General features: G+C 38.0%; 1 protein-coding gene and 1 long non-coding RNA gene across 10 annotated transcripts; both read right to left on the reverse strand.

Moving 5' to 3' along the window:
* Positions 1 to 23671: 23671 nt before the first annotated feature.
* LOC100645275 (GDP-D-glucose phosphorylase 1) lies at positions 23672 to 93367 on the reverse strand. Of its 9 annotated transcripts, none has more exons than XM_048413580.1 (8): positions 92742 to 93367; positions 92028 to 92149; positions 91828 to 91930; positions 91570 to 91717; positions 89081 to 89361; positions 86158 to 86260; positions 61204 to 61519; positions 55601 to 56359 (listed from the first exon to the last, which is right to left on the reverse strand). In XM_048413580.1, exons 3-8 carry the CDS (start codon positions 91857 to 91859, stop codon positions 56208 to 56210), a joined length of 1032 nt encoding a protein of 343 aa, XP_048269537.1. In that variant the 5' UTR covers positions 91860 to 91930; positions 92028 to 92149; positions 92742 to 93367; the 3' UTR covers positions 55601 to 56207. The 9 variants fall into 9 exon arrangements, with proteins under 9 accessions (XP_048269542.1, XP_048269537.1, XP_048269536.1 ...); XM_048413579.1 differs by having other exon boundaries at positions 92028 to 92620; XM_048413582.1 differs by lacking the exons at positions 91828 to 91930; positions 92028 to 92149 and having other exon boundaries at positions 92446 to 93364.
* Positions 93368 to 94062: 695 nt separating this feature from the next.
* LOC125386616 lies at positions 94063 to 104393 on the reverse strand. The gene is made up of 2 exons (XR_007226952.1): positions 104233 to 104393; positions 94063 to 94789 (listed from the first exon to the last, which is right to left on the reverse strand). It is a non-coding gene; the product is annotated as an uncharacterized LOC125386616 (long non-coding RNA).
* Between the last annotated feature and the right edge of the window lie 39786 nt (positions 104394 to 144179).

The raw sequence follows: 144179 nt of genomic DNA on the forward strand, positions 1-144179 counted from the left end.
CTCGGTGCTTGTTGGTTTGGTGGCGGGCCTGCGATTTCTATGGCGTCGTTTGAGGATTCTAGTATTGCGAACCTGTTGTGGGTGTTGATTTCTGTTGTTTGCTGTTGGTTTGAGTTTGTATTTGGTGATTCAATTTTACGTTTTTTCGCCTTATTGGCGTCGTTGGCGCGTGGGGATCTGCTGCACTTCTGCCACGGGGGGAGTAGTGCGGGGTAGTTGTAGGTTTGCGTGGGCGAGCCTGGTGGTGATTGGTGGGCCATCATCGAGCTAGCTATTTCAATAAAAATAACTAGTCGTGAGGCTATGAGGCAAGATTCGGGTAGGGGTTAGGTGCGTAGGCTTTTCTTCTCTCTGGCGGATAGGAAACACTTGGGAGGATAGGAGCACGTTGTGTTCACTTTCGACGGTTGGGTGACACGTGTTGCTTTCGAACTTCACTGGGCACTAGAGACACGTCTGCACGCTTCGGCACTCAACAGCGAACTGAAATTTTAAAATAACTTTATTTAAATCGGCATCCTTCGAAGTATACCTAAAATTTTTTCGGTTACGCCTCGTCTTTCTCGTTTTAAAATCATGCAGGACCACGTCGACTTTAGTTTTGCAGACATACTGATACATTAGCTCTTGTGCCAACCTACACCTGTTCAAACTTTATATTAGGATTATTATCTTCTAAGTCTATTTCCTCCTCTCATCGTATCCTTCACCGCTGGACATGCCAGTGATCCTGTTATATGTCTCAGGTTGTCTCTTCTCTCTGCCGCGCAGATCGCACATCTTGGCTCTTTACTACAGCCGTTTATAGCGTGATCCCTACCGTCACACCTCCGACATAGCTCCCTCCTTGTACTCAGTACCGTACACATTATGCCCCAGCATGTGACATCTATAGCATCTGAGGACATTCGGGATAACTCTGGCTGTTGCTATTGTCAATCCTGTCCTAATCCTGATGGTGGATTTCTCACGTGGAATGCTATTCACTGGAGCTACCACCATCGCCTGCTGGGTTCTCAGCGATTTTATCTGAATTCATATTTCCTCCTTGATGTCCAGCTCGGTGTCCTCGGTCAGCTCCTCCCTGGTAGCAATGGGATCTATATTTTTTATCTGAATGTCTCCCTACTTGATATTTCCATGTCCTTCTTCATGGCCGTCTTCAGTTTCACTGCAACCTCGTGCGCCGGTACCATATTATTAATTTCAATCAAGATGTGCCCTGCCCTGGTCTTCCTCACACCAGTTGTTTCCTTGAGTACTGTAAAGATATAGAAGGGATTCGGAAATACAAATAATTTCCTTTATTTAGCACACAACAGTTATACATATATCTTAGACCTCGAAATCCTACTCGCACGCACGCTTGTTGTCAACCAACTCTTCCAGATACTTCTAACGACTGACTATTGTCTTTTGTCCCAACTAAGGCCTGGACGCTTTTTGACGCTTACACACACATTCACATGTACAGTGTAAATGTATCATGTTCCTAACACGCCTCCTTACATTTATACTGTACACTTAATCGTATTTACATGCTTTGAGAAATTATGTAACAGAAACTTTAACACTTATTGCTCTATTTACATTTCTCTTAGTATACATTCATCCATGACCTAAACCTTTCGAATTTCTCTCTACACAGTGCCTTCGTAAAAATATCCGCAGTATTTTCGTCTGTACTTACTTTAAGTATGTTTATCTTGTTCTCCTTTAAGCACTCGTGAACGTAGTGGTAATGAACTTTAATGTGTTTAGAATTTTTTGTAAAATTTCCATGCTTTGCTATACTTACCACTTCAGAGTTATCATCATAAATTTGTACAGGGTTATCGTCTAGATTTACATTGAAGATTTTCATAATTTCCCTAATGGACATTAATTCACTCACCGCTTCCGATAGAGCTACATACTCTGCATACGTCGAGGCTTTTGTCACATACCTTTGTTTTTTAGACTTCCAACCGATTACATCTCCATACAATTTAATTACATATCCAGAGTCGATTTCCTATCTAAATGATCTCCTGCCCAATCAGCGTCCACATAACAATCTATCGTTTCACATTTTTCATTCCTTTTATAATTTAATCTTAAATCTCTATTTCGGTACAAATATTTCAATATTCGCAAAGCATATTTAAAATGTGTCTCATTACAACAATCTTGAAATCCACTCAAATAATTCACACTATAACTTATATCGGGTCTGGTATTTACACTAATATACAACAATGTGCCAATTAAATTTTTGTATCCAATATCCTCTCTATTTATCTCAGCTTTTTCAACTTTTAACTTGGTCTCCATAGGTGTACAGCACGATTTGCTATTTTGTAACTTATATTTGTTTGCTAATGATTCAATGTATTTCTTTTGGCTTAATCTCATTTCATTTTTGAAATAATCATACTCTATATTTATTCCAAGATATTCTTTGACTTCACCTAAATCTTTCATTTCAAATCTATTAGTTAATAACTTCTTTACACTTTGTATCTTCCTTTTGTTTTTACTACAAATTAGCAAATCGTCTACATATATTAACAAATAAACAACATTTTCTCCCTCTCCATGTGTATATAGACACAACTCTATGTTATTCTTCTTAAAACCTAATCTCGTCACATACCTATCAAAACACTCATACCAGTCCCTTGGACTTTCTTTTAACCCATAAAGCGCTTTCGATAGTTTACAAACTCTATTCGTTCCGTCCGCATATCCCTTTGGTTAATTTACATATATCTCCGAGGTTACTTCACCATTTAAAAAAGCAGTTTCTATATCCATTTGCTCAATAATTAATCCATTTTGACAAGAATATGATAGCAATATCTTAAAAGTCTGATTACTCGCTACTGAGGAATATATGTCATCGGCTACGTTTCTTTGTTGGAATCCTCTTACCACTAATCTAGCCTTAGACCTGTCATCTGATTTTCTCGTATAAACCCATTTTACATCTAATACTTCTTTGCCTTTTATCCTTTCTACCAATTTTCAAGTTTTATTCTTATAAAGACATTCTATTTCCTTATCCATAGCTTGTTTCCAATCTTCGCTATTTTCACAACAAATCGCCTCCTCAAATGTACAAGGGATATCTACTCTACAATAATTTGCATGGATTTCACTAATGTTTTTTTTTTTCTGGATACCTTACTGGATTTCTCTTATTACGTGTAGATCTCCTAGGGATGTTTAAGCTTCCAGGACTGTTATCATTTTCATCTTCCCTACTTTCTAACTCTTCCTTATTCACGCTTACCAATAAATCATTATCTTCAATGTCATCGTTATCTTTATCGAATGAATTCTCCATAAAACCGACACATTTTGTGTCTGTTTCTATGACCTCTACACGTCTAGCTACTGTTATTTTCCCACCTAATAACACTCTGTAACCTACTTCACTATATCTTAACAAAATTCCCATGTCTGCCTTCTTATTCCATTTAGAAACTGAGGTGGTATGTCGTGATAGGTGCAGAAGGAATACTCCGATGTTCAACAAAAAGTTTATTACTTATAACAATCAACGGGTCAACAATTCATACGATTCACACTTAACGATTAACCATCGAGAGTTTATAATCGCGTGTCTCGGCTTGTGTTTGCGTCGCTATGATACTGAACCTTTCGCACTTCGCGGCTGGAGGCAGAATGACTCTTTGTTCGAAACCGAACGGATTCTTTTCTTAGTTGCCCTTCGATATCCCTACTACACACGCGTTTATTAGATGTAATCTAGATGTAATCTAAGATGTAATGTAAAAGCCAATGCATTTGTCACCTTGTTTTCTGTATTTTTTCTACTATTGATTTGATATGTAGTTTCCATGTGAGTTGTGTATCTAAGTGGAGTCCTAGGTATTTGACATGCTTTGTTTGTGTTATATCTGTACCGTTCAATAGGATGTTTGGTGGTATCTTTTTTCGTAGCGTGAATGTAATATGGTTGTATTTATTGGGGTTTGCTTTTATTCGCTTTTCTTGTAGCCAATATTCTATTTTTACGATATGTTCTTGTAGTATTTTGACTGCCGTTTCTGGGTTAGTATGCCTGACTAGTATAGCTGTGTCGTCCGCGAATGTCAATACTGTGCTGTTGGTAGTTGTTGGTATGTTCGCCGTGTATAATGTGTATAGTATTGGGCCTTGGACGCTTCCTTGTGGTACCCCGGCCTTGATGTCTTTAACTTGAGAATGTGTCCTTGATTTTTATTACGAAGGTTCTGCTGCTTAGGTAGGATTTTATTAAGTGGTGTATTTGCTCCGGGAATTGTTTCCTAATTGTTTGTAGTAGACTTTCATGATTAATTTTATCGAATGCTTTCTCTATGTCTATAAAGAGGGCTGTGCAGTAATCCTTGTTATCTAGTGCTACTATTATTTCGTTTATAAGCCTGTGCATTTGCTCTATCGTGGAGTGTTTATTTCTGAAACCAAATTGGTGATCCGGTATTAGTTTTTTTGTCTCCATTATTGGTCTGTAAGATGCAGTTTGGTGCGGGTCTTTGCCTGGTTTATGTAACATTTTGATCTGTGCTAATTTCCATGGTTTGGGGAAGTATTGAATTCTTAGAATTGCATTGAATATTATTGTCATTAGTCTTATTGCTTTTGGCGGAAGGTTTATCAAGATTTTACCATTGATTAGGTCTATTCCTGGCGCTTTGTTGTTTTTTGTTTTATCAATTATGTTTCTAATTTCTTGTGCCGATGTTCTAGGTATGGTGTATTCCTTGTCGGCTGTGGTAGTAGTGGTTTGTGGATCCTCCTCCGTATGACTTTTGAGGTTGCTGTTGTTGATAATGTGTGGTGTGAATGTGTTGCAGAAGTGGTTGGAGAATTCTTCAGCTTGTTCTTCGTTGCTTCTTGCCCATGTGTTATCTGCTTTTCTGATTGCCGGGACGGGTATTATTGGCTTCCTTATTTTTTTCGTGGCATTCCATAGTGAATAGTTGGTGTTTTCGTGTGTGGAGAGTGTCCCTATGAACTTTGCGAATTCGTTATCGTTGTGCTCCTTTATTTTGTTTTTTATTTCCTTTGCAAGTTTGTTTAAGTGTTTTTTGTTTTCTCGGGTTCTGCATTTTTGCCATTTTGCTTTTGATTTTCTTTTTTCTTTGATTTTGTCGAGTATTTCTTGCAGGATTGTTATTGTTTGTCTGCTGGTTGGTTTGGGTGTAGTGGTTGTCCTTGCTGCTTCTTGAATAGTTGCTGTCAATGTTGCTACTGCCTGTTCTATGTGTTCAGGAGTTTTCAACGGGATATTGCAGTTTATTTTGCTTTCTATTATTTCTTTGAAAGTTTGCCATTTGTTGGTTTTATTGCATAGTGTTTCTGGTTTGCTATAGTGAATTGGTTTGTTTCTGTATTCAATTATTGTGGGTGTATGATCGGAGCTGAGCTCGAGGTTTTTTTTTTTTTTTATTTATTTATTAAAATTCACAATTTGTCCAATTTGGACATTTGGTGGAATTTTTTAACGGTTAAATTAGCATGTTGGTGGCTACCCCCAGCGGGGTACCATCCTCGTGTTTCTTAGGTTATGTCCTTTATAAGGTCTGCTGGGTGCTTCCTTTTTAGTCTTCTGTCCATATTTGTGATTTTGTATGTTTCCGCAGCTAGCCGGTTTATGTGTGTTGCTATTCTTAATTTGTATTTCTCGGAGTATCTGTTGATTTCTTCCTTGACCGTTGGCATTCCCAGGTCCCTTCGTATATCTTCGTTTCTGACGTACCAAGGTCCGTTTACTATTGTCCTGAGGATTTTAGCCTCTATTACCTCTATTTTGTTTTACTATTGTGTTTAGTAATTTTTCTATATCGTATATGTCTTTGTTGTTGTTTCTAGGTTCTAGTTCGACTAGGAATGGCAGTAATGGTTGTTTGGTATCGTATTTGTTAATGTTATTAATTGTCCTTACCTGGTGTCCGATTTTTGCAAGTTCTTCGCTTATTTTTCCGGTATTTGTTTTTGTGTGTAGTCCCCTGATTACTGCTTTGTAGCTTTTGTCGGTTTTGCGTTGAAAAGTGTGATATGCTGCGTTTTTTTCCTTTAGTGATCTTGTAATTTTTCTGAATATTTCTGGGGTGTTGGTTTGCACTTTCACCTGGTCTATTTTTATCTGTTTGATGATATAGTTGTCTTTCCCTGCGGTGTTGTTTAGTAGTTCGATGAGGGGGTCAATTATTTTCGCGTCTATGTATATCGGTGGTGGTTTGGGAATACGGTTTGTCGGACTTTCCGTTGGGTCCGTTGCTGCCTCTTCTGGCAGTACGCTGAATGGATTGTGCAGCTTGATATCTTGTAGCCATTGTTTTTTTTCATATGTATCAATTTTCCTCGCGCTTGCTAGCGGGGTTACCTTCCATTTTTTGCTGGAGGTTGCCACCGTCCAGCTTTCTTCCTGGTGTATTGGTATGTTTTACTCCCCGGCGTATTGTGTTGTTTCCATAATATCATCATTTTTCTCTACATATGTAGAGTCTGTTGCTTTATTTATGAAAAATGTTTCACCGTATTTATAAAAATGTTTCACTGTATTTCATGAAAAATGTTAATTATTTTTATTGGTGGAATCTGCACGATTCCACGTTTTGTCTATTTTTGGCGTTAACTTTGTCCCTTTCTCTTCCCTCTTGCCGCACTTTCACTGGAGCACTGTTTCGCACGTCCGTTTAGGTCGCCTGCCCAGGCGGAACTGGAGTTGTTTTGCGCTTTTTGCTAGCCTTCGCTAGCTTCCAGCTTTCGTCCTAATAGTATCTTTCATAACCTGGATTGCTCTCTTCCTGTCCCCGCTGCTCTTTTGTTTCTTCTGTATCCATGTTAATTTGTTTGTTTTTTATATAATATGTTTTTCCCTTTGTTGCTATGTTTATTGTTGGTATCTGCATTGCTCTTTTATTTCCTCCTCACTATCACTTTGCAGCACGATTACTTTGAAGCACTTTTTCCCTATTCACTTATATCTGGAGAGCACGACCGTCTAAACACGTCCGTCCTCCTCGGCTACCCGAGCAGGAGTGATTAGACACACCTATCATAGTTTTCCTCGACAGCGTCACCGTGTCGGAGAGACACTCTCTTGTACGAGCTTATGAACGATTGAAGTATCATTCTAATACGTAGTGATTGCTCCGTGTATCAACCTTAAGTATACCTCAAACGCTAACGAAGAGTAAAGTTCATCATCCCGTTGACCGCGGATTCGTTATCGAATCTGAGGCCATTGTCATTAGTGTCGCGAGTACCTAAACGCTGTGGTTAACTACCAACGCTGTAATATCTCTACTTGTGTTAATAAACTGCACCTTTGTTGCACCGCATCGATGGCTAATTCCAGTGAAGATTCATTGAACGCCCCTAACCCTCATCCTAACACCAACCCGACATATATATTGAATTTTTAAAATAGAAGAATAAAAAGAACTATATAAGATATTATATATTTAAAAATTAAATAAATTAAAATTTGAGAAGTTTTTAATTTTATATATAAATAAAATAAAATAAAAAATAAATTTTATTATTATATTATTAATATTATTATTATTACTGAAAGTTTTACCACTTTTACCAGTGAAGTTCTCACTTTTATTGACAAATTGTACAAGACAGTTCTGCCCGAGCAGCCGAGCTAAACGAACGTGTGAAACAGTGCTTCAGTGAAAGTGCGACAAATAGAGGAAAATCCAAAATGCAACAGGAAATACCACCAATAAAAATAACAAGCAAAGGCGAAACATATTTCATAAACAGAGCTACAAATACAACAAATCTAAGACAATCACTAAACGAAGATCAAGAGTGCTCAGCTATAAATGAAATAGAGATGGAAAATAATGAGGAGAATAAAATCAACAACGAACTAACCCACCAGAATGAAAGATGGAAGGTGGTAACTTCCAACAAAAAACGGAAAATAACTCCAGGCACAAGCACCGCAGAAAACCTAGACACGGAAAAGCAGCGATGGCTGCAAGAATTACCATTAAAAAAACTCCTTCAGCTCACTAACTGAAGAAATAGACGCTGACCCGACAATATAACAAGATACGATACGAAGCAATCATTACCATTATTCTTAATAGAACTTGAAGCCAGAACCAATAACAAGGAAATTTATGAAATCAAAAGAGTTCTAAACACAATAGTAACAGTGGAACCACCACGCTACAAAAAAGATATACTACAATGCATGCGGTGCCAACAATACGACCACACAAAAAATTACTGTAACAGAAGCCCGGCATGTGTTAAATGTGCAAAAAATCATTTAACAGTACACTATCCATACACAAGAAAAATAGAAGAAGTTAGATGCTATAACTGTAACGGAAACCACTCAGCCAGATATAAAGGATGTGAAATCAGGAAATAATTACAACATAAACTGTTTCCACCACTTCGCAATAGATCATTCAATAACTACCAACCATAACATAGTATAACGGATAATGATACAACATTGAAAGCACAATATGAACCAAACGCTATAAACAGAAACATTGATCCCCAAGGTAACTGAAGCTATGCGCAAGTAACCCAAAGCATTAGCCAAGCAACGCTCACAAACAATCAGAATCAAAGCAACAACATCGAAGGCTTTACAGAAATCAAAGAAATGCTCAGACAATCCATTAAAAGTACGGAGATGTTAAGAAAAATGGTAAGTGAGCTAAACACAGTACCAAGGTAACAGGTACAATAAACAACAGTCATATTACAACTAATCACAAACTTGCTAAGTAAAAAATAGAGATGAACATGTTGAAAATAGCAGCCTGGAACTTCAATGACTTGCAACAACGAGCCCCCGAAACAAAAACATTTTTGTATAAAAATATTAGGTCATCCCATAAGTTCGTGCCGACATTTGTGTATACATTTCATGTGTCGATTTATAAACATACGGCGATAAGGGACCAACGCACTTGAAAAATGGGAAGAAATTGTACAACGAGAGGGGGACTACATTTTTTCATGAAACTGAAAGATATGTAAACAATCTTAACATATATAACCGCTCGAAAAACGGAACGAACTTATGGGATGACCTAATAATATTGATATACTACTTGTCTCAGAAACACATTTCACTCTAAAAAGTTACATGAAAATACCGTACTACACCATCTACGACACCAAACACCCCTCAGGTAAAGCACATGGAGGAACTGCAGTAATAATAAAAAATAACATCAAGCATCACCTACATAGTCAAACAAATCAAAAACACATACACGCAACCACTGTCACAATACAAACCAATGACAATTGCGTCCAGATATCAGCAGTATATGCACCCCCGAGACACACAATGACACTTAAAAATGGGAGGAGTACTTCCAATCCTTAGGCGACAAATATATCGCAGCAGGAGACTTTAATGCAAAGCACACGTTATAGGGTTCGAGAATTCACACCGAGAGAGGCGGAACACTAGAAAAATACATTAGAAACAGCAACCTCAACGTACTGGCCGACAGACCTCAATAAAACACCTGACCTGTTGGATTTTGCAGTAACAAAAGGACTAAACGTAAGCAAATTAAAAATAACAACCAGCCTTGAGCTTAGCTCCGACCATACACTAATTATATTAGAATATACAAGCAAACCACTACTTTATAACAAGTCAGAGTCGCTTTGCAATAAAACCACCAAGTGGCAAACTTTTAAAGAGCTAATCGAAAACAAAATCAACTGCAATATCCCATTGAAAACACCTGAACACATTGAGTAGGCAGTAGCAATTCTGACAGAAATAATACAGGAAGTAGCGTGGGCAACCACCACCTATGAATTAAATAGCAGGCAATCAAAAATTATTCCACAGGACATCCTAGATAAAATCAGGGAAAAAAGAAAAGCGAAAGCAAAATGGCAAAAACAGAGAACACGAGAAAACAAGAAAAACCTAAATAAACTTACAAAGGAATTAAAGAATAAAATAAGGGAACATCATAATAACGAATTCTCAAAATTCATTGAATCACTATCCGCGCATGAGAATACCAACTACTCCCTATGGAAAGTCACTAACAAAGTCAAGAAAACAATAAAATCAATTCCAGCAATCAGAAAAATGGACAACACATGGGCGAAAGGCAACGAAGAGCAGGCAGAAGAATTTTCGAAGCACCTACAAAATACATTTTCACCGTACGAAATTAATAACAGCATCCCCAGATGGCAAACAAATAAAGAAGTGGAAAATGCCAGCAATACAACTGACAAACGCTGCACCATACTTAGCACAACAGCGCAAGAAGTTACAAACTTAATTAAGGCAACAAAGACAAGTAAAGCACCAGGATTTCACTTGATCAATGGAAAAATCTTAAAAAACCTTACCCCAAAGGCAATAAGACTAACAACGATAATATTCAACGCAATTCTAAGAATACAGTACTTTCCTGCACTATGGAAAATAGCACAGACTGTAATGTTACCCAAACCAAACAAAAACTCACATCTAACTGCATCCTACAGGCCAATATCATTAATACCTGCGTTTTTCAAATTACTAGAAAAAATAATATATAACCGCCTAAAACCAACAATAGAAAAAGAAAAACTAATACCGAACCATCAATTTGGATTCAGGAATAAACACTCCATAATAGAACAAATGCACGGACTCGTCAACGAAATCTTACAGGCGCAGGAAACAAAACAATATTGCACGGCACTCTTTATGGACATCGAAAAAGTATTCGACAAAGTTAACCATGAAAAACTTCTTCGAACAATCAGAAAGCAATTTCCAGAACAAATCTACAACCTACTCAAATCTCACTTAAATAATAGAAACTTTGTAGTAAAAATAAATGATGCATATTCTGAAATTAAGGATATCAAGGCAGGAATACCACAAGGAAGCGTCCTAGGACCAATCCTATACACACTATATACGGCAGACATATCAACATCTGTCTACAGCAAAATATTAGCGTTCGCGTTCGATACGGCCACACTCGTGAGGCACGCAAATTCAGAAACAGCTGTCGCACTACTACAAGAACACATTACAAAAATAGAAAAGTGGCTGCAAAACAAACAAGTAAAAGTGGCAAGTAAACTTAGAAAAGGAAAAACACCAGATATCCAACTGAACGGTGCCCACATAGCACAAACAAAGCAAGGCAAGTATCTAGGAATACATTTAGACACACACCTTACATGGAAACATCGCATAAAATCAATAATAAACAGCATACATGGAAAAAGGAAGCAGATGTACTGGTTAACCAATAAAAAATCTAAATTAAGCATAATGAATAAACTAAATATATCAAACCAATCTGGATATACGGAGTCCCACTATGGGGGACGGCAGCAATGAATCACATAAATAAAATAGAAACAGAGCAAGCAAAAATTTTAAGGACAATAGTTAACGCTCCATGGTACGCCAGAAATGAAGACTTACGTAAAGATTTAAAAATTCCAACAGTCAAAGAGGAAATCGCCAGATACGCAAAAAAGTATAAAGAAAGACTTGTAACACACCCAAACCAGCTGGTTGCTGAAACGAATAAAACCATAATAGAAAGAAGACTGAAGAAGAAGCATCCCGCAGACCTTACAATAGAAATACAATAAACAACCTGGAAGATGGAACCCCGCTGGGGGTAACCATCCACATGCTATATTTTATTCTCTAAGCTATAATATTTTACCAAATGTCCTATTGGACAAATTGTAAAAAAATTTAAATAAATAAATAAAAAATTGTACGAGAGAATCAAAGAGCTCATCTTTTGATTTTATACAACAAATCCTAGCGATTTTACTACAATCATGAATAAATCAAATGAAATATCTTTCTCCGTTTACTCTGGTAGTTTGAAAGGGACCACACACGTCCGTATGAATAATTTCCATTGTCTCTCTAGCCTTAGTTCGATTGTTTTTAAATGGTAAACTACACATTTTATTTTCTATACACGATTTACATTTCACAAATTCCGTTTACAATTCATTTGGTATAATCGCCACTAGCTGCTCTTTACCCAAAATATTCAAGTATCTGAAATTTATATGCCCTGGCGTGCTCCTTCCTTTTCAATATGCTTTTCATTTTACACTATTTTCCTTGAACGCTATTGTTGTAAGTTTATTATTCTGATTTATCACTTTCGCAATGTTTCCTTTTAAAATAACCGTATTATTATTATCCGTTAATTTTCCCAAACTAATCAAATTCGCAGACATTTCTTTATTCCTATTTATTTCATTGTGTCTTCTAAATACTTCAAAATAACTTATGACATTTCCAACTTTTGTTGCTTTTACCGGTCTATTATCATCTAAGTATATATTCACTGGTTCTTTAAGATCGATATATTTATCAAAATAGTTTACGTTATTTATTATGTAATCGTTATAACCGCTGTCTAGTAACCAAACTATTTCGTCATCACCTAATCTGTCTCCCTCGCTGCTGTGTGCTGCGTGCGCCTTTGCTATCCACATGCCTGATTCTCATTTTCTCTGCCCCCACGTGCCTGCTGTTTGTTGACGATGAAAATTTCCGCATCTCCTGCTTGTATGGCCTTTGCCTTCTCTTCCTTTGCCGCGACCACGTGTCGATTGTCACGTAAACTTGACACTTAGATTATAAAAGAAAAGAAGGTTGAGTCGTAACCTAACTAATAACTTTCTTTTATCGAACTTTATTATAAAGACAATGGTTTTGCAGAGGTAGAATGATGCTGAATCAGAGGAAGGCTGAACAAGAACAGCACGAGCTGGCTAAAGTCTCGGCTTATGTAAGTTTTGGTTTGGGGATGATGTGCAAAAGAGTCCAAAGGTCAGGGATTGATGTCTCATCTGTGGTGTATATTAAGATGTGGTTGATGTCACACCGTTATTGCTTTCCGCTTGGACATTTTGACACTCTCGCGAAATGTCCTGCTTCTCCACATATGAAGCATCCTCTCTTTTTTGCAGCAAACGCGTTACTTTCTCTTTCTCCCTGACCAGATCTTTCTCTCATTTCAACTCTTTCGATTTTATTTTTCACATTCGCTACTGTTTGATCTGCTTTCTTCAAGGCATCTATTAGATCTCCTATATAGCTATATGCTATAGCTATATTTATCGTGTAACTAAGCTTTTCCATTTTCTTTCACTTGTGCACCCGCATTTTTTAATTCATTTATTGGCTTTTCAAAATCGTTATACTTATCAGGCCTTATCTTTTCCAGTCCATTTCTGCGCACAATTAATGTTGTTGTAGATTCCTTCAAATATTTACATCGCGCCGAATCTTTTCATTATACCATATACCGTTTGTTCTTCACTAACAAATTCTAATTGCTTTTTGAGATTGCACTGTAGATTATATCTATTGCTTTCAGATCATTTTTATCCCAGTTTGTACTATCTGTGTTAGTCTTTCCTCTAGTTATAGCAGTATCACATTCTTTAAGCCTCAAAAACATCGTAATTCTTTTCTTCCACATACTATAGTCCTCTTCATCAAACACCGATATCGTGACATCCTTTCTCTCCATTTTAATTTCCTGTTCATTCTCGAACGTTCCTACGTGTTCAAAATCTTCCTATTACCTTCGAACGTTTCTTCACTTAGTAAAACTCACTCACTAATTATCACCCGAACAAACCAACAGAACTATTAACCACGAATCTCTGCTACCATGTTAAGGTATGGAGAGAAATTGGAGAGGTATTACAAATAAATTTACTAGCACATTCACATAACTTTGCTCGTGTAACCCCAAACTCTTTTACCCTGACGTCACCTTAGGCGACCACTTCTAAATATTCTTCGGACAGTTGATACCTCTACTCTAAATATTCTCAGGACAGTTGATACCTCTAAATATCCTTCGGACAGTTGACACTTCTAAATATCATCCGGTCAATTAACACCTTGCCACCCTGATAAGGAAACTTCCAGCAACAATATCCCCTCCATCATTTTCATTGTTCCTGCTTAGTATTTAGACTCCGAATAATGACGGCCGAGCCAGTCTGAACTGAGAGCCGATACTTGAACATTGTAAGTGGTAGCCAAGGGTCTTGGACTCTTGAGAAATAAAGTTTTTTTGCATCATTAAGAGAGTTTCTTTTTTTTGCGTGACAGAATCATAGAACGTACTCCTCCTACTTGAAAAAATTTGGAAGCTTTGCTGTTGTTTACGCATGTCTCCGCTATGATTTTTAAGTCTCCAAACTTGGCCCTCTCACAACTATTCTTGCATTTCTCAGAGTAAATTGTGTTTCTCTGTGCCCTGCAGGATTTCTATCAATTTATTTATTAATCCTTTCCTCTGCAAACATTCATGTAGTACATGTATATGTAATAAATTGTACATCGTCACAGGTCGAGTGACCAGAGGTGACAATCAACTGTGTCAGGTATTGTAGTAAGTATTGTATTATTTTGAGAGTCAATATCATGTTTCGAATCCAATGATGGTTTCGAAGAACGAAAAAAAGTATTCCAGCAGATAACAATATTATTTGTCTCGTCATTTTTTTCTTCGTTGTAGTGGATGACAATATTCTTAATTAATAAACACAATTGTCTTCAATCTTCGATCTTCTCCTTTGACTCTTCAAAGAAAAGCCGAATTTGTGGAATCTTCAAGTTGCTTCCTCTTCCTCCTTTGGGAAACTAAACAGTCATTCCAATCGATAGAAGCTTCAAGTATTCTTACGCAACATATGATAATCTCATTATCACGCGATTGATTGTAATTAATCAGCCATAACGCCACAATAGTTCGGTTAAAATTATTTGATCTGTCTAATGCAGGAAAATTCTGCATTTGATCTCTTCTAAGATTGTTTAATAATGTTGATTGTGGCAAAGATATTTTAAGTTATTTATTATATATGATTGTAAGAAACATATCTGTTGTGTTATTTGTGTGTTTGTTAGTCATTTATACAGAATAAAAAGACTAAGAATTCTTAAATCGCAGCTCCAATGAATTGCTTCAATGCCAAGTTGTTGTATTATATTATTCTATCTTAGAATTGCCGAAAGTTATTTTCTTATTGATTAATAATCATCAATAACTGTGATAGAAATCTCATAAATGCGAACATTGAGCTACGAAAAGTATCCCATAAACAAACAGGATTTCATCGTAGTAGTAATATTTCAGTGATAATTTTTTTGCGAACAATGGACTCACTTGAAACTATAATACATATAGTTATTACTACTTGAGGCTTCATGGTGTTAGCCATGTCCAACAGGAATATCATCCCGACTCGAAGCTTCAATCAAAAGATTTCAACTTGAAAATTCAATTCATCAGTTTTTACACTTCGACGAAAATTGAGATGCTGAAGTAAAACAGATCAAGATATAAATTTCATCTGCGACAATGTTAGTGTTAAATCGCCTACGACATTCCATAAATATAGATAATATAAATTGAAGTCATCTTGAATCGACTGCTGCTTGACTCTTCATTGTTGAATCTTGACTCTTTATTCTTCAGTCTTAACTCTTCATTCTGGAGCCTTGACTCTCGATAGGAAAGATCCAAAAACAAAATTCCTTGCCTCCGAAGTAATTAAGATTTTTATATTTTAATCGGGAGAACTAGTTAAAAGATTCATTTTGGTCATCATCTTGTGATAATTGCAAGCCGAAGGCAGAACTTGTATGAAACAGAGAAGTATCATAGGTGTATTTTCGAGCTATCGCGGGGAGACGCGGTCGTTAGAATACGCGCCAACGGGAGTCGTAAATTCCCGTTACGATTAGAATGATCGACACCACGAATAGTTCGATCCCCGTATTTCGATTAAGATAATAGGGGTGATTCAGGTATGATAACACTGTGGCTCACAGAGTTAAAATTTATATTTCCAACACTTAGTATACACGATTGAATAGATCTAAACACTTAATAACTTAGCACGGTATGAGACTTAATGTTAGAAGTTAGGCGTTAGATCTTTGACTGTGGTAGGAAAATGTGAGAGATATAGGAACGGTGAGAGTTATAGGGAATGCAGGAACTCTAGTCACCGTGAGAGACGATGGTAAACTCTGAAGCTTATTCTAATGTGAATACGGAGGAAAGCTTGGTATGGGTGTGCCCTTTGAACGAAGAACGCGGATTCGTTGCTTACATTTTTAGTTAGTAAAGTGAGGGCAATAATCCGCGATGTCGATTGGTTGGGACCAATGTTAGGAAGGAAGAGAGGAGGAAGAAACCTCCTACCAACTTGGGTCCTAGGCGACACTGTTTACCGGGAAACTCAGATTTTTCGTTAGGTATATTTCCGCTTTCTTCGTAATTCTTAAGAGCACATAATAAACCCAAGGACTTTTCTAAAAACCGGCCGAAAATACTTCTGGAATTAGAAAGTCTTTTCTGGCAAACAGATGTGCTTAGACCATGTGTGCGAACAATGCAGCTAGAATTGCAACTTTATAGTGGGTCCTTGGGCCTATGGAGTGTTAGAAGGACGGCAGGTAAACCGGTAGTTGGCAAGCCGCGCGGGATGGCGTGCAGATGTGTTGCGCGACAGAACAATAGGAGTTACATATATTTATACTTTTGAAAATCTTGACTTGAACGCAGCAAATATAACTTTTCAATGATTCCTTTGATGTATTTGATTGAGTTTGTAAAATGTAAAACAACACTTAAATACTGCATCGCTTATCGTTGACTGTGTCGTAAAATGTACGGTTATTTATTTAAAACATCTCCTGAACTGATAACTTTTCGACCAGTTTATCCCAACGTTTACAAGAAATTCACAAGCTCTTCAACATTCAACAAAATCTACATTTCATTTGCTTCAATCTCTTAATAATTAAGGTATTGATGGAACCACTTAGGAACCGAAAAACGCAGAAGAATATAAAACAATGGAAATCTAGGGTTTGAAAAGTAAAATTTTTCGAACATGAGTGGCTTTTTGATTCTTCTGTCATCAGATTCCCTGAATTTAAGCTACTTGGAGATACAGAACTTTGTTCCAAAATTTGTTCCTATAATATTATTTTTTTGAAATTTTTTTAATAAAAAAAGTTAAATTTTGTTAAAGTTGAAGAATTTATGTTAAATTAAATTAATCAGTTCCGCCTGGACAGGCGACCTAAACGGACGTGCGAAACAGTGCTCCAGTGAAAGTGCGGCAAGAGGGAAGAGAAAGCGACAAAGTAAACGCCCATTGACAAAACGTGGAATCATGCAGATTCCACCAATAAAATTAACCAACGCAGGAGACACATATTTTATAAATAGAGCTACAGACTCTACATATGTAGAGAAAAAAGACGATATCATGGAAACAACACAATCCCACGGAGAGGAAAACATACCAATACACCATGAAGAAAGCTGGACGGTGGCAACCTCCAGCAAAAAACGGAAGGTAGCCCCGCTCGCAAGCGCGAGGAAAATTGATACATATGAAAAAAAACAATGGCTTCAAGATATCAAGCTGCATAATCCAGTCAGCGCACTGCCAGAAGAGGCAGCAACGGTCCAAACGAAAAGTCCGACAAACCGCATTCCCAAACCACCACCGATATACATAGATGCGAAAATAATTGACCCCCTCATCGAACTACTAAACAACCCTGCAGGGAAAGACAACTATGTTATCAAGCAGATAAAACTGACACCAGGTGAAAGTGCAAACCAACACCCCAGAAATATTCAGAATCGTGACAAGATCACTAAAGGAAAAAAACGCAGCGTATCACACTTTTCAGCTCAAAACTGACAAAAGCTACAAAGCAGTAATCAGGGGACTACACCCAAAAACAAATACCGGAAAAAGAAGTGAAGAACTGGCAAAAATCGGACACCAGGTAAGGACAATTAATAACATTAACAAATAGGATACCAAACAACCATTACCGCTATTCCTAGTTGAACTAGAACCTAGAAACAACAACAAAGACATATACGATATAGAAAAATTACTAAACACAATAGTAAAAGAGGAGCCACTTTGACATAAAAAAGATATCCCACAATGCATAAGGTGCCAGCAATACGGCCACACAAAAAACTATTGCAATAGAAGCCCGGCATGCGTTAAATGCGCAAAAAATCATCTTACGATACACTGCCCATCAACGGGAAAAATAGAGGCGGTTAAATGCTACAACTGCAACGGAAAACAACCAACCAGTTATAAAGGTTGCGATGCTAAGAAACAATTACAACGCAAACTGTTCCCGCCCCTACGAAGCAGGACAATCACTAACATACAAGCCCAACAGGACAGCACAAAACCCGAAATAATACCAAATACAGAGCAAGCAACAAACACCAAACCCATCAGCACCAACACTATTGGCAGTCTAAGCTACGCTCAAGTAACCAGCCAATCGACACACACAGACAACCAATACCACAGCAATAGAAACAACGACACTACAGAAATCAAAGAACTGCTCAAACAATCCATAAAGAACACCGAAATGCTAACCAGAATGATAAGCGAACAAAACGCAGTACTCAAACAGCAAACCCAACAAATCACAGACATGCTACAACTACATACAAACGTGCTAGGTAAAAAATAAAAACGGAAACGCTAAAAACAGCAGCCTGGAACTCAAACGGCCTACAACAACGGGCCCTTGAAATTAAAACATTCATATACAATAACAATAAAGATATACTACTTGTCTCAAAAACACACTTCACTACAAAAAGCTACATGAAAATACCATACTACACCATATATGATACCAAATACCCCTCAGGAAAAGCTCACGGAGGGACAGCAGTGATAGTCAGAAACGATATCAATCATTATCTACACAGCCAAGTTAACAAAGAATATTTACAAGCAACCACTGTTACAGTTCAAACTAGCAGCAACTACTTCCAGTTGTAAGCAGTATATGTGCCTCCGCGACACAAAATAACAACACAAATGTGGGAAGAATACTTCCAGGACCTAGGGGACAAGTACATCGCAGCGGGAGACTACAACTCAAAGCACACGCTATGGGGGTCAGGAAACATTACACCTCGAGGCAGAACACTGGAAAAATACATTAGAAATAATAACCTCAATATATTGTGCACAGGAACACCGACACATTGGCCGACTGACCTGAACAAAAAAACCAGATCTTCTGGACTTTGCAGTTACAAGGGGACTAAACACAAATAAACTAAAAATAACACCCAACCTCGAGCTTAGCTCCGATCATACACCCATAATAATTGAATACATAAACAAACCAATACCTTATAGCAATACAGAGATACTATGCAATAAAGCCAGCAAATGGCAAACTTTTAAAGAAGTAATTGAGAGCAAAATAAACTGCAATATCCCGTTGAAAACTCCTGAACACATAGAACAGGCAGTAGCAACATTGACAGCAACTATTCAAGAAGCAGCAAGGACAACAACTACACCCGAAACAACCAGCAGACAAACAATAACAATCCCGCAAGAAATACTCGACCAAATCAAAGAAAAAAGAAAAGCAAAAGCAAAATGGCAAAAATACAGAACCCGAGAAAACAAAAAACACTTAAACAAACTTGCAAAGGAAATAAAAAACAAAATAAAGGAGCACAACGATAACGAATTCGCAAAGTTCATAGGGACACTCTCCACACACGAGAACACCAACTATTCACTATGGAATGCCACGAAAAAAATAAGGAAGCCAATAATACCCGTCCCGGCAATCAGAGAAGCAGATAACACATGGGCAAGAAGCAACGAAGAACAAGCTGAAGAATTCTCCAACCACATCTGCAACACATTCACACCACACGTTATCAACAACAGCAACCTCAAAAGTCATACGGTGGAGGATCCACAAACCACTATTACCACAACCGACAAGGAATACACCATACCTAAAACATCAGCACAAGAAATTAGAAACATAATTGATAAAACAAAAAACAACAAAGCGCCAGGAATAGACCTAATCAATGGTAAAATCTTGAAAAACCTTCCGCCAAAAGCTATAAGACTAATGACAATAATATTCAATGCAATTCTAAGAATTCAATACTTCCCCAAACCATGGAAATTAGCACAGATCAAAATGTTACATAAACCAGGCAAAGTCCCGCACCAAACTGCATCTTACAGACCAATATCTCTGCTTCCAGTATTTTCCAAAATACTGGAAAAGATAATATACGACCGCATAAAACCAATAATAGAGACAAAAAAACTAATACCGGATCACCAATTTGGTTTCAGAAACAAACACTCCACGATAGAGCAAATGCACAGGCTTATAAACGAAATAATAGTAGCACTAGATAACAAGGATTACTGCACAGCCCTCTTTATAGACATAGAGAAAGCATTCGATAAAATTAATCATGAAAGTCTACTACAAACAATTAGGAAACAATTCCCGGAGCAAATACACCACTTAATAAAATCCTACCTAAGCAGCAGAACCTTCGTAATAAAAATCAAGGATACACATTCTCAAGTTAAAGACATCAAGGCTGGGGTACCACAAGGAAGCGTCCTAGGCCCAATACTATACACATTATACACGGCGAACATACCAACAACTACCAACAGCACAGTATTGACATTCGCGGACGACACAGCTATACTAGTCAGGCATACTAACCCAGAAACGGCAGTCAAAATACTACAAGAACATATCATAAAAATAGGAAATTGGCTACAAGAAAAGCAAATAAAAGCAAACCCCAATAAATGCAACCATATTACATTCACGCTACGAAAAAAGATACCACCAAACATCCTATTGAACGGTACGGATATAACACAAACAAAGCATGTCAAATACCTAGGACGCCACTTAGATACACAACTCACATGGAAACTACATATCAAATCAATAGTAGAAAAAATACAGAAGACAAGGTGACAAATGCATTGGCTAACAAGCCGAAAATCCAAATTAAGCATAGAAAATAAATTAAAAATATATAAAACGATCATAAAACCAATCTGGACGTATGGAATACCATTATGGGGGACGGCAGCAATGAGCCATATAAACAAAATAGAGGTAATACAGGCTAAAATCCTTAGAACAATAGTAAACGGACCTTGGTACGTCAGAAACCAAGATATACGGAGGGACCTGGGAATCCCAACGGTCAAGGAAGAAATTAGCAGATACTTAGAAAAATACAAATCAAGAATAGCAACACACCCAAACCGGCTAGCTGCGGAAACGTACAAAACCATAAATATGGACAGAAGACTAAAAAGGAAGCACCCAGCAGACCTTATAAAGGACATAACCTAACAAACACGAGGATGGTACCCCGCTGGGGGTAGCCACCAACATGCTAATTTAACTGTTAAAAAATTCCACCAAATGTCCAAATTGGACAAATTGTGAATTTCAATAAATAAATAAAAAAAAAAGACACGTCCAGATCAATTCCTCGGCCGATCTCTCCTCTGATCATTCCCCCGTGATAGTAACAGTCGGTTCAACTATCATCGAGAAAACACCTAATGGCTCCATTCATAACCAATACACCAACTGGCAGCTCTTTAGAGTAGTCTTTACCCGCACAACTTCAGCCTCAACTTCACTAAAAACCAATGAAGAAATCGAAGCAGCCACGGAATACCTAAACACAAGCATAATAAACGCTATCCGCTTCTCCACACTGGCAAAAGCGTCCATCAGCAAACACGAATACCCCCAGTACATATTAAAAAAAATAGCAGAAAAACGTAGACTAAGAAGAACATGGCAGACCCATAGAACACCGGAGGACAAACGCAAACTAAACAACGCAACTAGAAAACTATCCAAAACCATAAAAAACTACAATAATGACCGTTTTCACAAATATCTCGCCAGCTTGTCCCCCACAGCCGACTCCAACTACTCACTATGGAAGGCCTCCAGGAAACTCAAGCGCCCCCCACAAATAATACCTCGAATCCGCCGCGCGCAGGGTGGATGAGCGCGTAGCCCTATAGAAAAAGCCAACCTATTTGCCAAACACTTAACTGAAGTATTCAAACCCCATTCCTCCATAGCTGCTGCGGACGGTACCGAATACCTGCACACTCCCTTCCAAATGTCCCCTCCTATTGAACCCTTCACCTCTGCAGAGATCATAGAAGCAATCAGTCGCCTAAACCCCAAGAAAGCAGCAGGTCACGACCTAATAGGAAATAAAGCAATCAAGGAACTTCCCATAAAAAGGATTGCACTCATCGCATCAATCTTTAACGCTATCCTCCTTGAACACTTTCCTTAGGCGTGGAAAATCTCACTGATCACCCTCAGCCCCAAACCCGGTAAACCAATATATGAAATCAGCTCCTATCGCCCAATCAGTCTTTTACCTACCCTGTTTAAACTATTCGAGAGGATGCTCACCAATCGTCTCCTTCCACTCCTAGAAGAATTGAAAACACTCCCAGATCACCAATTCGGCTTCCGGAAAACAACAGTCAACAGTAGAGCAAATCCACCGCATAACCCACATGATCAGCCAAACCCTTGAAAAGAAAAAATACTGCTCAGCGGTATTCCTAGATATCCAACAGGCATTCGATAAAGTATGGCATGAAGGGCTACTATACAAGCGTAAAAAGATCCTACCCCACCCATACTACTCCATCTTAAAATCCTACCTAACCAACAGACAATTCATAGTTAAATGCCTAGACGCCACTTCCACAACATTTCCAATAGAATCCGGCATACCCCAAGGTAGTGTCCTCGGACCCCTACTGTTCTCCATCTACACTGTCGACTTACCTATATCAAACGAGGTAACAATAGCAACATTTGCAGACGACACAGCGCTATTAGCTACCCACGCAGACCCGGCAATTGCCTCATCCACTTTCCAGCGATGTCTCGACCCCATGGAAATGTGGTTCCAAAAATGGGGCTTCAAAATAAACGAAAAAAATCCTCACATGTAACCTTCACGCTCCGAAAACAAACCTGCCCCCAGATCGTCATTAACAACACAATAATCCCAAGCAAGGACCCCGTAAGATACCTGGGCATGACCCTGGACAGGAGGCTAACTTGGAAAAAACATATCTCAGAGAAAACAAATCAACTAAAGGAAAAACTAAGAAAATTCTATTGGCTCACGGGCCGACGCTCCAAACTAAACATACAGAACAAAATAACCCTCTACAAGGCCGTAATAAAATCTGTCTGGACCTACGGAATCCAACTATGGGGAACAGCAAGTAACTCCAACATTGAAATACTCCAACGCTTCCAATCGAAAACCCTAAGATCCCTAATTGATGCACCTTGGTACGTTACCAACGAAACAATACACCGCAACCTCAAGATACCCACAGTCAAAGAGGAAATAGCAAAATATAGCTGCAGATATAGCAAAAGAGTCAACAAACACCGAAACAACCTAATCACTGGACTACTTGAAACGACGGACCACATTCGCAGGCTGAAGAGACACTACCCGCTAGACCTAAACGACAGATTCAGTTAGTTATTTAATAATGTAATATTTACTTATTTATAATTCTTACTCACCAATCAAACCTTATCTATAATATGTATCAACTATTATAAAAACTTATATATTATTAATATAAGTATAATTAAAACTAGTGAGTTTATTTAGATAAATGTACTTGAAATGAAATATTAAAAATGTTTAAAAATACAATTAAGATATCTTTATTTATTAATACTTTAAAATATTTGTATATGCACATGTATTTAATAGTATTATATGATATATAATATAATAATGTATATAATAGTACTTTCATACGGCTACAAAAAGTTGATGCTGCAAAAATAAATCGTGGACTTCGCCAAAAAAAAGGTTCATTGAAAGATAACGATATGTATGTACAAATACTTTTTTTCACCATTGTACATGTGCGAGTATACTCGATATTAACATCATACAGTAAGGAAAAATAAAAATAAAGCATACGTTTGAAGGAATAGCGGAGTAATGTTTTTAATAATTACGTCGCGACGCCAGCGAAAGGGCGTATGGGGCATGCGTCTACCTTCGCACCATCACTCCGGATGGTCATGTCTGGACACGACTCCTCACTGCAAGGTCAAAGGTGGCTCCACTCAAATCACAAACCATTCCAAGGCTGGAACTGAGTGGAGCACTTCTTCTCACATCATTGGCCACTACAGTCCTTCAAGCCTTATCAAACAACATTTCTGGCGCCGCTGGCATCGAGAGTAGCTGAACGAGCTGAACATCCGAAACAAATGGAGCAAGGGCAGTCACGACAACCGAGAAGGCACCGTAGTAGTCCTCAGGGAGGATAACGTACCATCCATGCAATGGCCTTTGGGCCGCGTGATCAAGGTCCATCCAGGAGTCGACTTTTTATGGGTAGCAACAATCGTGTGCGTTGAACGAAGCTTTATTCTGTCGCTCATTCAATTTTGCTATGTTTATTTTACCAGTTTGAGTTGAATTCCAGGCATCAAAATTTGCCACGGATTCAATTATCAATTTCATAAACTGAAATATTTCGATATTAATAGAGGATTGTTTTATACAATAATAAAAGTTAGAATAATAGTAAAAAATAAGTAAATGGTTACCTTAAAATCAGCAGTCCAATCAGATAATTCATTTATTCGATATAACATATCCGTGAACCAACTGTTTAATCCTAATTTTGAAGAGTAAACTCTTTTTGTCCAAGACGGCGGAACAGCATCCATCATTATATAATTTTGTAGATCTTCCATCTCAGCATTAATAATTAATTCTCCCTATCAAAAAAATATCACTAATTAATTGTCTGGCGTTATATTACAAAGCAGCATTTAAAGTTTGAAAATTTAGAAGATTATGAAACTTTCTTCATCTATTATCGATAAATTTGAGAAGTTATAATTTTTTTCCATAAGCAGATACATTCAATATAAACAATTTCGAATTTACTGTCACATTTCAGTAGTTTTAAGTTGATCATGTTCTAATTGATTTAATGATGATGGAAGAAGTACGGCAATATGTTCCAAGAGTTGTAACAGTAATTTGAGTCGCATAGGAGAATGTCGTTTTGCCATTGCACTTGTAACCCCAAACTCTTTTGCCCTGACGTCACCTTAGGCGACCATTTCTAAACATTCTCCAGACAGCCGATACTTGAACATTACACATGGCGACCTTGGCGACAATGTATATTGCCGGAGTACCTGAGGGTTCATCTATGTCCTAACGGTCCTTCCACCGAATGTTCTAGAAGCGTAGCAACAGTCACGTACGCCTACAGGGTAGTGGGGGTAATGAAGGATGAAAAACAAAAGAAGAAACAGATGTCACCGAAAGTAAGAAAATATTGTAAGAGCCTCAGTCTCGAACGGCCACGGCTAGAGTTCAGAAGTGTATAAACGAGGAAAAAATAAAGTTTTCTTCTTTCCTTTAAATTTCTTTCTCATTTTACGTGACACACTCATCGTATGATATAATTCTACAATGATTTCTTTCATTACGATATATTTAAAAATATTTTATATAACATACAATTTGGAAATTAGGTTCCAAAAACACATGTGGCGGCACACGAGCACGGAACTTTCCAACGGCTTCGCGACACAAAGCGCTATATCTTCAAAGCGTAAGGCCGACGCGCCTAATGCGCCATCGATATTCCTATGGTCCTTCCGCCGAATGTTTGGAAGAATGCATGCGCGGCAACCGCCGCGTTTATTAGATTACATCTAATAAACGCGTGTGTAGTAGGGATATCGAAGGGCAACTAAGAAAAGAATCCGTTCGGTTTCGAACAAAGAGTCATTCTGCCTCCAGCCGCGAAGTGCGAAAGGTTCAGTATCATAGCGACGCAAACACAAGCCGAGACACGCGATTATAAACTCTCGATGGTTAATCGTTAAGTGTGAATCGTATGAATTGTTGACTCGTTGATTGTTATAAGTAATAAACTTTTTGTTGAACATCGGAGTATTCCTTCTGCACCTATCACGACATACCACCTCACACATATAAGAAACATTCGGTATTTGCACAAAAGTTGAAACTCAAGTGTTGCAGTTATAGGGAGGTAGAGACTGTTCTAAAAACTGAGATCTTCGATATGCTCAACGTAGAAGAGGATAACGCGAGTTTTCGTTTTCTTTTTCTTTTTTTTTATTTATTATTTCTATTCACAATTTGTCCAATTTGGACATTTGGTAGAATTTTTTAACAGTTATATTAACATGTAGGTGCCTACCCCCAGCGGGGTACCATACTCGGTTTCGCTAGGTCATATCATTTGTGAGGTCTGCTGGGTGCTTCCTTTTTAGCCTTCTATCCATGTAGCCGGTTAGGCTAAACGCGTTTTTTTTTATTTATTAGAATATTTACAATCAAATCTCGTTGAGCATTTTCAGTAACTTAATTTGGCGTGATACAATGACATGGATTATAATAGTTTTATATTGTTGGTTCTAGTAGAAACTAAGGATTTAATCTAGGGGTTATTTTCTTTTTAGTCTGCGGATCTGGTCCGTCGTGACCAGTAGTTGAGTGACTAGTGGGTCGTGGTGGTTGTTGACTGTTGTGTTATATCTGCTTCTGGACTTGTGTATTTCATCTTTGACTGTAGGTATCTTGAGGTCACGGTGGATTGTTTCGTTGGTAACATACCAGGGTGCATTTAATAGGGATCTTAGCGTTTTCGATTGGAAGCGTTGGAGTATTTCAATGTTGGAATTACTTGCTGTTCCCCATAGTTGGATTCCGTAGGTCCAGACAGGTTTTATTACGGCCTTGTAGAAGATTATTTTGTTCTGTATGTTTAGTTTGGAGCGTCGGCCCATGAGCCAATAGAATTTTCTTAGTTTTTCCTTTAGTTGCTTTGTTTTTTCTGAGATATGTTTTTTCCAAATTAGCCTCCTGTCCAGGGTCATGCCCAGGTATCTTACGGAGTCCTTGCTTGGGATTATTATGTTGTTAATGGTGACATGGGGGCAGGTTTGTTTTCGGAGCGTGAAGGTTACATGTGAGGATTTTTTTCGTTTATTTTGAAGCCCCATTTTTGGAACCACATTTCCATGGGGTCGAGACATCGCTGGAAAGTGGATGAGGCAATTGCCGGGTCTGCGTGGGTAGCTAATAGCGCTGTGTCGTCTGCAAATGTTGCTATTGTTACCTCGTTTGATAGGGGTAAGTCAGCAGTGTAGATGGAGAACAGTAGGGGTCCGAGGACACTACCTTGTGGTATGCCGGATTCTATTGGGAATGTTGCCGAAGTGGCGTCTAGACATTTAACTATGAATTGTCTGTTGGTTGGGTAGGATTTTAAGATGGAGTAGTATGGGTGGGGTAGGATTTTTTTAAGCTTGTAGAGTAGCCCTTCATGCCATACTTTATCGAATGCCTGTTGAATGTCTAGGAATACCGCTGAGTAGTATTTTTTCTTTTCAAGGGTTTGGCTGATCATGTGGGTTATGCGGTGGATTTGCTCTACTGTTGACTGTTGTTTTCCGGAAGCCGAATTGGTTATCTGGGAGTGTTTTCAATTCTTCTAGGAGTGGAAGGAGACGATTGGTGAGCATCCTCTCGAATAGTTTAGACAGGGTAGGTAAAAGACTGATTGGGCGATAGGAGCTGGTTTCATATATTGGTTTACCGGGTTTGGGGATGAGAGTGATTAGTGAGATTTTCCACGCCTTAGGAAAGTGTTCAAGGCGGAGGATGGCGTTAAAGATTGATGCGATGAGTGCAATCCCTTTTATGGGAAGTTCCTTGATTGCTTTATTTCCTATTAGGTCGTAACCTGCTGCTTTCTTGGGGTTTAAGCGACTGATTGCTTCTATGAACTCTGCAGAAGTGAAGGGTTCAATAGGAGGGGACATTTGGAAGGGAGTGTGCAGCTATTCGGTGACGTCCGCTGCAGCTATGGAGAAATGGGGTTGGAATACTTCAGTCAAGTGTTTGGCAAATAGGTTGGCTTTTTCTATAGGGCTACGCGCCTATCCACCCTGCGGACGGCGGATTGGTGGTATTATGTGTGGAGGGCGCGTGAGTTTCCTGGAGGCTTTCCGTAGTGTGTAGTTAGAGTCGGCTGTGGGGTACAAGCTGGCGAGATATTTGTGAAAACGGTCATTATTGTAGTTTTTTATGGTTTTGGATAGTTTTCTAGTTGCGTTGTTTAGTTTGCGTTTGTCCTCCGGTGTTCTACCTCGGGTATTTTGTTTGTGTCGGTGGGCCAGTGTGTGAGTTCGTATGTGGTAAGGTAGTTGCGGTTGTTGGATATTATGCTGTTGAGGAGGTTTTTGCCTCTTACTGTAACCAGTTTGCTACCCCATTGGGTGTGTTTAGCGTTGTAGTCTCCTCCGGCTATGAGTCTATTGCCCAGGGTGTCCAGGAAATTGTCGAAGTCTTCTTTGGCGATGGAGTGTCTGGGAGGGCAGTATACAGCTGAAGTAGTGATTGTACCATGACAGTCTTCTATTGCTACGTTTGTTGCTTGGAGGTAGTCTTTCTGGAATGGTGGAAGTTCGTAGTGCTTAATGTTTGATTTGATTATGATTCCGGTGCCGCCGTGGGCCTTTCCGCTGGGGTGTTGGGTATGGTAGAACTTGTATCCGTTTATGTTCAGGTAGTTTTTGTCGGTGAAGTGGGTTTCAGATATGAGCATTATGTCGATTAGCTGGTGTTTTAGGAAGAGTTCTAGTTCAAGTTTGCGTTGCGCTAGACCGTTGGCATTCCACAGAGCTATGCATCTTGGTTTTATTTTGTGTGCGGGGCGTATTAATTTATCCATGATGAGTGTTAATAGCGATAGCAAATTGTTTATTTGCTCTGATTGTTTCTCTATTAGCTTTTCAAGTCTAGAGACGTTGTCTGTATTAGGTGAGGTGGGGGCACTATTTTGGGGAGGATCCCTGTGGTTATTTGGTGTATTTCGAGTGCCTTGTACCGCTTGGGTATAGGAATTTGAGGGAGTGGTGAGTTTGATAGGGCTGGGTGTTTGATTGGTTGGGGGGATTGGGGTAAAGGTGAATTTCGGCGAGCTGGGTGTTTGGTAATTTACCTCTTTTGTTCTAAGTTTGGGGTACTTGTTTGAGTATAGAATTTTGTAGGCTGAGCAGCTTTTGTAGTTGGCAGTATGGTCACCTTGACAGTGGATGCACTTCGCTGGGGTTTCCGGTGATTTCCTGCATTGGTTGGTGGGGTGTGTTCCTGCACATTTGACGCTTGCGGAAGGTATGGTTGCAGTATTTCTGCGTGTGTCCGTATCTTCGGCACCTTTTGCATTGCACTATCTCCTTTTTGATTTGCGGTGGTTCGAATTTTACGATGGCGTTCATTAGGATACTGGTGCTGTATATTTCCTTGTTGTTGGGTTTCTGTTTTAGGTCAATAAAGAATAGGGATAACGGGTCTTTCGTGACTCTATGCCTTATGTTGCTGACATTGGTGACTTCGTGGCCGAGTTTCGATAGTTCTATTTTTAGTTCGTCGATGTCTGCGGAGTGGTGGATGTTTCGTAGCACCACCCGAAAAGGTCTTTCTTCTTTGAGTTGGTAGGTGTGGAAATTGGCGTTCAGGGCCTTAAGTGGCTTGGTGAGCTTCCTGTAGGCTTCTGGATTCGTCGGCAGGATTTTTACTTGGTTGTTGGTTATCTTCAGGTTGTAGTCCTCTTTGGAGATATCTCTCTCTAAGGACTTGATCATTGTCTGGATGTCGATGACATCATTAACAAATATTGGTGGGGGAGGGGGGCTTCTCTGTGCGTGATGGTTTGACGGCGGGTCTGCGATTTCCATGGCCTCGTTTGAGGATTCCAATACTGCGAACCTGTTGTGAGTGTTAATTTGTGTTGATGGCTGTTCGTTCGAGTTAGTGTTTGATGGTTCAATTTTGCGTTTTTTCGCCTTATTAGCGTCGTTGGCACGGGGGGATCTGCTACACTTCTTCCACGGAGGGGGTAGCGCGGGGTAGTTGTGTGTTTGCTCAGGCGAGCCTGGACGTGATTGCTGGGCCATCATCGAGCTAGCTATTTCAATATGAATAACTAGTCGTGAGGCTATGAGGCAAGGTTCGGGTTGGGGTTAGGTGCGTAGGCTTTTCTTCTCTCTAGCGGATAGGAAACACTTGGGAGGATAGGAGCACGTTGTATTCACTTTCGACGGTTGGGTGACACGTGTTACTTTTGAACTTCACTGGGCACTAGAGACACGTCTGCACACTTCGGCACTCAACCGCGAACTCAAGAAAAGACCAGATGTGGAGTTTTCCTAGAAGTGGTGACCACTTCAACAACCCCTACTTTTTCCTCCATCGATTTCATCGTCGCCACTATTATTGTGTTTTTGTCCCCCACCCTTATCATATGTGTTCTTTCTACTCCCGCCCCTACTTTCATTTTTTCTCTTATGAACTCCTTTACTGTTCCTTCATTGCTTCCTTTGATTACTATGTTCCTTCTTTTCTCTCTCTCTCTCTCTGCTCTATCCTCCTCTTCGATTGTTCTGATTCTGCCCAATAGTTCCTCCTCTTCCCTTTCACTCTCTCTCTCTCTCTCTCTCTTCCACTTCTTTCCCTTTTCTCTTTCATTTTCCTCTTCATCTCCTCCACTTGCTCTTCGAACATCCGTTTTATTTCCTTTATCATTGCCTCGAATCCACATTCCATTTTCTCCATTTTTTCCATCATTACCTCTATTCCTCTCTCCCTGTTTGGTGTCTCTTCTTCTGACAAGCTGTATTTATCCAATGTGTTTCTGAAATCTGCCTTATCTCCCGCTTTACCCGTGTTCCTTAGTCTTCCTCTGTTTATCGCCATCTGTCATTTGCCTACCTTACTTTGTTTGCCGCGCTTCTGTCTTCCTAACCTCTTCTCCTCCAGTTTTTCTAATTTGTATCTCTCTCGTTCCTGACTTCTTTTCGCTTTTCTTTCACTTTCTCCTCGTATGCTCCCCCTTTATTTTCCCTTCTTCGTGTCACTTTGTGCTTCCTTCTCCCTTTTCCCTTCACACTTCACTTTTTCCATAGAGCTCTCCGTCCGCGTGTTACCCTCGCCCCGAACCAAACCGAAAGTCACGGTGTTCGTTAGTTATTGCGTAAGTCAGTTTGTTATGCACTCGTTGGAATCTAATATTGAATGATTGAACTGACTCGTCTCTTCCTCGTCTTAGTTCCCTGATCTGCTCTGCATATTCGTCAAACGTCACTTAGGCTGCTATGTTCTATCACAATGCGTCGAACAGATCGGTATAGTTCTCGATTCGTATATTTCGAATGCTTTGTGCTGCTTTGCCTATTATTTTCTCGACCGTAATGGCCTTTAGTAACAATTCTTCTTCCGAACAAAGGCTTCTCATTGATCGGATTTCTGTTATAAAATCTTCGACGCCTATGTCGTCACCGTTTAGTATTGGGATATATCTCACTGCTTTTTCTGCTGTCAGAAGTTGCTGGTGTGCGTTTCTTGGTTGCATTTGCAAGTCGTCATCGCATTCTATCTCTGGCGCCGACGGCCGGGTGCGTCGAGATGTATTATCGCGGACTGATTCGAAGTCCTCTGTCATTATCGCGGCTTGGCTGTCATCCAGTCATACCTTTAATTCGGCTACTACGCGTCCCAATATCTCGATTTCTTTTGCCCGTTGTTTGTATTCTTCGTTCGTTTGTCGGGCTATATTGTCCATACGTCTTTGCGCTTCAAAATGGTTTTGCGAGTGTTCTTGCTGTTTAGTTTGTTTAGCATTTCGATAATTTGTCCCAAGTTGTCATCGTCTCTACCGGTGGATGCCCTATCTTTCGACAACATCCTGAATATTTCGAACTGTTCTTCTAAGTCTTGCTCAAAGCTAGGTCGTCTATCTCTACATGTAGAAAATGAATCGATTGATGAATTGATTTGTTAGCTTCCGTAAATGGTTCCGGTTCTAAAGGTCTTCTGGATTCGTGGACTGTGAATGTGTCGTCGAGTCTGACCATAGTCCAAGTTAGTCCTTCCCGTATTTTGCCGAGCGGCGTATTTTTTGGCGGCGAAATCGCGTACGCAAGCGCGGTTATCGTTGATATTTATCGTTTCTCAGCGTGCCTATTTGCACTTGTATATGGGTAATCCGGTCGCCCAAGCCGTTGATGGCGGCGGCCACAGGGTCGCTTGTTGCCGCATTTTGTACATGCGGCTCGATAACGGCTGTTATGCTGGACGCGGGCTGGATATTCCGTGAATAGGCTTCCTCTACATTGTCAGCTGCTTCTACATTAGTATCGTCGACCGCAGCCAGGACTTCCCGGATTCGATCTGGTAGTCGATTCCTCTAAAGTGTGAGGATGAATTGGTCCGACGCAAATGGACTGGTGAGTTTTTTCAAGTCATGGTAGAATTGGGACAGCTTCCTGTCGGCTACATCACTTCGCTTTCCACCAACCTTGTTACTCTCTCACTGTCTGATTCGGCCAGGATGCGAGTAAGCTTGTCCTTAAGTTTGTCATATTATCCAATGGCTGGGAGATTCAATGTTATGTCCTCGATTCGCTTCAGGTACTCGCTTGAGATCCAGGCTCGAGACATGGATAGCACTATGTACTGGGGCATTATTGGAGGCATGCGGAACACTTGACTGGTTGTAATTACTTTATTGTTGTTTGCTACTTCACTAGTATACTTAGAATCGCTATTCGTTATATTGTCGCTCCAAACGCATGTGAATTGCATCACAAGGTCTTAATGACCTGCGTTATATTGTCACCCCAAACGCATGTGGGGTGACTCCGCCAAATGTTATGGTCATAGTGTCAACGATCTTCTGATATCGGGGTACTCATATCGTCATGGTCACTATTCCTGCCATCACTACAGACATCCAATTCAGTAGGAATACAACTACCTGGCATTTTTCTCAATATATCTTGACTGGATTTATATGATTGTTTACTGTCTAATGTTTTCAAAATTTACCTATCTGCTTCCAAAATCTCCGCTATTACAAATGGACCCTTAAATTTTGGATCTAATTTAGTTTCTTCTTTCTTCATTTTTGCGTAATACAAAATCACCGAGACTATATCTAACCACTTTAGCTTTAGTTTTGTCAAATCTATCTTTATCGTATTTAGCACTAATTTCAATATTTTTTATTGCCTGTCGTCTTACATCGGAGATATCTATTTCTCTTTCTTCAATATTATCGAGTAGTAACAAATCGTACGGCCTTGTTGTTCTACGGATTAACAGTTCCAATGGGCTCGATTTAGTCACGCGGGTGGTGTTGCAATTCAAAGCCAATTGTATTTCTGTTTCTGTGCTATCCTGTTGCGCGTGAAAGTTATTATGTGTCCTGTTTCGAAGCGGCGGAAACAGTTTACGTTTTTTTTCTTTTTTTTTTATTTATTATTTGAATTCACAATTTGTTCAATTTGGACATTTGGTAGAATTTCTTTTAACAGTTATATTATCATTCCCGCAGGGAGGGCTCACTTATGCGCAAGCCATATAAGCCTCGGATGGAACGGGTCCATTCCGATACATCTCTCGATGATCTTCTTAAAGCATTTTTCCCAGATCTTGCTCATGGTTGCGAGTATGCTTATCGGCCGGTACGCGTTAGGGAGACTGGGATCCTTTCCCGGTTTCCTTAGCAGTATTACTCTGGCCGTCTTCCAGCAGTCTGGGATCCTTCCTGATTCGGTGATGCCGTTGAACGCCCTTGTCACGAGCTCGCTCCTGCGACTCGCTATCAGCTTCGCGATCTCGCCCGGCACGCCATCAACTCCTCCAGCCTTCTTGGTGTTCATTCTTCCGGCGGCATCGACGACATCGCCTTCGCCGATGGCGACGCTGAGGCTGATATCTCTTTCTTCTTCGGTCTCTGCCTCTTCGCGGCCCTCCTAATGGGGGGGGGGGGGTCCGTGTCCCAAGGTGAATAGCCTCTGTAGGACTGCCTTCACCATGTCGATCGGCATGTCGTTGGTTGGTCCCTTGCTTTTACATCTCTTCATGACCATGCGATAGGGTTTGCCCCAAGGGTCGCTCTCCAGTATCTTGCAGTATTCTGCCCAAGCTGTTTTTTTTGCTGCGGGCGATCTCCTTTTTTAATTGCCTTCGGATCTCCTTGTAGGCGTTGACGAGGTGTTGGCTCGGTGTTGCCGGCATTCTTCTTCCTTTCTCTCGTCACCTTCCTTAGCGCTTTGTGCGTCTGCGCTCTAAGTTCCGCGATCATCGGGTTCCACCAGTAGTTCGCGTACTTGCGGCTCGCCGCACAGTTCGACTTCCTTAGCATCCCTTCGCACGTACCTTCGATGCTCTTTTGCAAGGGCTCGGCCCCATCCGCTCCGATAGCCGCGTTGTGGTCCTCCTTCTTCAGTGTGTCGTCGAATCTGCTCAGGAACTCCTCCGGCGACATGTCCTTGGTCACGTACCTGTAGAACTTCGATACGGTCCGGGTCTTCCTCGCCTTAAACCTGTGGAGCACGTACAGATGGTCCGAGGCCGAGTATTTGTCCAAGACCGCGCTTCCGGCGTGTATCTCGCTGACCTTGTTAGATACGCTTATTATGTCTGAGAAGCTCGTCTTCCCGTTCATGAAGAAGGTGTACCTTTCCTTGAGCCTCACTGGAAACACCCGGTGGCCGCTTAGCGCCTCTATTAAGACTCTCCCTCTCTTGTCTGTGGTCGATCCTCCCCAACAGGTTGACTTTGCGTTGAAGTCTCCGGCCACGACGACCTTGTCGTGTCTTCTAGCAACGCTCTTCGTCATAGTTGACAGCGTGTCTATGTACTTGGAGTATGCTAGTTTACTTATGTTGGGCGAACAGTATCCGCTGAAGCAGAAAACGTCGCCGACGCGGACGCCCACTATCCCGTCGCTCTCGACCTCTGTTGTTTCATCAGGCAGTTTGCCATTGAGGAGTGTGACCCATATCGAGGCGTCTCCTTTGGTGTCATTAAACCAGTGCGGTAGCTGCCTGTTCGGCTTGGATATTATTATTATATCCGGCCTAAGTTCGATCGCGCTTTGGTGCATCATGTCCTGCGCCAGCTTGCATCTGTTGAGGTTTATCTGCAGTATCCTCATTTATTCGCTTTCAACCGCCTTCTATATTCTGGACAAGCCAGGGATCCGGTTACGTGGTCAAATTTCACTCCTTTCTCCTTGCTGCAGATGGAGCAGCAGGGTGCGTTGACGCAGGCAGCTATCGTGTGGTCTTTGGCTCCGCACTTCCTGCAAATCTCCTTTCCAGGGCTTATCGCCGTGCATTTGTTCGCGATATGCCCGAACATGTGACATCTGAAGCACTTTACCACATTGGGTAGTGCCTTTATCGAGGCTATCGTCAAGCCGGTTCTGATCTTCCGGCTCGCCCCCTCTTTGGCCAGATAGGCTTTCGGCATCGTCACTATTGCCGATTGGGTGCCCCAAGGCGCCATTCTTAGGGTTTTTACTTCGACCTCGGTGGTGTCGCTTATGCATAGTTGCATTACTATCTCCCTGGCTAGTTCTTCCTTGCCTACGAGCGGGTCTATATCCCTGATTTCCACGGAGGTCTTGTCGCGCATTGGTAGCGCTCTCACCTTGCCTCTTAGCGCCGTGTTCATATCCGCTGCGGTCTTTTTGGCGTTGCTACCTGCTTTCAGCTCGATCAGAATGTCTCCTGTTCTGGTCCTTCTAATTCCACAGCTCTCTTTTAGGGTCTCCCTTGCCCCCATCAAGTCTTTGTAGACCTGGGTCCACTCCTTGTCTTGTCCTACTTTGACGAGGATGGCTTCGGGTCTGTTACGTACCCTCTTCGGTCCCTCCGGCCTCTTTGGCTTGTCCAATGCCGCCCTTCCTGCGTTCGCCTTCCTGACCACCGTCGGGGTGTCCGTTCCTTTTCCTCTCCTTCCGCGGACAGGGATCCAGTCTTCCTTTACATCGCTGTCCGTGCAGTCCGTAGTCGCTTTTGCCGAGCTGTTGCCGGCACAAGCTCCTGCGTAGGAGGCATCCACGGTCGTTGGTCTCTTTCTCTTGGTGTCGCCTTTTCCCTCGACGGGCGATATCTCCTTCCTTTTTCCTTCTTTCTCCTCACTCCTCCCCGGAGGGGTGGTCATCCTGGTGGCCGTGACTATCCTAGCGTTCCTCTTGAGCCTCATCTCGTCCAACATCGAGTGGAGCTTGATCGCTTTTTTACTGATAGCGTCCCTCCTTTTCTTGATGTCGGTGTCCTTTTTGCTCGTGAGGTAGAGTCTGCTACCTTTGCATTGGATTTCGCGGAAGACTTCTGTGGTGATTTCCGTCATCGCCTTCCATTCGCTCATTTTGATGACGATACTGTCCTCGTCATTGCATTTGGTCTCGGTCGTCGCTCTGTTCGCCATGGCCTTCCTCCTGAGACATTCCCTTGGTGCCGCCGCTTCGCTGCCGCTGTCCGACATTTCCGCCGGTGTGTCTAGCTCCGAGGTGCTGGCTGCTTCGTCCCTCGTTGCCATCGGCTGGCTCCTGGCCAGGCTTCTCGTTGTCTCGCACGCGCCCTCCTCCACTGGGGACTTTCTCATATATCTGGTGATCTTGTCACCTTTCAAGATTTTTTCCTTGGCGATTCGGGTCGCCTTTTCGGTGGGCGGTGTCTTTTCCTTGAATGCCTGCATTGGCATCTCGACATCCTCGATGGGTCCCGCGATGTCTTCATCAAATTCGAGGTATCTTCTTGTGGTTTTCTTGCACATCTTTTCCTCTGTGACAACTGCGGGTGTTTCTTGGTCCCCGGTCGTGTTTACCGAACGAGGAGAGGCCCTGGGATCGACCTTCCCCTCGCCGTTCGTCCAGTCGTTGGGTGACCGTCGGGTCGAGCCTGGGACGCTACTCGAATCCCCGACGGGGCCTGGAAGCTCCGAAACCCCCTGAGCCGTAAGTTTACTTACCTTATAGTACTTGTCCATATTCTATTTTGTATATTATATATACATATATATTTATATGTATGTACGAAATGGATGTCCTTCGACGTAGCCGGTCGTCGTATAATCACACTGTATCCTTCCGAGTGTATGCGATTCGTATCCTAATAAACTTGCCGATGTCGTCGTAAAGTCGCCAATCGTATGACTGATGTCCGGATTATTTCTAAAACTCGCAATGTCACTATCACTGTTCGACGCGGGGAGTTTTAACTGAACCTCCACGGAGGCGCCCTCCACCACTCCTTGGTTACCCAGGCAGCCCGCACGGTGGCGCTTCGGACGCTCGACCCAAGATGGCCTCCGCTCCGCCCCTAACCTCACTTTTCACACACAGCACTTTCTATCGTTTCTCTCGCTATTATACCAGCGAGCTCCACTATTCCTTGTATTCTCACTCATTCCGGAGCACTAGAAACTTCACTTTCGTGCACTTTTCCGCCCGAATTCTTTAATTAACCCAGATATTTCGGTTATGCCCACGGAGCGACGTGCACGTGTCCGTTCTGCTTGCCGCCATCGTTCGAACTATTCTTTGTTAACTTGGCTGTGTAGATAATGTTTGATATCGTTTCTGACTATCACTGCTGTCCCTCCGTGAGCTTTTCCTGAGGGGTGTTTGGTATCATATATGGTGTAGTATGGTATTTTCATGTAGCTTTTTGTAGTGAAGTATGTTTCTGAGACAAGTAGTATGTCTATATTGTTATTCTATATGAATGTTTTAATTTCAAGGGCCCGTTGTTGTAGGCCGTTTGACTTCCAGGCTGCTATTTTTAGCGCGTCCGTTTTTATTTTTTGCTTAGCACGTTTGTAAGTAGTTGTAGCATGACTGTGATTTTTAGGGTTTGCTGTCTGAGTACTGCGTTTTGTTCGCTTATCATTCTGGTTAGCATTTCGGTGTTCTTTATGGATTGTTTGAGCAGTTCTTTGATTTCTGCAGTGTCGTTGATACTATTGTTGTGGTATTGGTTATCTGTGTGTGTCGATTAGCTGGTTACTTGCGCCTAGCTTAGACTACCAAAGGTTTTGGTGCTGATGGTTTTAGTGTTTATTGCGTGCTCTGTATTTGGTATTGTCTCGGGTTTTGTGCTGTCCTGTTGGGCTTGTATGTTACTGTTTGTCCTGCTTCGTAGGGGCGGGAACAGTTTGCGTTGTAATTGTTTCCTAGCTTCGCAACCTTTATAACTGACTGGGTGTTTTCCGTTGCAGTTATACCATCTAACCTCCTCTATTTTTCCCGTGGATGGGCAGTGTATCGTAAGATGATTTTTTGCGCATTTAACGCATGCCGGGCTTCTATTGCAATAGTTTTTTGTGTGGCCGTATTGCTGGCACCTTATGCATTGTGGGATATCTTTTTTATGTCAAAGTGGCTCCTCTTTTACTATTGTGTTTAGTAATTTTTCTATATCGTATATGTCTTTGTTGTTGTTTCTAGGTTCTAGTTCAACTAGGAATAGCGGTAATGGTTGTTTGGTATCCTATTTGTTAATGTTATTAATTGTCCTTACCTGGTGTCCGATTTTTGCCAGTTCTTCACTTATTTTTCCGGTATTTGTTTTTGGGTGTATTCCCCTGATTACTGCATTGTAGCTTTTGTCAGTTTTGAGTTGAAAAGTGTGATATGCTGCGTTTTTTTCCTTTAGCGATCTTGTGATTTTTATGAATATTTCTGGGGTGTTGGGTTGCACTTCCACCCGGTCTATTTTTATCTGTTTGATAACATAGTTGTCTTTCCCTGCTGTGTTGTTTAGGAGTTCGATGAGGGGGTCGATTATTTTCGCATCTATGTATATCGGTGATGGTTTGGGAATGCGGTTTGTCGGACTTTCCGTTGGGTCCATTGCTGCCTCTTCCCGCAGTGCGCTGAATGGATTATGCAGCTTGATATCTTGAAGCCATTGTTTTTTTTCAAGTGTTTCGTTTTTCCTCGCGCTTGCGAACGGAGTTACCTTGGGTTTTTTGCTGGAAGTTGCCACCGTCCAGCTTCTTCGAGGTGTATTGGTTCATTGTCCTCTCCGTCGGATTGTGTTGTTTCCATGTTATCGTCTTTTTTCTCTGCATATGTAGAGTCTGTAGCTCTATTTATAAAATATGTGTCTCCTGAGTTGGTTATTTTTATTGGTGGTATCTGCATGATTCCACGTTTTGTCGATGGGCGTTTACTTTACCGCTTTCTCTTCCCTCTTGCCGCACTTTCACTGGAGCACTGTTTCGCACTGCATTGCTATTTTATTTCCTCCTCACTATCACTTTGCAGCACTATTACTTTGAAGCACTTTTTCACTATTCACTTATACCTGGAGAGGACGACCGTCTAGACACGTCCGTCCTCCTCGGCTGTCCGAGCAGGAGTGAACACAGTAAGTGCGCATTCATTTATACTTTGAAATTGAAAGATCAGGTTTACGATTGTTTCCTTGATTATATAAACAAAGTTGAAAATCTTACTGGTAAGAAGATAAAGAGACTAAGATGCGATAATGGAAAAGAATATATGAACAAAAGCATGTACAAGCTAATTAGGGAAAAGGGAATTCTCCTAGAACCATGCCCACCTTATGTTCACGAGTTAAATGGAACAGCTGAGCGCTACAATAGAACAAACATGAATTCCGCTAGATGCTTATTACATGATTCAAAACTAAATATTAAATATTGGCCGGAAATAGTTATGTTGAGGTTATTCGGTATATAAAGAGAGAACGCGTGGATAATGTGTAAGATACAAAATATATATTTCATTTAGTAGTGAAATACAGAAATACAATTTGAGCTGGTCCAGATCCGCACGCTAGCAGTGTTACTTTATGACTGAAAACCCCGAAGCCAACGTCGCCTGTCTACAGTTTATGGTCTGCCTCCCTGCTATTCTTTTGTCTATGTGCTGTCGATGGCTTCAGCGCTTGAGAAAGCTAAAAAGACCAGATGTGGAGTTTTCCTAGAAGTGGTGACCACTTCAACACCCTCCCTAAAACTCTACATCCCAACAAACAATTATATCTGTATATTTTCTAACTCTCGTCGTAAATATCTGAACCTTGATTTTGTCAATGTCTTCACAAATACATTTGCCAGCTGCCTTTCTCTTTTCCATTCAAATTAATTTATTACTAAAAAAAACTATGAGAAGACTAAACAGATCATGTAGAGTTTTTTTTTATATTAGAAGTGCTAGTCACTTCGACACCCTCCCTAAAAACTCTACATCTCTATAAACAATTACCTCTTAACATCCTTTTTATTTTTCAAACCTAACTTTTGTCTTAAATATTCAAATCTTGGTTTTGGCAACGCTTTTGTACATATATCTGCCAGTTGCTCTTCGCTTGTTACATATGTTACATCAATTTCGCTTCTATTGTATAAATCTCGCAAAAAGTGTTATCTTATATCAATATGCTTACTTCTTTGATGGAATTCAGGATTCTTAATTAATTTCACGGCACTAGTATTATCTACACATAGCGTATACTTAAATATCTCTATTTTGCATTCGAGAAATATTTTCTTTAGCCACATAATTTCTTTCGCTCCTGAGGCTGCAATGACATACTCAGCTTCTGTCATAGATAGATCTATACATTGTTGTCGCTTACATTGCCATGTGATGGCCGCATTCGCATACTTACATACAACGCCTGATGTCGACTTTCTTGTTTCTTTGTCGCCTGCATAGTCAGCATCACTGAAGGTTTCGAGATTGCCTGCTTTTGTATATAAGAGTCCCATGTCTGCGGTCGCTTTTATGTAGCGCAAAATTCGTTTGACTAATTTTCACTGATACTAGTTTGGGTTCTCTAAATGTCTCGACGCTATATTTATTGCAAAACTGATAGCTGGCCTACTTACGGTTTGTAAAAACATTAAGTTTCCTACGGCTTCTCTGTATGGTGCATTACACTCATTATTGTCTATGTTACTTTCGCTCCAATTAGTCTCGATAGGCGTAGAAACACTGTTTGCCCCATTTATATTAAATTTTTCTAACATTCTTTCGATATACCTGCTCTGATGAATGAATATTGAACCATCTTGTAATCTATTAATTTCAAGTCCAAGAAAATTCTTTACTTCTTTCGAACTCATATAATTTTGAATTCTTTATTTAAATCACTGAAAAATTTATCGATTAGAGATTTGTCTGAAGCTGTTACCAATCCATTGTTTACGTATATGGTCATCAGCATTAATTTGTCATCTTCTGTATAAATATAAAAACAAGGATCTGCGTTACTCTGATAGAATTTTAGATTTGAAATAAATTTTGTGATACGTTTCGTCCAACATCTTGGAGACTGCTTTAAGCCATATAGACTTTTTAGTAATTTATAAACGCGATTCGTACCATCATCATAACCTTTAGGTTGTTTCATATAGATGTCTTCTTTCAGACTTCCATATAAAAATGCGGTTTTAATGTCAAACTGTTCAAAGTGTAAATTATTTTTGGCAGCAATACCGAGCATTAATCTAATTGTGTCAAACCTAGCAACGGGACTATAGGTTTCCTTATAATCTATGCCTTCTTTCTGTGAATACCGTTTTATTACAAGTCGCGCTTTGTATCGTTCCGAATTGTCCGGATTTAACTTTACCGTTAAAACCCACCTATTACTAAGTATCTTTTGATCTTTTGGTTTTTCTACAAGAATCCACGTCTTATTTTCATAGTGCGATTTCATTTCATCATTCATAACCGTTTCCCATAACTTTCTTTTCAGATCTCATTGCTTCGTTAAAATCCACCGGTAATTTTTCCGCTACGTACGTTACTGGGCTACCATAAAAATCGGTTCGTTTGATCTTACCTCTATCTCTCAATTGTCTCACATTCTCGCTAGTTATAAAAGGTTGTTTTTCAGGTTCACTCTCTGCACTTTCGTACTTACATGCTCTATCACTCTGTGCATACACATCTTCGCGTTCCACAATTTTCGGTAAACTTAAATTAACACATTTTCCAGTTTCTAGTTCGGGCTTAAATATTACGTCACGGCTCAATATTACATTTCTTACGGTCGGCACGTACACTCGATAGCCTCGTCCGTCATCTAGATAGCCTACCAAATATCCTTTGTTAGTCTTTTTGTCCAATTTTCTTCTCCTTTCTGCAGGTATGTGTGCAAAGCACTCAGTACCAAAAACCCTAAACTTTTCTACATCTGGCGGTTTCCCGTACCACAGTTCATATGGTGTTTTCTTGTCTTGTCTTGTCGGCCCGGTCTTATTTATGACATGCACTGCAGTGTTCATGGCTTCGGCCCATAAAAACAGCGGTAGATTAGATTTCGAATATAACATCGACCGTCCTGCTTCTACTATTGTTCTATTTTCTCTTTCTGCGACGCCATTCTGTTCAGGAGTGTATGGGACGTTAATCGTATTCCCTTTAATTCCCTGACTTCTTAAAAATTCTTTAACCTCTTTATTTTTGAATTCTTTCCCTCCATCACTATGAATTTCTTTGATCTTATCATTGAATTGATTTTCGACTTCTAGGCAAAAAGTTCTTAACTTTTCGATTACTTCTGACTTATGTCGTAAGAAGTAAATCTTTGTGAATTTAGAAAAATCATCTTTAAACGCAAGAAAATACAATTTCTTGCCTAATGACTCGACTTCCATAGGTCCACATACATCCGTATAAATAATTTCGCGAGGTTTAGTCGCACGCTTGATTTTCTCGTGAAAACTCGATCTATGATGTTTCCCGTACGCGCAACCTTCACAGAAAAACTTTTATATTCGAATTCTTTAAAAAATCCTTAATGTGTCTGATGTTTTGATGACATAGCCGTTCGTGCCAAAACTGCAGTGTGTCCGCGTTTGACTCCGCTCTATTGCTAAGATTACAAACTGACGGTATGATAACTCGCATATCGACCTTATATAAATTTCCGATAACAGAACCCCTTGCTATTATTTTCTGATTTTGTAAAAACATACAGTTTTTCCCTTCCTTTAAAATACAGAAATCTATGCCTCTTCTTGTGACGGATCTAATGGAAAATAGATTTCTTTTCATACCTGGTACATACAAGACATCGTTCATTGTACATGCTACCCATTTGCCGTCCACAAAAGTCTCTACCTTGATTTTTCCTTTGCCGTACGCATCCATGAACGGTACCATCGCCGATTTCTATCTTCACCGTGTTATTGAATTTTTCGAAGACGCTGAACCATTCTTGTCGTCCTGTCATGTGATCCGTAGCTCCTGAGTCGATTATCCAAACATCATGGTTTGCCACTTGTATCGTCGAGGTGCTTCCTAATAGACCAATTCCGCTGTGATCTCGATTTTCATTTCTGGGTTCCTGGTTGTCTCTACTGTTGTTTCCTTTCTTATTTTTAAACCAATTTTTACTGGTGTGGCCTTTCCATTTGCATGTAAAGCATCTAAAACAATCCTTCTTTAGATGGCCAACTTTTCCACAGTTGAAACAGCTTGGTCCTTGTTTCTCGTATTCACGTTTGCTTGACTGCTTCTGCTGTTCCCTTTTGTAATTGTTGCCTTTTGTTACCAGAGCCACCGATGTTTCCTTGTCGTCTTTCTTCCATCTGATTTCTTCCGCCATCAACCTGGTACTAAGCCTGTCTAAGGTCTTCTTTTCTTCTTCCACCGAATCCCACTCACTGTGAAAATGATCAAATTTGTTCGGTAACACCGATAAAATGCGTGTTATCAGCATTTTCTCGCCAATTTCGCTCCCAAGGGCTTTCATCTTCGCCGCTATCAGTTCCAACTTTGATAAGTTGTAAGATACATTTTCAGATTCTTCCCATTTAAAATTGAAGAACTGCTTCTGGACCATACTTAGATTCTCATCCGACTTCATGTCATATACTGTATTCAACTTTTTCCACATTTCATGTGCTGTTGTGCAACATAAAAGAAGATCCAACGGTTTCCTTCCTACTGAGGTCACAATTAATTTTCTCGCTAGCCGATCTGCCTTCAAAAATCTTTTACGGGCGATTTCTTTCTCCGCACTGTTACCTGGATGACACAGATTCCCTTCACACACGTTGACCAGGTCGTCATCTTCCTCCAAAAGTGTACGCATGACAAAACGCCACTGGAGCCAGTTTTCTTCGCCACGTAACATCTCGATCTTCGCACTTGCTGATTCCATTTTAGCACTATCACTTACTTTACTAAGCACAATACTTTGACAATTTATTCACTTCGCGTTGCTATCTTACACTTTACAGCCCTGGGCCCATAACCTGTTGAGGTTATTCGGTATATAAGGAGAGAAAAACACGTGGATAAAGTGTAAGATACAAAATATATTTGATTTAATAGTGAAATACAGAAATACAATTTGAGCTGGTCCAGATCCGCACGCTAGCAGTGTTACTTTATTATTTTTTTTTTTTATTTATTTATTAAAATTCACAATTTGTCCAATTTGGACATTTGGTGGAACTTTTTAACGGTTAAATTAGCATGTTGGTGGCTACCCCCAGCGGGGTACCATCCTCGTGTTTGCTAGGTTATGTCCTTTATAAGGTCTGCTGGGTGCTTCCTTTTTAGTCTTCTGTCCATATCTATGGTTTTGTATGTTTCCGCAGCTAGCCGGTTTATGTGTGTTGCTATTCTTGATTTGTATTTCTCGGAGTATCTGCTAATTTCTTCCTTGACCGTTGGCATTCCCAGGTCCCTTCGTATATCTTCGTTTCTGACGTACCAAGGTCCGTTTACTATTGTTCTGAGGATTTTAGCCTGTATTACCTCTATTTTGTTTATATGGCTCATTGCTGCCGTCCCCCATAGTGGTATTCCGTACGTCCAGATTGGTTTTATGATCTTTATATATATTTTTAATTTATTTTCTATGCTTAATTTGGATTTTCGGCTTGTGAGCCAATGCATTTGTCACCTTGTTTTCTGTATTTTTTCTGCTATTGATTTGATATGTAGTTTCCATGTGAGTTGTGTATCTAAGTGGAGCCCTAGGTATTTGACATGCTTTGTTTGTGTTATATCTGTACCGTTCAATAGGATGTTTGGTGGTATCTTTTTTCGTAGCGTGAATGTAATATGGTTGCATTTATTGGGGTTTGCTTTTATTTGCTTTTCTTGTAGCCAATTTTCTATTTTTATGATATGTTCTTGTAGTATTTTGACTGTCGTATCTGGGTTAGTATGCCTGACGAGTATAGCTCTGTCGTCCGCGAATGTCAATACTCTGCTGTTGGTAGTTGTTGGTATGTTCGCCGTGTATAATGTGTATAGTATTGGGCCTTGGACGCTTCCTTGTGGTACCCCGGCCTTGATGTCTTTAACTTGAGAATGTGTCCTTGATTTTTATTACGAAGGTTCTGCTGCTTAGGTAGGATTTTCTTAATTGGTGTATTTGCACCGGGAATTGTTTTCTAATTGTTTGTAGTAGACTTTCATGGTTAATTTTATCGAATGCTTTCTCCATATCTATAAAGATGGCTGTGCAGTATTCCTTGTTTTCTAGTGCTACTATTATTTCGTTTATAAGCCTGTGCATTTGCTCTATCGTGGAGTGTTTGTTTCTGAAACCAAATTGGTGATCCGGTATTAGTTTTTTTGTCTCTATTATTGTTTTTATCCGGAAATATATTATTTTTTCCAGTATTTTGGAAAATACTGGAAGCAGAGATATTGGTCTGTAAGATGCAGTTTGGTGCGGGTCTTTGCCTGGTTTATGTAACATTTTGATCTGTGCTAATTTCCATGGTTTTGAGAAGTATTGAATTCTTAGAATTGCATTGAATATTATTGTCATTAGTCTTATTGCTTTTGGCGGATGGTTTTTCAAGATTTTCCCATTGATTAGGTCTATTCCTGGCGCTTTGTTGTTTTTTGTTTTATCAATTATGTTTCTAATTTCTTGTGCCGATGTTTTAGGTATGGTGGTGACCTTGTCGGCTGTGGTAGTAGTGGTTTGTGGATCCTCCTCCGTATGACTTTTGAGGTTGCTGTTGTTGACAATGTGTGGTGTGAATGTGTTGCAGAGGTGGTTGGAGAATTCTTCAGCTTGTTCTTCGTTGCTTCTTGCCCATGTGTTATCTGCTTTTCTGATTGCCGGGACGGGTATTATTGGCTTCCTTATTTTTTTCGTGGCCTTCCATAGTGAATAGTTGGTGTTCTCGTGTGTGGAGAGTGTCCCTATGAACTTTGCGAATTCGTTATCGTTGTGCTCCTTTATTTTGTTTCTTATTTCCTTTGCAAGTTTGTTTAAGTGTTTTTTGTTTTCTCGGGTTCTGTATTTTTGCCATTTTGCTTTTGCTTTTCTTTTTTCTTTGATTTTGTCGAGTATTTCTTGCGGGATTGTTATTGTTTGTCTGCTGGTTGGTTCGGGAGTAGTGGTTGTCCTTGCTGCTTCCTGAATAGTTGCTGTCAATGTTGCTACTGCCTGTTCTATGTGTTCAGGAGTTTTTAACGGGATGTTGCAGTTTATTTTGCTTTCTATTATTTCTTTGAAAGTTTGCCATTTGGTGGTTTTATTGCATAGTGTTTCTGGTTTGCTATAGTGAATTGGTTTGTTCCTGTATTCAATTATTATGGGTGTATGATCGGGGCAGAGCTCGAGGTTGGGTGTTATTTTTAGTTTATTTGTGTTTAGTCCCCTTGTAACTGCAAAGTCCAGAAGATCTGGTTTTTTGTTCAGGTCAGTCGGCCAATGTGTCGGTGTTCCTGTGGATAATATATTGAGGTTATTATTTCTAATGTATTTTTCCAGTGTTCTACCTCGAGGTGTAATGTTTCTTGACCCCCAAAGCGTGTGCTTTGAGTTGTAGTCTCCCGCTGCGATGTACTTGTCCCCTAGGTCCTGGAAGTATTCTTCCCACATTTGTGTTGTTATTTTGTGTCGCGGAGGCACATATACTGCTGACAACTGGAAGTAGTTGCTGCTAGTTTGAACTGTAACAGTGGTTGCTTGTAAATATTCTTTGTTAACTTGGCTGTGTAGATAATGTTTGATATCGTTTCTGACTATCACTGCTGTCCCTCCGTGAGCTTTTCCTGAGGGGTGTTTGGTATCATATATGGTGTAGTATGGTATTTTCAAGTAGCTTTTTGTAGTGAAGTGTGTTTCTGAGACAAGTAGTATGTCTATATTATTATTGTATATGAATGTTTTAATTTCGAGGGCCCGTTGTTGTAGGCCGTTTGAGTTCCAGGCTGCTATTTTTAGAGTGTCCGTTTTTATTTTTTGCTTACCCAGTTCGTTCGTGAGTGCCGAGGCGTGCAGACGTGTGTCCAGTGCCCGGCAAAGTCCACAAAGCAGCACATGACCATCCAGTTGCTGCTGAGTGCCGAGACGTGCAGACGTGTGTCGAGTGCCCTGTGAAGTTCACAAAACTCCACGTGACGCCCATCTGTCGAAAGCGAATCCAACTAACCTAGCCAGGGGTTAACAGCCTCTCGACTAGTTCTTTCACACTGAATTAACTAGCTCGATGAGGGCTCTATCATTCCCAACAGGCTCCCCGGAGCTAAATTATAACACCGCCATTTTCCCTCCCCCGTGGCAAAAGGGCAACACATCTATCCTGGTAAACGACCATCACACGAAAAAACGAAAGCTCGAACCAACCAAGACAAATGTAAACAAGAGTCAAACTAAACAATCAGCCAGCCAAGTGACCACCTACAATAGATTCTCAATACTGGAGTCCACGGAAGACTCCATGATTACAACCGAAAAGGTAAATAATCTCCATACTCAAAGAATTCCCCCTCCCCCACCGATATTCATTAACGACGTAATCGACATACAATCAATGATTAAGACTATCGAAAAAGACATCAGCAAAGAGGACTACAAGTTAAAGATTAACAACAACGTGAAAATACTGCCGACCCACCCAGACGCCTATAGAAAGTTAACCAAGCTATTACATGCCTACAAGATCAAAAAGATCCTACCATCCATACTACTCCATCTTAAAATCCTACCTAACCAACAAGCAATTCATAGTTAAATGCCTAGGCGCCTCTTCCGCAACATTCCCAATAGAATCCGGCATACCCCAAGGTAGTGTCCTCGGACCCCTACTGTTCTCCATCTACACTGCCGACTTAACTATATCAAACGAGATAGCAGCAGAACCTTCGTAATAAAAATCAAGGACACACATTCTCAAGTTAAAGACATCAAGGCCGGGGTACCACAAGGAAGCGTCCTAGGCCCAATACTATACACATTATACACGGCGAACATACCAACAACTACCAACAGCACAGTATTGACATTCGCGGACGACACAGCTATACTAGTCAGGCATACTAACCCAGAAACGGCAGTCAAAATACTACAAGAACATATCGTAAAAATAGAAAATTGGCTACAAGAAAAGCGAATAAAAGCAAACCCCAATAAATACAACCATATTACATTCACGCTACGAAAAAAGATACCACCAAACATCCTATTGAACGGCACGCATATAACGCAAACAAAGCATGTCAAATACCTAGGACTCCACTTAGATCAAAACCTCACCTGGAAACTACACATCAAATCAATAGTAGAAAAAATACAGAAAACAAGGAGACAAATGCATTGGCTAACAAGCCAAAAATCCAAACTAAGCACAGAAAATAAATTAAAAATATATAAAACGATCATAAAACCAATCTGGACGTACGGAATACCACTATGGGGGACGGCAGCAATGAGCCATATAAACAAAATAGAGGTAATACAGGCTAAAATCCTCAGAACAATAGTAAACGGACCTTGGTACGTCAGAAACGAAGATATACGAAGGGACCTGGGAATGCCAACGGTCAAGGAAGAAATTAGCAGATACTCCGAGAAATACAAATCAAGAATAGCAACACACATAAACCGGCTAGCTGCGGAAACATACAAAACCATAGATATGGACAGAAGACTAAAAAGGAAGCACCCAGCAGACCTTATAAAGGACATAACCTAGCAAACACGAGGATGGTACCCCGCTGGGGGTAGCCACCAACATGCTAATTTAACCGTTAAAAAGTTCCACCAAATGTCCAAATTGGACAAATTGTGAATTTTAATAAATAAATAAAAAAAAAAAATAATAAAGTAACACTGCTAGCGTGCGGATCTGGACCAGCTCAAATTGTATTTCTGTATTTCACTATTAAATCAAATATATTTTGTATCTTACACTTTATCCACGTGTTTTTCTCTCCTTATATACCGAATAACCTCAACAGGTTATGGGCCCAGGGCTGTAAAGTGTAAGATAGCAACGCGAAGTGAATAAATTGTCAAAGTATTGTGCTTAGTAAAGTAAGTGATAGTGCTAAAATGGAATCAGCAAGTGCGAAGATCGAGATGTTACGTGGCGAAGAAAACTGGCTCCAGTGGCGTTTTGTCATGCGTACACTTTTGGAGGAAGATGACGACCTGATCAACGTGTGTGAAGGGAATCTGTGTCATCCAGGTAACAGTGCGGAGAAAGAAATCGCCCGTAAAAGATTTTTGAAGGCAGATCGGCTAGCGAGAAAATTAATTGTGACCTCAGTAGGAAGGAAACCGTTGGATCTTCTTTTATGTTGCACAACAGCACATGAAATGTGGAAAAAGTTGAATACAGTATATGACATGAAGTCGGATGAGAATCTAAGTATGGTCCAGAAGCAGTTCTTCAATTTTAAATGGGAAGAATCTGAAAATGTATCTTACAACTTATCAAAGTTGGAACTGATAGCGGCGAAGATGAAAGCCCTTGGGAGCGAAATTGGCGAGAAAATGCTGATAACACGCATTTTATCGGTGTTACCGAACAAATTTGATCATTTTCACAGTGAGTGGGATTCGGTGGAAGAAGAAAAGAAGACCTTAGACAGGCTTAGTACCAGGTTGATGGCGGAAGAAATCAGATGGAAGAAAGACGACAAGGAAACATCGGTGGCTCTGGTAACAAAAGGCAACAATTACAAAAGGGAACAGCAGAAGCAGTCAAGCAAACGTGAATACGAGAAACAAGGACCAAGCTGTTTCAACTGTGGAAAAGTTGGCCATCTAAAGAAGGATTGTTTTAGATGCTTTACATGCAAATGGAAAGGCCACACCAGTAAAAATTGGTTTAAAAATAAGAAAGGAAACAACAGTAGAGACAACCAGGAACCCAGAAATGAAAATCGAGATCACAGCGGAATTGGTCTATTAGGAAGCACCTCGACGATACAAGTGGCAAACCATGATGTTTGGATAATCGACTCAGGAGCTACGGATCACATGACAGGACGACAAGAATGGTTCAGCGTCTTCGAAAAATTCAATAACACGGTGAAGATAGAAATCGGCGATGGTACCGTTCATGGATGCGTACGGCAAAGGAAAAATCAAGGTAGAGACTTTTGTGGACGGCAAATGGGTAGCATGTACAATGAACGATGTCTTGTATGTACCAGGTATGAAAAGAAATCTATTTTCCATTAGATCCGTCACAAGAAGAGGCATAGATTTCTGTATTTTAAAGGAAGGGAAAAACTGTATGTTTTTACAAAATCAGAAAATAATAGCAAGGGGTTCTGTTATCGGAAATTTATATAAGGTCGATATGCGAGTTATCATACCGTCAGTTTGTAATCTTAGCAATAGAGCGGAGTCAAACGCGGACACACTGCAGTTTTGGCACGAACGGCTATGTCATCAAAACATCAGACACATTAAGGATTTTTTAAAGAATTCGAATATAAAAGTTTTTCTGTGAAGGTTGCGCGTACGGGAAACATCATAGATCGAGTTTTCACGAGAAAATCAAGCGTGCGACTAAACCTCGCGAAATTATTTATACGGATGTATGTGGACCTATGGAAGTCGAGTCATTAGGCAAGAAATTGTATTTTCTTGCGTTTAAAGATGATTTTTCTAAATTCACAAAGATTTACTTCTTACGACATAAGTCAGAAGTAATCGAAAAGTTAAGAACTTTTTGCCTAGAAGTCGAAAATCAATTCAATGATAAGATCAAAGAAATTCATAGTGATGGAGGGAAAGAATTCAAAAATAAAGAGGTTAAAGAATTTTTAAGAAGTCAGGGAATTAAAGGGAATACGATTAACGTCCCATACACTCCTGAACAGAATGGCGTCGCAGAAAGAGAAAATAGAACAATAGTAGAAGCAGGACGGTCGATGTTATATTCGAAATCTAATCTACCGCTGTTTTTATGGGCCGAAGCCATGAACACTGCAGTGCATGTCATAAATAAGACCGGGCCGACAAGACAAGACAAGAAAACACCATATGAACTGTGGTACGGGAAACCGCCAGATGTAGAAAAGTTTAGGGTTTTTGGTACTGAGTGCTTTGCACACATACCTGCAGAAAGGAGAAGAAAATTGGACAAAAAGACTAACAAAGGATATTTGGTAGGCTATCTAGATGACGGACGAGGCTATCGAGTGTACGTGCCGACCGTAAGAAATGTAATATTGAGCCGTGACGTAATATTTAAGCCCGAACTAGAAACTGGAAAATGTGTTAATTTAAGTTTACCGAAAATTGTGGAACGCGAAGATGTGTATGCACAGAGTGATAGAGCATGTAAGTACGAAAGTGCAGAGAGTGAACCTGAAAAACAACCTTTTATAACTAGCGAGAATGTGAGACAATTGAGAGATAGAGGTAAGATCAAACGAACCGATTTTTATGGTAGCCCAGTAACGTACGTAGCGGAAAAATTACCGGTGGATTTTAACGAAGCAATGAGATCTGAAAAGAAAGTTATGGGAAACGGTTATGAATGATGAAATGAAATCGCACTATGAAAATAAGACGTGGATTCTTGTAGAAAAACCAAAAGATCAAAAGATACTTAGTAATAGGTGGGTTTTAACGGTAAAGTTAAATCCGGACAATTCGGAACGATACAAAGCGCGACTTGTAATAAAACGGTATTCACAGAAAGAAGGCATAGATTATAAGGAAACCTATAGTCCCGTTGCTAGGTTTGACACAATTAGATTAATGCTCGGTATTGCTGCCAAAAATAATTTACACTTTGAACAGTTTGACATTAAAACCGCATTTTTATATGGAAGTCTGAAAGAAGACATCTATATGAAACAACCTAAAGGTTATGATGATGGTACGAATCGCGTTTATAAATTACTAAAAAGTCTATATGGCTTAAAGCAGTCTCCAAGATGTTGGACGAAACGTATCACAAAATTTATTTCAAATCTAAAATTCTATCAGAGTAACGCAGATCCTTGTTTTTATATTTATACAGAAGATGACAAATTAATGCTGATGACCATATACGTAAACAATGGATTGGTAACAGCTTCAGACAAATCTCTAATCGATAAATTTTTCAGTGATTTAAATAAAGAATTCAAAATTATATGAGTTCGAAAGAAGTAAAGAATTTTCTTGGACTTGAAATTAATAGATTACAAGATGGTTCAATATTCATTCATCAGAGCAGGTATATCGAAAGAATGTTAGAAAAATTTAATATAAATGGGGCAAACAGTGTTTCTACGCCTATCGAGACTAATTGGAGCGAAAGTAACATAGACAATAATGAGTGTAATGCACCATACAGAGAAGCCGTAGGAAACTTAATGTTTTTACAAACCGTAAGTAGGCCAGCTATCAGTTTTGCAATAAATATAGCGTCGAGACATTTAGAGAACCCAAACTAGTATCAGTGAAAATTAGTCAAACGAATTTTGCGCTACATAAAAGCGACCGCAGACATGGGACTCTTATATACAAAAGCAGGCAATCTCGAAACCTTCAGTGATGCTGACTATGCAGGCGACAAAGAAACAAGAAAGTCGACATCAGGCGTTGTATGTAAGTATGCGAATGCGGCCATCACATGGCAATGTAAGCGACAACAATGTATAGATCTATCTATGACAGAAGCTGAGTATGTTATTGCAGCCTCAGGAGCGAAAGAAATTATGTGGCTAAAGAAAATATTTCTCGAATGCAAAATAGAGATATTTAAGTATACGCTATGTGTAGATAATACTAGTGCCGTGAAATTAATTAAGAATCCTGAATTCCATCAAAGAAGTAAGCATATTGATATAAGATAACACTTTTTGCGAGATTTATACAATAGAAGCGAAATTGATGTAACATATGTAACAAGCGAAGAGCAACTGGCAGATATATGTACAAAAGCGTTGCCAAAACCAAGATTTGAATATTTAAGACAAAAGTTAGGTTTGAAAAATAAAAAGGATGTTAAGAGGTAATTGTTTATAGAGATATAGAGTTTTTAGGGAGGGTGTCGAAGTGACTAGCACTTCTAATATAAAAAAAAACTCTACATGATCTGTTTAGTCTTCTCATAGTTTTTTTTAGTAATAAATTAATTTGAATGGAAAAGAGAAAGGCAGCTGGCAAATGTATTTGTGAAGACATTGACAAAATCAAGGTTCAGATATTTACGACGAGAGTTAGAAAATATACAGATATAATTATTTGTTGGGATGTAGAGTTTTAGGGAGGGTGTTGAAGTGGTCACCACTTCTAGGAAAACTCCACATCTGGTCTTTTTAGCTTTCTCAAGCGCTGAAGCCATCGACAGCACATAGACAAAAGAATAGCAGGGAGGCAGACCATAAACTGTAGACAGGCGACGTTGGCTTCGGGGTTTTCAGTCATAAAGTAACACTGCTAGCGTGCGGATCTGGACCAGCTCAAAGTGTATTCCTGTATTTCATTATTAAGTCAAATATATGCTTTGTATCATACACTTTATCCACGCGTTTTTCTCTCTTTATATACCGAATAACCTCAACACCTATAAAACATTGCACAACAATAAGTACCCTAAACCCAGAGCCAAGGAGATAACCAACCCAGAACCCCAGACTTCAAAAATTCTCCACATCATCAATCTCCTATGCCCAGGCAGTACAAGGTAATATAAACAATACGAAAACCCACAGTGGCACAGTGAAGAAAATAGTGTTCCCACCTCACAAAACACAGACAACTTCACCAGACTCGAAAAACTAATAGAGAAACAAACAGAACAAATCAACAACCCGCTTTCATTACTAACACTCTTCATGAATAAATTAATACGCACAGAAGCAAAATAAAACCAACGCGTATAGCTCTGTGGAACGCCAACGGTCTAGCTCAGCACAAATTTGTACTAGAACTCTTCTTAAAACAACAGCAAATGACGTAATGCTCATATCTGAAACCCACTTCACCGACAAAAAGTACCTCAAAATACACGGCTACAACTTCTACCACACCCAACATCCCAGTGGAAAGGCAGACGGCGGCACCGGAATCATCATCAAATCCAGCATTAAGCATTACGAGCTTCCATCATTCCAGAAAGACTACCTCCAAGCTACAAACGTAGCAATAGAAGACTACCATGGTGCAAGCACCACATCAGCGGTATATTGCCCTCCGAGACACTCGATTGCTAAAGAGAACTTCGACAGTTTCCCTGATGCCCTAGGCAATAGATTCATAGCTGGAGGAGATTACAACGCCAAACATACCCAATGGGGCAGCAGACTTGTCACGGTAAGAGGCAAAAACCTCTTGAATAGCATAATCACCAACAATTTCAACTACCTCACCACATATGAATCCACATACTGGCCCACTGACACTAACAAAATCCCCGATTTACTCGACTCCTTCATAACCAAAAATATCTCGCCTAGATATGTCAAAATTAACTCCTCGGCCGAACTCTCTTCCGACCATTCCCCCCGTAATAGCAATAGTCAGTTCAGCAATAATCGAGAACCCACCTAATGGCCTTATTCACAACCAACTCACCAACTGGCAGCTCTTTAGAGAAGTATTTAATCACTCAACCTCTGCCTCAATTTCACTAAAAACAAAGGAAGATATCGAAACAGTCACAGAATACTTAAACACGAGCATAATAAACGCTATCCACTCCTCCACACCTACTAAGACTTCTATCAGCAAATACGAATATCCCCATTACATATTAAAAATAATCAGAGAAAAAGGAAGACTAAGAAGAGTATGGCAGACCCATAGAACACCGGACGACAAACGCAAATTAAACAACTCAACCAGGAAGTTAATCAAAATCATCAAAAAATAAAAAAATGACTGTTTTAAAAAATATCTCGACAATTTGTCCCCCACTGCCGACTCCAACTACTTACTATGGAAGGCTTCCAGGAAACTTACGCGTCCCCCGCAAATAATCACTCTAATTCGCTGTCCGCAAGGCGGATGAGCACGAAGCCCTAAAGAAAAAGCCAACCTGTTCGCTAAATAGCTATCCAACGTATTTAAACCTCATTCCTCCAATATCGTCCCGGAAATAACAGAATATCTGCACTCTCCCTCCCAAATGTCTCCCCCTATTAAACCTTTCACTTCTCTAGAGGTTACAGAATTAATCCATCGCCTAAACCCCTAATTTAACTCGATTATAATTGTACGAGATTTGTGATAATGAGCTTGGGCTCGAGGCGACAACCAGTCGCCAAATGTAGCCGCGGATGAACGTTTTTACCTAACATAGGGATGGAGTAATTCTATAGCTCTTCTTAAAAGAAATAGTTATAAACAATTTATAACTATTGACATTTGTTCAAATTATGTATTTTTACTTATTTTGGTGAACTACTCCACGGCGCTACGACCAAGTTGAGTGTCGGTCACTGGTGATCACCATGGCATTCAACGTGTTAATATAAACATGCATTTTATTATTGTTTTTGATAATCTATAGCACATTATTTAATTCATTATATTATTTGTTATTAAATAGGTTTTGATTCACACAGATTTAATTTTTACGTTCTGTATTTCACCATCATATACAGCCATATGAAGACACCGGATACACTCAGATAATTAACACGTGACGGACGCCAAAACAAAAGAGCGTTGTTGGAAGTCGTACCAACTTTGCATGGAGGGACTAGTGATCATACCAACCTGATATTTTCCTCAACAATATTACAGTAATAGTTGTTTATACTAATGAAAAAAATGTACACAGTAAAGTTCTAACATTACATCAATTTTGTTTTAATTTACCTATACCAGAACACGAATGGTTTGTATTGACACCGTGCGAATCGCGGTTGCTACGCTCAATAGGAATGTTATGTTACTATACCGGAGATCACGGATGTATATCCGTATATTATACATGTATATGCATAAGTATTTGCGTATGCATGTCTCAAACGGCAAAATTGGATTTGGAAACAATTTCTCTTTGCTAATTTAAAGATAACCGAATATAGTTCGCAAATATAAAATGGTTTAAGCATAATATTACTGAGGACGCTATTTTAGCTCCGCGTTATTTTTTCCATTTCCCAATTTATGTGCTTTTGCCTAGTTATAGTTTTGGAAAGTATTACACTGTCTGTTTTTGTACTGCAACTGCATTTATTTGAGATTCTACTAACGCTTTAATTTTAGCAGCAACAGAAGAGAAAGTTTCTTCCGTTGCCTCTCGCAAAGCGCGTGTTACATATTCCTCCGTAACGTTCTCGTATGCCTCTTTGGCTGTAACATACATAAAGAAAAATGATACTTATTTATCCTGGTTTAAAGTTACAAAGAGATTCCAATTAATAAACATATCTAATCATCCATTTACACGTTAATAACAAAAGCGTCAAAAATAAACAAATACGGCGCTTTATATCAACCACGTTTGTGAAGTTTTAATGAAATTTCATGCAATAAATTATGCAATTAATGATATAGACATTTTGCCGTTTCGTCATACTGAATATAAAAAGTGTTAAATAATACTTTTGTAGATAGCCACAAATCTTTATTATTTCTAATGGGGATAAAATGTATCGATGTCACCATACGTTATAACCCAACCATTCTCTCAAAGACTAGTATAAAAGTTTCATCGTTATCTACAGAACGTTTACGTTTCAAAGAAAAATGTAAAGTAAGTGATTATTGTCTGACTGTTTATTAACGCACATTAGAACCATAAATATGGTGAATCAAATTTTCAGCAAGCAAACTAACAGCAAATTATTCTTCCACTTGTGAAATATACCGCTGTGCAGTAATAACTAACAATGACTACTACATTCACTTACTATGTAAATTAAGAACTAATATTACATCATGATTTTTGACATTGAAGAGTAGATCATACCACAGCATTCACGTAAAGAAACAAATTTTCGTTATTACATGTCTATTTATAAACGAATTTACAGCATTGTTCATCGAGTAGAATTTCTCATAGACATCAGGACTAGAGACACGCATCGGTAGCGATACCATGGACAGCGATGCTTCGATTTGCCAATAAGTGATTATTCAAGTGTTGCATCTGACGATTGCTTGCTTCAGAAGCAGTCTTATCGCAAACGCAGTGTGCTCCAATTGTGGCGGTATAAATAACTTTTATTGCATATATTTATTTAATTAAAATGAATACAAACGTATCCACTTTCGAAAATAAATTTAATTTTTATTGTCGAGTGCGTGTCACGATTCGGACGTTAACGAATCGATGGTGATAATCGTTGTCGAACTGTATTCAACCGTTATCGTCGCAAGAAAGCGAAAAAAAGGAAAAGAAAAGAAAAAGGAAAACATCAGAACCGGCTAATTGGCGACGACAATTAATTCTCGGCGAAGGAGTTTGGACATGTAACTGTCGTGCCGATAAAGCAATATAAATAAATCGTGGCAAACGAGTGGGTCGGTAGAATTAAGAATCTAATCGGTGAAAGGAGAAAACTGGTAATCTGAGATGGTCTACAAAAAATTTAAGGGTCATTCGACGAGAAAATGAGTCTCAATACTTAGCGTTGTAATTTTATCAACTAATATATTATGTACTTTCAATTTTAATTTTATTGTGCTTTAATTTCAAACGCAGTCCATCACTCATGTTATGGTATTAGGATGTGTAGCATTTTATCGCGTGCTTCGCGATTTTAATAATAAAGACTACAAATGTCATATTATGAAAGAAAATGTGTAGAGAGATACACATATGGAACAAATTAGGAAGAACAGGTAAATTGTAAAATTTATTATAGATTTATAAAATTAATTATTTTGTAAATTTGTAATAGTTGTAAGTGTAGAATCTTACGAATACTGGAATGTCTTTATTATGGAACGGTCTCATTTATTTATTTCTGTATCAGCATTTGTGCGATAGTTAACAACATTTAAGAGAGTCAGTATCATCAGTCCTATAATATTATATTTGTTACATATATGTTTGAAATAGTTTCTCCTAGACGGTGTCACAGGCTCAGAAATAATAATAGGGTAGACAAAACATCCTGCATACCATAGCCACTAAAACAATAACCAGATAGTAACAGAACCCTCCTTTTAGTACAAGAACCCTCCCTTTAGTACAAGAACCCTCCCCATAGTACAAGAACCCTCCTCATAGTGTAAGAACCCTCCCCTTAGTATAAGAACCCTCGCCTTAGTATAAGATTCCTCCCAAATCAGTACTCAACAGCTTTTTATTATAACACTCTGAATCGTTACTCTGTTGGATTCGTACAATAAATTTTACTATCATATCTAAAGTCTGAATTTTGTACTTTACTTGCGAAAAGTTCGAACTACGACGCGAGGAGATCACCGGTGATCTGTTGATTTTGTGATTTCCTGTGTTTTCTACGTGACAACGGCAATACTACCAGCAAAAGTCTTAACATCAGAAGAAGAAGCAAAAATTGCAGCATATCACGATGTTGACTTAACTATCGGAGAGATCTCTACAAAAATTAATAAATCTACTGCATTTATTTACAATTCCCTGGAAATGCAGAAGAAGTACGATAAAAACCACTATACTGGTGACAATACTAAATTAACGAGAGAAAATTGTTCACGAATATTCAAAGAAATTATTACTGGGAATAAAAGAGCTAGCGAAGTGACAAGAATTTTGGACTTTTCGGTGATCGCACAACGTGCCCAAAAACATTGTGGCAAAATAGAAGATTAAAGTAGACCAAAAGATCATTGAAACCACCTCTTGCGCAGGAGCATAAAAGAGTAAGAATGTAATTCGTTCAAAATCACATGTCATAGCGTGAGAAGTGAAAAGATATCACATTTTCTGATGGAAAAAAGATTTAATTTAGTCAGTCCAGGCAGATTTAAACATTATTGACACTCTTTGGTTAAATTTCGGTGAAGGAAGTTTGATGGTGTGAATTGCATTCAATTATTTCTAAAAAAAAAAAAAAAAAAAAAAAAAAAAAAAAAAAAAAAAAAAAAAAAAAAAAAAAAAAAAAATCACCAATTTGTATGATCTCTACAAGAATGAATTCAAAACAATACGTAGACTTAATAGATGATTGTTTGATTACAATTCTTTAAGAAAGTCACAAAGAAAATGTTATCTTTCAACATTCGACAAAAGAATTGGAAAATAAAGTGGTCTTTACGCTGCCCAGATTTAAATTCGAAAAACTTAGTCGGAACGCTATCAAGAACCGTATATAAAAGTGGCAGATAATAATGTTACGATACTACAATATTTCAAAAATTAATTTGTAATATGGACCATCGAATATTCGAAATGATTAAGCGTAATAGTGAAAGTACATGTCATTAATATCATAATTTTTATGTTCTTTGTAATAATTTGGTACATTGTACTTTACACATTACGTATTGCATATGCGTTATTTTGTTTGCGTTATATAATAGCTAAGAAAATGACAGCGCAGGACAATGATTGTAGCGCTTTTCCGACATTAAAAAAAATGTTTCCTACATCTGGCTCATCTCTCGAAATCACATGAATTTCCTGAAAGTAATTCTTATATTATCGGAGATCGAGAAAATATTTACATGGCCTGTTTTAGGTGAAACACTTTGTATATTGGGAATTACATCAGAAATATTGTTTAATAACCGTTTAAGCCTAGCTCGTTTTCAAAAAGTCTAGCGAGTGGCTAAAATAAAACCGCTTTTGAAGAAGAATAAGGATGAATCGGACCCAGTTAGTTATAGGTCCGTATCACTTTTTCCTGATATTAACAAAATTTTTGAAAAATCGTAAACAGAAATGTTATCAATTTTTGTCATAATAATAGTCTTATGTCAGACAAATAGTGAGAATTTCGCAATAAGATAAGCACAGTTCATGCTGTAAATACATTTATATCTATTATATGTTGGAGTAATGGCAAGTTATGTGCGGGCGGTCTTTTGATTGTTTTGACAAACACATTCGGCACGATATGTTTAGATGGACTCGTAACTAACAGTTTTCCGAGTCATCTTATTAATATAATATAGACCATGAATAATAACAAAAATTATTTTGTAATACCTGCATCGACTAAATGATGAATAGAATTCAAAATTACGATCGTTTACATCAAGGCACACTGGACGCGATTTATTTACCAATCCTGTTTCCTATATTTTATAGTCATGTCCTAAATTTATTTTCTTTAAACAGTGATTCCAATAAGATTACCATAGCGTACACAGGTTATTAGACACGGAGATCCATTTACGATAAATAAACAGCTTCGAGATTTTTTTCAATTAAAGTCAAATGTATCTTTGAAACTGAAGATTAAGAGTAAACGTCAAAAAGTGTGAAACAGTACCATCTAGTACTGTCTTCCAAGATAGTATAGACTCAACTATAATAATAATAAAAATTTTTGCCACGGGCGCACACAACTATGGAATGAGTTCACTGTACCGATTATTTTTTGCAAAAATCTCGGAAAATAAGCGGGACCGCCGATTACGTATTTAGGAAAAATCGGAGGTGAAGTAGCTTTTCGGTAGTTTTACAATTCAGTCTTTTCTTTTATGTATATTATAATTTACGATCGATTTATTTCAGTATTGCCACGTGAATGTTTCAAGAGAATTTCTATAGGAAATGAATTTCTACCATGTTTTTGGGATTTTTTACAACTTTGGAATATCAGTGTATGAGCAGCACATCTCCTCTGACAGCGGTCTCCTGTAGTGGTTGCAGATCCTGAAACTGGATCCGCATACAGGTAGCTGTGGTCACAACTGAATAACTATAGCGCGTTGCTTGAGCGTACCTCAACTTTGTACTTATGAAAAGCGTACTTGGTAAGGCTTCGCGCCAGGTACAGGTACGTGAAGAAAATAATAACGTATTTGCTATCGTAATCTAAAATCTCCGAAAAGTTCTGTATTCTTATTCGGGATACCATTTTGTTAATTTATTTTCATCTCGACATAAGTTATAGATTAATTTAGGTATCATTTTTAAAAAATTATAGATTGTGGCTACTAAGTATAAAATATGATATGAGTGAACAATCTTTTATGAATATATTAGGAAACTGGTAAGAATATGATTAGGAATATATATACTAACAATTACTCACATTTTATTGACAAGTGTCCAAAAAGTTCGCAAGCTGCCAGATTAAACGCATGAATATCTTTTGCACCTTGACTAGATTTTCTGGCCCAAATGTAAATTCTCACGTCTCTGTACTCTTCTTTATTTTCTTTAATATTTGATTTCCCTCTCGTAATATATATATTGTGTGCTATTTGATTATTTTGCAAATAGTTTATTATCAAAAATGCCCAATTAACAAAATCATCCATATTCTGCACATTGGAATACTTTATACAAAATCCTTTTGCTGGGTAGTTTCCTAATATTTGTATAGGTCCTGCATATTCTTCAAGATCCTAAAAAATAGTACTAGTATAGGTAATAATGTTATACAATAACAAATAGTTATATCTCTATATAAATAGTGTTATAATCTCAATTTTTTTACTTTCGTAACATTCGTTTACAAAATGCAAATGAACTTCATTGTACTTAGAATTTTTTGTCAGGTTTCCAAATTTGCATATCGCAATGACTCCAGAATTGTTTTCGTAAATTTTGATTGGTTTCCCGATCATTATTTTAAAGTCTTTCATCAATTTTCTTACAATTTTAACTTCGCTCACTGCTTCTGATAAAGCTACATACTCGCGGCTGTTGGTAATTTTGTCACACTACTTTGCTTCCTCGATTTCAAGTATTATTACGTTTCCGAATAATCTTATTGCGAATCCCGTAGTGGATTTTCTATCTACTTTATCCCCAGCCCAGTCAGCATCAACGAAACAATCCACAATTTTAGAATTTAAGTTTCTTTTGTAAGTTAATTTTAATTCTCTAGTCAAATACAAGTATTTTAGAATTCTTAATGCTTATTTATAACGAATCTCGTCGTAACTGTTTTGTTACGCTATAGTTATCGTCCAATGTTATTCTAGTACTAATATATAATAGAGTTCATATGAGATTTCTATATCACATCGTCTGAGGCTGATTGTGCGGGTTCTAAACTTAAGTTTTGTTCCATCGGTGTACAATATAGTTTACTATTTTCAGTATTATATTGTCTCCCTAATGACTTTATATAATTACTTTGGTCTAGTTTCATTTCACATTTCATATAATCATATTCAATGTTAATTTCTAATAAGTCTTTACTTCACCTAAGTCTTTCATCGCAAATTAGTTTGACAACTTGTTTTTAACCTCGTAGATTTTTCTTTTATTTTTTCCGCATATCAATAAATTGTGTACGAATAGAACTAAATATATAACATTATCGCTCTCATACTTTAAGTACAAGTATTCTCGTCTTTGGTAACGGATGCTTTCCTGAGCGCAAATTTATCGCCATACAATACCCGGGCACCCCTAGGGCCATTGGAGTTGGGATTACGCCCAACCAGCGCACAAGACCCTAGTACCTTGCTACCTAGATTAGCGAAGCCTGGCAGGGGCTGTCGCTCGTCTCAGGTCGAACGGGGCGCTTTCTAAGCCCTTCCGACTCACCAGGACGGTTCCGGAGCAGGTGGGACGCTGCTCACCCGCCGAAGATCATTCGGGGGAGCCAAGTACCCCTTAAATCGGCCCTTTTGCCAGCATCTTGACCATCAACCACTGCCACCACGAGTTCAAATCCATAATTGACCGAGCTGAGGGGTAGCTACTCCCTCCGGGCTTTTACTCGACCCCCGTAGTACCAACCTTAGTCATTGGTGGGACTATCGTGTGGATGTACGGCCACGTCACTACCGGCCGGCGACCTGCTAACCGTGTTCGGCAGTTCCAGATGGGCCTCGCGTAAGCGGGAGCCTCAAGGTACAAAGTACCCGGGAACTTATCCCGACGGTCCCATCCTTGGCATGAGGATCTTGGGTGCGCTACTACCCAAGCCCACGTAGAGAGAGTGTAACCGTACTTAAACGCCTTACACTCCCGGCGACCTTCACTGTGGTGTACATAGAGGACTCACGTAAGCGGGACGCTTGTCCCGACGGTCCTCCCTGGCTTCGAGAACGTGGGTTTGCCAGCCCCCATAGACTCACATAAGCAAGTCCTTCCTGCGGGACTACTTTACGTACAGACAATAATCGCTCTCGCTTCTTCGAAATCCTAATTCTTTCATATAATCAACGAAACATTCGTACCAAGCCCTTGAACCAGCTGCAATTTGGTTTTCTTTAAAAATTTTTCGAATCTCTTTAGCATTTCTTTTAGCTCCTCTTCTACATCCGCCATCAGTACAATATTGTCTGCATATGTCAATAACCATAACTTCCTTTCTCTTACCGCTATGCCCCCAATGCATTCCTTCGTCTTCTCCCTGATAGTATAATCGGAAGTCATCCTTGGTTGATTGGGTCATTAGGAGAGACCACTCCTCCTAACGCCACGCTACCTGGGCCGTCGTTCAAGTCCGAGGGTGGGACCAGACCCTCCTGGGCGTCCTGGGCGATGGATGTTGTCCGCTCACCTTTTCTCTCTCGGCGCTCTCCTTTGCGAACATGACTTGTTCGCAGTAGGAGCGGACGGCGATGTACTCCTTTTGCAAGCCCTCAGCATGGCTTCTACGATCGCTTCGGAAGCCAAACTCTCGCCAATGCAGTCGTAGGATACGGCGCGGTTCCTCCCACGCTATGGCAGGTGTAACCCCAAAATCTTCTACTCTGACGTCACTTTAGGCGACCACCTGTAGATATCCCCCAGACAGTTGACACATCGCCATCCTGATAAGGAACTTCCAAGAATAATATCCCCACCATCATTTCCATTGTTCTCGCTTAGTATATAAACTCCGAATATTGACGACCAAATCAGTCTGACTTGTAAGCCGATACTTGAACATTGTAACAGTATTGTAATTGATACTCAAGGATCTTGGACTCTTGAGAAATAAAGTTTTTGTTTTATATCATCACGAGAGTTTTTTTTACGTGACACAGGCCACGATGACTGCCGCTTGGAGGCCTCTTTATGCTCTGTTCCTTCTAAAATTTCCATAAAGTGAAATTTTGCCATTGATATTTGTTTGTCAATTTTTAGTTCATATAAACAATAAGCGTTTAAAACACTGTAGCGGCACTAGACAACAAATACCGCTACACGACACTAACTAAGTAACGGACACGGTAGCGAAGTGGTTAGCGCTCTAGGTTTTCGAACGTTCGGAACCCGGGTTCGATTCCCGGCGCTCGTAATCCTATTTTTCTGCCACGCATCAAAATACAAGAATAATTAGCAGTGCCCCAGCAGCGACATCTACAGCCGGCAACTACTACTATCACCGACGACAACACAACGCCACACACACCTCTACAACACACTTATCTATTAAATGAAAAAAATATTTCTTGTACAACTTCATATTTCTTCGTTCTGAGTGAATGGTGCTGATAACTAACAAATGACTATAATCGACAATACGCTTTTTAATTTTTTCTGGGTAACTGGCGTGCCCTTTCGCCTTTTCCTGACTGTTCCACGAGCATTAGTTCCATTTTTATATAAAAAGATAAAAAATGCGGGCTTGTGTACCAATTATCCAGATACAATGTATGGGCTTTGCCTAACTAAGGTTCCAATAGTTACACGACTATCGTCTCTTAACATGGAAACAACATATCGTAGACAAATCTAAACAACTCAGGGACAAACCCAAAAAATTTTATTGGCTTATTGGCCGTCGCTCCAACCTAAGCACGCAGAACAAAATTACGCTCTATAAGACCATAATAAAACCTGTCTGGACCTACGGAATCCAACTATGGGGAACAGCAAGTAATTCCAACATTGAAATACTCCAACGCTTCCAATCGAAAACGCTAAGATCCCTAATAAATGCACCCTAGCATGTTACCAACGAAACAATCCACCGCGACCTCAAGATACCTACAGTCAAAGATGAAATACCACAAGTCCAGAAGCAGATATAACGCAAGAGTCAACAACCACCACAACCCACTAGTCACCCAACTACTGGACACGACGGACCAGATCCGCAGACTAAAAAGATAATACCCTCTAGATTAAATCCTTAGTTTCTACTAGAATCAACAATATAAAGCTATTATAATCCATGTCATTGTATCACGCCAAACTAAGTTACTGAAAATTCTCAACGAGAATTGATTGTAAATATTCTAATAAATAAAAAAAAATTTATTTAATATGTGCTTTATAAGATATTTGTAGATACACATTGCACGCGTCTCAGCATTCTTTTTGTCGCACCATCTTTTGTACCACCACGCGTACGAAACAGTTGCATTCTTCTGTTTTACAAGACGCTACGCACGCACGTACTCTCACACTAACTCATACTCATATGTATGTAGCTGTGTTCAGAGTGTTATAACAGAGTATCAATGAGGAATCTGGCTCTTGCTCTGGTTCACGTCACCGATCATGTACACCTCCCCCGCACATGTTAAGGCATTTAAGAATCTTATTGTTCCAGTGTGCATCATTAACGCCTCGTCGATAAACACACGAGAGTACTCCTCTTTTACTCCGTTAACCAATACCGACGCGACGGTCCTAACCTCACGCAACCAAATTTTCTCCGAGACAGTTGGATATCTCCTCGCTAATTTATCTCGTATTTCTTTCGCGCTCTTCTTCGTCATGGTCAAGATAATATCATTCGTCCTAGAAAAAACCGGAACGATAAACTGATTTATCAAATGGGCTTATCACACCCAGGCGGTCCATTAACCCAAGTTATATTGGGCAACGGAACAGATGTCACATCAACACCCCTAATATTATTCGAAATCTGCTGATTTAACATGATCTCATTTTTACGCGAAACTAGAACATATCTACAGTCGGTATCAAAATGTGGATTTTGTCATCAAATTTTACATACTTATCTTTTACAAAACCAAAATTATACTTTCTTGTATATTCTTTGACTAACCATCTCTTAATGATGTTGTCGACAAGTTAAAGGATTTTTCCCCTAACTGACGAATAACATCTAAACTAATTTTTAAAGAATTATCACCGATGAACGAAATATAAAAATCATATTCTTTCGGGTTAAATGAGTCAGCCAAAAGGGTTGAATACCTGAATTCTATCATAGCATTTACGAAATTTGTGTGGAAATCTTAACCAACTAAATATTCCGGCAACCGGGCCATTCCCAGATCTACGTTTGTCACTTTCGGGAAAACCAGCGGTAAAGACTGTTCCACCGCCATAATCTCCGATGGAACTAAGGTCATTAATGGGTGCAAATCTACTGCGAGTGCTGAACAGATGGAAGTGTTTCACCATTCATCTCAAAAAGCAGCCAGGACGAGAACGTTAATATCGTCCGCTATCTCCAGAGTGACTGTTCCCAAATCAGACGGCAACCAACATAAGAACTTTTCTATCTCCGTCGCCGTCGCAGCGGTCGCGCAAACTTTCGGCAATATATCTCTTCGAAGCATCCGCGAGTGCCGTCTTCAGGTTTAGACCTCGCATCTCACACAAATGAGCAAAAGTGGCCACACTTTGGTTCACACGGATTGCTTGGTCGTCATTATCCCCTAGACCACCTATACGTGCGTCCGAAAATATCACGGAGGTCATGGCATTACTTAGCAACACAGGTTCGCTAAACGTGTCAACGTGGTACAATCCCGCGTGCGCACAGACCAGAGATGGTATATAACAATCCCAGGGAACTGTCGCGAAAAGGTACCCAAAAACATGCCTGACATGTAGGTAACCGTTATCGCCTCCCGCTTGGACGCCATTCTGACATTCTCTCACAAAATGCCCTGCTTCCCCACATTTGAATCATCCTCCTTTTTTTGCAGCAAATGCGTTAGTTCTTCTTTCTCCATGATCAAATTTATTTTGCATTTCAGCTATTTCGATTTTATTTTTCACATACACTACTGTTTCATCTTCTTTCTTCGAGGCATCAACCAAATATAGCTCCCATATAGCTATATGCTTCGGATAAGATGTTTAGCATGTAAATCAGTTTTTCCTTTTCTTTCACTTGTGCACCCGCATTTTTTCATACATTTACTAGCTTATCAAGCCTTATTTTTCCACTCTATTTCTGCACACAATTTGTAACGCTGTAAATTCCTTCAAATACATCTCGTCTAACTTTTTCATTATTCCATATGCCGTTTGTTCTTCACTAATAAATTCTAATTGCTTATTTGAGATGTAAGTTATATTTATTGCCTTCAAATCATTTTTCTCCCAGTCTGCATTATCTGTACTAGTCTTTTTTCTAATTACGACAGTATCACATTTTTTAAGCTTCAGAAACATGGTAATTGTTTTCTTCTACATATTGTAATCCTCTCCATCAAACACCGGTATCGTGATTTCCTTCCTTTCCATTTTATTTTTTTTTCTTTTTTGTTTATTCTCAAACGTTCCCGCGTGTTCGAAATCTTCCTATTGTTTTCTTACTTAACCTTTGGTGTCGTGATCTTTTCCATAAACGTCTCGAACTTTTATTCACTTAATGAAACTCATTCACTGATTAAATCCCCCGAACAAACCAACCAACAAAATCAACAGAACCATTAACCATGCTCTGTTGCCATGTTAAGATATATTAATTTTAGTTTTTCAGCACTGTATCATATTTGGATCTTGCCTTGAACACTTCTACTCTATTAGTGTTGCTCTTCTTAAGATATCGTTCTCGCAGGAGGTTTATAGCACTAACAAAAACCCATCGCCCTTACCCAACAGTTCTGGTTATCATGTGACGCTCATACACATACGTGTGTGTTCACTCTACGTTTCCTTACTCTCGCACGTACAATACCAATGTACTATATATTCAACAAGTAAGTGCAGCAAAGGCACATGAAGAATCTGCTCTAGAACTTTTATAAGACGAGGTCATCGATAACAATGATGATTATATTCAAATTGAAATATATATGATCGAGCCACAAATACGCTTCGATTTAAATCCATTTGAATGGTAGAAGGCTAAGGCAAACAAGTATCCAACAATTTCCGAACTTACCAAGAAATATTTAACAATTCCAGCAACCTCGGCGATATCGAAACGGAGTTTTTTGTATGCTGGAAATATTGTAACAAAAAGAAAAAAAAGGGGGGAAGGAGCCGTTTACTTTCACAAAATTTTAATACTTCAGTTTTCTTATTTGAAAATAAGAAGTTAATAAACTAAACTTTATTAACCAAAACCATGTTCCTTATTTTTACCTGCAACCTAATAAATTAAATCTCATAAAAAATTTACATATCTAAATATTCTGACATTTAATTATAAAATAAAACATGAGGTACGGGTTAATACACGTGAAACTATACATTTCGATACGTGTATTCGTGAATCTCAGTACACGGATGCATATATAGATATTATGATCCCTGTATCCCTGTATTTTGATATATGTGTAGCCGCGTATTTCAATACCCGCGTATTGAGAAGTACACGGCTTAAAACACGGTAATATTTACATTAATCCAATCGAATCAAATACAGACATGAATCATAAAAAACTGTTAATAAATATCTTATTGCTTAATGCAACCCTAATTATGATTATGAATGTGAACGTGATCCAGATAATAAATGATTTTCAACAATAAACGATTAACACGTTCGTCGCCACATCACCCATATCTACATGACGGTTATACTTTCGTAGGGGCCCCGTCACCAAAGTATGGGTGACGCTCTTTTTGTTCGAGTTAATTAAATATAGGATATTACATATAGGATATACAACATAAAAATATTAAAAACACATTATACCATACATTTTATTAATTTATATTCTGGATAAAATATTACATTATGCTATATCGCATGGTATTCGTTAAAACATTCCAAACACATTTGGGATGATTTTGGGTTGTAGTTTTTTTTATGTTTTTTGTCGCTTCTTCGCGTGAGACAGTTTGCTTCTTCTTCTTGTAACATAGGGTGCACATCCTTCTTATAGGCTTGCCCTCCTGATTCTTTCGTATCACCAAATGGTGGGGCACCTTCTTCGTTTTCTTCCGATGGTTGCCGGACACACTATTTTCTGAGAACACATTGAACCATTCGGAAACGAGAATTTCCCGAAATTTTCTTATCGGTATTTTTTTCTTTTTTTTTTTTTTTCTTTTTTTTTTGTTGCTGTTTGGTACACAATATGAGCATTTGCTATAGTTGTTCCTAAGAGTAAATGTGGTGCTAATTTCCGATACCACTTGATGCTTTTTCATATCGTAGTGGCATATGAGACCACCTGGTCACTTCTATCGATACCAGTTTTTCCATTATTATATACAATTACCACCAAAGGTTTCTGTTTCGGAAGACATCCATGATATGTAGAATTCGTGCTTGAAATCATAATGGGTGCATATTTTGTTGTTAATATTCCAACATTTCGAACGTCTCCCCATTTGGGCACACCCATACCGAGCTTTCCTCCGTATTCACATCAGAATAAACTTGAGAGTTACATCATCTCTCACGGTGACTAGAGTTCCTGCAATCCCTATAACTCTCACCGTTCCTACATCTCTAAGAGTTCCATCATCTTTCGCGGTGCCTAGAGTTCCTACAGTCCCTATAGCTCTCACCGTTCCTACATCTCTAAGAATTTCATCATCTTTCGCGGTGCCTAGAGTTCCTACAGTCCCTATAACCCTCACCGTTCCTATATCTCTTAGAGTTCCTTCAGCTCTCACGGTGCCTAGAGTTCCTGCAATCCCTATAGCTCTCACCGTTCCTACATCTCTAGGAATTTCATCATCTTTCGCGGTGCCTAGAGTTCCTACAGTCCCTATAGCTCTCACCGTTCCTACATCTCTAAGAATTTCATCATCTTTCGCGGTGCCTAGAGTTCCTACAGTCCCTATAACTCTCACCGTTCCTATATCTCTCAGAGTTCCTTCAGCTCTCACGGTGCCTAGAGTTCCTGCAATCCCTATAACTCTGACTGTTCCTATACCTCTTAGAGTTATCCTAACCGAAATACGGGGATCGAACTATTCGTGGTGTCGATTATTCTAATCGTAACTGGAATTTACGACTCCCGTTGACGCGTATTCTAACGACCGCGTCTCCCCGCGATAGCTCGAAAATACATTGGGCATATATTTTTTTGTGCCGTACAGTTCCAACAACATGCATCCTAAAATTTAAAAATTTCACTGCTAACTGATAGCTCGTATAAAAGTTGTTGACGGACAAAGCTCGTCCTTCATTTAGCAATTTATCTGCAAGTTCAATGCAGACGTTTTCAGCCATGCTAACTTGCTTACTTCCGGTGATTTCTCGTCTAGAATATACTTTTGCAGACCATGTGTAACCTTCGGTGAAACACAGTTTGTATAGTTTTATACCATACTTATGTGATTTCGTCGGTATGTACTGCCGGAATGTTAGTCGTCCCCTCCAAGGAACCATTGTCTCGTTGACTATAGTATTGCCTGGTGAAAAAATTTGTTTGTAACTGTCTATCAATATGTTTATGAGTGGTAAAACTTTTTTGCTAATAGCAATTCAAAACGATTGCATTATGTAACAAGCGGTGTCTGTACTAGACCCATCCAAACCATTAGTTCGATAAATTTTATAATTTCTTTGGAAGTGGTGGGTTTCCATCTCTTATGTCGAGTTTGATCGATCACTTCATGTTGATGTAATTTTTATTCTACATATCTATTAGTCTCTGTAACTAAAAGGCTTAGCACTTTTTCATCAACGAATAACGAAAGCACTTATTTGCGCTAATGTCAAACGGCAAATCCATCAGAAGTCCGCTTTTTCCGGTGAACGCAAACGTCTGTTGCCTGTTAGCGAATTCATTCCATTGAATATTGTTCAATGAATTATCAATAGAGTTGAATTTCTCTTCTTCGTCTATGGCAAGTTCTTCCAACATGTCTTTGATGTCTTCGCCTGCAAATGCTTCCTCAATATCCGAGTCCGAACTCGATGAAATTCTATTTATAACTTTTCTTCTAAAATTCGCTATTTCGTCGTCGCTACTCTTCTCACTTTCAAATGTATTTTCACGTTGTTTGCTGAACATTTTGAAGATGAAAAAATCACTGATGTACGTCTTACAAGTATGCTTCTCGACTAAATGAAAGATCTGAGATATCTGCCATGAGATCCCTCGGAATACTCTAGCTGGAAAGCTTATCGCTTTCTCCATTTCAAAACTAAATAATCTTTTCTTTATAATGAATCGAAGGCGATAAACAATAAATTCCCGCTTATCGCTCTATTTACGTTCTGCGTATCGGCGGTCGGATTTGGGCCCCGCAGGAAACATAGTCGAATCACGCTGGACGACGAATGTGTTAAGAGTATAATTGTAAAAATGAATCCTTTTTTACTCATTGACTCATATCTTGGGACTGAGCTTACAGCATATGTAAAAATTGTTATTTTTATTTATTTTATTCTTATTCACATGTTGTGTTGAAATCATGTTCTTATATAGTTCAATTTACTTCAAAGTTTAACGATCAATATTTTATATAGAAATAATTTATTAATCAAGATAACATGATTTTGCAACAATAAAAATAATTTTAATAACATCGTTAAATGGAAAAAGACACAAGAGATTTGGTTCCTATCTTTCGTCTTTAAAAAACGTTCAAAAGGGAAACAGATATTACATCATTTTCGTTTTAAGTAATCCCGAATTTAAAAAAATACATTCTTCTAAATATTATAGTTGTCAAGATAATGTGCAATTGCAAGAGGAAACTTCAACGGAAACTCCACGGATTCTATAGCGAAGGAGCACGGACACCTACTTGGTCAAAAGAATAGTAAATTGGCTTTCGCACACTATGTAAACAGTAGAGCCGAAATACGTTCCGAAGGTAGCGATTCTTCTTCTGCTAAAAGTGTCATGCCTCTCAACATGAATCCAACTGACAAAAGTACCGAAAAGCAAAGCGAACTAATTGCTACTTTGATTGAACAATTTCAAAGCCTAACTCACGAGTATAGAAGCTTTAGAAATAGTACCGATGAAATCATTGAAAGTATGAAACAATTTACAGAAACTAGCGATAGAAACTGCTCCAAAGAAATAGTAATCTTGCAAAAACCATAGAATTGAAATACGACACCGGAACCGACCAGTCACAGATGACCATCCATTTTAGAAACCGCTACCGATAACGTAACAGATGACGAAACTGACGGATCAGACGCTTTACAAAGATTACGAAGTAAAACTAGTCACGTCACAATTGGACCAAGAAACAGCTACGACGAAGAACAAGGCGTCCAAGCAGAAGAGGTCATACGTACTGTTGAAACAGTACGGGGTCAAGACGACGTAATTGTGGAAGACTTTATCCTATCAATCCGAAAGTAAGAGCCATGACAAAGTGTGCAAGTGATAGAGAGCTACTATTTGACCTTATACTCATCGAAAGTATAACCGACGAAAAAAAAGCGGAAAAAAATACGATACCTGAATATTAACTCGCTTGGAGACTTATATTCGTGTTTAAGACAACACGTATCAGCACCAACCACTATTAGTAACTGCTGGGACAAATTGAAAAATTTAAAGCAAGGAGCAACAGAAAGCGTATAATCTTTCAACTCCAGATTCCGACAACAGCTCAATGAATTAAATTACGCGGTTTAAAACGAAAACCGCACGACGCGTAGCTATGGATATTGAAGAATGCGAAACACTTAAGACACATTTGCTCAATTTACGATACGAAATAGAACATATGGTAATAGCTAGCGATCCGAGAAACCTGAACCTCGCCCAACGACTAGCAGCCGACAGAGGACAATGGTTACGAGAAGTAAATCGTGTTACCAACCGCCGAAAGAACCAATCTAACAGCACTACGCCAGTATCGAAACGAAATGCTACCGATCCACGATCACGAACTTTTACTCAGTCATCTAACCAACCATCAGGTGACCGCATGAAAATAAATGTTCCAAGTGTCAACGAATCGGACACGTAGCCGAAATCTGCTGCTCTAGAAAAAAAATTTTCTATTCGCCAACCAAGGAAAGGTCCCAAACCAAACAACGAAGAATCCGGAGAAAACGTACCTAGAGTCAACTGCACCACTACCTGAAGATTATTGTCAATCGTATTGCAACGAAGAAACAGAGAAAGAGACAGATTCCTCATCGACACTCTGTTATAACACTCTGAACCGTTACTCTATTGTATTGGTACATTAAATTTTACTATCTATTGAGATATACGTAATTTTGTGTGCTACACTGGATTATCCGCGTAGTATTTACATACATATGAATATGAGTTATTGTGAGAGTATGTGCATGCGCAGCGTTTTGTAAAACAGAAAAATGCAAGTGTTCCGTACGCATGGTGGTAAAAAAGGTGGTGCTACAAGAAGAGTGCTGAAACGCGTGTGTGACATCGACCACACCTTAAACTACGTCAGAGATAAGACTTTTTCCCCTACCTTCGGACTCTTTCGCACACGGCACCACTTCATCATCATCATAACCTACACCGAGCCCCTCAACATACCCAAACTAAAACATATATAAGCCGAATCTTCAGCAAGCTCAGGCAGTTCTTGTTCAGATTTCTCTGATTCAGAATATTATACTACTCATGTAAAACTATTGTAATCATTGAATTTATAATAAAGTTTGATAACAGAATGTTAAGAGCTGGGCTACGGCTCAACCTTCTTTTTTTATAATCTAAGTCACAAGTTTACGTGACACCAGTCTAGAATGATTTTTTTTTTTATTAGAAATTAAAGAATTTAAATTTGATTATTTTAATTTTATTTATTTATTAATATCCTTTTTAGTTAAAATTCCAATATATATATTTCATGGGTAATTAATTAAAGCTCATGTAGAAGCTTCATTTTTTAGATCAATAATTTTGGCTTCAGTTATATTAAAATTAGAGAGATATGGAATATTACGTTTAATTTTAATTTTTAAAAATAAATTTATTAATTTATCTTATTATTTAATAATAATTAATTTATTTGGAATATTAATTTTAAGAATGTGTTTGTTTCAATTTGATATAAAATTGATTATTGCTATATCTTCGGTAATTCATATAGGAATTATATCTATAGGAATATTAAGGGGTTTAAAGGTTGGTTTATTAGGTGGTTTATTAATAATGATTTCTCATGGGTTAGTTTCTTCTGGTTTATTTTATTTAGTTAACATAATTTATAGACAAACTAATAGACGAAATATTTTTATCAATAAAGAATTAATTAATTTAATACCTTCAATATCAATAATGTGATTTATAATATGTATTTATAATTCAGGTGCTCCAATTTCTTTAAATATAGTAAGTGAAATTTTTTTATTAATAAGATTAATTAGATGATGCAAATATTTATTTATATTTTTATTTTTTTATTGTTTATTTAGATTTATATATTCAATTTATTTATTTAGTTTTATTCAGTTTGGAAAAATTTCTGATCTAAATATAAATTTAATAAATAGAATAGGTGTGCAGTGTGAGTTGAGAAGCGAGAGCGAGCGAGCGTAGAAGCCGGAGAGTGTGAATCAGGAAGTCGAAAGCCGCGTATGAAAATAAGACGTACGACAGCATTGTAATCATTTCGTTGCTTCGAATATTATTTATTAAATCAAAACATCATTACTTGTCCTTTCCTCTAAGACCCATTTAGATACCACATATATATTAATATATAATTAATTATATATACATATATAAAAATTTAAAAAATTTATTAATAGAATATAGATTTATTAATTTATATTTAATTTATTATATAAATGTTGATAATAAAATTTTTAAAATAACTATAAATTCTAAAAAATATTATTGTTTATGTTATACTTTATTTAAAAAATATTTATTTATTTATTTATTTTGATTTATTCGAAAGAAATATGGTTTTATATAAAAATTTAAAAAATTTATCGATAGGGCATGAGCCTATTAGCTTAAACTTAGCTTATTATATAAATGTTGATTTAAATATTTTTAAAATAACTATAAATTTTATTTATTTATCGGTGTGGACTGAGGACATATATATATATGCGTTTTCTGTAAGTGCCCGGCATGGACTAAGGACGCATGTATGGGTTTTTCAATTTTTCCGAACACCTACGCAGAAGTAATACTATTACGTTTGTGTGAAATAAATATAAATGCATTCCTTACGGCAGTAAACAAATGCCAATAGTGCCTCGTTATTGTTGAAGTGGTCACCACTTGTAAGAAAACTCTACATCTGGTTTTTTTAGTTTTCTCAAGCACTGAATTTTTCACACACAACTAAATTATTAACTTGTGTTATATTTACTAAATTTAGTTTTCTAGTTTATTGTTTTCTAGTTTATTACCCAAATTCTAGTTAACTGTAAATTTCAATGTTTATAATAAACAATTAAAAATAACTAAAAAATAATGCTCTTGAATCATTTAATCTCGTGCAAAAGGATTACTATAACTTATTACGATTTGCGCTTTGAATAGTCAATCAACAGAGTTCACTCTAACGAAAAAGTATTCCGTCCACAGCGATCGTCAGTGCTAGACGCGCGCCGTCCGTACGGACGGCATAGGCCGCGAGTATTTAGCACTCAAAGGGTTGATACAGATAAGGAAGAGAAGGATTGTTCTTAGATGAGAGAAGGAGAGCTTTAGGAGCTCTAGGCCCTTGAGAGCTATAGGAGCTGTCAGACTTCTGGATACTGCGAGAGCCGTAGGAGACTCTAGCCCGTGTAGGCACCTTGAGAGTTGTAGGAAACTCTGAGAGATATAGGAACGGCGATAGTTATAGGGACTGTAGGAACTCTAGGCACCGCGAAAGATGATGGAACTCTTAGAGATGTAGGAACGGTGAGAGCTATAGGGACTGTAGGCTTAAACTTAGCTTATTATATAAATGTTGATTTAAATATTCTTTAATAATTTTAAATTTTTAAAAATTTTTATAGTTTATTAAAAAATATATTAATTATTTTTTGATTTAATAATAAAATTTAAAAAATTATTAAAAGTATATAAATTTATTAATATGAATATTTATTAAAAATAAAAAATTTTAGAAATATGTTATTATCGTTTATAATTTATTTAAAGAATTAGATTAATATTAGTTCAATTTCAAATAAAAAATTTTTAAATTTATTATAGAGTATAAATATATTGATTTAAATTTAATTTATTATGTTTATTTATATAAATATTATTATTATTATTATTATTTAAGTTAAAAATATTAAATATATATATATATTATATATTATATTATATTGTATTATATAATAATAATATAATATGATATAATATAATATTTTATAAAAATATTTAATATTTTTTTTTTTAATATAATATTTTTGTAAGAAATGTAATATTTTTGTGAAAAAATGCATTATTTTTTGGAAAAAATGAATTATCGTATATATAAGTATATATTAACATATAATTATTAATTATAAATATAAATAAATTATAATTTTAATATAAATATTTATATTATATAAAAATTTATATATAAATATATATAGTTTGAAATTTAAACAAAATAAAGAGAGAGAGAGAGAGAGAGAGAGAGAGAGTTGAATCCGTGGTAAGGAGAATTGCTAATTAATTATCTAGTTGTCTTAATTATAATACGTTGTTGTTATTAGTTCACGTTGAACAACCATCGTTTCCTATTTAATCAGCATCTGTTTAATCCATTTATAATAAATAAACTAATCATAATAGTACACGACACTACAATACATTACTATTGTAACAAATATAAATGTAAAGAAGCATGTTGAATATATAGCATATAGGATAGTATAGTAATAGATAGATAGTAATAGGATAACCACGGCTGACAAAACATCCTGCATACCACAGTCATCGAAACAATAACCAGACAGTAACAGGACAGCTACGTCTGTTAGGCACCCGACGATAACTCCTTCAGAGGAATCAAACCTTAGTATATAAACCTTCCCAAATTCAGCACTTAATACGCTTTTATTATAACACTCTGAACCGTTACTCTGTTGGATTCATATAATAAATTTTACTATCATATCTAAAGTCCGAAATTATTACCTTACTTGCGAAAAGTTCGAACTACGACGTGAGGAGACAACCGGTGATCTATTAATTTCGCGATTTTCTGTGTCTTCTATGTGACACCCGCAACGCTGAAGTTCTCGGGACTGTACACTCCAAACAACTCTGCAAACGTTCTTCTATCCAATCAGTACGAAAAACAATCCACATATAATACAAGTAATAAACTTTAAAATGGCACATGTTTCATCTTTTATTGTTTAATTGTTTAGTATTGACGATTCTTTTTTAGATTGATCTTAGAGCCAATTGGTCCTAGAGAAACGTTTTCTTTTTTAAATCATGTGGAATAATTCCAGAACAAAGATATTTTATTTCGATTCTTCGGTAATTACTTAATAAGAATGGCATTTTTTGCATTTTTTGAATTTCGAAAACCAATTTTGCGCTATGACGGTAAGTATAACATGCACTAAAGAACTAAGCTGAGTCACAGCTCAAGTGAATCCATATTTTCAGCTTTTGTGTAAATAATTATTTATTATCATAAACAGTAACGCTTCAAAAATAATCAATGAAAATGATAAAACGGTAAAGTTTCTGCCGATTAAACAATGTTGCCAATACAGAATCGCTTCTTTAATAACAAGACATTCGAGATGGAACGCTTTCTTCTTCGATTCTGTCAGTTTCAATTTTCTTGAGAAGTAAGCAATAGGCTGTAATATTCCGTTGTCTCGGGGTTGCTTCAAAACAGCTCCTAAACCGATCCCCACTTGTATCTGTATAAATGAATATTTCTTGATTTTGATCATATATTGATAGAATCGAACTTAGAGATATTTCTTAAGCTTTTGGAATGACTTCCCACATTTCTCAGTCCAGCTAAATTCCACATTTTTCCTCAGTAAGTAATGAAGTGATCCCAAGAGTTTGTAAGCATCTTCTACGTACCTATAATAAAAATTAATTTTTCCTATCAATTGTCTTACATTTCTTTTGTTCTTTGGACGTTCAAATACGCGTATTGCTCTGAGGTTATCTTTTCCTGGTCGCACACCGCCATTTTCGATGATGTGACGAACATATTTCACTGAATTTTTTGCAAAATTACATTTGGCCAGTTTCAAGTGAAAGCCTTATTTCTTAATAGCCCTCATCAACAGCTCTATATGCCCGATATACTGGTCGAATGTTTCAGAAAAAACCAAGATGCCATCAATGTAATTTATGCAAAAAACTTACAATCTGTTCATTCTAAGAATATTTACAATAGATCTGGAATCGAACACCTATATGGTCTTTTTTATATATGGAGTTTCACAGTTCTCACGTCAAATTTGTGTTTGACGTGTAGAGGTTTAACAGGTTAAGGATAGTGCGAAATGATAAAAGCAGTTATTGCTGTCACAGCTTGTTATATGAATTTCTGATCCTTAAATAATCCTACGTACACAATATACAAGTATTGCGGAGATACCCGTTAATGCTGATGATTTCTGTGTATATTCGCTCGATGCTGTACTATATTCTGTTTATTTATACTGGTCGGAGGAGAGTCGAAACATTTGAATTTGTTCTGACCCGACGGTTGCCTGTAGCGGCGACATTGTTCTGCCCGGAGTTTACGTTGCTTGTATTCTAACGGTCTTGATGCTCCGGGACAGAACAATAACATGATTTGATTTGTCCTCTAAATCATGTGCCGCTACATTACCCCCCTACCAGTGCTAGCGTTTTTATTAAGTTAGGCCGAGTATCTCCTCGTCGTCGTTATTTTAAAAGTTGCGGATATATCCTGTGTCTGATAATTTGCGGGTTTTTTTGTTATCCAAACTCTGCCTGATACTAGTCGGGAAAACGGACTCTTTGTCCGGATCTCGTAACATACCTGTCCCTGGTGTTTTCTTCCCTGGTTTGATCGTTGTTGTTTGTGCCGTTTCCATCGCGGCTGTTCGTTTGATCTACGGAGATCAATATGTTACGAGATTCGACGCCTCTATCTTCTAAATCATCCGGAACAATGAACGCGAGTTTTAGACGGTCGATGGAAACTGCTCGTCGCGATTGTTTATTTTTATAACGTAGTTTTTTTGTCCCTTTTTATAACTTTGAAGGGTCCATCGAATTGAGGCTGTAAAGGGCCACCCGTCGCGTCGTGGCGTAAGAAAACGTAAGGCGAGGAATCCAATTCTTTGAAAATGAAAATTTTCCTTTCGCCATGACGCGTACCCGGTTGCCGCCTGACCTTTTCCATTCGTTTTTTAAGCCGGTTCGCGTATTCCGCTGTAGCCTGCTGTCTTGTTGGTAAAAAAAATTCCGCCGGCAGTCGTATGCTCCTTCCATCTTGACTTCTTTGAGGCGATCGGGGGCCAGGCGACGGGGTTTACTGTAGACTGGTGAGCCAGGTGTGGTTTCGATGTGGTGTACTACCCCGTGACGTATCTTCTCTCGCCCGAAAATAGATGGACGAGTTAGGTCGGGAAACTCCATCAAAAGTCGATGATACACTGATTCACCGACTATATTTCTTACGGACGCTCCATCCGTCGTGCCGGTGTATCCCCTTGCTGTCAATTGAGTCCTCGTGTCGATGAGACGTTTGTTTCGCGGGTCCACGAGCAACCCATAGTGGCTCAAAAAGTCCACACCGATGATGGGTGATTGGACGTTGGCTATCACAAATCGCCATGTGAATGCCCTTCTGAGGGACAGGTTGAGGGTGACGGCGATGGTGCCGTACGTCGGGATTCGCGTCCCATTGGCCGCGAACAGTTCGTATTCGCATCTGTTCGTTGGTTGGTGGGTGTATTTTGCTGCGGGAATAGACGCTTATGTCGGCCCCAGTGTCCACGAGGAAGGACGTCAGCGTCGCCTTGTCGGTGACAAAAATGCGGCGGGAGCCCATGCCGTCGTCGTCTGCCGCTTTTACGGACGGCGGGCCCCGTTTCCCTGCATCCATTTGCACGGAGACTGGCACTTGTACGCCCGGTCTCCGAACGTTCGATGGTAGTAGCAGAAGTCGGGGTTTCCCGATCTCTCTCTCGGTCTTTCTCTTGATCTCGGCCGGTTACGCCTTCCCGCTTCGGGTCGCAGCCTAGGACGAAGCTCGCGCTTCGACGTGCGCATTTCTGCTCGCAGTTGAGATATTTGTTCGCTCAGGGCGTTGACGATGGAAAGTCAGGGTTCGCTTGTTGTCTCGGGTTGTGCCGGCTGCTCGACAACGGTCGCCAAACGAGGTGCGTGCCGGTCGCCCTCTGAGATCCTCGTGTACCTCGTCAGCTATCCGCAACATCCTAGCTACGTCGTCGCCGTCGACTCCAGCCAGAAAGCACCTGATCCGCGTTGGTAGGCGATTCTTCCACAGAGTGAGGATAAACTTGGCTGACGCAAGAGGACCGGCAAGTCTTTTGAAATCATGATAAAATTTCGAAGGTTTCCTGTCGCCGATCTCTTCCTTTTCCATCAACCTTCTGAATTTCTCGTCATTCGATTCCTCAAGGGCGCGCGTTAGTTCGGCCTTGAGGCTTGTCGGCCTACCGCCCGACGGCTGGTAGGGACAAATACACATCCCCGATTTGCTCTAGGTATTGCGGCTCGTGGCAGCCGACGAGGGCTCTACATTTCGCCCGATCGTCTGTTATATCCACTGCCTTCATTTGCTCTTCCAGTATGCTGAACCAGAGTCTCATGTTCTCAGGCATTACCGGAGGCACGCGGACCAGCGGATGGGCTGCAATGGCGGGATTGCTCGTCATGCTTAGGCACACACACAAAAAAAAGTGATTGGTTTATCAGCGGCACTATCACAGTCACCTCTTTCACTTATATCACGTCGATCACGCCTATCACGACGATCACGCCTGTCACGACGATCACGTCAGGGTCACCAATGTAGAGGTTTAACACGTTAAGGATAGTGCGAAATGATGAAAGCAGTTATTGCTGTCACAGCTTGTTATATGTATTTCTGCTCCTTAAATAGCTCTACGTACACAATATACAAGTATTGCGGAGATACCCGTTAGTGCTGATGATTTCTGTGTACATTCGCTCGATGCTGTACTATATTCTGCTCGCCCGCGAACGTGTCTGTTTATTTATACTGGTCGGAGGAGAGTCGAAAAATTTGAATTTGTCTTGACCCGACGGTTGCCTGTAGCGGCGACATTGTTCTGCCCGGAGTTTACGTTACTTGTATTCTAACGGTCTTGATGCTCCGGCACAGAACAATAACATGATTTGATTTGTCCTCTAAATCACGTGCCGCTACAACGAATACCTCTCTGTATTTCTCTATAAGACAAAGCACTTCTTTTTTCTCTGGTCTGTTTAAATGTTCAAGGTTGTCAACAAATTTATCATTCTCCATGTACTCAATGAAGTTTATCTCTCTTCTCATCTGATCATTCTTTCTTTCTTTATTTTTCCCGGATATTATTTCTTCTTCTTTGTGATCTATCTTTCTATAACAATTTTTTTTAACTTTTTGAGCAATTCTCAAATCCTTATCTTGTATTAATTTGAACTTTTTATGGCGTCCAACCCTAGGACAAGGTGGTATGTGAACTTATCGTTGCGTACCACAAAAACATCCATTATTTCTTCTATTTTATTTATCTTCATTCGCGGTTTCGCCCGGACACTCGTGAGTCATTGCCACTGAGTTTTGAAAATACTCTTATGTTCGGTTAGATCTGCTTTTATTTGATCAACAATCTTTTGGTTAATAGAACTTGCATTGACTCCAGTGTCATAAACACCTTTAACATCTTTCTGATCATTGATTCTAACTCGGTGTTTTATCAATGGTTTATATACTTCTCCAGGGTTTTTAGTTTTTTCATTCTCATCCAATCTTATTGACTTCTTGTTTTCGGATGCAAATATCTCAAGTGAATTTACCTGTTTGAAATTCTTCTGAACATTCTTGTTCATGTTCCTGCATAATTCTACCGGATGGAATCGGCCAGGAAAATTCAGTGATTCACAAAAGCTAGTTTCGCGAATGATAGATTTTAATTTCTATCAAGACATACCTTCATCTCCTGCATTTCTTTTCCTTTCATCTGAACTTCGTTATTGAATTTTTTTGTGATAATTATCTTCATACTGTCCCAAAATTTTTATCAAATCATCTGTTGAGTATCGTTTCTTTATCGATTCTATCCTTAATGTGAATAGATAATCTCATAACAATCAAACCAATTCTTGTGTTTTCAATAGTCTTCCTCTCTTTTTCAAATATTAAGCGTTCTTTTTTTTAGCGTAATCAACGAACGAACCTGAAATATATTTGAAATTATACACGTATCGTGATGAAGACCAAACTTTATTGCTGAAAACTTTGAAAAATGAAGTCCTCCAATCTTCCCAATTATATTCTTTGTTCTTCAACAGATTTGTTTGATACCACTCCAGTGCTATTTTCTCCAAATACATCTTTAAGCACTTGATTTTCTACTCATAATTTGGATCTTGAATTTTTCCCACTCTGTTTCATAGTTTAACATCCAATCTGTGGCTTTTTGAGTCCCATGAAATTGCTTTAAAGCGAAGTACGTTCCTTCTCTTTTATAATTATCTAGTTTTTATAGAATTTCCAAAAGTCTTTCCATGTCAAAACTAGATTTACTTTCAGTCTTTATTTTCCTTTTTTGAGATGATTTCTGATTCTTCTAAGTAAGTATTTTGAAATATAAAGTTTAAGTTCGTATCAATGTATGACGTCGCAGTCTCATCATCCATCGTGAGTGTGATATATTTCTATATTGGCCTACCTTGGTTACACTTTTTGAGGCGTTCTTAACAATTGATGAATTGAATAATCTAGGATGATAACTTCTTGATTGATATTCCAGCGGAAAAAACATAATTCACTTCATCTTTTGGTTTTCTTATAGATTCTACACATTCTATTCTTTCACCTTTTGTGTTTTCGTTTATGGTGATACGGAGAATAATCTTCAACGGCATGGCGTAGTGAAAATCGATTTGTAATAACGTAAATCCTTAGGGTAAATCAGACGATCGATTCTGGAAAATCAATAATCGATTTTCCAAGTCCTAAATTACCATTCTTCTCTCGTGATCTAATCTATTCATCAAAATGACTGCCAATAAAACAAAGCAAAAGTAAAAATGTCAGTTGGCAAGTAATTTAAATTCTATAGAATTTACATATACATTTTAATATATACATATGTTATCTATCATGCATCGACCTATTCTGAATCTTGGTTGTGTTTCTGAGAGTATTTTCTACCTCTCTGCTTTTTTCATTAGTTTTTCTTCTAACATCATTGCATAAACCTTATACGCAGTGTTCAATAGTAATAACCCTCTGTAGTTATATACTTCATGTTTACTACCATTTTTATTTATGGTTGTTATTTCTCACTTTCTCCAATCTCTTGAGAGGTCTTCTTCATTCCAGATCGTTCTTACTATTTCTTTTAGTTTCCTTCTGGCTTCTCCTGCACCATATATTCATGCTTCATTTTTATCTTGTCTCTGCTTACTGCTTTCCTCTTGTTTATTCTTCCTATTTAATCCTCCATTTCCCTTTCTTCTAATTCTCCTGCATATCCCTTGTTTATCTTATAATAGGTCATTGAAATGTTATTTCCACTCTTCCATCTTTATATGAGCACTTGTCTTGCTTTTCTTCTTTCTCTTCTTATTAACATATGCCCATATTTCTGCCTTTGTTTTTCTTTGTTCTTCTTTTCTTTGCATAATATTTTATACTCTTCTTTTTCTGCTCTTTATACTTTTATACTCTTCTTATGTCATACTTGTTTTACTTTTTTAGCCTTCCCAAGACATGTTGTCAGTGCCTTTTCTTTTCCCAGTATTCTGCATCCTACCACTTTAGTCCTCTTGTTCTTCCTCATTTTCGCTCGCATTGCTTCTATTAATTCTATTATGCAATTCAATGAGTGACCGATGATAGCGATGGAACATACGAATCACACATTCGTCTTTTTAATAATTCCCATAGATTTTCTGTGGGTCTGAGGTCGAAGTTTTTTGCACAACAATCTAAAACTAGAAATGTTACAGTTTCTAGCCAATTTTTTATGCTTTTGCGTATATGCTTTAGTTTCCCATCTGGTTTGTTTGAGGATATTTTTAATGAGTATTACTCTAAACGTTAGATATATACTGCACGTTTCAAATTTGCTGCTTCATTTCAACTTGATATGAAGGGAAACCACAAGCATATATAAATTTATTAAATTATAATTTATTGTTTTCACTACTTGTTCTGCATTAGCTTCATATTCATAGCATTTATTACAATTTATATGAATAATTTTATTTCTTATGTATAGTGCAGCATCATTACTTATCCAGTGTTCTATTAAAAATTCGATAAGAGCTCGTTGAAAGTCAAGCCAAAACTTCACTCCAAGCAAAAGCACCAAGCTAAGATATCGTGGCAGACCTGAGCATTATAAATCGACTTCATTACCCTCTTCATTTATTTGAAATTTTATTTATTCATTTATTTTGTAGTAACTGATATAAAACGAATATCACGCAGCCATTATACAAATAAATAGTAATAAGAGTTAAATAGTTTTCAAGGCATAAGTAATCATATGGAGAGGTAGAGTCACTACCTTCCGGTATCCACTATCCTACTATAATAAGAGTAGCTGTTAAAGGTAGCGAGTGAACTTTTATTATCCAAATGATCTTGTTTCTCGAGTCGTTTGGATAAACGTAGTACTACTGTATAGTCAAAAAATTTCTTATATTTCCTCTAACCATGATAATTGTACACATTTTATTTATGACAGCGAATAATGATTTATACAAAAGCTACGATTATTGACTCATCATTTTGTTCATATAAATACTAAAAACTTTTCTTTTAAATTTTCTTTGTACATACAACTGTATAATTTAGCTTGCTCACCGTGTGCATTATTATCATTATTACAATATTTAGTAAATAAAATTGGCTTCGCGAGTTATAAAAAAAATAAAAAAAAAACGATATGTGAAATTGTTGATTTATGAAATTTTAATAAAGAAATAATAAATGTTTTTTAATTCAAGAAATGCCATTCCTGTTAAGTAGTTATTTCTAGAGTTATTCCATTTATTTATAATTAAATGTTTCAATTGTTTATGAGTGTTTAAGTTACAAAGAAATCAATACGATTGGAAGTAACAGAGTACCATGTGCCCCCTCTGTCATAGCAACATAACATTCTTATTAAGCACCCATAGTTTATAATAATATCCTGATACTCGTGATTATCGTGATGACTGCCCTATTCCAATCGATTGATTCTTTGACATAGCAACTACCCAATTCACTATATATATAAAAACAGCAAGAATATCAATAAAAAATGGCTCCCTCATTCAGCATTCAATCAAGTATATAATATATATAATTATAATTAAGTATAAGTATACTTAAACACCTTTTTACCACCCTGAAAATAAGTTTATTTCAAAATTATGAATTTTAAAGTTTTCATTTGTTTTTTTAAAAAGAATAAAACTTTGTAACACATGTTATAATTTGTTAATACAGTAAGTTATTAATTTTTCACACAGATATTCTTGTGTGATAATAATAATTTGTTATCCAAATTGCAGTTCAATTGGTGCTGCTATCTTAACAAAACACAACTCATTTTATAGCTTATTTAATCACCTATAACATTCATTCTTAATATTTTCCTCTATCTCCACTCAGTCCCCAGATATATGCCAATAAGTAAGAGAAGAGGCTGATTTTTACAATTATACCACTTCTGATTGTGTATTGTTGAAAATAATCTCTTACCTTGAACAGATTCTCATTCTCAATTATCAATAGGAACACATTAAACGATAGGACAACAATTTGAATTTTTTAATGAAATGGATATAATTTAATTCGATGTAATTCGACTGGACTAGTGGGATATATATATATATAAGAAATAAAAGAATAAAAATATAGTTACAATATATTCCAGTAACATCCTCCATTTCAAGTAGTATAAATGCCAATGAAGATGGTTCACAGATGCAAAAGCACAAAGACTGTTGAAAGCCACCCTGATGTATCTGCAAACAACATATTATCAAATTATTAAGTTTTAGTTATTTATTTACTCCAATTATTTTTTTTATTCTCTGTAGATCTCATATCAAAAATTCAAATATATTTAAGCTCTTGGTTATTTAAAATAGTAGATTAAAAATATTATTTTATTGTAAGTATAAATATAATATGGATTAGATTTTGAAATATGTAATATTATTTCTTTGATCAGAATTTCACAATTAGATTCTATTGAACAATAAAATCACAAACTTAACCGTTTGCGTCCCAAGCAACGCGATCGCGCTGTTTAGATTTTGTGTCGAAAGGTCCCAGTACATTTGAACGCTACGGACGACTGACGGTATTCTGTATTTCATTGTTATCTTCTCAATAATTTTTATTGAACAAAACTGTTAGGAACATGATACATTTACACTGTACATGTGAATGTGTGTGTAAGCGTCAGAGGACGTCCAGGCCTTAGTTGGGACAAAAAACAAGAGTCAGTCGTTAGAAGTATCTGGAAGAGTCGGTTGACAACAAGCGTGCGTGCGAATAGGATTTCGAGGTTTTTAGAGTTTAAGATATATGTATAACTGTTGTGTGCTAAATAAAGGGAATTATTTGTATTTCCGAATCCTTTCTATATCTTTACAAAAACTTGAAATATTTATAAACTATGTCAGAAAAATAACAAATATGACGAGCGTTATTGCGCCGCTTGTTTCTCTTCGCAATCGATTAAGACAAGCGTTAGCGCGCTGTTCGCGATTTTTCGACCCCTGAGACTCAAACGGTTAAGACATTTATTGTTGCATGTTGCACAAATCCAAGATAGTTAATCCATTGCCTTGCGATTTAAGTTCCAATAGCGCGTGCTATAACCAACGGCAGTGCACCAAAGTTGTGCAAATCGCACCGTTCTTCTGATGAGTAACGTACAACTGTAGAGGACAGGTATATATGGATGTTTGACCATGAGATTTATTGCAAATTATCGTTTGTTGTCGTAACCGTCGAATTTATTTAAAATAATAAATTAATGTACAGCCCATATTCGCTAAGTCGTTAGTACAAAGTATAAATCGCAAAATAAAATCGCGGATAAATACTCGTCCCGTAACTCGGTAAATAACTCGTGATAACACTTGGATCGCTCGTTGATACAGAAAGATGCTCGTAAATACTCGTAGATACTAAACTGTTTCTGGTTGCGTCGGTTTATTTATACAGGACAATGCAGGGGGGGGGGGAGTCGGAAGATTCAAATTCATCTTTATTCGACAGTTAGTTCCTTGACAACACTTTAGGATGCACTGTCACTAGAATTTATTTTATCACTACTAATGTATATTTTAAAATCATAGCAATAACCCGATTTTGACTCACATAATTTATAAAATTTTATACCGGATCTTGTCCCTCCCAATGGAGTAAATTGTTTGTAGGATAAGCGTCCCTTATAATTCATCAATGATTCATTGGTAACAATGTCCTCTTGCGTTGTATATACTTCTTATAAATCTTTGATTCAAAAAAAAGGTTTAAAAAAGGTTTTAGTTTACATAATTTATCTGTATTGTTAGCCAAATTGCTATCTGCAAAATGCAAACATCTAGTTATTTACAGAAATCTTTTGAATGACATCGTTTTTCTGAAAATTGGAGTTTCTATGACTGCTCTCTTAGATCAATTTATTTGTATTGTTGGTTTCTTAACTTCAGTCATTATTATACATAGTGCAAAATATACTTTGATCCCACCACAGTTTACAGGAAACCAAGTTTCGTCTAGTTTTAGTTTTTTATTTTCATTGTTCATTATTTGATTTGCATATCGATTCATTTCCATAACAATATTTTCCCAAAATATATTATCAAATATTATATTAAAAACATCTACTTCTTTTTTGTTTTCACCTAACTTACTCAAAGTTGCCACTTTTATACCACAAATCTCTGTATAGTTTCAAATTTTTGGTACATTAGTTTCTTCTTTCCAAATCCATAGCTCTAGTTGTTGATGATTACTGTGATCTTCGTCGTCGGTATCATCTTCGATAACCAGTCGCTTACAACGTTCTCGTACAGAAAGTGAAATATCACTACTGTCACTATCACTATTTAAAATATCTATTAAATCACTTTTTGCGATGTTAGCAGAACTTTCAATGTCCTCAACAACGCTTAACATTCTTTTTGAAGTTATTTTTAGGGGTACCTTTCTAATATTTTTCAAGAAAATATACTGCACCTCCGAATGCGGACAAGAAAAAAAAGCATTTGTCGCATGTATCCCAACAAATATACAAAGTTTCACGTACAAAGTGCACGTGTTGTTTATGTTTGGCCCGAAGGATATACCACGTCTCTAACACGACGTTGTAGGTTAAAAGCTTAATGATACAATAAGGTTAATTGAAAATACTTATAAACTGTAAACAACAATGTGATATTGTAAATAGTTATAATGTAAATATTTTTAAATGTCAGAAAATGTTAATAAATCATGCCAAAATTTCAAAATTTTTATTTTTCCTATTAAATTGGAATTGCATCACTGATTAAGCTTTATGCTATAACAATTAAAGTTTCAAAAATAAAATAGAATCATAAAATAATTACTTCTTTACTCATAATGCATTACTACAATAATCTTATTTTATTAACTGAATAATGCTTAATAAATATTATTAAGAAAAATGAAATTTATGAGAGTACTGTGTATGTTTTATTAACTTTCCTTTGACATTGCACTTTTTAACAATCAACATATATATTTATAAATTAATTAAAGATTTAATTTCTGTTATTTTTGCTTCAAAGGTGGAATATACTTACGAAGACAAACTCAAGGAAAACAACTCAACAGCTTTCACTAAGCTATGTTTTGTTACAAGTTGAGGTAATTGTTTACATCTTTGTGGCAACAGCAGAGAATGACAGTATTCAATCGGACTAGCATTAATTGCAATTATATCATCTTTGTCTGTATTATTTAAATTCATTATTTGTTCTTCTGACACAAGTTTTGTAAAGTTAAAATCTTTCTCATTGAAAGGTTGGTTCATTGAAATAATATTTTCTGGAGATCTTCTTTTATAACCGCGATCAATATTTAGCTAAAATTAATAAAAATGGTCAGTATTAAATATTAAAAAAAGTAAATATTATTTATTATAAGATTACCAATAATAAAGAAAATTTATATAATGATTAAAACAAGTTTGTATGGTATGTTTTGTCACAGGACAATATATAATTGGATTGTTCATATAAAACTTTTATAAAAATTTGAATCATTAAATATTTTAGACATTTAATGCCTGTGTCTAATGAATATAAAATATCAGTATATATAAGAATCAATCTAATATAAATTACTATTTTATCTTCATCAGTATAATATCAATTATTTTTTAGATGAGAAAAATAGTTGAAATTTGATATAAGATGTTTTTTTTTGGTAAACTATTATATGGCACACCATTACATAAATTCGGTTGTAGGACTCTTTTGAAGGGAGTTTAACCAAGGAATACTCATCATGTCAGAAAATGGCAATATTTTGTGTTATGGCGATTCATATCAGTAATAAAATTAAAAAATAAAACCGTCATTTCATTACAACTTAATTCTATATTATAACAGCCACACATACTCTGTATTTGGCCATTATACTTCATCGCTTACTTTTTGTGATACATTTTAGGTACACAATTTTCAAAGTTTTCAAAGAAGGCACAACAGCTAACTGGTTAATCAGCAATTGTATACTCCAATAAATGTACTGTGGCACGCAATATGATTTTTCTCAAATATTAAGTTTTCTGAATGTGAGGTTGGTGGTAGCCAAAACTTTCATCATTGAACTCCTCTACTTACAAGTTTTCTAACAATATATCATGCATTCTATGGACATTAAAGTACTGAATACTACAGTATTTCAAATTTATTTACTATGCAGAAAAAACAATATTACATTTATGTTTCCTTTATAAATGTTATATTTATGATTGTATATATAAAATGCTATTTATCATAAGAATAAGGTAAGAAGAGAAGAAACATTTATGTCAAAATAGAATAAAAACTAGAATAGAATAAAAAATAGAATAAAAAAATATTGAAAAACAGACATTATATGTATACAGAAGAATTGAATCCTGAATCTTAGCATAGGACTTTAACGGATTACCATCATACTATCGCATTGTTTGTTAAATACCACAGTTGAATCACATTTTAGCGTAGTAATAAAATTTCAATCACTAATGTTTCAAAAAATATTGGATCTTTGCCCTTATAATGGAATACTTTTGCAGAGTGAGGATCTTCCCATATGCAGAATTTTAACTAAATCAGTAATACAAATGTCTTGCAGTTCCCTTGTTATTTGTTAATTATGAATTTACATATATATGAATCGATATAATTATTTTTTTCTTTTCATTGTGTTAAATAGTTACATTAACTAAGTCATACTAGAGTAACTTAACACATTAGCACCATGACTCACATATATGTCATTTGGATTCCTCTGCTAGAACCTGAATGATATATATAGATGAGTTTCTAAATGCTCTGATGCCAATGTGTTAAAGGATTATAAGTTCTTTGAAATACAATTGGGGAGAGAGACATTACAATTCTCACAATCATAAATCATAAAACATTAAATAATTTCAGTTCACTAATACATATAAATTCCTAAAAGTATAATACATTGATTAATAAATAAACAATCCTGATATTGTCTTGGCAATATAATAACAAATATGATATATTCATTGCTACTTCTTTAACTGTTATTTTATATATGATTTTGCACTATAAAATTAATTTATATAATTTTATTCTTATAAAAATTCCTAGAATAAACAATATTATCTATATTATATTATTAGATATAATTATAGTTACATAATATTTATTTCATTTTTATTTTTGTAAATTGTCACTGATTTTGTAAATATTTTTGTTTTGTCTGCTTATTTTTATTTTATAAGTTATCAACAAACTGTACTTGTAAGTATTAAAACTAAGAGATAAGCATACGTAACAAGATTTATAGGTATTAATGACATTAATACACAAAACATATTTGTAATTATTAAAATTTGAACCAGAAAATTATCTTACGAATATTTATGCAAGGGATGGTAAAATTAAAGCATACATTTACAAATATGACAAGTGAACAATAAAAACATGTGAAATATTTTATCCTGTAAATTACTATATTACTTAAACAAAATTGTAACAACTAAAAAATATTTAAAAATAAATTAAACAAATATTTATTATAATTAATTATTTAATAACATTACCTGGACTAAAAAGTGATATTTGCCTTCCAATATTTTCCAATCTTGAATGTTTAATATATAACGAAACACTCCATTCTTCTGGGCTTCCATCCACTTTTCTTTTAAAACCAAATCAAAATTAGATTCCTCATCTTTTTTAATATCTTCACTAGAAACACAATTCGCTTCAGTAGAAGAATTGTAGGACATGACTGTGTCGGATTTTGTTATGTAGATTTAAATAATATGAAATCATTTAGCACAACTAACCACACCTACTTTAGGTATAAACTATGTGGTGATCGAAACATAACCTAGTTAATAGTCTATGTAATATATATATATATATACATATGTATGTATGTACTTCTCCATAGATTTCCTGCGAAATTAAATGATACTGACACGATAAAAATATTATAATACAGTGAGTTAGAATATGCAATAGTGAATACAATACATGTAAAACGAATTTATACCATATTTAGATTAACTAGTTATATTTATTATTTTTTTGTGTATCACAATTACTTAGATGAAGTGAGAAGTGTTGTATAATATTAAATATTTATTTTTTATCTTTTATCTTAGGTATTTTAATCTACAATATGATAGTATTACATAATTTTTTTTACATTAAGATCTTATTAATTAACAATATCATTGTATTACTGTAACACTAGTTACATGAAAGTTATGATATGACTTTTTTAAAGAATTAAGGCATGATATCTTTATTATATTAGAAAATATGTTTAACCCTTTGCACTCCAAATTTTATTTCAATTTTGTTACCAGCAGCTCCTAACGCTTTTAAGTGCTTTATTTGAAATTTACTTTAACTAAAAAATAAGACAATTTAAATAAATAAAGGAAGAAACAAATTCATTTAAATACCAGTTTTATTCACGCTATTGTTGTATTTTGTAATTTTTAAGTGTATGTATTATGTATGTACGTATTAAGTGTATCTTGAAACAATTTCCAGGATGCAATCCTTGTTTTCTTTCGCACATTTCACAAAAAAAGGTGTTATTGAAAGAATGTGGAGTGAGACTCGACAAAGTAGCTCCTGAAATAAAAACTGATGTTGAGTCATACTCGACATAGGAGTGCAAAGGGTTAATACATTAATAAAAAATTAATAGTACAAAATTTAACAAAGAAGAAATTAAAAGAAGACATTAAGTTACATTTAAAATTTGTATTTCATATTGAATTTGTTGATCTCTGTTAAAAGTTTCTCATGGTGGTATTAAAGCTAGTAAGTATAAGTAAATAAAGATAATTAGCTTAAAAAATTGTTATTTTAATGTTTGATCTCTGAATTAATTTTTTCATTCTGATGTTAATTTGAAATTTTATTAATTTTTAATGAAATCTTGTATTAGATTTAACTTTTTGTTGAAAAATATAAAAGAACAATTTTTTTCTATTGTAACTTTGGGAATATTTTGATTTAAATTTTCTTCTACTTCCTTTTCATTGTTATTTTTACTATCTGATATTATGAAAATCATTGTTAAAACTTGGAAACGCGCACGTCGATTATATTGTCTATTCGTTACAACACACGCACAAGGGTCGACTTCCGAGACTATGCATGCCGAACCGAAAAATCAATGGAAAACCATAAATAAGGAAAGAGAACAAGAAGTGTATCAACGCTATGTTACAAACAGCACGCCAGCGACATCCATATACTCATTCATCAAACACGCACAAATGTCGCAGGACACTTGAATTCCTAATAATTATTTTATATTTACAAATAATAATCACTACGGTAAATATATTTTCTATATTTCACTGTGCTTCTAGATGTTTTTGTGTTTTCTTTTATTTCTTTCATTTCTGAATCTTATTTGCTTTCTTTATGCTCTTCCACTTTCTAATGTAGTATAGCAAAGTCTGAATATTGTCTGGTCTATGTTTGCGAGTTAAAAATTAACAATTTTTTATTACAATTCTTTTGTATTGCCAGTCATAATTTACTTGCATTACTCTGTTTTTTACCACATAAATTTGGAACCTACATAAAGAACAATATAAAATTTGTAGCAAAATAGCTATACTCTATATATATCTATATAATATCACAGAGGAAATTTCCTCTCTCATACATATGTGTATATATGATACATATATGATATATATGTATAAAGCAAATCAGTTATACATATATGTTAGTATATTATTATATACTATTTATTGTATAATATATAATTATTTATTATTGTTATATATTATTTTGTATATATAATTTTGTATTATTATAATTATATATTATAGTTATATTATTTTACTATTTCATTAATAGTATTAGTAAATTATTAATAATAAATAATAAATTAAATATGAATTATATAAATTGTACACAGAATAGTAAATTATTATTTTATAATAATAATATTGTTGAATTTATTTATTTATTGAAATTATTTTGAATTTACCAGAAACGATCTTAGAAAGAACGAATTATTAATTAGATAAATAAATATGAATCAAATTGTATCATGTTCGATCTCACTTTATTCAAAAAAGGTTCGTCAGTAGCAAAATCTTTTTTCACAAGGAACCGAAAAGAAAGAAGGTTTGTCGTTGCAACGGTAATATTCCCTGATACATAAACTTTTAATCTTTTTCTATCGTTTCCGCCCTGTACTGTATTGTACCCCTACTATATCCCTCTCTGTTGTACATTCGGTATTTTTTCAGTATTTTTCGCTGCCGGCAAAATATATATAAAGCATGTGGAGAATTTATTCTATCGTCGTATCCCTTTCAGAAGAACTAAGATTGTTGATTCGTTAGAAGTTTCTAAAATTACTTACCAAATTAAGAGAACGTTAATATAAATTATATCATTGATTCATGTGTTAATTTTTCTAACATGTGCTAAAAATGAACCCCTCAATCAAAGAATGCTAATACATGATAACTACCGCTTGTAATTATACTTATTAAAATTTTTTTAACAATTTTATTTCGATATGTTTGTTGCCTACGAAGGCTATGTATATATACAGTTTTGTTTTTCGTTTAATATTTACTCCCAAACGTAGAACTTACTTAGCAAACTACGTACTGATAAAGTTTATGTTACATTGAATCGTTTTAAGAGCTTATTTATTTCGTGTAAATTTTGTTCTGCATGTTGAGCTATTTTTCCTTCCGGTAGAACTTTTGGTTCGTACTTCAGCAATTGATAGCCATCAACTAAATACTTCTTTGACTCCTGCTGCAAAAAGAAACAAACCTTCAAATACTTGTTAATGTAAAGTGCAAATAAATGATGGCAGAAATTTTTGTTCACAATTTATGTAATTGTCCGTTAATATTGTATAATTATCGTATGATGTAAAAAATGCTTCAGCCCCTTATAACTATAATTACTGTTAGAACACGCGTATATTACCGAAAGAAATAGAAACAAAGGCAACCGAAGATAATACAAAAAATGTATTTTGTAGATTAAGTACGTTGCATATATGGTACATTTGTATTGTATGTGGAGAGTGAGGGAACGTAGAGAGAAACGATACACAAGTATGTAACAGCCGAGGAGGACGGACGTGTCTAGACGGTCGTCCTCTCCAGGTATAAGTGAATAGTTTTTTTTTTTTTTTTTTTTTTTTTTTTTTTTTTTTTTTTTTTTTTTTATTTATTTATTAAAATTCACAATTTGTCCAATTTGGACATTTGGTGGAATTTTTTAACGGTTAAATTAGCATGTTGGTGGCTACCCCCAGCGGGGTACCATCCTCGTGTTTCTTAGGTTGTGTCCTTTATAAGGTCTGCTGGGTGCTTCCTTTTTAGTCTTCTGTCCATATTTGTGATTTTGTATGTTTCCGCAGCTAGCCGGTTTATGTGTGTTGCTATTCTTAATTTGTATTTCTCGGAGTATCTGTTGATTTCTTCCTTGACCGTTGGCATTCCCAGGTCCCTTCGTATATCTTCGTTTCTGACGTACCAAGGTCCGTTTACTATTGTCCTGAGGATTTTAGCCTGTATTACCTCTATTTTGTTTATATGGCTCATTGCTGCCGTCCCCCATAGTGGTATTCCGTACGTCCAGATTGGTTTTATGATCGTTTTATATATTTTTAACTTGTTTTCTGTGCTTAGTTTGGATTTTCGGCTTGTTAGCCAATGCATTTGTCTTCTTGTTTTCTGTATTTTTTCTACTATTGATTTGATGTGTAGTTTCCAGGTGAGTTTTTGATCTAAGTGGAGTCCTAGGTATTTGACATGCTTTGTTTGCGTTATATGCGTGCCGTTCAATAGGATGTTTGGTGGTGTCTTTTTCCGTAGCGTGAATGTAATATGGTTGCATTTATTGGGGTTTGCTTTTATTTGTTTTTCTTGTAGCCAATTTTCTATTTTTACGATGTGTTCTTGTAGTATTTTGACTGCCGTTTCTGGGTTAGTATGCCTGACTAGTATAGCTGTGTCGTCCGCGAATGTCAATACTGTGCTGTTGGTAGTTGTTGGTATGTTCGCCGTGTATAATGTGTATAGTATTGGGCCTAGGACGCTTCCTTGTGGTACCCCGGCCTTGATGTCTTTAACTTGAGAATGTGTGTCCTTGATTTTTATTACGAAGGTTCTGCAGCTTAGGTAGGATTTTATTAAGTGGTGTATTTGCTCCGGGAATTGTTTCCTAATTGTTTGTAGTAGACTTTCATGGTTAATTTTATCGAATGCTTTCTCTATGTCTATGAAGAGGGCTGTGCAGTATTCCTTGTTTTCTAGTGCTACTATTATTTCGTTTATAAGCCTGTGCATTTGCTCTATCGTGGAGTGTTTGTTTCTGAAACCAAATTGGTGATCCGGTATTAGTTTTTTTGTCTCTATTATTGGTTTTATGCGGTCGTATATTATCTTTTCCAGTATTTTGGAAAATACTGGAAGCAGTGATATTGGTCTGTAAGATGCAGTTTGGTGCGGGTCTTTGCCTGGTTTATGTAACATTTTGATCTGTGCTAATTTCCATGGTTTGGGGAAGTATTGAATTCTTAGAATTGCATTGAATATTACTGTTATTAGTCTTATTGCTTTTGGCGGAAGGTTTTTTAAGATTTTACCATTAATTAGGTCGATTCCTGGCGCTTTGTTGTTTTTTGTTTTATCAATTATGTTTCTAATTTCTTGTGCCGATGTTTTAGGTATGGTGTATTCCTTGTCGGCTGTGGTAGCAGTGGTTTGTGGATCCTCCTCCGTATGACTTTTGAGGTTGCTGTTGTTGGTAATGTGTGGTGTGAATGTGTTGTAGAGGTGGTTGGAGAATTCTTCAGCTTGTTCTTCGTTGCTTCTTGCCCATGTGTTATCTGCTTTTCTGATTGCCGGGACGGGTATTATTGGCTTCCTTATTCTTTTCGTGGCTTTCCATAGTGAATAGTTGGTGTTCTCGTGTGTGGAGAGTGTCCCTATGAACTTTGAGAATTCGTTATCGTTGTGCTCCTTTATTTTGTTTTTTATTTCCTTTGCAAGTTTGTTTAAGTGTTTTTTGTTTTCTCGGGTTCTGTATTTTTGCCATTTTGCTTTTGCTTTTCTTTTTTCTTTGATTTTGTCAAGTATTTCTTGCGGTATTGTTATTGTTTGTCTGCTGGTTGGTTCGGGAGTAGTGGTTGTCCTTGCTGCTTCCTGAATAGTTGCTGTCAATGTTGCTACTGCCTGTTCTATGTGTTCAGGAGTTTTTAACGGGATGTTGCAGTTTATTTTGCTTTCTATTATTTCTTTGAAAGTTTGCCAATTGGTGGTTTTATTGTATAGTGTTTCTGGTTTGCTATAGTGAATTGGTTTGTTTCTGTATTCAATTATTATGGGTGTATGATCGGAGCTGAGCTCGAGGTTGGGTGTTATTTTTAGTTTATTTGTGTTTAGTCCCCTTGTAACTGCAAAGTCCAGAAGATCTGGTTTTTTGTTCAGGTCAGTCGGCCAATGTGTCGGTGTTCCTGTGGATAATATATTGAGGTTATTATTTCTAATGTATTTTTCTAGTGTTCTACCTCGAGGTGTAATGTTTCTTGATCCCCAGAGCGTGTGCTTTGAGTTGTAGTCTCCCGCTGCGATGTACTTGTCCCCTAGGTCCTGGAAGTATTCTTCCCACATTTGTGTTGTTATTTTGTGTCGCGGAGGCACGTATACTGCTGACAACTGGAAGTGGTTGCTGCTAGTTTGAACTGTAACAGTGGTTGCTTGTAAATATTCTTTGTTCACTTGGCTGTGAAGATAATGTTTGATATCGTTTCTGACTATCACTGCTGTCCCTCCGTGAGCTTTTCCTGAGGGGTGTTTGGTATCATATATGGTGTAGTATGGTATTTTCAAATAGCTTTTTGTAGTGAAGTGTGTTTCTGAGACAAGTAATATGTCTATATTATTATTGTATATGAATGTTTTAGTTTCGAGGGCCCGTTGTTGTAGGCCGTTTGAGTTCCAGGCTGCTATTTTTAGAGTGTCCGTTTTTATTTTTTGCTTAGCACGTTTGTAATTAGTTGTAGCATGACTGTGATTTGTTGGGTTTGCTGTTTGAGTACTGCATTTTGTTCGCTTATCATTCTGGTTAGCATTTCGGTGTTCTTTATGGATTGTTTGAGCAGTTCTTTGATTTCTGCAGTGTCGTTGTTACTATTGCTGTGGTATTGGTTATGTGTGTGTGTTGGTTGGCTGGTTGCTTGAGCATAGCTTAGACCACCAATGGTGTTGGTGCTGATAGGTTTGGTGTTTATTGCTTGCTCTGTATTTGGTAATGTTTCAGGTTTTGTGCTGTCATGATGGGCTTGTGTGTTAGTGCTTGTCCTGCTTCGTAGGGGCGGGAACAGTTTTCGTTGTAGTTGTTTTCTTACTTCACAGCCTTTATAGCTGGCTGGGTGGTTACCGTTACAGTTGAAGCATTTAACTTTTTCTATTTTTCCTGAATATGGGCAGTGTGCAGTTAAGTGATTTTTTGCGCACTTGACGCAGGCTGGGCTTCTGTTGCAGTAGTTTTTAGTGTGTCCGTATTGTTGACACCGCATGCATTGAGGTATATCTTTTTTGTGTCGTGGTGGTTCGACTGTTACTATTGTGTTTAGTATTTGTTTGATATCATATATTTCCTTGTTATTGATTCTGGGTTCAAGTTCTATTAAGAATAGTGGTAGGGGTTGCTTAGTGTCGAATCTTGTTATATTGTTTATTGTTCTAGTTTGATGTCCAATTTTAGCTAACTCATCGCTTAGTTTATGTACGTTGGTTTTAGGATGCAGTCCTCTTATGACAATTTTATAGCTCCTTTCAGTTTTAAGCTGATAAGTGTGGTAGATGGCATTTTTTTCTTTTAATGCTTTTATAACTTTCCTAAATGATTCTGGTGTGTTTGTTTGAATTTTTACTTGATCCAATTTTGTTTGCTTTATTGTGTAATTGTTTTTCTCTTCTAGATTATTTAGTAGATCAATGAGCGGGTCTATTATTTGCGCCTCGACAAAGATTGGTGGTGGTTTTGTAATATGGTTTGTTTGGGTAATGGTTTTACTTACGGGGTCAGAGTCTATTTCTTCAGTTAGTGAGTTGAAGGAGTTACTTAGTGGTAATTCTTGCAGCCATCGCTGCTTTTCTGTGACTGGGTTTCCTATGGCACTTGTGTCTGTGGTTGTTTTACGTTTTTTGCTAGCCTTCACTGGCTTCCAGCTTTCATCCTGGTAGTATCTTTCATGTTCTGAATTGCTATCTTCCTGTCCCCGATGCTCTTTTGTCTCTTCTGTCTCCATGTTGGTTTGTTTGGTTTTTATATAATATGTTTCTCCTTTTGTTCCTATGTTTATAGTTGGTATCTGCATTGTTATTTTAGTTCCTCCTCACTATCACTTTGCAGCACTATTACTTTGGAGCACTTTTTCACTATTCACTTATACCTGGAGAGGACGACCGTCTAGACACGTCCGTCCTCCTCGGCTGTCCGAGCAGGTATAAGTGAATAGTGAAAAAGTGCTTCAAAGTAATAGTGCTGCAAAGTGATTGTGAGGAGGAAATAAAATAGCAATGTCGAAAAGTCCGACAAACCGCATTCCCAAACCACCACCGATATACATAGATGCGAAAATAATTGACCCCCTCATCGAACTACTAAACAACCCTGCAGGGAAAGACAACTATGTTATCAAGCAGGTAAAACTGACACCAGGTGAAAGTGCAAACCAACACCCCAGAAATATTCAGAATCGTGACAAGATCACTAAAGGAAAAAAACGCAGCGTATCACACTTTTCAGCTCAAAACTGACAAAAGCTACAAAGCAGTAATCAGGGGACTACACCCAAAAACAAATACCGGAAAAAGAAGTGAAGAACTGGCAAAAATCGGACACCAGGTAAGGACAATTAATAACATTAACAAATAGGATACCAAACAACCATTACCGCTATTCCTAGTTGAACTAGAACCTAGAAACAACAACAAAGACATATACGATATAGAAAAATTACTAAACACAATAGTAAAAGAGGAGCCACTTTGACATAAAAAAGATATCCCACAATGCATAAGGTGCCAGCAATACGGCCACACAAAAAACTATTGCAATAGAAGCCCGGCATGCGTTAAATGCGCAAAAAATCATCTTACGATACACTGCCCATCAACGGGAAAAATAGAGGCGGTTAAATGCTACAACTGCAACGGAAAACAACCAACCAGTTATAAAGGTTGCGATGCTAAGAAACAATTACAACGCAAACTGTTCCCGCCCCTACGAAGCAGGACAATCACTAACATACAAGCCCAACAGGACAGCACAAAACCCGAAATAATACCAAATACAGAGCAAGCAACAAACACCAAACCCATCAGCACCAACACTATTGGCAGTCTAAGCTACGCTCAAGTAACCAGCCAATCGACACACACAGACAACCAATACCACAGCAATAGAAACAACGACACTACAGAAATCAAAGAACTGCTCAAACAATCCATAAAGAACACCGAAATGCTAACCAGAATGATAAGCGAACAAAACGCAGTACTCAAACAGCAAACCCAACAAATCACAGACATGCTACAACTACATACAAACGTGCTAGGTAAAAAATAAAAACGGAAACGCTAAAAACAGCAGCCTGGAACTCAAACGGCCTACAACAACGGGCCCTTGAAATTAAAACATTCATATACAATAACAATAAAGATATACTACTTGTCTCAAAAACACACTTCACTACAAAAAGCTACATGAAAATACCATACTACACCATATATGATACCAAATACTCCTCAGGAAAAGCTCACGGAGGGACAGCAGTGATAGTCAGAAACGATATCAATCATTATCTACACAGACAAGTTAACAAAGAATATTTACAAGCAACCACTGTTACAGTTCAAACTAGCAGCAACTACTTCCAGTTGTAAGCAGTATATGTGCCTCCGCGACACAAAATAACAACACAAATGTGGGAAGAATACTTCCAGGACCTAGGGGACAAGTACATCGCAGCGGGAGACTACAACTCAAAGCACACGCTATGGGGGTCAGGAAACATTACACCTCGAGGCAGAACACTGGAAAAATACATTAGAAATAATAACCTCAATATATTGTGCACAGGAACACCGACACATTGGCCGACTGACCTGAACAAAAAAACCAGATCTTCTGGACTTTGCAGTTACAAGGGGACTAAACACAAATAAACTAAAAATAACACCCAACCTCGAGCTTAGCTCCGATCATACACCCATAATAATTGAATACATAAACAAACCAATACCTTATAGCAATACAGAGACACTATGCAATAAAGCCAGCAAATGGCAAACTTTTAAAGAAGTAATTGAGAGCAAAATAAACTGCAATATCCCGTTGAAAACTCCTGAACACATAGAACAGGCAGTAGCAACATTGACAGCAACTATTCAAGAAGCAGCAAGGACAACAACTACACCCGAAACAACCAGCAGACAAACAATAACAATCCCGCAAGAAATACTCGACCAAATCAAAGAAAAAAGAAAAGCAAAAGCAAAATGGCAAAAATACAGAACCCGAGAAAACAAAAAACACTTAAACAAACTTGCAAAGGAAATAAAAAACAAAATAAAGGAGCACAACGATAACGAATTCGCAAAGTTCATAGGGACACTCTCCACACACGAGAACACCAACTATTCACTATGGAATGCCACGAAAAAAATAAGGAAGCCAATAATACCCGTCCAGGCAATCAGAAAAGCAGATAACACATGGGCAAGAAGCAACGAAGAACAAGGTGAAGAATTCTCCAACCACCTCTGCAACACATTCACACCACACGTTATCAACAACAGCAACCTCAAAAGTCATACGGTGGAGGATCCACAAACCACTATTACCACAACCGACAAGGAATACACCATACCTGAAACATCAGCACAAGAAATTAGAAACATAATTGATAAAACAAAAAACAACAAAGCGCCAGGAATAGACCTAATCAATGGTAAAATCTTGAAAAACCTTCCGCCAAAAGCTATAAGACTAATGACAATAATATTCAATGCAATTCTAAGAATTCAATACTTCCCCAAACCATGGAAATTAGCACAGATCAAAATGTTACATAAACCAGGCAAAGTCCCGCACCAAACTGCATCTTACAGACCAATATCTCTGCTTCCAGTATTTTCCAAAATACTGGAAAAGATAATATACGACCGCATAAAACCAATAATAGAGACAAAAAAACTAATACCGGATCACCAATTTGGTTTCAGAAACAAACACTCCACGATAGAGCAAATGCACAGGCTTATAAACGAAATAATAGTAGCACTAGAAAACAAGGAATACTGCACAGCCCTCTTCATAGACATAGAGAAAGCATTCGATAAAATTAACCATGAAAGTTTACTACAAACAATTAGGAAACAATTCCCAGAGCAAATACACCACTTAATAAAATCCTACCTAAGCAGCAGAACCTTCGTAATAAAAATCAAGGACACACATTCTCAAGTTAAAGACATCAAGGCCGGGGTACCACAAGGAAGCGTCCTAGGCCCAATACTATACACATTATACACGGCGAACATACCAACAACTACCAACAGCACAGTATTGACATTCGCGGACGACACAGCTATACTAGTCAGGCATACTAACCCAGAAACGGCAGTCAAAATACTACAAGAACACATCGTAAAAATAGAAAATTGGCTACAAGAAAAACAAATAAAAGCAAACCCCAATAAATGCAACCATATTACATTCACGCTACGGAAAAAGACACCACCAAACATCCTATTGAACGGCACGCATATAACGCAAACAAAGCATGTCAAATACCTACGACTCCACTTAGATCAAAAACTCACCTGGAAACTACACATCAAATCAATAGTAGAAAAAAGACAGAAAACAAGGAGACAAATGCATTGGCTAACAAGCCAAAAATCCAAACTAAGCACAGAAAATAAATTAAAAATATATAAAACGATCATAAAACCAATCTGGACGTGCGGAATACCACTATGGGGGACGGCAGCAATGAGCCATATAAACAAAATAGAGGTAATACAGGCTAAAATCCTCAGAACAATAGTAAACGGACCTTGGTACATCAGAAATGAAGATAAACGGAGGGACCTGGGAATCCCAACGGTCAAGGAAGAAATTAGCAGATACTCCGAGAAATACAAATCAAGAATAGCAACACACCCAAACCGGTTAGCTGCGGAAACATACAAAACCATAAAAATGGACAGAATACTAAAAAGGGAGCACCCAGCAGACCTTATAAAGGACATAACCTAACAAACACGAGGATGGTACCCCGCTGGGGGTAGCCACCAACATGCTAATTTAACCGTTAAAAAATTCCACCAAATGTCCAAATTGGACAAATTGTGAATTTTAATAAATAAAAAAAAAAAAAAAAACAAGTATGTATCCCCTCCATAATATGTATGTGAGCGTTGTATGATGGCCTAGAACTCCGTTGAGAAAAAAGAGAAGTGCAGTGTGAAATCTCGTGCCCTAGGCCTCCGGCGAGTAGCCCACGTGGTGAGCAGAGTTATGTGAATATTCTAATATTCTAGTATTCTAATACTAGGGAGGGGATACATACTTGTTTGTGTTTTCGCTCTACATTCCCTCTCCCTCGCACGTACAATACAAATATACTACATATTCAACAAAGACCAATAGTGTTGAATCTACTGATTAGTAATGTTATCAAAAATTCCTTATTGACTATTTTTGACTAGTAGTTTTCTGAGTCCATGAGTCAACAGCTTATCACAGACAACGTAATTTTTCACGTGCGGATCCATGATCTTAAAAATTATCAATTATTTATCAGTTATTTTGTTTATAAAAATAGTACATACAAGTTGTTATACTCCAAAATTTTATAGAAAATTGCTGTGCGACGACAGTATCTTCAAAATGATTAATAAGTACAATATTCTACGCTTATTACATTCGTTACGAAATAGTCGAATAAGTAGACAAATATCCTCGAACAATTGAGTACTATACAACTTTTTGTAACGAACTTTGCAGCGAACGGCAGTTAACGTGGACAAAATTTTAAGTACTTTAAGTATTAACGTGTTAGTTTATTAAAGAGATGAGTAGTAAAAATGTAATAGTTCATTATATTAAAATCATTTTAAGTACAAGTACAGAGATAGTGCATGTCGGTCGTAACCATCGCTCACTTGATTCTACCGTATGACTCGCTATGCTGCTCGCTATATTCTTCGCTATACTAATTCGCTCTAAAGACTCCTTTCCCTAGAGGGGATGTCCGTCTATTTATATTGTCCGATGGATTTACAGAAGGTCATATGTGGTTCCGGTTGACGATTATTCATAACAGCGATAATGTTTTTGTCCACAGTTTGTTTATTCTTAAACCTTGCAAATCAAAACAGCGTTGATACTCTAAGGTACAACAATAAAAGTCACTCCCGATTCGAATCGTCCTATGACTCATGTGTCGCTACATATCCATGTTTATAAGAGCAGTAATAGGCCACCTACTTAGCCTTATCAGAAATTATTTTAGCTTCTTTTCAAATCACAGACGATGAGATCAAGGTTTTCGAAAACTTTATATGATCTTTGAAACGGTGTTCGGGATTTCCAGTGGCCGTTCGTTTATGCCTTGGATAGCACCTATCCGTTCTTTGAGAAATTTCGAATTACCTATCCTCCTCGAGCTGTAAATCTGATGATTCAGAGGTCAGGGAGAAACCCCAGGGAAAACCCCCGGTCGGGAAGGCACGATGCATGGACGAGACCCAACGGCTGATGGGGGAAATCAGCGACATACTAGGACAGTCACCAACAGAGCGTCGTACCGTGCGGGTGAAATACTTCACTCTCAACAAGATCTTACAACTGCTGTGTTCAAAACATCAAACTTTACTTTTATGCAACAACTTTACTTTTACTTTTATACACTAACAATCGATCTATTAAACCTCCTCCACCTTGAGTATTAAGTCATTCAAGGTACGCGATATCGACCAATAGGTTGGGCTTGGCCGGTCGCTCTTTAGTTGATAATTCGCAACAGACGGTATGCAAGATAACATCATAGATACAGATTTTCAGAATGTTGTCTCAAAATTTTCACATTATCTTAAAACTTGAGAATGAAATGACAACTATGGATATAATATTTCGATATGATTACAATAATAAAGCACTTCAATGAGGTTGAAAGAAGCGATAACTTTTTTTTTTGACGTGGAGGAAATCCGCACGGACACCCGAGTACCTGCGTCACCCTATAAGTCAGGGGGCCCCGGTCCCGTCCAACCAAACGTCCCAGTTTGGAAGGACGGCCTCGAGGACCCTTAGCCCCGGCGCGCCTGCTCTCATGCCGAGCCTGGCACGCCATCTGTCGAGCAGGGCCCGTCGAGCCCGACCCTCAACGTCGGCGCCCACCGGATCGACCTCGTCCGACAGACCCCGAGTGTGAAGGTAAATCTCGCGACACCTCAGTGCCTGCAGTTCGAACGGGGGGAACCCGGTGGGCACCGCCGCTGCTGCCGCAAAAATGGTGTGGAAGCCCCTCACGACCCTGATGGCCATCGTCCTGTGCAACCTCCTGACCTTCAGAAGACTGCGGCGGCTGGCTATCAGGTCCTCTGCCCAGATTGGAGCTCCATAGAGGAGCCTCGATCGCACCACGCCGGCGTACAGCCGGCGCACTCCGATGCCGGGCTAGCTGAACATGTACTGTAGAGATGCGTCGACATCTGGTAATCATTTTACCCGAAGAATAGGGTCTGCGTGTGGCGAGCCACAGGACAGAAACCGTTAGAATTGTCGTTTACACGCGTTTACTGTCGCGTGCCGCTATAACTATTTCTTTTAAGGAGAGCTATAGAATTACTCCATACCTTTGTTAGGTAAAAACGTTCATCCCTTGACCGCGGTTACGTTCGGCGACTGGTTATCGCCTCGAGCCCAAGTTCACTATCATAAATCCCGAACAAATACAGTTGGATTGAATGACGACAATTGCTTAATTACGGCTATGGTAGAATCTAGATTAAAGTGTTAAGGGACTTTCCCAAAATTCTAAAGGGAAGGCTCCGGTGTCCTTTCATCATCGACATATATATTATTATTTAAATATGTAGTATTATTTAAGTACGTGTCAAATTTGATATTTCATCTTACCAATAATGGCACTGAAATCTCCATTTCTGTCTCCTACTAAGGTCTGCGTGGGCTGCATGTAATTCGAAAAGAATAAGGCCTCGAATTCGATTTTCAGCTGAAACAAAAAGCTCAAATTATACGTACTATTACTATCCGTACCAAGTGGATGAGATACAATGAAATCGTAAAGTAAAGCATGACGTAAGTAAGCGTACTAATTGATCTGATTCAGGTAGGATCGTGCTCATTGCGCACATACATACGTAGGCAACTGTATGAATTTTTGAAATTGCCGATTTTTATAATCTTATGTAATTGACGATTTTTAAGAAAGCATACTAGTTATATTTGAAATAAAAATAGAGTTAAAATTAAAGATAATGTTTTTTCGTTGCAGCTTTGCTTTCTGATAAATTTGTAAAAGTTTATCAATTGCATGTTTATTGTTTTCTCTTATATATACCTATCATGTATAGCTATAAATGATATGCAGTGATATTTGTACCTACCATATCAAATTGCAAAGAAGAAATATTAGTAGTAATAACATAATATTAATATATCCTCTATGCAAGGATTATTGGCAATTATTTACGACGTGGATGAACTTATCGATTTCACTGACCTTGAAATATGTCATCAAGATCAACGTTTTGAGCAATTTTTCCCTATATACATGTCGAGTTATCATTAGGGTTAGGGGCGTGTAACGAATCTTCATTTGGATTAGACATGGTTGTTACGCAATAGAAAAGATATTTACTAGTACAAATATGATTATTACAGAATTTGACAAGTAACCGTGGTAATTATATATTCGAAATGCTAATGGCAATGATCTTAGGCCCAATAACGAATCCACGGTCAACGGGGTAGCCAATGTGCTTTTTTCCAAAGTCCAAGTCGAACTGAACTCACTGGTCCACAATTCAAGTGTAACTCAACTTACTTATCTACAAGTAGATCTGCCCAACGTCGGGTGACCCGACGCTGGAGAAGTTGAAGGCTGATAATACAAGGGAAATAAGGAATATGAGGCGTTGGATCGACACCAACGCCGAAATGAAAAGAGAACGTCGTGACAGGAGAATGGTGCCCACCCAGATGACTCCTAAGAAACAAGAGTGAATACACCGCGCTGGCGTGTCGGCAGCCGTTCAAACCGAGGTCGGCCAGTCGGCAAAAGGGAAAGGAATATCGCCGTTGAATGAAAGAAGAACGACTAATAGGAGAAATCCGAGGCAAGAGAAGCTATCATATGCTGAGGCATGTGGTAGGAACAGACAAAATGCCGAAAGCGAGGGTGAATGGACGGCGATCGTCAGGCGAAGAGGGATTAGGAGTGTAGCTGATAAGACCGATGAGGAGGCACTGAGAAATAAAAGTGGTAAGGATGAAAGAAGGGATATAGTAGCAAGGGGAAAGAGCGAAGCGATCCTGGTTAAAGTTGGCCAGGACGCTAACTGGTTAGATTCTTACAGAGAGGTAGTGGGAGCGAAAGATGTACTTGTTAAGAGCATGATACATTTACACTATACATGTGAATGTGTGTGTAAGCGTCAGAGGGCGTCCAGACCTTAGTTGGGACAAAAGACAATAGTCAGTCGTTAGAAGTATCTGGAAGAGTCGGTTGACAACAAGCGTACGTGCCAGTAGGATTACGTCTTTAGAGTGTAAGATATATGTATAACTGTTGTGTGCTAAATAAAGGAACTTATTTGTATTTCCGAATTCCTCCTATATCTTTACATGGTAGTAGAGCGTGGTTCATAGTTTTACAAGTTATTTAGTGCGTGGTTTTCAATCTTGAAAGTTAGTTCGAGTGAGTTTTCAGTAAGGGAAGAAACCTTCAAAGGTTACAAAGAGGAAAGGTATACTTCGAGCACGTAGGAACGCTTGAGTAAGAGATAAGGAATCATTTATCGGAATCATGATCGGAAATCATGATACCTATATTCGATGGTGAGGATTACGGTATGTGGAAGCAAAGAATAACGATGTTTCTCAGGTATAAAGAATGCGAGATTGTCACAACTAGGGTGAAGACCGAAACCGACAGTGAAGACTGGGACAAAAAGGATCTGAAAGCAATAAATATAATTTACAGTGCCATCACAAATAGACAATTGGAATATATTAGAGAAGAAAACACGGCGTATGAGATAGTGAAAAAGTTCAATGAAATGTACTTGAAAGAGTCGACGGCACTACAGATCGTATGCAGAAGGAGATTGGAAAAGATAAGACTTGACAACTACAGTGATTCAGCATCGTTCTTTAGCGATTTCGAAAAATTAATAAACGAATTAAAATGTGCGGGTGCACAGGTGAGTGAGAGGGAAAAATTAAATTATATGCTGAATACGTTACCCGAAGAATACAGCTACATAGCGGATATAATAGATGCATTGAAAGAAGAAAATCAAACGGTAGCGTATGTAAAAAATAAAATTGAAATAGCGGAGAAGAAAAATAAGTCCAATCGAGGAGAAATGCAATCCAACACCTTTTCTGCAAAAAAGGAAGGATGCTTCACATGTGGAAGAGTAGGACACTTTGCGAGAGAGTGTCAAAATGGCGTCCAAGCGGGAAGCAGTAACAGTTTTTGGCGTGGGTCAACACGTGGTCGCAGCAGAGGAAGAGGAAACAAAGGCAATACGAGCAGGGGATGTGAAAATTTCCATCGTCAATCAACAACCGGCACGAGCGAGCATGGTAACTCAAAAACAGGCACATGGATAGTGTCACGGTGGTCCCGGGAATACAGCGATAGGATAATCATATCTCATATACCTTAGCCATCGAAACAATAACTAAGCAGTAATAGGATGCTAATGTAATCGGCATCCAGCGATAACCCCTCCACAGGAACCAAACTCTTGATATAAAAACCCTCCCAAGTCAATACTTGACATTCTATTCTATTCTGTTATAACATTCTGTATCGTTACTCTGTCAGTTGCTAATAAATTTTGTAATAACGATCATAATTGAAATACGAGTCTCTCGCCTCTCGTGCGGAACGTGAAGTAATCTCGAATCGACATGACAATAGCAACAGCGCACGCAGCACACAGCAGTGAGGTGAACGAGATAAGTGCTAATGAAATAATGTGGCTATTAGGTAGCGGTTGTACAGATCACATAATTAATAATGTCAATTATTTTGATAAATCTATCGACCTTAAAGAACCGGTAAATATATATTTAGGCGATAATAGATCGATAAAGGCAACAAAAGTAGGGAATGTTATAAGCTATTTTGAAGCATTTGGAAAGCAAAATAAAATAAATATGAATAATGTTTTTTATGCGAAAGAAATGTCCGCAAACTTGATTAGTTTAGGCAAGTTAACAGATGATAAGAACACGGGTATTTCAAAAGGAAATATTGCAAAAGTAATAGAAGAGTACAATAAACTTACAGCGGTAGCGGTTAAAGAAAATGGAACATATAGAATGAAAAGTATATTGAAAGGGAAGGAGCACTTAGCAAACAGTGCCGAACGTATGAGTAAAAAGGAAAGATGGCATAGGGTAGGATGCTAGGACACGTAAATTTTAAATATTGAAATATTTTGGGTAAAGAGCAGCTAGTGACTGGTATACCGAATGAATTTGAAAAGGAATTTTTGAAATGTAGGGTGTGCATAGAAAGTAAAATGCATAATTTACCATTCAAAAATAATCGAACCAAGGCTAGGGAGATAATGGAAATTATTCATACGGACGTGTGCGGTCCCTTTAAGACTAACGGATTCAATGAAGAGAAATATTTCATCTTATTTATCGATGATTATAGTAAAATAGCTAGAATTTATTGTATAAAATCAAAAGATGAGGTCTTTGATTGTTTCGTACAGCTTGTAAATGAAGCCGAGAATTTAACGAGCAAGAGGTTAAAAATATTGAGATGCAATAATGGAGAAGAACATTTAAATAATCGAATTTATAAATTTGCTAGAGATAAAGGTATCAGAATAAATAATTGCCCAACCTACGTACATGAATTAAACGGGACAGCGGAAAGGTATAATAGAACAGTGATAGACATGGCACGATGCTTGTTAGCGGAAGCGAAAGTACATAAAAGGTACTGGCCGAAAATAGTTTGTACAGCGGTATACTTGAAAAATCGAATACTGGTAAATACTATAGAGAGAAAGACACCTTTTGAAATATTCTTCGGGAGAAAACCAAGTGTTGAAAATCTACATCTATATGGAAGTAAAGTTTTTGTAAGAAGATCAGAACAAAAAAGAGTTTTGTGGCGGCGCACGAGCACGGAACTTTCCAACGGCTTCGCGACACAAAGCGCTATATCTTCAAAGCATAAGGCCGACGCGCCTAATGTGTCATCGATATTCCTATGGTTCTTCCGCCGAATGTTTGGAAGAATGCACGCGCGGCAACCGAAAGTAGGGAAGATGAAAATGATAACAGTCCTGGAAGCTTAAACATCCCTAGGAGATCTACACGTAATGAGAGAAATCCAGTAAGGTATCCAGAAAAAGAAAACATTAGTGAAATCCATGCAAATTATTGTAGAGTAGATATCCCTTGTACATTTGAGGAGGCGATTTGTTGTGAAAATAGCGAAGATTGGAAACAAGCTATGGATAAGGAAATAGAATGTCTTTATAAGAATAAAACTTGAAAATTGGTAGAAAGGATAAAAGGCAAAGAAGTATTAGATGTAAAATGGGTTTATACGAGAAAATCAGATGACAGGTCTAAGGCTAGATTAGTGGTAAGAGGATTCCAACAAAGAAACGTAGCCGATGACATATATTCCTCAGTAGCGAGTAATCAGACTTTTAAGATATTGCTATCATATTGTTGTCAAAATGGATTAATTATTGAGCAAATGGATATAGAAACTGCTTTTTTAAATGGTGAAGTAACCTCGGAGATATATGTAAATTAACCAAAGGGATATGCGGACGGAACGAATAGAGTTTGTAAACTATCGAAAGCGCTTTATGGGTTAAAAGAAAGTCCAAGGGACTGGTATGAGTGTTTTGATAGGTATGTGACGAGATTAGGTTTTAAGACGAATAACATAGAGTTGTGTCTATATACACATGGAGAGGGAGAAAATGTTGTTTATTTGTTAATATATGTAGACGATTTGCTAATTTGTAGTAAAAACAAAAGGAAGATACAAAGTGTAAAGAAGTTATTAACTAATAGATTTGAAATGAAAGATTTAGGTGAAGTCAAAGAATATCTTGGAATAAATATAGAGTATGATTATTTCAAAAATGAAATGAGATTAAGCCAAAAGAAATACATTGAATCATTAGCAAACAAATATAAGTTACAAAATAGCAAATTGTGCTGTACACCTATGGAGACCAAATTAAAAATTGAAAAAGCTGAGATAAATAGAGAGGATATTGGATACAAAAACTTAATTGGCACATTGTTGTATATTAGTGTAAATACCAGACCCGATATAAGTTATAGTGTGAATTATTTGAGTAGATTTCAAAATTGTTGTAATGAGACACATTTTAAATATGCTTTGTGAATATTGAAATATTTGTACCGAAATAGAGATTTAAGATTAAATTATAAAAGGAATGAAAAATGTGAAACGATAGATTGTTATGTGGACGCTGATTGGGCAGGAGATCATTTAGATAGGAAATCGACTCTGGATATGTAATTAAATTGTATGGAGATGTAATCGGTTGGAAGTCTAAAAAACAAAGGTATGTGACAAAAGCCTCGACGTATGCAGAGTATGTAGCTCTATCGGAAGCGGTGAGTGAATTAATGTCCATTAGGGAAATTATGAAAATCTTCAATGTAAATCTAGACGATAACCCTGTACAAATTTATGATGATAACTCTGAAGTGGTAAGTATAGCAAAGCATGGAAATTTTACAAAAAATTCTAAACACATTAAAGTTCATTACCACTACGTTCACGAGTGCTTAAAGGAGAACAAGATAAACATACTTAAAGTAAGTACAGACGAAAATACTGCGGATATTTTTACGAAGGCACTGTGTAGAGAGAAATTCGAAAGGTTTAGGTCATGGATGAATGTAAACTAAGAGAAATGTAAATAGAGCAATAAGTGTTAAAGTTTCTGTTACATAATTTCTCAAAGCATGTAAATACGATTAAGTGTACAGTATAAATGTAAGGAGGCGTGTTAGGAACATGATACATTTACACTGTACATGTGAATGTGTGTGTAAGCGTCAAAAAGCGTCCAGGCCTTAGTTGGGACAAAAGACAATAGTCAGTCGTTAGAAGTATCTGGAAGAGTTGGTTGACAACAAGCGTGCGTGCGAGTAGGATTTCGAGGTCTAAGATATATGTATAACTGTTGTGTGCTAAATAAAGGAAATTATTTGTATTTCCGAATCCCTTCTATATCTTTACAGTACTCAAGGAAACAACTGGTGTGAGGAAGACCAGGGCAGGGCACATCTTGATTGAAATTAATAATATGGTACCGGCGCACGAGGTTGCAGTGAAACTGAAGACGGCCATGAAGAAGGACATGGAAATATCAAGTAGGGAGACATTGAGATAAAAAATATAGATCCCATTGCTACCAGGGAGGAGCTGACCGAGGACACCGAGCTGGACATCAAGGAGGAAATATGAATTCAGATAAAATCGCTGAGAACCCAGCAGGCGATGGTGGTAGCTCCAGTGAATACCATTCCACGTGAGAAATCCACCATCAGGATTAGGACAGGATTGACAATAGCAACAGCCAGAGTTATCCCGAATGTCCTCAGATGCTATAGATGTCACATGCTGGGGCATAATGTGTACGGTACTGAGTACAAGGAGGGAGCTATGTCGGAGGTGTGACGATAGGTATCACGCTATAAACGGCTGTAGTAAAGAGCCAAGATGTGCGATCTGCGCGGCAGACAGAAGAGACAACCTGAGACATATAACAGGATCACTGGCATGTCCAGCGGTGAAGGATACGATGAGAGGAGGAAATAGACTTAGAAGATAATAATCCTAATTTAAAGTTTGAATAGGTGTAGGTTGGCCCAAGAGCTAATGTATCAGTATGTCTGCAAAACTAAAGTCGACGTGGTCCTTATCACTGAGCTTTATCAACAGAAGGCTTACTGGTGTAACGATAACAAAGGTGATGCATCGTTGTGGGTGATCCTGTTCAGAGGAAAACATCCAGATGAAAGTACTGTGACAACCAGCAACGGACTAGTGAGCATTACTGTTAACGACGTGCATTGCTTTCGGGGTATTATTCCCCCAATGTCAAACCAGAAGAATTTTACGAATACTTAAGGGAAATGGAGATCATCATCCAGACAAACAGGAAGAGTTATCCCTCAGTGATGATCGCCGGCGATTTTAACACGAAGACTACTGCGTGGGGCGGCTAGAGAACTGATCGCTGGGAGACGAGTCCAATGAATATGTTGGTAAAGAATGGTATCGTACCCATCAATATGAGGGAAAGCTATGCGTTCCGTAGGAACGGGAGAACGAGTTTCATCGATGTGATCAGTACGGATTGAAGACTGGCCAAGAAATACGTGGGAGAGAAAATAGCAAATGTGTGGATAGCGTCAGACCATACGTATGTCCTGCATGATTTTAAAACGAGAAAGACGAGGCGTAACCGAAAAAATTTTAGGTATACTTCGAAGGATGCCGATTTAAATAAAGTTATTTTAAAATTTGACGAAATCTAGTAAACCTCAGTGAAAGGATACCTGCGATATGGAAGGTGACGAAGGTGGTACCTATCCCGAAACCGGGTAGGGACCCCATAATACTATCGTTGTACCGGTCGATCAGTATGTTGCCAACACTTAGTAAAGTCTAGGAACATACCTTCAAGAATTTGACCAAGGAAAAGCTGGGGCTCGACCCCTTCCATATAAACCAGTTTGGATTTTGCAAGAGGAAGAGCACGGTGGACGCGCTGCGCCGGGTAGTTGAATTGGCGGACAGCTTCAAAAGAAAAAAACGGATATGTGTGCTTGCAGCGGTGGATATTAAGAATGTGTTCAATGCTCTGACTGGAATAAGATTCTGCTGGAGGCTGAAGCGAGAGGGATGCCCCGGAAACTTTTATGTCTTCTAGGCAGCTACCTGAAAGACAGGAAGATTGTAATCCGTAACAGCGGAGGGACGGTGAAGAGGAAAGTTTACCCGGGTGTCCTACAGGGTTCTATATTAGGTTCCCTGTTATGGAATCTTTTATACGAAGGCCTCCTGAAGGAGCTTCAGGATATCCCTCGTTTGAATGCGGTCGCCTTTGCCGACGAACTGGCACTGATACTTGACATAACTAGGCAAGAGGAGATCGGGGTAAGCTTGGGCAATGAATGTAGTGACACTGTGATGTGCTGACAATAGATTAGTGATAGCACACGAAAAGACGGAGGTAATCCTGCCCACCGGGAAACATAATTCCAATGTCATGGACATTTAGATTGAGAGTCATCCAGTGAGAACCAAGAAAGGGATCAGATACCTTGGGGTGCAGCTGCATAATTGCAGGAGGTTCGGAGCTCACTTTGAGAAAGTCCGTGGCAAGGCGGATTTATTCATGGAGGCGCTGAGGATGTTGCTAGCTAACGTTAACGGGTCCACTGTCTCAGTCAGGAAACTTTACTATGGAATATGGGAGACAGTGGTGCTTTATGCTGTTGATCAGGAAAAACGGAAACATCTTCCAGGGGGCAGCATTCGTAAAATCGTCTACGGCCTACAGCACTGCATCGCATGCAGCGCCGTGCGTATTGACGGGCACAATGCCGATTTACTACAAAGCGGAACTCCGGGCCGAGATGTATGAAGTAAAGAAGAATTACCAACAAGAACATTATGAGAGTCGGTCTAGCGTAGGAATTGCTTCAAATTTCGTGGAAAGGATGAAGGCAGTGAAAGAACGTATAGACGACAAGTGGAGGAAGAATGGAGCTCTTATAGAAATGACAATTGGACGAAGAAATTAATAGGGGACGCTTGTACTTTCAAGAAGTGCAAAAGAAATATTGATCATTGGACGATGCAACTATTGGCCGGATACGAGATATTGAACGTGTATCATAGGGCTATCAGCATAGAGGTTCATTCTAGATGCTGGGATGCGACACAGAAGGAGACGACACGGAGCATGCGTTGTGACACTGTCCTAGGTGGATCCTCGGCAGAACCAAATTGGGGAGCTATGTCGGCACGCTATTGACGACGGAAAATATTATTGAAGAGGTAATCATGATGACAACTGGAGTTACTTATTATTATATAATTATTATTATACATTACCTATTATTATTATATATTATTATATTATTATTATTATTATATTATATTATATATTATACATACTTATTATTACTAAAATGAAGTCACTTGCGGTCGACCCTGACGTGAAGGGTTGGGACACTTCCGTGACGGGAAGTTCGAACTAAAAGAACCTAATGTGAAATCCGAGAGCCACTGAGAAGAACGGCGTAGATAAACTCCATGACGTGTCATTATTTATTGATTATTTATGGAGGAAAGGACTAAAGGAAACATTAATATTTTGTACTCGAAAATTCCATGAGGTGATTAAAAAAAGAAGCTATGGTCAAGACATGTAGCTAAACTATGGAAAGGAAGAGAACAAAGCTAAAGGCTAAAAACATTATATACTGGTGGACACGGGAGATTGAGATGGGTGGGAAAGAACTGATCAAGAAAAGGTATATTTTAAAAACTTTGAAATAGAGAAGTAGACTACACCTAGAAGAGATTCGTAGTGCTGGGAGAAGGAATGGATAAAAATGAGGGGAAATGACATGATGTACTCGGTTAAACTCCGACCTAGCCAGGAAGTTAAAAAGCTCGAAAGTAACCTTAGGTTATGCGCGCGCTCATCATCACGATACCCGAGGAGGAGAGAGTGGAGAACGGCGAATTGGAAATTGTACAATTACCCTCATCTCCCGGAGATCCCTGACGCCTAACCAACAAGAATTTGGTACTATTTCGCATTCTTTCTAGGGTGTGCAATTTCTATATATATTTGCAAATATTTGCATATTTTCAAAAAGAGGGAAATTCTCAACCGCCCTAAGCAATGTGCAATACACACTCAGAAGAAAAGGTAAAGAAGTACGGGGGTTTCTGTGAAAGTATTGGACGGGCAGGTATACGGTTGTATTAAATACATTATAATTTGTTAAAAATTACCCTGATCCCTCTGTCAAATTCCTATAACAATAACAACGGTGGCATCAGAAAATATTAATCGAGTAAACAAATTAAATAACAAAATGTTTCCAGGAATTCCTTGAAATCCTACCATCATGTATTTGTATTTGAGTATTTTGCGTATCTATGGTGAAGTGAATCAGCTAATTTTAACACATAAGACTCGTTGAATTTGTCAGAAATGAGTAAGGTAAATGAAGGTAACATGGAATAATTGTCGTTAGTTATCATTTCTTAAATAAAATACATTACCAGGAACGAGTGTCTTGAGCAATTTATCCAGTTTTTTGCATAATTCTATTTTCTCGATGAGAAGATCTTTTTCTACTGCTGCTAATCCTCCAGTTTGTTGTCCAATCAATTGAGCCAGAGCAATAGTTACATCAATGTTGTAAAAATGATTTGGGTGGAGAGTACTTTCGTAACGACTTATAAATTCTTTACATGCAATAATGTCATTTTTCTTCATGGTTGAAAGGTATATACCAATATTTTCTAATATTTTTTCAATTTCCACATAAGGAACAATTGATTCACAAATTTTGCATATATAATCCTGTTCCTGTTCAAAAAAAGTTTTTGGTAACATGTATCCTGGACAATTCCTGGAAAGAAGCAAACAGATAAAATCATTCTTGTATACAAATAATTTGAAAAATAATGTTCCCCAACTTTTCGTAGTATTTTTGTGTTAAAGAGAAAGTGTTTAAGACTTTAAGAGCTCATAATACTTTTCAAGAGAGTGTGTAATTATCATAGATTCTGAAAGCAACTCTTTTGCTGTAAAATTAATTTTTTTTATTTACAAGTGTCTGACATTGTACGTCAGCCACTTCGCAACATATTCCAAATAAGCCACAGCATAGATTTAGTTTAAAAGTACTATAACGTTGCCACTCTCATTCCTGGACCATCAATATAAAAATGACTACTTTATGTTATTTTTATTTTTATTTAGAAAAAATTGTATTTTAGTTTAAATTATGTATTTTTCTTTAAGATTAAATCAGGATTATTATTAATATAAGCTCGCGTTTGTTTTTTATATTTTTTTTATAAAAAATTAGCAACAAAATATATTCGAGGCCAGACACTGCGCATCCACGTGAGTGCACCACATAATCACGACTATCAAGCATAAATAGGGGGCTGGTAGTTCGATTCAGTTCCTTGATTAGTGGCTTCAAGAACCGACTTAGAGACTAGATCTTTGAGAAACCAAGAGACTCATAATCGGTTGATTCGCTTCAAGTTTAATGAGCTCGCGAAGAGCTTAATCACCTAGAATTTGCCTGATCCGGTTTTATCTGTCTGTGTAAAGCTCTCAAGATCAACTTGATTAAATTAGCTAACGAAGGAACACTTTTGGTTTAAGGACACACTCTGGGATAAATCTAATGTTGATTTAAGGTTGAGTTAAGATTCGTTCCACGTCTAATGATCTAGCGAGGAGCGGAGCTTCTTAGTAGCGATGTTGTTCAATAAAACTTACTGGATTTACTGAGTTTGAGCTTTATTTACAAAGCCTGTCGCACATGCGCAGTCAGTTTAATTAATAAGATAGATTTTAAGCATCTCAATTATCGTACATATTGAAAACGTTTCAGAATATTATAAACTTCCGTATTCAAACTTTCAATATTATATCATTATCATTCAAATACTTGTCATTTCAGTTTATTATATTAGTATTGTTGTATTTATTGTATCACTATTATTATTCATATTATTTTCATTGAATAAATCTCTGTTTAAAGATCTTAACTTGTGAATTTCTACTCTAAACGCGCCACACGAACATTATTTCCACTCTTACTCCACTCTTACGCCACTGATGCTAACCGTTCTTTTATCAATAACAGGTGCCATAACCTCTGAGAGCGCTTCTTCAAGATTGTCGTTATAATATTTATTAATGCCAACAAAAATTATTTCACAGCAATCTAGACGAAGAAGCTTCGAAGTATGATTGAAGCGTGAATTACAAGCTCTTTTGGATAGTAGAATTTCCATTATTCGAATTTATGAAGGAAATTAATGGAGTGACGACTGCTTGAATGAGGGAATTTGTGGATGGTAGAACACGCGTGTTTTATTATCATTATCGTTCCACTTTTCAAAAAGAATAATTCAAGAACAATTACAAAAAATACAATATAATATAAATTTTTAAAATCATTTATGGATTTCATATTTTTTTTTTTACTGCTATATCTAATAAATTTGTTAATAGCTTGAGCTGCGTTGACATCCTATTTATACCTGAAGACAGTGGTTTCCAACGTGGAAGGCGCGGAGTATTGCCAGGGGAGGCGGCAACATTTTTTAATAAAACATTAATTTTCATACCATAATATCTACAAATAAATAAAACTTCATATTGTAAAGCACGTATATGTTATAGCAAAATTTTATTATTATTCTGTTAATTGTAGTTTTCAACTTTTTTTATTATTTAAAACGTGTTTATATTATTATATCTGTTAAAAAAGTAAAAGGTAGGGAGGCACGGAAAGAAATTTTTTTTTAGGAGAAGCATAGTAGCATAAAGGTTGGAAACCGCTGTCTCAAGACACTTAAGTCCATTAATGTCATGCTGGCCCCAAACGTCTTAGGAATCGCCGAGGAGGACGCGTGGGATTAGTGGCGATCCCAGCTGTACAACGAGAGAGGCGAACATCGAGACGCGGAGGCGGTCCTTCCAAACTGGGAAACATGGAGAAGCTGCCGCGACCTCCCGCTCACCTATAGGATGATCCAGGTGTTCACGGGACACGACGTATTCGGCGAGTAACTGAGGAAAATCAGACAGGAGAGACGGACACCTATCATCACTGCGGGGAGGGCAGAGACACGGCGCAGCACACGCTGAAGCTTTGTCCGGCATGGGAGCTGTCCCGCTACACCCTGTGACACGTCATAGGTAAAAGATTGATCCCCCTCGGCGATTGTACAAGCGATGCTGAGCGGGCCACAGGAATACGAGGCTGCCCGCCTCTTTTGCGAGCGAGTTATGCTCGCAAAGGAACGAGCAGAAAGGGAGAGAAAGAAAAACTCACACCCTTGTAGGATAACGCGATGGAGGAGGATGGCGGTCAGGCGGTCTGGAGCCGCTCCATCGTCGTCTCAACGGACCACGACTAAAAGGGGGGATAGCGCTAGGGACAATGCCCCCCCCCCCTAACACCAAATTCAACAGTCGGAGAATCATTAAAACTGGCTCGAACAAGAGGACGGGGGAAAGGGGTACAACTGAAGACAATTCATAAGAGGTTCCTGGAGCACTCCTATCATACGCGTAGGATGGGCATCGTGGAGTTTTAGTCGGTAAGAGTTCGACATTACTCTGCTGTTATCGATTATTAGCAACAGCGGAGTGTCCATGAGGATTTCTCCACGTACAAGAAAAGAAGGTCCATTAACGGTTCATAAACGTTTCGAAATAAGAAGACTTTATTATGTCTGAAGATCACTTTCTTGTGGACTTCTGAACGCGTTCTACCTCAACACTAAAGTAATAGAAAGATATAAAATTATAGAAGGACATACTTAGAAATATTGTGAAATTAATGATACGTTTGGGTGGTGGAACGTCTCAATAATAAATTATTCTGATAATAGGTCTTCAGATACTGGAAGTCTCACTATATTGACTTTTACCGGGAAAAGATACAAAAGTCACGCGCAGCTCGAACACATAGCTTACTATTTGGCTTTTTACGTTTTATATTTAAATCAAAATTCGTCTGTGACTCCTGCATTAGATAGAATGGAGGTTATCAATCCGTTAGTAAGATACTTTCGTTTAGGTAAGAATCTGATGGAGGAATAAAAGATCTGTTGGATCCTCATGTCGGAAGTTGGTGAAAATACGGAAAAATTCAATAAAACAGTCGTCGCAGAACCGGAAAAAATATTAATTCATCTAGTACATCGATGGAAGACGTTTACAGGTAGATGGGAATAACCGATTTTTCTACTAGATACCATTCCGAAAATTCCTAATTTATAAATTTATTGGAAAAGTACAGGGAAAACTTAAATTACGGTATATGTATGTTGTACATACTATCTTCTGTTGGTAACTTTAAGTTAATGTACAGATATACATTGAATGTAGTACTGTGTTATATGATGGCACAATAAAGAAATTCATTTAAAATATAGTGTCCTGCCGCGCAACACATCTACACTCCATCCCGCGCGGCTTGACAGCCAACGGTCTACGTGCCGTTCTTTGAACCCTCCATAGGCCCAAGGAGCCAAATTAATATTTTATTTCAACATAAAGTTGAAATCCTAACTGCATTGTTCGCACATATGGTTTAAGTCAAACTGTTTGCCTGAAAAGACTTTCTAATTCTAGAAGTGTTTTCGGCCGGTTATTAGAAAGGTCCTTGGGTTTATTACGCGCTCTTAAGAATTACGGAGAAAGCGGGTAGTGGCCTAACGAAAACAACGGAGAGTTTCCTATAGCTCCGACTAGAGAGTTTCTCTAGCTCCGACGGAGAGTTCCTACGGCTCTCACGGTGCTTAGAGTTCCCATAGCTCTCACAGTGCCTACAGTTCCAGTCAGTCAGTCAGTCAGACGGTCGAGGTCAAGCAGTCGACGTCTATTCATTCGGTCATTCGGTTGATTCTGTTGATTCGATTCAGTCAAAGTCGGATCTGATAAATCGCTGCGTCTACTACGACCCGAGAGCTTTCATCTATCAGATTGGCAGTCAGAATCTGAATAAGATCAAGGCAATCCCCATACTCAGCGACGTTACTAGTGTGTGTGATTATACGAAGTTGTTGGAAAATATATAAGTTATAACACTGTTAATCACGGAGTTATATCATTTCAACCACCCCTATTGTCTTAACGGAAATCAAGGGATCGATCTACTCGCGGCGTCGATTATTATAATCGTAACGGGAATTTACGACTCCCGTTGACGTGTTTCCTCGCGATTGCGTCTCCCCGCGATTGGTCGAATTTACATATCGAATGAGTAAAAAAATTTGACTTTACTTCAGGATTTTGATGTAATGCATATATTATATAGGTAATACGTACAAATAAATAGGGAATTGCATATATATGTCGGAGATGAAAGGACACCGGGACCTCCAATATTTTAGTCTCTATACTTTAACTCGATTATAATTGTTCGAGATCTGTGATAATGAGTGTGGCGGCACTCGACAGCATAAATACCACCACTCAACAATAACTAGAGTCGGACGACGGCAGTGCAGTGGTTAGCGCCTTAGGTTACGAACGTTCGGGACCCGGGTTCAAATATCGGCGCTCGTAGTCCGATTTTTCTTCCACGATTCTTAAATAAGAAAAATACAGCAGTACCCCAGCAGCGACATCTACAGTCAGCTACTACAATTATCACGGACAACACAATACACCTCAGGTCAAATCGTCGGTGTAGTAAGAAATATCTGAGAACGCCATCATAGATAATGTTTCACAAAGTTGGTCCCAGTATGGAATCCTGTGGACTATCCCTCTCCTTATGAACAGAAATTTTATTCATACCTGTTTTAAAATCAGTTAAAATGTGTCTGTACTCAAATGCAGTGAAAACAATTCATCGAAACTATTTTGATTACTTGTGAGAAATTCCTATTATCAGTTTCTCGTAGGATAGAACTTCACTTTAGGGTGTTAAATGCATTCTTCATTGTCACTATGTGCAAACCCTTAAATAAATCGCAAGCTTAGCCACTTCGTGAAAATGGATCCTCTCCTTTTTCTAATACCGATTTGAAAATTTGCAAGACTATGAGGCCCCAGAGCGAGTCAATTTGGGTTCAATTACACATTCCCGTATCTACATAATGCTTAAGAAGATCTCTAATGGTTAGCAATCCGATGGGGAGGAAACAACTCTCCCTCCTCGGTTTCTTAATAAGAAATAGGCAGATCTCTTTTTATTTTTAGGGAATCTTTCCATAGGTAAAAGTATTGTTATATAGAACGCAAAAGTCCTATGACCTGTTATCAATCAGAAGTTTTACAATTTTTCTGGCTTAGGATTAAATAGCTAAATAGCTGCTACCTAAGGCGACTGTTCAGTTAATGAGCTGAAGAAGTTTCTTAATGGTAATTCTTGTAGCCATCGCTGCTTTTCTGTATCTAAGTTTCCTGCGGCACTTGTTCCTGGAGTTATTTTACGTTTTCCAGTTTTCGTCCTGGTAACATCTTTCGTTATTGTGACTGCACTCCTCCTGTCTCCACTGCTCTTTCATTTCTTCTATAACCATGTCGTTTTGATTATTATTATATTGCTGCTGTTGCTATAGGCCTGGTAAATCTACCGACCTTTTTATATAATACATTTCTCTTTCAGTTGCAATTTTAATTGTTGGTATCTGCTGCTGCATTGTTAGACTTCCCCTCACTATTACTAATCGTTAATTTTATTTCACTTTGAAACACTTCTCTGAATCACTTCACTGGAGCACATGATTGATTACACACGTCTGTTTACCTCGGTTGCCCGAGCAGAACTTTAGCTACCAAAGGTGTTGGTGTTACTGTGGTTAGTGTTCATTGCGTGCTGTGAATTTGGAGTTGTCTCAGTTTCTGTGCTATCCTGTTGCGCTTGTAAGTTATTATACGCCCTGTTTCATAGCGGCGGAAACAGTTTACGTTGCAGTTGTTTTCTGATTACACAGCCTTTGTAGCTAGCTGGGTGGTTTCGATTGCAGTTGAAGCATTTTACTTCGTTTATTTTTCCTACGTATGGACAGTTTATTGTTAGGTGCGTTTCTGCGCATTTGACACACGCCGGGTTTCTGTTGCAGTAATTTTTTGTGTGTCCATATTGTTGACACCGTATGCATTGCGGTATGTCTTTTTATGTCTTGGTGGCTCCACTGTTACTATTGTGTTTAGAACTTTTTTAATTTTAAATATTTCTTTGTTGTTGTTTTTAGGTTCAAGCTCTATTAGAAATAGCGGTAATGACTGTTTAGTATCGTATCTGGTTATGTTGTTCATTGATCTTACCTGGTGTCCGATTTTTGCTAGTTCCTCGCATATGTTGTTTGTGTTTGTTTTTGGGTGTAATCCCCTGATTACTGCTTTGTAACTTCTGTCGGCTTTGAGCTGGTAGGTGTGATACCCCGCGTTTTTCTCTTTTAGTGCTTTTGTCACTTTTCTAAATGTTTCTAGGGTGTTGGTCCGAACTTTGACTTGGACTACTTTTAGTTGTTTTATGCTATAATTTTCTTTTCCTGCCGTGTTGTTTAGTAGTTCAATGAGGGGGTCTATTATTTGAGCATCTATGTAGATTGGTGGTGGTTTAGCGATGCGGGTTATTGGTTTTTCAACTGGATCTGTTACTTTCTCTTCTGGCAGTGTGCTGAAGGAGTTTCGAAGATTGATTTCTTGTAGCCATTGTTGCTTATTTGCTACTATAGCTTTCCTACTGCTTGTGCATGGTGTTACTTTTCTTTTTTTGTTGCAAATTGCCACCTTCCAGCTTTCGTCCTGATGAGTTAGTTCATTGTTGGTTTTATTCTCATAATTGTTTTGTATTGATTCCATATCTATTTCATTTATAATTGAATACTCCTGTTCTTCATTTAGCGATTGTCTTGGGTTTGTTATGCTTGTAGCTCTATTCGTAGAATATGTTTCGCCTTTGCTTGTAATTTTTATTGTTGGTATTTGCATTTTCCACCATTTGGCGATGGGCGTTGACGTTACCATTTTCTTTTCCCACTTGCCGCACTTTCACTGAAGCACTGTTTCGCACGTCCGTTTATCTCGGCTGCTTGGGCAGGACTGTTGACCGAGTAAACTTGTCTCAAAACTTTAAACGCGTTTTTCTCAAAATTACTTTTTTCAAGTTGACGTGCACGATATCTCAAGTTCCAATAAATCGATTTATTTGAAATTTGGTGCGAACATTCTTTATATATTTTTCTATCGCCTCAACCATGGTCGGATTAAAATTTTTAATTTTACTATTTTAAAAAAATTCGGAATTGCCAAAAAAACATGCCAAAAAGGAAAATTATTTTCAAACGGCCGCCATTTTGTGAAAAAATAATTTGTTGACTCTTCCAAGGTTCATACTATAGTCGAATCTATTCTAATTAAGAATCCGTTCAGCTTTTTTTGTTTCAGACGACCAGAAGGGTCGATATCATGCACGCCAGGACACCCTTTCTTTGGACCTCCACTTTGCCAGCTCATAACTTTGTGAATTTTTAGTCTTTTTCGGTTAATTTTTTATGTAATCTTAAAATATCAAGATACAAATCATAAAAAAATGGATAGTAAAAATATTTTTTGTTTCGTTTGTACAGAGCTTCAAAAATCGCTCGAAATTCATACCTCTAGACTAAAATACCCCCTTAAAAGGAAAACAATGATCTGACCCGAATCTCTGATCTTCGCATTCTCTTAACTCGTATGTTACATTTTGATCAGTTATATCAAAGCGATCTTCCTCGTTTGTTAGTAATATTTGTTTTGTTGGCAGATAGAAGAAGATATCATAGTAATAAAAAATATTAACTGGGATATAATAAATTGAAATAGCGAAACACAGACGTCGGTCAAGAAGTGTGTGATGTGAAATATTTTCCGGATATATCTGTGGCATACTTCGGATACATTTTACAAATACAAACATTTGTTCTTACATCAAATAAGGATAAAGTATTGATATATGCATCACAAGTTAAACTTTGAGATAAATAATTTTGTAAGCATTTCCCTTAACCATGAAATTGTATAATACAAGCTTTTTAACACTTAGGCAATCGAATAGGGAGACCTCCCTTTTTGGCTTTAGCAACGTGTTTTATTTTTTCGCTGTTATTATCAGTTATTGTTTACCTGGAATTGTTCCCAATTAATTGCGCCACTTTTTCTGCTTTTATAATGTACAGTATATAACAAAATACCCCAATTTAGTGGTGTTAAAATTAATTAAAAAGTTACACTATCCGTTATGACTAAATAGAGTTATAATCGAACGATACTACATTGTAGAAAAATATTAAAATGCATTATGAATTTTTAATTTCACGTTCAAGTGGTGTTATTTATCTTTAATCGTCTTGAACGTTTTTAATATTACCTATATTCTTTTATACTTTTAAACGCAATGTATTGCATAAACAATATGTGAAATCGTTAAATAAAATCATTACCACAAAATATAATTAATTGCTTAAATAATTTTTAGACCTTTTTGTTTCTTATGTACTGAATATTGGTCCTCGATACTTGGAAAAATGCGCGGTGGAAACGTATAACTCATTGTGACGCGCGTCGGTTGGCTAAGTGTTAAAAGATTTATATTCGAAATATAATGAAATAGTTTGAAACATCCTCTATATCTTCGCGAATATAAGAACAATTACGAAATTGTGCTTCCTTTCCTAAATTCTATTACAGTAGAGCCTTCTTTATCTGAACATCCATTATCCGAATACAGTAATATTCGAACGTTCTGCTATTCCAACATGATACTTCTCAGTAATAGGTGTCCTTTTCTGTTTCAGGCATGTACATATTGTATTGGTGTTCATATACAATGTATTCTTTCTTTAATTCAATTGAGTGACTGCTAATTGTAAGAATTTGATACAGAACTTGTTGCGACCTATCAATTAGACGACGATGAGTCAGGCGCAACTGTTATCTCGAGGTTGCGCCCCTTGAACAATATTACCGCTCAAGGTGGATGTAGACTAATGATGCAAAGTAGTTGGTTTATTTGCACTGTTTGGTATACGTTGCAATAGTCGGAATTCGCGTCAGATCTCTACTGTTTGAGAAAAATCGAAAAGAGTACTCCAAAATTAGGGTCAAAGTTGGTCCCATCAGCTTTACTTAATATTTATAGATATCTGCAAATTGATATTGCCAAACTATTCTATATCAATGTATTAGTTGAAGTCCACGGAATTCATTGAACCCAACAGAAATCGTATAGCTTTTGTAATTTTGCTATAAATTAACAGTGCTGAACAGTCTAATCTGGCGCTGCGCAGCCGTACGAAGCAGACCGTGCAGTCGGGCGCCACATCATAGAGAAAACCCTGAATATCGGCGCCGGCGTCAACGTGTTAACTTGCCTTGTTTGTGTTATGTGCGTGCCAGTCAATTGGATATTTGGTGGTTTCTGTTTTCTTAGTGTAAATGTAATATGGTGGCATTTATTGGGGTTTGCTTTTATTTGTTTATCTTGTAGCCACTTTTCTATTTTTGTGATGTGCTCTTGTAGTAATGTAGCTACTGTTGTTGGATTAGTATGCCTGACTAGCACAGCCGTGTTGTCCGCGAATGTCAGTATTTTGCTGTTGGTAGTTGTTGGTATGCCGGCCGTGTATAGTGTGTATAATATTGGGCCTAAGACGCTTCCTTGCGGTACCCCTGCCTTCAGGCAGCGTCTTTTACTTCAGAATATACATCCTTTATTTTTACTATAAAGGTTCTGTTGCTTGGGTATGATTTGAGTAAGTGGTGGATTTATTCCGGGAAGTGTTTTTTGATTGTTTGTAAGAGGCTTTCATGGTTCACTTTGTCAAATGCTTTCGCAATGCCCATGAAGGGGCCTGTACAGTATTGTTTCCTTTCTATTGCTGGTAAAATTTCGTTGACGAGCCTGTGCCTTTTGTTCTATCGTGGAGTGTTCTTTTCTGAATCCAAATTGGTAATCTGGTATTAATTTTTCTTGTTCTATTGTTGGTTATATTATTTTCTCTACTATTTTGGAAAACACTGGAAGTAGTGATATTGCTCTGTAAGATACAGTTTGCTGTGGGTCTTTGCCTGGTTTAGCTAACATTATGATCTGTGCTAACTTCCATAGATTAGGAAAGTATTGAATTCTTAAAATTGCATTGAATATTATTATGATTAAACGTATTGCTTTTGGGGGAAGGTTTTTCAAGATTTTACCATAGATTGGGTCGATTCCTGGTGCTTTATTGTTTTTTGTTTTCTTCATTATGATTCTCATTTCTTGAACTGTTGTATTAGGTATGGTACGGTGCTTGTCAGTTGAGCTACTAGTATTTTGCGCATCTTCGTCTCAATGATATTTGGTTTTACTGTTGTTAATATTATATAGAGTAAATGTGTTACAAAGGTAGTTGAACAATCCTGTAGCTTGCTCTTCGTTGCTTCTGGCCCATATGTTATCTACTTTTCTGATTGCTGGGATTAGTTTTATTGACTTCTTTATTTTGTTCGTGGCTTTCCACAGAGAGTGTTTCTATGAATTTTGAGAATTCGTTACTATTATGATCTTTTATTTTACTTTTTATTTCCTTTGCAAGTTTGTATAGATGTTTTTTGTTTTCACATGTTCTATGTTTTTGCCATTTTACTTTCGCTTTCCTTTTTTCTCTGATTTTGTCAAGGATGTTTGGTTTTTTTTGATTTATAAGTAATAGTTGCCCCTGCTGCTTCTTGCATAATTTCTGTCAATGTTGTTACTGCCTGTTCGATGCGTTCAGGTGTTTTCAATGGAATATTGCAGTTGATTTCGCTCTTGATTAGTTCTTTATGTTTGCCATTTGGTGCTTTTATTGCAAAGCGACTCTGATTTGTTATAAAGTATTAGTTTGCTTGCGTATTCTATTATTAACGGTGTATGATGGGAGCTAAGCTCCAGACTGGGTGTTACTTTTAATTTGTTTGCGTTTACTCCTTTTATACCTGCAAAATTAAGCAAGTCAGGAATTTTGTTTAGATCCGTCTGCCAGTGTGTTGGTCTTCCTGTGGATAATATGTTGAGATCACTAGTTCTAGTAAATTTTTCTAGTGTTCTACTTCGAGGTGTGTTAATTCTTGAGCCCTATAGCGTGTACTTTGTATGTATGTGAAGTCTCCCGCTGCGATGTAATTACTTATATTGAAAGAATTACGTGACTTAGCAGTCAAAAAGATATTTATATACAATATTTAGAGAAACTATCGATTAATCTTAATTTGTATTTGAAATAAATGAAATTTCACACGAGAATAATGATTGTTGTAGTATCAGAAAATTCCATTATCCGAAGAGTATGTCTGCTTATAAATTCGCATAAAGAAGACTCTACTGTACTTGCATCAGTTCTGTACAATATTGTAAAGTGGGAAAATATTTTTATTTATAGTAATCCATTCTTCGTTTTCATAATAATTTCTATAAGACTTAATTTTTAACTTAACTTACATTCTATAGCACTTTAAAGCATTAAACATTGTTCCAAATTCTGTGGGATCCTTGCATCGATCACAAGTACATTCAAAAAATTTTGTTTTAAGAAGATGGTGTCTTCTGTTTGCAGTACCCCACAATGGATCCGTATAACATATAGAAATGTGGTCTCCTAAAATATTTCATACAAATTCATACAGTTGCATTTATCTAGAAGATTTAGGCTAAGAACAGACAATTTATTCGGCATGATTTTTGACGAATTGGTCACATCGCCTTATACTCGATAGCTGAATGGCTTACAGAAACAGGCACATAATTTCTTAATCTCGCGCGAAAATTTTTAATTCTACCATCGTAAGTGATCCTTTACACCTATTGATTTATTTTCACCTATGAGAGGTACAAGTACACACAAGAAACAGTTCCTTAGCATAAATGTATGTATATACATACACGAACAGGGCATACAGCTTCGATCACTACATCTTCACTATTTTAGTGAAAAGTATTTTCAGCAAAGAGGACAGAATTTGACGCGATTAGTGTCTTTGTAGGAGAATGCGAAAATACATATGAAGGTCAAATCTATCTTTTTAAATAAAATCATATACTTTTTATTATGTTAGTCGATCCAACTCATAATTCTATATAGAAAAGAATTAACCTATTCATATAAAAAAACATTAGTTTATAAGTGGCATAACTGTAGCCACTGCGATACCTCTAAAAATAGTAACTTGAATTCGAGCAGTTCACAAAAAACAAAACTTGACCTTCTGTGCATCTTTGAAACCAACTTATATCTGAAAAATTTGTCACTAAAATCATGACATGCACAGTGATCGAAGTGGTTCCGGTTACCTTCATCCCTTATATTAAATATTCTCAGTAGATGACCATATTAGGTATTCATAGGATATTTTAAAGTGTAAAATTACATAAAGTGCGTATAATGTGATAAAAGAATTTTCTACCGAGGTTCCTCCCTATCTATATTCTCAAAAAGATGAATTTGCATAAAAATACTCAATCCAATTATTAGCAAATTTCTATTGTAACATATAATGATGTCCACATAGTTGATGATTCGTTTATGTTTTGAAGAATGGCTGTAACAAAAGCTAATATTTTAAATTACTTGTTATCTTACTTACAAAGAGGGGAAGAGAGAAGCATGGATATTTACATAAATATTGGAAAATTATTTTGTTGTAATTTTTTTCAATCGACATTGTAATATTTTCAATCAACATGGACTTGGCTATTTGTATATGTAATCAACAGTCTGCAATTGAAATCTATTTTGTAATAGTACTGTGACTAATTTCTATAAAATTGATTTGGTATTCTCAACGTCTTTTTGTCGACTCTCGTCGATTACCCTATGTGTACAGTTAAGAAACAGTTAAAAGAGCCTATTATTTCTTTAAAAATTGCTTTGCGTGTTCTTAGTCATAATAATGCTTCTATATGTATATATACAGGTCATTTATGTGATATTAAACTATTTGTAAATATGAAAACGGCAAAAAAGGTTAATATATAGAAATACTAGATAAATGATAAACAATTTGACTTTACACTACAAAATGTTTATGTAGACGTCAGTCGTTTTGCCTTAGCATTCACATTTGTCCGAATGACAGACAAAACGTTCAATAACACATTACTTGTTAAGTAGAGCCAAAATGTTCAACACACATATGTACACGTGTAATATAGAGTATTCTATTCACTCATCGTAAAACATTGCCAGCATATTCCATAATTAAGAATAAAAGAATCATATAAACATAGGCTTATAAACTTTTTATTAAAAAGTTGTAATGATGATGCGAAATTAGCGAAATTTTTGTTTAAATATAACAGGCAACGAGTATCAACAATGTCGCACCTCAACAACGTCGAGTAATTCTTTGGTTCAACCAGATTTTTAATTGCGATTTTTAATTGTAAACGAAGAAATTTATGTAACATGATTTAATGCACGTCAGGAATCAATATAAAGAAATCAATGAGAAGTTTGTAATATAACGAGGTTACTTTTTTTGCATTTCGATTGGAACAAATAAAATTGATATAAATATCGTCAATCTATACCTTTTATCGAGCGAAAAATTAGTCGGTTGTTTCGCGTTTGTGTTCTAACTTTTTAGAAATGCATTAACATAACATTTTCTCCCTTATTTTTAGTCATAGGATATGCCAACACCGTTTTGCACAAAAGAATATGGAATATGCTCTACTATTTGTTGCTCAGAAAATTATATTTGAGACTGCAGAGCAGCAAGAGCATTATTCCGCTAACTCGCTCACCATCACACGATGCCTCATGGTCTTATTTGTAGATACAAAGTTTTTAGACGACACGCATATCTATTTTTATGATTGAGGCTATCCAAACCAACAAAAATGAAAGCTACATTCGTTCCAAGTGCCTTTTTCTGAACAACGAGTTATATACAGGGTGTTCGATTACAGATGTAAAAAAATTTAAGGGATGATTATTAAAGCTAAAATAAGATGAAAATCAAGAATAAAAAAGTCGTTTTATGGAGTAATGTGTAATAATACAAATTGTTGCAGTGAGTCTCACTGCTAGGAAAACTCTACATCTTCTCTAGTGTTTAGTCTTTGGTACAACGATCCTCTTTACAGCGGCTTCTTTGGTCTCTATTATAGTACTGCGGAAAGATCGCCGACAATACAGACAATGTCGATGATAAAGCGCAAATGCCGAGGGTCGAGAAACTTCAATAGGTCTAACGACCATCAATATATTTCAGCACCGCAGCCATTGATGTTCAGTTGGCCACCTGAAAGTCTAGAGTCAAGAGTCGTTAATCGAGAGTTGTCATATCATACTACTGCATTAAGTTCACGTTAAATAATCATCGTTTTCTGTTTAATTCACTGTAATAAATACATCTATCAATACATTATTCTATCGAATAAAAACCATTGGAAATTCGAATTTCTAACATTTCTGAATAAAGCATTTCTATAATACGTTCACCCATGCGTTTTTCTCTCTATTCCGATATATATACGTCGGAGATGAAAGGACACCGGGGCCTTCCCTTTGGAATTCTTCGGAAAACCCCCAACATTTTAGTCTCTATAATTTAACTCAATTACAATTGTCCGACATTTGTGATAGCATGCTTGGGCTCGAGGCCACAACAAGTCGCTGAACGTGGCCGCGGCCACGGGATGAACGCTTTTACTTAACATAGGGATGGAGTAATTCTATGGCTCTCCTTAAATGAAATAGTTGTAGCGGCACGCGACAGTAAACATTCCAACGGTTTCTGTCGCGTGGCTCGCCACACACAGACCCTATTCTTCAAGAAGGATGATTATCAGATGTCGATGCATGTTCACAGTACATGTTCAGCTAGTCTGAGGAGCCGCTATAAATCTTAGAGTTTAGTTAACTAAGGTCCTTCAAACGGACAAACAGTCTTTATCCTAACAGTCCCTAAATCTATCACCTACTACGGTAAGATACGGGAAATCTGCTTTTCTCATGGACGACGCTTCGCGCTAGCAACATTCTCTCAAGGCCGGCTAGCATCCTTTTCTAATCAACAACGTAAAAATTAACCAATTAACAGCAACGCCCATTTCCCTCACTGCCCGAACGAAGATTTTCCTCGACGACGCCTTGAGACACACCCCATCATAGTTTCCCACTGCAGCATCACCGCGACGGAAAGTCATTCTCTCGTGAGGTCTGATTAGCGAGCGTCTTTACGCTCATAGCGTCTTTACGCTCATAGCGTCTTTACGCTCGGTGAACATTCTACGTTTTAACAAAGAGTTGGTTTAGTAATACTTGTACCGTAGACGAGCAAGTCGAGTGCAACTTGGGCTTTGGAAAAAAGCGCATTTTGTTATTCCGTTGACCGCGGATTCGTTATTGAACCTAAGATCATTGTCATTAGCATCTCGAGTATCTAATTACCACGATTACTTGTCAAATTCTCTAATGATCGGAATTACGCTAGTAAATATCTTCTCTATTGCATAACAACGTCTAATCCAAATGAAGATTCGCTTCACGTTCCTAATCTTAATCATAATGTGAACCCGACATATATATAAAAATGTCAACACAAATTAATGTGCAGCAAATAAAAAATGATACTTATTGCGTTGAATAACTCTTTTAAGTTTCTGGTAAGCAGCTTGTTCGTTTTCTCAGTAGGTATACCTAATAATACTTTTGAAAGGAGCAGCTCAGCAATCCTGTCTGACCCTGGTTAATTTCGAGAAAATTATACAAAGAAAACGAAAGTGTTGGTAAAGAATATCGTAAACTTTTTTCTGAACGAACTCTCCACTGCTACCTCGTTATGTAACATATTCTAGTGATTTTGTTAGGAGAATTGTATAAACATAAAGCTGGGGTTAATTGTAGATTTAATATAGATTTAAGTTATTCCGCTGTAGTCTTTTTTGAGCTTCTTCACTTTGAATTTTTTGAATATTTTTATCTCCTTTATTTTTGTATTCTTTTTATTTTTTGAATCTTTTTTTTAGTTCCAACGCGAGTGATTTGGGTGTGTGAAGTGTGTAGTGTATATAGTGCGTGTTGTATGTACCGTGCTTATTGTCTATTTCGTTTCCAAGAAAATGGAGCATATATTGAACACATACTGTAATATAAAACGATTGCTATTTTCGTTGCAATTTTTTTATGTACAGCCTGGACACCTGTGGTACGTGTGTGGTTTTCCTGTGTAACATGTAACAACAACAATAAACGTTGTTTATATGTGTTATTATTTATTAATTACTTATGAACGCAAAGAATTGAAGGAGACATCAATTTTTTCTATTTGAAAATTTCATGAGTTTTATGTTGTTATGGATTTTAATTAGTAGACAGGTGTAATACTTTTAATCTACGACTTTTCTCACAAATTTTCTCACAGTTGCGCGGGATAGTTTACGTCTTCGAATGTCATGATCTTCTTCTCTACGACTTGTACCGGGTAAGCTGCTGCACACATATCGTTCGACACGGATCGCTGTGCGGCCTGCAGCTCAAGCTGACCTATTCTCGTCCATGTGAGGAGGTTTGCATGCGTGCAGGGGTATTTTAGCTAATTTTAACTGACAATAACTAAAAAACAAAGTTGAAAACGCAATTTCTTTATTCTTGATTTCCATCTTTACTTTTCTTCAAAAATCACCCCTTAAATTCTTTTACACCCGTATATTACTATACTTTATAGAATATATATATATATATGTCGGAGATGAAAGAATACTGGAACCTTCCCTTCGGAACTTTGGGAAGACCCCTAGTATTGTAATTTAGATTTCACCATAGCCGAATTAAGAAATTGTTGTCATTCGATTCGACTGTACTTATTTGAGATTTATGATAGTGAGCTCGGGCTCGAGGCGACAACCAGTCGCCGAACGTAGTCGCGGTCAAGGGATGAACGTTTTGTTTAACCAAGGCAGGAAGTAACTCTATAACTCTCCTTAAAAGAAATGCTTGGGACAGGGTGCGATGGTAAATGTCTCAATGGCTTCTGTCCAGTGGCTCGCCACACGCAGACTATGCTTCGAGTAAGACGATTACCAGATGTTGATGCGTCTCCACGGTACATGTTCGGCTAGCCCGAGGACCCGCTATAAATCTTAAGATCTATTTAACGAAAGTCCTTCAAACCGACAAACAGCCCTTGTTCCAACTACGGGAAAATTGGAGAAGTATATTTTTCTCACGAACGACGCGACCCGATGGCGACTTTCTCTTAAGGGCGGCTAGCACCCTTCCCCAACCATCAACATGGAAATTGACCAATTAACAGTAACTCCAATTTCCCTCACTTTCCGAATGAAGACTTTTCTCCACGAATCCGATGATCTCGTGCCCTTAGACACACCCATCATAGTTCTCCTCGACAGCGTCACCGTGATGGAGAGACACTCTTTCGTGCGATTTTAACGGCGATACAAGTAATTCTCCGGTACGTAGTGCTCGTTCTGTGGCGACCGGAATATAACTTAGACTTCCACGAAGTATACACGTTCGACATCCCGTTGACCGCGAATTCGTTAGTGAGCCTAGGATCATTGTCATTAGCTTCTCGAGTATCTAATTATCGTGATTACTTGTCCAATTTCATCATAGTCATATTTGCACGAGTAAATATCTCCTCTATTGCATAATGATGACGTCTAGCGCCAATAGGGATTCGTTTCACGCCCTCAACCCTAACTCAAATCTTAACGCCAACCCGACATATATATATATATATATATATATGACATATATATATATATGACATATGACATATATATATATATATATATATATGTCGGGTTGGCGTTAAGATTTGAGTTAGGGTTGAGGGCGTGAAACGAATCCCTATTGGCGCTAGACGTGATCATTATGCAATAGAGGAGATATTTACTAGTGCAAATATGACTATGATGGAATTGGACAAGTAATCGCGATAATTAGATACTCGAGAAGCTAATGACAATGATTCTAGGCTCACTAACGAATCCGCGGTCAAGGGGATGACGAACTCTACTTTTCTTCAGCGTCTAAGTTGTACTCAATGTTAATGCACGAGGCAATCACTACGTATCTGAGAGTTACTTGAATCGTCTTTGAGATCGTACCGGATAGTGGTTTTCCATCACGGTAACGCTGTCGAGGAAAACTATGACGGGTGTGCCCAAGGGCACGAAATCATCGGATCCGTGGAGAGAAGCCTTCATTCGGAAAGTGAGGGAAATTGGCGTTACTGTTAATTGGTCAATTTCCATGTTGGTGGTTAGGGAAGAGTGCTAGCCGCCCTTAAGAGAAAGTTCGAGAAGAGGAAGCGTCGTTGGTGAGAAAAATAGATTTCTCCTATTTTCTCGTAGTTGGGACGAGGACTGTTTGTCGGTTTGAAGGACTTTAGTTAAACAGATCTTAAGATTTATAGCAGGTCCTCGGGCTAGCTGAACATGTACTGTGGAGACGCGTCGACATCTGGTAATCATCTTACTCAAAGAATAGAGTCTGCGTGTGGCGAGCCACGGGACAGAAATCGTTGAAATGCTTACCGTCGTGCCCCGTCCTAAGTATTTCTTTTAAGGAGAGCTATAGAGTTACTTCATGCCTTCGTTAGACAAAACGTTCATCCCTTGACCGCGACTACGTTCGGCGACTGGTTGTCGCCTCGAGCCCGAGCTCACTATCATAAATCTCAAATAAGTACAGTCGAATCGAATGACAACAGTTTCTTAATTCGGCTATGGTGAAATCTAAATTACAACACTAGGGGTCTTCCCAAAGTTCCGAAGGGAAGGTTCCAGTATTCTTTCATCTCCGACATATATATATATATGTATTTATATATATATGTCGGATGCACGTCAGGATTGTGGGTGGGGGTGTTCGGTGTATCTTCGTTGGAATTAGCCATAGGTGCGGTGTAACAATGGTTGAGTTTATTGACACAAATTAGAGAGATTTACAGCGTTGATAGATAATCGCAAGGTTTCGATATTCGCGGCACTATGACAATGGTCTCGGCTCCGGCAACGTTTCCGCGGTCAACGGATACTGGACTTTACCCTTCGTTTGCGTCTAAGTTACACTATATGTTAGAGCACGGGGGCAATTATTTCGTATGCGAAAGACAGGTCGATTACTGATGAGATCGCACTAGAGAGTGTCTCTCCGTCGCGGTGATGCTGTCGAAGAAAACTATGATGGGTGTGCCTAAGGGCACGAGATCATCGGATTCGCGGAGAAAAGTCTTCGCTCGAAGGGTGAGGGAAATTGACGTTGCTGTTAATTGGTCAATTTCCATGTTGGTGGTTAGAGAAAGATATTAGCTGTCCTTGGGGAAAGTTGCTAGCGAAAAGCGTCGTTCGTGGAAGGATAGATTTCTCTTATCTTCCCGTAGTTGGCGCACGGGCCATTTGTCTATTTGAGAGACTTTGTGTAATTGAAATTTAATATTCGTAGCGGGTCCTCGCCCAGCTAAACATATACTGTGAAGATGCGTTGGCATCTGGCAATCGTCTTACCCGAAGGACAAAGTCTGCGTGTGGCGAGCCACGGGATAGAAATCGTTGAAATGTTTACCGTCGTGCCCCGTCCCAAGTATTTCTTTTAAGGAAAGCTATAGAGTTACTTCATGCCTCTGTTAGGTAAAACGTTCATCCCTTGACCGCGACTACGTTCGGCGACCGGTTGTCACCTCGAGCCCGAGCTCACTATCATAAATTTCGAATAAGTACAGTCGGATCGAATTACAACAGTTTCTTAGTGCGGCTATGATGAAATCTGGGTTACAGCGCTAAGGGGGGTCCTCCCACCGCTCCAAAGGGGAGGCTCCGGTGTTCTTTCATCTCCGACACGGCCATTCTGACTATCACACGTCCTCGGGTGGATCTAAAATATTGAGTTTTCCTAATGTTAAACTTGATATAACTAGTATTTTGTTCCTTTATAGTTTAGCTAAATTATATTGTACTAGTTTCTTTATGGCTTAACTAACTGTCCAAATAGGTCAAGGGCCCAGGTTAACAATAAAAATTTCGATTGGATGTTTAATGATAAAGTAGGGAAGAGAAAAAAAAACACAAAAGTCAGTAGCATTATGATTGGTATTCAAAGCGCCAGTTGCATCTTGTGAGTTATCGGTCAGACCGTAATGACATGACAGATCACTTTCGATTTCGTACACGGACGAGTCTCAGTTTGTTGGATCATATTACCGCACTGGGCGTGTGTGGAGACACTGAGTGCGGGTGCATTGACGTAATAGGTGTGTATGAAGACACTGAATGCGAGTGCAGTGTATGGGGACACTGAACACGAGTGCATTGATGTAATAGGCGTGTATGGAGACACTGAATGCTAGTGTGTGGTATCACTAGGCTTATGTGGGAATGCCGAATGCTAGTGTGTATTCGCACTAGGCTTGTGTGGAAATATCGAATGCTAGTGTGTGGTCGCACTAGGCTTGTGTGTGGAAACATTGTGTTAAATGTCATAGTCATAGTGTTAATGATCCTCTGAGATCGGTGTAGTCATATCGTCATTGTCACTGCCATTGTCATCACTACAGACGTCCAACTCAGCAGGAACGCAACTATTCGGCATTTTTCTTAATCTGTCATGACTGTATTTATACGATCGTTTGCCATCTAATGTCTTTAAAGTATATCTATCCCCTTCCAAAATCTCTGCTATTACGAATGGGCCCCTAAACTTTGGATCTAACTTGGTTTGGTTTCTTTCCTCGATTTTGCGCAATACGAAATCACCGACATTAAACCTAACCACTTTAGCTTTGGTGTTATCGAATCTTTCTTTGTCGTGTTTGGCGCTACTTGCTATATTTTTTGTCGCCTGTTGTCTTACATCGGAGATATCTATTTCTCTTTCTTCAACGCTATCAGGTAGTAACAAGTCGTACGGTCTTGCTGTCCTACCGATTAGTAGTTCCAGTGGGCTCGCTTTAGTCACGCGGTTGGTGGTGCAATTCAGGGCCAATTGTATCTCCCCAATCGCGTCTTGCCATGATCGACCGGTCGTCTCTACTACCGTGAACATATTTTTCAACGTACTCATAACACGCTCTACCTGCCCGTTGGCTCTACTAGCACCGGTCGCTATCAAGTGGACTTTAATTTGTTTGTTTTCACAGAACTCCTGAAATTCCTTGCCCGTAAAACATCTACCCTGATCTGCTATTATCCGGCAGGGACTGCCGAATAAAAATATAGCGGACTTGAGAGCTTCGATGGTGTTAAAGGAGTCTATCTTACGGGTATGATGTAAGTGTACAAACTTCGTGAAAGCATCGACCAAAACAATGACATATTCCTTGGAATCCTTTTTACCGCTTAGCTTGCCCGTTATGTCCATGTGGACCGTATGCCAAGGTATGCTGGTCTTAGGTATAGGATGTAGCTCGGCCTGGATCTTACCCGAGCTTGCCTTCGAAACTCTACAGGCATGACAGTTCTCTACGAATTTGCGAACGTACTTCGCCATTCCTTCGAACCAGTAATACTCGTACAGCTTCTCGAGCGTCTTATCCCAACCCAAGTGCATAATCGACTGATGCACATGGTTGATAACGGACCATCTAAAGCCTCTCGGGACAATGGGCAAGCAGAGTGTTCTACCCCTCCGCTGCACTTTGCGATAGAGGATACCTGAGCGCAACTCATAGGTATTCGCGATATCTTCCGCGAGCTCGTCGTTTCGTAGTTTGCGGGTAGTTTCTATAATTTGCGGGTCGCGACGCTGTTCGGCCAGTAGCCAGTCTTCCGATATTTCGGCCAAGTTGATTTCTTTCTCCGCAATTTTATCAATTTTACGGTGGCCTAAGTCTACGGGATTTCGCGAGAAGAAATCTACGTGGGACATCCTCTTCCCTTCTCGGTACATAATGTCGAAGGTGAAAGTCTGCAAGTAAGCCCACCACCTGTGGACTCTGTCGTTCAAATGCGCTTTGTTACTTGACGCTTTCAGCGAATTGCAATCCGTAACAACAAGAAATTCTCGTCCGTGTAGGTAGTGACGGAAATGCTTGATGGCGTTTACGACTGCTAACGTTTCTAGTTCGTAGGAATGATATCTAGATTCCGCGGGGGTAGTTCTTTTGCTGTAGTACTCGATTACTCTATTTTTACCTTCGACTTTATGCATCAAGATCGCTCCGTAGCCCTCCGAGCTGGCGTCGGTATGTAGCTCAATTGGGTAATTAGGGTCGAATATCATTAGTACCGGCGCGTCGGTCAGGACGGAAACTACCTGTTGTCTGATTTTCTCGTGCCTATCTGACCATGTTATGTTTTTGCTACCTGAGGTGAGCGCATACAGGGGTTTCATCATCTGCGAGAATTTAGGGACGAACCTACGGAAATACGAAGCTAACCCAGTGAATTGTCTGAGCTGAGTGACGGTCGTTGGCGCGGGTAAGGAACTTAAGGCGTGTATTTTACCCGGGTTGGGGCGAACTTCTCCGTTATGGATTATATATCCCAAGTAAAGTACCGTTGTTTTCAGAAAAGAACATTTCGCGAAGTTGAACGAAAATCCGGCTTTCACAAGAGTATCTAGTACGGTGTTCAACCTTTCTAGAGCTTGATCTATCGAGTCGGCAATAACTAAGACGTCATCTAAATAAACGACGACGTAAGAATACGCAAGGTCGCCTAAGGCGTTAAAGATGGCCCTCTGAAAAACGGACGGTGCATTTTTCAATCCGAACGGCATCGTTACATACTCATATTGTCCGTCGGGTGTAACGAACGCGGTATACTCCGTTGAATTGGGATGTATGGGGATTTGGTGGAACCCGCTGGCCATATCCAGGCTAATGAAGTATTTCGCGTTCTGCAATCTCGCAATTTGGTCTGCGATAAGGGGTAGGGGATACCGATCCGCAACCGTATTTTTATTTAGCGCTCGGAAGTCTACGCACAGTCTATCCGAGCCGTCCTTCTTCTTCACGAGCAACATAGGACTTGCGAACGGTGACTTACTAGGTCCTATAATGTTTGCTTTAATTAGTTCGCTAATTCTCTCCCGCACGGTTTTCCGCTCTTCCTCGCTAAGTCTGTAAGGACTTTTTTGGACGGTGACGTTAGGGTCGATTAGTCGTATCTCTAGCTGGCCCGTAGTTACACGAGTACGTGGGAAACCCGTGATGAATGAGTTTTTAAACCTTTCGAGAATGGAAATTAACCGGCCCTTATCGTTACCAAGTACTTCGGTGTCTACTTCACCGAGATCGATCTCGTTTTCGACGGTCCTATTACAGGCGTTAACTATTTTCGTTTTGCAAATGTTGAGACTGTCGCGCGTAATATGTACATCGAAGCCTTGGCTCAAAATTTCGCGACCAATCATGATATCGTATTTTAAGTGGCTATCGGGGAGGACGTGAAAAGTTATCTCGAGCGCAAAACCGTTGATGCATACGGTGGACAAAATCTGCGACGTACTCTTAACGCATGTATTCCCTATCCCTCGCATTACTACTACGTCGGCCGTTCGTATGCCGGGAAATTTCGGGGCAACGGACTCCTTAATTAACGAGCATTCGGCCCCAGAATCGAAGCAAAATGGGAACGACTCACCCTGGTGACTCAGTTTACCGGTTGAGGCCTCCACCACGCAGAATTCGACTCGACGTTCCTGGCCGTTGCTGTCTCCTCTCTCTTTCCGCAGCGGGCAGTCAGAGGCGATGTGTCCTTCCGCTTGACACTTGAAGCAAACCGGCTTGGACGATGTAGCTTGTCGGCCTCCTTCTGGACGTCGTATCTTCCGTTTCTCGGCCCGCATCTTCTTGCGGCACTCCGCCACTTCATGCCCAAAGGCACCGCAGTAGAGGCACTTGTTCCGGGGGTCGGACAGCTTGTGTCGTTTGGTTTCGGGGCTAGATGGTGTATTGCTTGTCGCCGGCCTCTTCTCGTGAACGAAGACTCTTGTTTCGTTTAAAAATTGGTCCTCGGTCTGGATATCCTTCTCGAGTGCCACTCGTTCGATACGCCGGTCGACTGACTTCACTCGATAAAAGGCGATAGCATTGAATAATTCCGGCAAGGTTATATGTTGCCACTTCATCTTTATGAGGGAACGGACGCGAGCGGCGAAAGCCGCCGTGTTTTGGCCCTTCTGTGGTTGTTCGTTAAGTATCTTCATTAGTGTCGAGGTTGCTGTATCCTTGCCACCAAAACGCGTCGTAAAAAGTTCCGTAAACGCTGGCCAAGTGAGGCCTTTGTCGAACACTCCCTGCGAAAACCAATTTGCTGCGGAACCCTTCAGAGCACTGCTCAAAGCGGTGGCTAGCGAACGGTCTTGTAGGGGGTGGTCCTTCATAATCAGACCAGCAGTGGTACACCATGCGACTGGATCGGCGCCCGGGATGTCGGGGTTAAAGTCCGGTAGCACAGTTTTGGTAGGTTCCGCACTCGGCTTCAAATTCAGCTCCTCCACTAGGCCACGCAAAATGGCCCTCATTCCGTTCACCGTCATAACCGATCCGAATCCCACTTCTGATGTCGGATGCACGTCAGGATTGTGGGTGGGGGTGTTCGGTGTATCTTCGTTGGAATTAGCCATAGGTGCGGTGTAACAATGGTTGAGTTTATTGACACAAATTAGAGAGATTTACAGCGTCGATAGATAATCGCAAGGTTTCGATATTCGCGGCACTATGACAATGGTCTCGGCTCCGGCAACGATTCCGCGGTCAACGGATACTGGACTTTACCCTTCGTTTGCGTCTAAGTTACACTATATGTTAGAGCACGGGGGCAATTATTTCGTATACGAAAGACAGGTCGATTACTGATGAGATCGCACTAGAGAGTGTCTCTCCGTCGCGGTGATGCTGTCGAAGAAAACTATGATGGGTGTGCCTAAGGGCACGAGATCATCGGATTCGCGGAGAAAAGTCTTCGCTCGAAGGGTGAGGGAAATTGACGTTGCTGTTAATTGGTCAATTTCCATGTTGGTGGTTAGAGAAAGATATTAGCTGTCCTTGGGGAAAGTTGCTAGCGAGAAGCGTCGTTCGTGGAAGGATAGATTTCTCTTATCTTCCCGTAGTTGGGGCACGGGCCATTTGTCTATTTGAGAGACTTTGTATAATTGAAACTTAATATTCGTAGCGGGTCCTCGCCCAGCTAAACATATACTGTGGAGATGCGTTGGCATCTGGCAATCATCTTACCCGAAGGACAAAGTCTGCGTGTGGCGAGCCACGGGGCAGAAACCATTGAAACGTTTACCGTCGTGCCCTGTCCCAAGTATTTCTTTTAAGGAGAGCTATAGAATTACTTCATGCCTCTGTTAGGTAAAACGTTCATCCCTTGACCGCGACTACGTTCGGCGACCGGTTGTCGCCTCGAGCCCGAGCTCACTATCATAAATCTCAAATAAATACAGTCGGATCGAATGACAACAGTTTCTTAATACGGCTATGGTGAAATCTAAATTACAATACTAGGGGTCTTCCCAAAATTCCAAATGGAAGGTTCCTGTGTTCTTTCATCTCCGACACGGCCATTCTGTCTATCACACGTCCTCGGGTGGATCTAAAATATTGGGTTCTCCCAACATTAGACTTGATATGACTAATATTTTACTCCTTTATAGTTTAGCTAAATTATATTACACTAGTTTATTTATGGTTTAACTAACTGTCCAAATAGATCAAGGGCCCAGGTTAACAACAAAAATTTCGATCGGACGTTCAATGATAAAGTAGGGAAGAAAAAAAACACAAAAGTCAGTAGCATTATGATTGGTATTCAAAGCGCCAGTTGCATTTTGTGAGTTACCAGTCAGACCGTAATGACATGACAGATCATTTTCGATTTCGTACACGGACGAGTCTCAGTTTGTTGGATCATATTACCGCACTGGGCGTGTGTGGAGACACTGAGTGCGGGTGCATTGACGTAATAGGTGTGTATGAAGACACTGAATGCGAGTGCAGTGTATGGGGACACTGAACACGGGTGCATTGATGTAATAGGCGTGTATGGAGACACTGAATGCGAGTGCAGTGCATGGAGACACTGAACACGAGTGCATTGATGTAATAGGCGTGTATGGAGACACTGAATGCGAGTGCAGTGTATGGAGACACTGAACACGAGTGCATTGATGTAATAGGCGTGTATGGAGACACTGAATGCTAGTGTGTGGTCACACTAGGCTTATGTGGGAATATCGAATGCTAGTGTGTGGTCGCACTAGGCTTGTGTGGAAATATCGAATGCTAGTGTGTGGTCGCACTAGGCTTGTGTGGAAATATCGAATGCTAGTGTGTGGTCGCACTAGGCTTGTGTGCTAGTGTATGGTAACACTAGGCTTGTGTGTGGAAACATTGTGTTAAATGTCATAGTCATAGTGTTAATGATCCTCTGAGATCGGTGTAGTCATATCGTCATTGTCACTGCCATTGTCATCACTACAGACGTCCAACTCAGCAGGAACGCAACTATTCGGCATTTTTCTTAATCTGTCATGACTGTATTTATACGATCGTTTGCCATCTAATGTCTTTAAAGTATATCTATCCCCTTCCAAAATCTCTGCTATTACGAATGGACCCTTGAATTTTGGCTCTAGCTTGGTTTGGTTTCTTTTCTCGTTTTTGCGTGGTACGAAATCGCCGAGGTTAAACCTAACCACTTTAGCTTTGTTTCTATCAAATCTTTCTTTGTTGTACTGGGCTTTACTCTCTATGTTCTACACAGCCTGCTATCTTACATCAGGGATATCGACTTCCTTTTCTTCGATATTGTCGGGTAGCAATAGGTCGTACGGTCTCGCTGGTCTACCGATTAGTAGTTGTAAAGGGCTCGAATTAGTCACGCGGTTGGTGGTGCAGTTCAACGCTAGCGGTATTTCCCCAATCGCGTCTTGCCACGGCCGCCCGGTCGTTTCTACTGTCGTGAACGTATTTTCAATGTACGCATAACACACTCTACCTGTCTATTGGCTCTATCATCGGTCGCTATCGAGTGAACTTTAATTCGTTTGCTTTCGCAGAATTCTCGAAATTCATTACCCTTAGGACATCTTTCC

The sequence above is a fragment of the Bombus terrestris genome, chromosome 17 (genome assembly GCF_910591885.1).
Source record: "Bombus terrestris chromosome 17, iyBomTerr1.2, whole genome shotgun sequence".
In the NCBI taxonomy this organism is placed as follows: domain Eukaryota; kingdom Metazoa; phylum Arthropoda; class Insecta; order Hymenoptera; family Apidae; genus Bombus; species Bombus terrestris.

Excerpts from the sequence above, each read along its gene's own strand:
- LOC100645275 (XM_048413578.1), bottom strand. The coding sequence starts at position 91,758 with ATGTCCTACAATTCTTCTACTGAAGCGAATTGTGTTTCTAGTGAAGAT. Across the intron at positions 61,520-86,157 it reads GGATGTTACTGGAATATATT|GATCTTGAAGAATATGCAGG; the intron begins GTAACTATATTT and ends ACTATTTTTTAG. Across the intron at positions 56,360-61,203 it reads TGGACACTTGTCAATAAAAT|CCAAAGAGGCATACGAGAAC; the intron begins GTGAGTAATTGT and ends TGTATGTTACAG.